Source organism: Copidosoma floridanum, unplaced genomic scaffold (genome assembly GCF_036245765.1).
Source record: "Copidosoma floridanum isolate Cflo_tuat_1 unplaced genomic scaffold, Cflo_Japanese_pri ptg000026l, whole genome shotgun sequence".
In the NCBI taxonomy this organism is placed as follows: domain Eukaryota; kingdom Metazoa; phylum Arthropoda; class Insecta; order Hymenoptera; family Encyrtidae; genus Copidosoma; species Copidosoma floridanum.
The window spans coordinates 2,443,815-2,587,993 of NW_028321903.1; the positions used below are offsets into that span (position 1 = coordinate 2,443,815).

General features: G+C 34.1%; 1 protein-coding gene across 1 annotated transcript; it reads left to right on the forward strand.

Annotated features, from left to right (window-relative positions):
• Positions 1-7,449: 7,449 nt before the first annotated feature.
• Positions 7,450-119,066, forward strand: cta (Guanine nucleotide-binding protein subunit alpha cta). Its single transcript, XM_014355120.2, has 5 exons — positions 7,450-8,454; positions 9,266-9,526; positions 9,703-9,753; positions 9,827-10,044; positions 118,684-119,066. The coding sequence occupies exons 1-5, from the start codon at positions 8,233-8,235 to the stop codon at positions 119,039-119,041; spliced, it is 1,110 nt and encodes a 369-aa protein (XP_014210606.1). The 5' UTR covers positions 7,450-8,232; the 3' UTR covers positions 119,042-119,066.
• The last annotated feature ends 25,113 nt before the right edge of the window (positions 119,067-144,179 follow it).

Here is a 144,179-nt window from a genome sequence, read left to right on the forward strand (position 1 = left end):
TAACAGGATCGAAAAAGCTAATTTCTTAATCATCTAAATAGATGGACAGACCCATGTCAGCAAATAATCGTAAGGAGAGTAAATTTCCAACCAAGTCCCGAGCACAAACTACTCCGTTCAACTCCACTTTGTTACTACTATTCCTAAGTAGCAGACTTTCCACTCCCTCCGTTCTCAAATCTGCGGATGAGTCTGAAATTTTACATTTAATTTTCCAATTTTTCTTTTGACAAGATTTTTAAATAATTTTTCCGACTTAGTAAAATGATCGGTTGCTCCTGAATCAGCGATCAATTTAATTTTATTAGTTCCTTCCAAATCTATATTATTTACTTAATCCGCAGAGTTTGAAAGCAGAGTGTTAAGGGGCTCGATCAACGTCAAAGACTCGCCTTTACTCGATCCCAACGCATTTTTTTTTTTGTTTTTTTTTTTATTTATTTATTGTAGCCTTAGTCAGACACTTTCTGCCTTTTGATGTCTTTTTCATCTCTGACATTTCTAGAGTCCCTTTTATGTCTTAAGTTCCGGAAACTTGGGTGGCCACTGCTATAATCACGTCTGCGGCCACCTTGATGCCCTCGACTTCCACGCCCCTGCCTTTTAAAATCCCATGAATCTGACTTAATTTGCTCACCACATCTTGGACTGTACTTTTTGTGGGCTGGTATGTCATTTACAAAAGTGCCACAAGTGTAGCTTTTTTGAAACCTAGTTCCAGCCTTCGGGCTTCTATCAGCCATATGGTTCAAGTCGTTGCAGTTTGAAGTAACGAAGGCGATCCTGGGGTCGTGACGCTGTCAACGCCACCCTCATGGGTCGGCCTCCAGCAGCTTCTGCCAGGCCTTCTGACTCAATCTGATTTCTTTCGGGTCTTAGCGTGGAGTGAGAGGGGACTGGAGTTGGCCAGTGCCTCGAGTTTTACGCCGCGAGTCTCTCATTCCACATGTTCAGCCTTTGGTCGAAATCTTATAGGACCGCATAAAATTCCTCCCTTGCCCGCTGTTCCGTTAGCAGCCGGAAATATTGTCAAATTAGGCGCGGAGAAGCGGCGATAGCAGCGCCGGAAGAAGAGCTGGCGGACGAATCAAAAAAGCTAATAGAGAGGGAAGAAGAAGAGTCGGCAGTGAGCAGAGTGTCGTCGACAAAAAAAGAGTTTTTCCGTTGTTCTTGTCTAATCTGTTTTTTTTTTTCTTGTGATCACGAATCTCCTCGTCTTCCCTTTGTACTGTGTAAGTAATTTAGCTTAAAAAAGATCCTCTTGTAATTAAATAAACCTATTCTTGTGTGTCGAAATAAAGTGATGTTGTTGCAAGCTATTCTTCCGAGTCCAGCCCGCTCCCCGATCCGGCAGGCTCTATGGAGCCGCTGCATTTTTGTACACCCGCTCTCCTTCCTGCTTTCCTTTTTCTGTCTTCTATTTCTTTCCTCTGCAGCCTTCCTATTCTCTTCCTTTTGCCCTTTTAGCATTTAGTCGAATTCAGCCATCAGACTTTTCAGTCTCCGTGTTGGACTGTTTTCTGTAAATTTTGATACTTCATTTTCGTCTGACGTCGACCGTCGTTTAATCACTGCCTTTGACCATTTATATTTATTCGGCACCGTTTCTATTTTCTTTATACTTATTCGCGGAGTTTCGCCTGTGCTTAGTTTGAAAACGGTTTCTGCTCGTTTTTCCAACATATTCTCAATGCCTGCCTTTCTGTCTAATTAAAATTTCTCATCACGTTTTCTGCCATTACCGATGGCATTTAGAGCATCAGCATCAGACGTTTTATAAACCGACTTAATCTCATCAACTGTCTTATTCACATCAACCGACTTTACAAATAACCCGGGTTCATTTCGAGCAGAATTTCCATTTTCGTAATCTTCCTTAAAAAGATCTAGTAGTGTTGGTTTTCCGCCCTTTAGGTCGAGAAAATTCCGCAAGTACAAAATGCCGTTTCCAATCAGGAATTCTCAAACACAACAAATATCAGGAGTCTTTAGAGAGTTAACTTAGACCAACCGAACACAAGTCGTTTCTAGTCACTCGACCCGGTGCACACAATAAACGTACTCGAACACAAAGCACTATTGTGTGCTAGGCAGTTACACAGTCCTGCGTGGCCGAACACAAGCCCTACATGACTGTGCAAGCCACAGCGAAAAGTTCCAAAAATATCTGCCTCACACCTTCGACATTTCGATGGTTGAGAGGAAGACAATTTCAGCGCGACGTCACCCCATTTGCAATAACACGGAGTGACGTCACGCCGGAATTGTCCTCCTCTCAACCATCGATTTATGGTATTACACCCGACATGAATACAGCCTTCGTCCGCCGATACAATGACTTCCAAGCCTCCCACGTTTTGCCCTAAACGCGCAAACGAATGCCGTGGCAAGCTCCAGATAGAACATCGAATGCCCGCTCATCTAAAATATTTTTGCTGCCTTTTATCTTGAAAATATTTAACGAACTATCTCTGACTTTTATTTAATATGAAATATCTGACTTTGTTGTATCGATCCCGGGGTGTTTATGTATTACCCTTACTGCCTTCGTTTAAGCCAAAACAAAACACCAACCAAGCACGCACACGGTTACTACGCCAAAAACCGAGAGAGAGAATTATTTATGGTTAGAAATCGCGCATTGCTGTACGATGCGCGCGAGAGGGGCCATGTGGTCTCATGTTAGTAAGACAGAGACCGAACGCTTTCTCTCTGCTCGTTACCTCCCCCTGTCTTTTTCCCGCACATTCCAAAACAACCGAGCACGCACCCGCGGCGCTTTTGTCATCACGTGCGAGTAGACAGTCTTATTTTTCCCGAGTTCTTCTAAGAACTCGCTGACCTTTTCTTGTTTTTGACTGCCTCTCGCCGTAGCACTGTCTCCGAGATTCGATACAAAACACTTAATGATATTGCTATCACTTACCGACATTTTGCACCTCAAACCGAGCTGTGCTTGTCGCCTCGGGAGATCCTGGTGGTAACACCATCGCAGCGGCCTCATCTTCAGTCCCGGTCACCTCGAGCTCCTCTTCGACTGAAGACACGATCTCCTCGCTCTTCTCCTCAGCCAGAGCTGGTTTCCTGTTCACCATTTTCTTCCCGGGGACACGAAAAAGTAAAACACATAAGAGAGAAAAAGCGCGGTGAAGCGTGCTGGGCCTATTCGCTACGTGCACAAGCTGAAAAAGCGATCGCAGCAATACCTGTGCTAATATGTGAAACTAAACGATATGTTTGTCTTCTGCTAGCAGACTGCTAAGCATTACTATCATTAGAAAGTTATGTGTTATTTATACATCGACAACCTTTCTAAGGGTTAAATTTTTAATAAAATTATGAGTAGTATGTACATATTTTACTCAGGCATGTTCATTAAAAAACGCAATGAAATACATTGGATACTGTGTATTTCTTAGAGTTTTTAGCTGGGGCCTGATCCTCTAAGCGTATCGTATGAACGTGTATTTTCAATAGAGTACATACTGTGTGAACACGCCGGTATAGGTCTAACGCTTATAATAATTTTTATTATATTTAAAGTCATTATTTTTGTGTAGCAGCTGTACAAAAATAATTGCACGGTATAATAAAAATTACTATGTCTAACATAGTAAAAATTGTGACAATTTTTGCTATACAATATTGTAATGGTAGTTTTCCTACGAGTTTGAAAAGTCTCTGTTTGCGAACCGAGAGGTTTGCGGCCCGAGCCGAAGGCGAGGGACGTAACGAGGTTCGTAAAGGAGACTTTTCGAACGAGTTCCGGAAAACTGCTTTTTCGCCCGAGGAAGTACCAGCCTCCCAAAACCACCCGAGGGCGGAAAATTTTATTACAATCGTTTTAAAATTTTCCACATTTAAAAGTAGAATTTGCTCTGTGACAGTAAAATTTCTCATTCCATTGCATTGCCATTCAGTATAATAAAAATAACTATGATTGAAAGTAAGTTTGTACAACATCTATAGGTATGCACGCCTATTGATTTTCAAATTTAAGGATAAATTAATGTAATCATGACAAGAAACATATTTTTTAATTTATAATGGTTAAAAATGGATACCTGCAGACAATTGATTTGAAATCGACTGATCATTCGTTGTTAACAGTGTTGTCTACAGAAAATCTACAAAAGACGAAGGTTTATAATTCCCAGTCACTGCAGATCTCTTTTAAAATAAAATATTTTTAAAACACTTCAGTAGGTATCTGTATTCCAAAAGAAAAAGAATAACTATACACAAATAAACTATAAATCTTAATGTTTTGTTAGTTACATATATATTTCGTGTACAACATGTATGTGTATATGTATATATTTTTTATTTTACTTTAATATAAAAATTATTTCTGCACAAAGTAAAAATTACTAAGTCACATAACAAATTTTAATATAATCCGGTTTTACTGTGTAGCATGGTTATTTTTTATAATATGGCGAGTATGTCTCAGCTGTCCTATATATACAATATAGTAATTTTTATTATTGTTGTAATTCTTTTTCTAACACAACTTTTCTTAGTGTGCAAATTGTAAAATACAATAAAATTATTTAAAATTTGTAGGTTGGGTTGTTAGCATATTACAGCGACTTTAGATATAGAACAGTGTATTTCTCACCTAGGGCAGAAAGTAGCACTTGCGCGCTTAAAAGGTACAATTGTTGTATGTTTGTGCCCGAGGTGAGAGCGACATTTTTGTATCAAGGGTGAAAAGCGCAACTTTGCGCCCATGGGCACACTTTCCTTCCGCCAATTACCCTAGGGCGGGAGCAAATTTTCAGTCCAGCAGGGCCAGAATGTTTCTTCCTGCCCGTAGGCGGAAAGTAACAAGTAGACGGAAAGTAGGTAAGTAGGCCCTAGGGTGCAAAGCACTTTGCGTGAGGGACGAAAATATACGTTTCAAAATTCTTTTTTGTTTATAATTTTACATCAGTATAACGATCATGCTTATGCACGTTGTGATCATATTGTCAAACTGTTTTAACGTAAACATACGCTTTATGACTGCAAAATACATGATACCACTAGGTGACGAAAGGTTTCAAACAAACATTACATATTGATACGACGTATTTTTGATACGTTCTCAAATACGCAACGAAACTATACGTATAAATTTTTAATTGGGTATGTACTTTATCAAAAAATAACAAGACTAAGTTATAAAGATTTCATAATTTCCTAATCATTGATTTCAAAGTAAAAAAAACTAGCGTAATATGCTGAAAGTCCAACCTACAAAATTTTAAAATAATTTTATCGTAGTTTACGAAAAAAACGTTAACAAAAACGTTTTTCTTCCTTTTTTTTGACCCGCGTAATTTTCCCCCTAAAATTCACAAGTTTGCAGTCAAAGTGAAAAATTTAATATTTGTGACCGTGGCTTACGGTGAAGATGTTACTTAAAAATCTAAAAATATAACATTATAGCGTTCTCATCAAGTACTATACCGATCCCCGATATTTAATGGAAAAATTTTTTCTGTTTTAGTTTACGTGAAATATTGCACAGATTTGTTTATAAATTTATGTGTGTATGTAATTACGTAGAAATAAAGTATTCCAAATAGTAGTAATCTCATTAAATTTTGTTGTAAAAAAATCTTTGTCTCAATCGACTGTTGCGCAACACATTTTTATTGGGAAAGATATTAATAGACGAATTGAGTTATACCGTGCGACACTTCAGTAGAATATTTATCATATTTATTTAATAATCTTTTATACTCAAGCAATTATTATTAATACTCAAGCAAGTATTCCTGATTCCACGGAAAATATGGTTAGCTAAATCTAAGAATGTAAATAGTGAATTGGTTTATTATGATAGTTGAATTTTTATACTCACATTTTTTATTTTCAACTAGAAAACATGGTTTTTACAATACTAAGGAACGCACGGTACTTTTCAGCATAATTATATTTTTTTTCACTTTTGACTAAACAAACTGTATGTATTCTAAACAAATACGTTTTCAATAAGAAGATATATTCTCTGAGAAGTGTCAGGAATAGATGTAAAATTTTTAACTAAAAATGTTTCACATTACATGTCAACACACTACGGTGTTCCATTTAGTGAGTCTCGGGCGGGCCGAGAAGGGCGGGACCGTTAGTTAATTATATTTATTTAATAATCGTTCATTGTTGATAATTAAGTATCAATGATTCCAAGGAAAATATGGTAAACTAAATTCCAGAATGTAAGTGGTGAATTATTTCATTATGATAGTTGAATTTTTATACTAAAATTTTTATTTTTAACTAGAAAAAATTGTTTTTGCACTATACTACAGTCTTTTTAGTTAGAGCAATGATGCGTAATTATAGCATCAGCAAAATAACCGGATGACACTTTGTAACATTGCAGTAGAAGCGACTTCCATTTAAACTAATGCTTCTCATTCATCAAGAACCGAGATATGGGGCGATCAAAAAAAATTTTTTTTCGCTTGTTAACCAAACCAAACTACGGTTCTGAAAAAGTTTGCACCTAACGTACATCACACAATTTTTGCTAGTTGAAACGTACGGGCTGATTTAAAACACGGAATTAAAAAAAAATTTTTTTTGAATTTGAAAAAAAATTTTTTTTTTAAAAATAATTCCGTGTTTTAAATCAGCCCATACATTTCGGCTGGTAAAAATTGTGTTATATACGTTAGGTGTAACATTTTCGTTAACTGTAGTTTAGTTCGGTTAACAAGCAAAAAAAATTTTTTTTTATCGCCCCAAATCACGGTTCTTGATCAATGGGGAGCATTAGTTTAAACAGACGAAAGGTTGGAAATCGCTTCTACTGTAATGTTACAAAGTGTCATCCGGTTATTTTGCTGATGCTATAATTACGCATCATTGCTTTAACTATTTGCGTTGTTGTTTATTTAGCGCTCCTACCTTATCTTTTCTAAGAAAATTCCGACTAAATAGAGCACCGACACAGAGCTTAGGAAGTTCTCTGATTGGTCAAAACATTCTGATTTGGAAATCGCACATGTGAGAATCTTCTTCCTTATATATAAGGAAGATACTATAGTGAGAACGCTGACAAAGTTAAGTAGTGAATGAGGCACCCAGACAAATTTTGCATTAAGTTTTAAAATGTCATTGAACAAACGGTTAGTTCACAGTCTGGGGCTCTATCACGACCTTCGATATCTCGCAAAAGTCAGTATTTTTTTGGATAATTTACATAAAATTATGGTTGTGCGCATGCGCAGTATGAGAATTATCGAAGAAAATACTGACTTTTGCGAGATATGATATCAAAAGTCGTGATGGACGATGGAGCTGATCAATCATTTAAAAAAATTTATCGTCATAAAATCGATCATACAACAATCGTTAAAAAGTCGACCTTTAAGATGAGATGCGGCGTTACCACGACCTACGTAACTTAACTGCTGGCAGCATTTGCGGAATACACCCTATATCCCTAAAGTTGTGGCGGTAATTGGTTGCGTTCGAACAAATCGTATTCGCATTCCAATCCTATCCGAATCGTATTCTCGACAGTCAACTGTAACGCCAGCACAGGATTGGGAATATTGGGATGCGAATACGATTAATTCGAGTTTCGACGATATCCATATGGTCTTTAGTATTACAACATTAATCGTGATTCTCGTGAACAAGGGAAAAGATCGCAAAAACACTTTGAGACTTTTCGAATCATGACGTTTCTCAACTTCCTTACGAAGTGTGGGTGTAATTTTTTTTCTTACAATCTTCGGGCTCAGATCTTAGTTTAGATGGGGCACATTGCAGATGCCCCAATGCGATGTATATAGTAAACCTTACAATAAAAAGTTACATCTATGATGTGCTAATTTCAATCTGCACTCTACTCTGCTGTAACATTGACATTGATATACGTGTCTTTTTTACGACTGTCGTCCGCTCCGTGATGTTAAGTGTGTACACCTTGCCGTCCTGATTCCTACCCCGTTATTATGATTATAGTAGTTGCAACTCTTACTTACCGTTGCAACCAGGTCCTGACTGCCAGGATCGTGATCTTGAAATATCCACTATAAGTAGACTTCACTGAGAAGCACATTCTAGTTAGTATGTTATTATTAGCAGTCCGCCGAGGACTGCTAGAGTAGTGCCTGGCAAGTGGCAAGTAGGAAACCTTTCTCCAGGGGGAAGCAGTTACTGGAAGCTAAAAAGTACCCCTCAGATATTTGACATATTCTAGCACTGTGCACTCCGCTAAGGGGGCTCAAGATGGCAGGCCCCCTGACGTGGTCGTGCACCTGTTGTCTCAGGTTAAAGTTTAGTCCTGAAGAAATTGAACAGAGATACAAGAGTCAGGAGATCGACCGGATACTTGAAAAGGATAGGCAATCGTTTCGTAGGCAGGTCAAACTTCTCTTGCTTGGTGCTGGTGAGAGCGGCAAGTCAACCTTTCTGAAGCAGATGAGGATTATACACGGTATTAAATTCGAGGTCAGTTACAGATTAATTATTACTTTTGCCATTTGCCTCTGCCTTTCGTTGTGACTACCATGCATGTATGTCCTTTACAATTTGGGCAATTTTATATGTTGTGTAAACACTCAAATCTTACATTAAATAAATACATCTAAACTTACTAACATTACTGTATAATTATAGCTGTGCACATGTAAGTACTTGATTCAGTTTTACTTATGAAGCTTATCTTCTCGTATTTTTTCTTTGTAGTTCTTTTTAATACTACCGTTACACTCTTGCTTATCTACATCCCTGGTATTTAAATGTTTTATTGTGAGTTACTTTCATACTGACATTGAGCTCACGGTTGTAAACATTGGAATGTACATTGTTAAACAAAAAGAAGTAATCCATAGGATTTCATTAATTTTATTGCATGAATCGCAAATGTTCCAATTTTCTATGGGAATACTGCTAATAGGAATATTATTTAATTTTGTTTGTTCCAACTGAGCCTGCAGTATTATGAAATACTATCAAATTACAAAAAGTTGTCATTATGTATAGCGAATGATAAATGCTTGTTTGGTGGCACTAGATTCTTTCATCACTGACTCTTTGTATAAATTACACAATGTATTCCTAACCACCTGTCCACAATTTACCTAAAGTATTGCATAACTCTACCTCAAAAAAATTAGTTTTACCTTAAAATTTTAGTTACTTTGAAATAAATAAAGAAGCACTTCTCATTCCTTCACAATTAATATACTTCACAGACTATTAGTAGACAATCTTTTTTCATACAATTCTTGCATACATTAATTGATATTTTGTATCTTAGCCTGAACTAATTAAGGAGTATCAGCATATCATTTATCAAAATGTTGTCAAAGGAATGAAGGTTTTAGTAGATGCTCGAGATAAGTTAAACATACCTTGGGAACATCCTAAGAATTATGACATAGGATATCAATTGTTGAAATTTGAGAATACTACGTGCCTAGATGCTAGGATCTTCTTTCATCAGGTACCAGGATTGCAAAGTCTATGGAATGATGCTTCTATCAGAAAAGCATTTGACAGACGAAGGGAATTCCAACTTGTACGTAGATCTCATGCATCCATTACACAGTGCATCAAAATTTTTTTTATTTTTTTCTAATTTTGTACTATTTCACTAGTCTTATAGATATTGTGTTAAAATTATTAAAGCTGACTATTGGTTGCTATACGAATCGACGTTTTTTTAAATGAACACTTATTCATACTTAATTTTAGAGTGACTCGGTGCAATACTTTTTGGATGATCTGGATAGAATTGCTAAAGTGGTATGAATGTACAAAAAGTTCTTATATTTGCATATTGAAATTGATTACTTGTAATAAACTGTTTTTGTTGTAGGATTATATCCCCACGCATCAAGACATCTTGCACTGCAGGAAAGCCACAAAGGGAATATCAGAATTTGTTATAAACATTAATAATATTCCATTCCTATTTGTTGATGTCGGTGGACAACGATCGCAAAGGCAAAAATGGTATCAGTGTTTTGATTGTGTTACATCCATTCTTTTCCTAGTGTCATCGTCGGAGTTTGATCAAGTCTTATTAGAGGATAGGTATGAAACATGTCAATTATTATTTTATTTTTTTTGCCGCCGTATCGCATGGTAAAAAGTATAACTTGAACTTTTTTTTTTTTTTTTTTTTTTTAAGGAAACAATTTGAACCTAAGGGTTTTTAAAAGTCATGAGATCGTAATTTATTAACGAAAAAGAAGTCGTGAATTAGGTTTCCATTTAAGAGGAGTATGCGTAAAACTTTTTCCAATATAAATATGTCAAATGAAAGTGAAAGGGTTTAAAACAACGACATTGTACTTCTACTTAGAGGCAAAACTACGAATGTTCGTTTTATTCTGTGAAAAATTTTAGTTAGTAATACAGGTGGAAGAGTGATCTCCATGTAATGCAGTATGTTATTACCGAAAAAATGTAATGTGGGTACTTTTTAAAATAGTCATCTCACTTATACAGTGAGTAAATTTTTCAGCAGATGGAGTTGTATCCATCACTTTCAAAGGCTATTGATTTCAGCGTACACAATTTAAATTGGGTCTGGAAATATTGGGCTGGCTTATTGGGCTTAGATCTCAATTCCTAAACAGTGCCCCAATCGACTATCTTGAAAACGACAGGTCTTAAATGTAGAAAATGTTAGTATTACGTTTATTTAGTTGTGTTGACATGAACTATATGTACACATACATGTGACACATATTACTTTCCTTTTCTGTTCAAAACCAATCGTTTATCGTTATTGAGTTGCTCAATGAGGGCGCTATTTCAGAGTCTAATAATCTTTTACTCTACCTTACATATTATATCTTAAGAGAGTTCTATCGGTTATATAATTAACAATAAGGATTTGATAAAAATGTAATCACAAATTCATAAAGTCATGGATGTGATGCTGTCAAAAATTGAAGGCACGAGGGTTCCTAAGAGCCGAGTAATTAATATTTATATTTAGTCAATTTTTATATGTTGACTCATGGATTGTCGTCCTGTTTAGGATTTTATTAAATTTACTTTGCTTATTAACAATAAACTTATGATCCCATAGTGGCAAGTACTTGCCACTTTATTCATTAATAATGAAAAAAGAATAACAAAAGTACCTTTAACCAGTTAACAGACTGCATTTTTTTGCCACTCGTAATTATAAAACCATAACTCAATAATCTTTCACAACGTTAATTGTGCGCTTACATACTAGTTTATTAAGGAGGTTTGGGACTTTTGGGAGTATCATTCAGAGAGGCGTGGAACGGGAAGTCCTCCCTCCCCGCGCATCTGGGCCCCCTTTACCGCGCACCTTCTCTTGCACTCTACAAACTTGAAACTGTACGACTGTAACTGCTTATAATTTTGAAAAATGCCTGGCAAGGTTTGATTTTTTTTTCGAGCATCTTCCTTTGATACCAAGTTATCTATGAAAACGTGTTTTTTTATTCTAACACATTTAGAATATCTTGATTTCAATTAAAAGGCAAATCTAACCTTGTTCTCTCATAAGATACCGTGTTAAACTGTCAATATTTCATAATTTTTTTCTCGAAAATTTCCCCAGTTGAAAAATCTGGAAAAAATTCATGTGCACTTCTAAAATGCTCAAGTATAACATAAATTTTTTTTGGCACGTTTCTCCATTTTGAACTTTTCTCCGAAACCTTCTTAATTAATGCAGCAATAGTTTGTAATAAAGCGGTTTCAACCGAGTAATCCGTTGCATTTACTGGCCATTTTATTGACTGATTCCAAAATAATAAAACCATACCCTTTTACAAGACGCCGTAATACGGTCCATATATTTATATCCTCAAGACCGGGTTAATTAGATGTTTTCGACTTGCATACCTTTTAAACTTAGTAATATTCTTGAAGTTTAAGCTAGCCGACGCACTCAGCCGGCGTATTATTTGGAACGCTCTTCAAAAAAACTTTTTCATACAATCAAAAGATAAACAAGTAATTTTTTCTGCATCTTTCATTCCGTAAAACGATAAATATTTTATTAAAGGTACATAAAAAAAATATAAATAATGATATTCAAAAAATAAATAATCAGAAACGCACACAAAATCAGTATTCTAATGATGAGTGTCTAAGGAAATCCTTCCAGATTACTAGATCACCTTGTAAATTGCCTCAGTTAATCTCTGTGAACTGTATAACATTGTCTTGTTAAAAGCGGCCTTCATCTAATTCCTCTGAATTGTTTCGGAATGGTCTGGTATAGGAGCGGCTTAAGGGTGGGGCAAACGAGGCACTTGTCCTGGGCGCCAGAAAGACAGGGGTGCCAAGTAAACGACAACGCAAAACACTGTGGACTTTTTTAACAATATTTGATTGGATTACTACTTTTTGGAATACCTTCTTTCTACGTACTTACATACACTTATACACACACATAGACACACTTACAAACATATTTGTGTATGGGACATTTCACGTGAACCGAAACAGAAAAAAAATTTTTCTTTTAAATTTTGGGTATTGGTAGTACTCCATAAGAACGCTATAATGTTGTATTTTCAGATTTTTAACCAACATCTTTACCATCATTCGCGGTCACAAATATTAAATTTTTCACTTTGTCCGCAACCTCGTGAATTTTAGAGGGAAAATTATGCGGGTCAAAAAAAAAAAAATACGTTTTCGTTAGCATTTTTTTTCGTAAAATACGATAAAATTATTTTGAAATTTTTTAGGTTCCGTTGTCAGCATATTACGGTGAATTTTCACATTGTAATCAAAGCTTAGGAAAGTATAAAAGCTTTATAACTTTTTCTTTTTTTTTTTTTTTTTTAAGCGTAAGCCATCAACTTTTCTTTAAGCCCTTTTTGTCCCAAAATGTGCTGCGGATCAGTGTGGCCACTAGAGAGCTCTAAAGATATACTTTTCTTCTACTTTTTTTATTCGTTAGAATCATAAGCATTTTGTATAAAAGCTATATTACAATACGTTTTTGAGGTCGCTGATGAACATCGTGATCTTGAAAATTTAATTTAAAAAAAAGCGAATTCCATTTGGCAGATAGTGGGATCGAATTAGCTGAAATGTCGGTAATTTTTCATGAAATTCAGACTAGCTCGAAAAAAATAAGTTTTAGAGAATAAAACAACACCAATCGATTGTAATAAAATAGAACAAAAAATATTTTCCGCTAAGGCTTCAAAATAAATGGCAAAAATAGTAAAACACGATTCTTAACGTCGGAAATGAACCACAAGCCTTAAAATGGAAAACAAAAAATATAGGAGTATGCGTGGAAAAAAGACGAACAAAATGAGCTCCGATTGATCCCAATTGGTCCAGTGGGTTCTCCGCCAAATGCAAAAAATCTCGTTTTGAAGCCAATATTACAAAATTCATAACTCTCTTTCGCATAAATATTAAGAGCTAAAATTTGGCAGAGTTGTAGCTTTAGTAGTCTCCAACAACCACGCCGAATTTCAGCAAGATCGGATCAATAGTTTTTGTGAACCGCAGCTAAATGCAAAAAAAGGTACTTTGGCACGCAAAAGGACCTACAAAAAGTTGTTTACAACGTTAGACGCAATTTTTTTGCGGGATTTTATTGTTTAATACTTAATCTACAATTTACCAAAGTATCAAATTTCTTTACAGTGTGAAAGTTGGTCATATCGTTTCCAAAATATCATTAATTTTAAGAGCACTTGCAGTTTAAGTGTACTCAGTCGATAACACCGGAGTCGAGCTTGAGAAAGTAGACGTGGTTTATTCATCGGCGGCTACGATGGCTCATCGCTTCTCACGTGCCGTACCGCCGTGCACAAAAAATACCCACTAGATTTTTTATTTTTTAAGCAACTTCCTCATAGAAAAAAAATTTTGATACTTTGTAAATTATAGAGTAAGTATTCAAGAATATGATCCGACAAAAAAATTGCATCTAACGTTGTAAACAACTTTTTTAAGGCCGTTTTGCCAAAGTACCTTTTTTTGCATTTAGCTGTGGTTTGCCAAAACTATTGATCCCATCTTAATTTATTTTCTGTTGTCTACAATGTATTAAGAGCAAAATTGTCACGTGACCAAAACCTATATTCTTTTTATTAATTTTGAGATCAGTAGAACTTCGTTAAGCACGGGTGGTTTTCAATATTAAATTATAAGTTATTATAGAAAACGAATAAAATGAAAAAATTTTTTCTTACAATTGAAATTAGCTATATGTCTATTGTTTTCCTTAATTTCAATAAGATATAGTGGATTATTTTACTTTCATCCTAGCCAAAATTAAATAAAATTTTACTTGTCGGATGCAAAGATTCCAATAAGAATTTAGTGTACACGTATGATGTCATATCAAATTCACGAATATTAGTTTTAAATAAAATGAATTTTTGGCCCGCGTAACTGGACAAAAGTACCTTCTTTCGGCATAGTACAGTGAAAATTTTTGGTTCATTTCCATCGCATCCACGCGTAATCCTTCCAGACTGACAGTTTTACTTTTTATTTGCACTACTAGACCAGTTGGCGGAGATTTTTGCCTGTATTTTCCGGGCGGTAGCAATGTTTCGATTGATTCTTATGTATTTTTTACCGTAGAATACGATTATCCTTACCCGTACTTTGTAAAAGTTGTGCTTCATTTTTTAATTTAACAATTTGTGGAAAAAAAATGATTTTTTTTTACGTTTTCCTTTATATCTCCTTTCCTGTGCATTTTTAGCATTATGCATGTACATAGTTTTTTGTTCCTTACTTAATTATCTACAAAATAAGATCTGGTGCGATATCCCAAGTACCATTGTTAACCTGCAAATTGCGTTGTAAGTTAAAAAAGTGCGTTTTTTTAAACATTCAATATCTCAACAATTAAAATACCTAGGAGCTTGCAATTCTCAGAAAATGTTGCTATTACTGATATAAATAACTGCACTAAATTCCAAAACGATCGCTTTTTAACTTTTAGAGTTATTAACGATCAAAATTGTTTTCGAAGCTTAATCGCATAATGCGCCAAAGTTGCTGTGATCGTCTAATTTTGATCCAACTGGTCTCAAAAATTCAAAAAACTATTCAAATTTAATATCCCGTTTGAATTTTAAAAAAAAGTTAATTAGAACCTATTTTACAGCGATTTGTTCAAGACTAGTAGTTTTAAACACACGTAAAAAACTATATAACTTTTGCAAAAATCAATATTGATGATTCTCGTTTGCACAACTTTGAAGCTGGTATTTTTTTATAAATTAAAAAAAAAAAGTTGTCCTAGAATGCACGGGAGCCGAGATAATTTTTTTTTTTTGAAAAATTCGTGTGGACGTATTATACGTCGTACAGCAATCAGGTTTGGAGGGACTTAAGCTCAATACTTGTACTTTCAATAAAAAAATATATTGTACCTGCAGTGCATCAAATAGTATAAAATAACAATTGTTGAAGTTGACCGTGCGAGAGCCGAGCGCGCCGGCCGACGTGTGCTGCAGAAGTGGGGGGAGCGACTGCGGCGGCGGCGGCTCTCCGAGCGCAGCTCGGCGACAAGAGAGCAAGTGGTTTCAAATCATTCATTCTCGTTAAAATATCATTTTCTCAGCTTCCTCTGCACGTACAAAAATCCTTTTGGAATCGATTTGGGGTAGCTTGACGATATATTATCGATGGTTATTACTATTTGTATGGACGATTAAGGTTTACGTCTTTATCAGTTGGTTAATGCAAAGCAAATATAATGCACTAAAAAAATTCCGTTAAATACGGTTTTTAAACATTATTATTCAAAGTAATGTAAAAGTTTCGAAGCACTGTTTCCTTCGTCTCTGTACTATAATTTAGGAAAATAATTCTTGAACCTTTTGAAATTAGGCGAGCTGCGTGCTCTCTCATCAGTGGTTCTCAACCAAATAGGTGCTTTTGCGTTTACTTGGTCCGTATAAGAATCACGTCACACAATTCATGTCCTCTCGTTTAGTGCTATACAACGTTTTGCTCCGAAATAAATAAGTGTGCGCACAGTGGAAAATAATATTGTGTATATAACAAACTCATAAACATTTTTAACTGTTGAACGAATTTTTTCTGCAAGTTCATTACGATGACACGTAAATATTGTGTAACATATAATATTATCATCATTACATTATTTTAAATATAATTGAAAAAAATTTCTCAATTAATGTTAAACATAAGCTTTAAATTTGAGATGGAAACCTTAATCGTCCATACAAATAGTAATAGCCATCGATAATATATCGTCAAGCTACCCCAAATCGATTCCAAAAGGATTTTTGTACGTGCAGAGGAAGCTGAGAAAATGATATTTTAACGAGAATGAATGATTTGAAACCACTTGCTCTCTTGTCGCCGAGCTGCGCTCGGAGAGCCGCCGCCGCCGCAGTCGCTCCCCCCACCTCTGCAGCACACGTCGGCCGGCGCGCTCGGCTCTCGCACGGTCAACTTCAACAATTGTTATTTTATACTATTTGATGCACTGCAGGTACAATATATTTTTTTATTGAAAGTACAAGTATTGAACTTAAGTCCCTCCAAACCTGACTGCTGTACGACGTATAATAAGTCCACACGAATTTTTCAAAAAAAAAAAAAAAATTATCTCGGCTCCCGTGCATGCTAGGACAACTTTTTTTTTTTAATTTATAAAAAAATACCAGCTTCAAAGTTGTGCAAACGAGAATCATCAATATTGATTTTTGCAAAAGTTATATAGTTTTTTACGTGTGTTTAAAACTACTAGTCTTGAACAAATCGCTGTAAAATAGGTTCTAATTAACTTTTTTCTAAATTTCAAACGGAATATTAAATTTGAATAGTTTTTTGAATTTTTGAGACCAGTTGGATCAAAATTAGACGATCACAGCAACTTTGGCGCATTATGCGATTAAGCTTCGAAAACAATTTTGATCGTTAATAACTCTAAAAGTTAAAAAACGATCGTTTTGGAATTTAGTGCAGTTATTTATATCAGTAATAGCAACATTTTCTGAGAATTGCAAGCTCCTAGGTGTTTTAATTGTTGAGATATTGAATGTTTAAAAAAACGCACTTTTTTAACTTATAACGCAATTTGCAGGTTAACAATGGCACTTGGGATATCGCACCAGATCTCATTTTGTAGATAATGAAGTAAGGAACAAAAAACTATATACATGCATAATGCTAAAAATGCACAGGAAAGGAGATATAAAGGAAAACGTAAAAAAAAATTATTTTTTTTTCACAAATTGTTAAATTAAAAAATGAAGCACAACTTTTACAAAGTACGGGTAAGGATAATCGTATTCTACGGTAAAAAATTCATAAGAATTAATCGAAACATTGCTACCGCCCGGAAAATGCACGTTTTCATATTATTTCGTCCCCGTCGTCTGGTCTATACCTCGAATTTGTATGCTTGGTAATACACGCCGCCGTAACGTTTTCTTATTTATCCTTTTCTATTCCCGCGGGTATATTTTTGTTTTTGAAACCTTTTAAGAACCCCAGTAGAGAGAGTGAGAGGCGAGAAAAGGGAGCAGTTGGCTGTATGGCTATGCATCGTCTTCGTTCACCTTCTATGTTTCTCTTTTTCTATATATGTTCCTGGAAGGTAGTTTACTCGAATATGACGCGATCCAATGCAATATACAGTTCAAAAACCGTGTGCTTACTTTCAGCTGCGAGTATGGCACTCTTTTTACAAATATCTATTTCCTTTACGCTATACAATATACAAATATCTATTTTTGATGTGAAACATCTATTGGCGCGCTTAGGGGTTCAACCGACGCAATGAAGAGACCCGTGCGATGGCACGATCATCGGTTCAATTCGGATTGACTCGGCTCGGCTCGGATCTCTATCTCTTTCTCCACGCGCTTACTGCCGCCCCCTCTCGTTTGTAACGTGTGTACTACCCGTATATATAGCTATGTAGAAGAGTAACTAATAAGTAAATACATATGTTTTGTACATGTAGCATATACATACGTATACACATTTATTATACTAGAAGCCCCCCGTCTTGGCTTCGCCCGAGACTTACTAAATAAAACACCGCAGTGTGTTGACATGTTATGTAAAACATTTTCAGTTAGAAATTTTACACATATTCCTGATACATCTCAGAAAAAAAATATTTTTATTAAAAACATATTTTTTCGGAATCCATATAGTTTATTTGGTCAAATAATGAGGTGTAAAAATTCAAAAAAAAATTATGCTGAAAAGTACCGTGCGTTCTTTATGCCATAAATTAATCGGTAGCCATAAGAAGCCGTTGATTTACAGTTTCTCCCGTGTAATTCACGAAAAGGGCTATTTTTTCAAAGCTGTTAAGATTTTAAACCCCCAAAAAATTTATTTAAAAAAAAATTTTTTTTTCTTATATCTCACAACTTAATAACTAAAGCAACAAAGTCCTGGACCTTAAACCCTACATTTTTATTGCCACAAAAACACAAAAACATTTTCTACTTATTTAAAAATATAAAGTAGGATCTTTAAAGATTTCAGAGATTGCTGTGAGGGTACAATGAAAAGCTTATTTCTCACGTAATGGACTCTTTATGTGTCGATTTTGATGCTGCTGTTTCAATCTCGATAAATTTTCTGCGTCAGTTCCTTGACGCCTAAGCAAAATTGTATTTATTAGATACATTTGAAGTTTTTCTTCCAATTCACCCTCTTGCGACTTTTGGCATGCTTAAAATTTTTGTGACCCCTAAAAGCTGTTTTCTGTCAATTTTGTTAAGTTCTAATATATTTGTTGGCAAGGTAGTTCGACGCCCGATGGCCCTAAAAATGACCGGTGAGCTTATTAAGTAAACTCTTTCAGTCTTCAGTTAACAGCAATTGTGACTGCCTGGATACCTCCAGGTGATCTTCTCTGGCCTGATGTTGAAAACCCAGACTACTTGGGAGAAAAATTACAAAGTCCGAAGCTTTGGGGCTAGTTGTAGTGCTCTTTCCCAACGTCTCCCGGTATAACGTCGAAGACGTTGGTGTTTACAGCACCTTTTTTATTTGCAGATTCAGTTGTTTTGGTGATCTTAGATGGGGAGATTGGTTAGTGATACTTGTCCAGTGGAGGCTGCCCCGTTAGTTCAAGTTTTTTTTCCTTCATAGCTGTTATAGGTTTTCCCAGCGCAGACCTTGGAGAGGATTAGTGATTCCTGGTTGAATGATTAGAGTTAAAGGGTCGTGGGTCATCGGGTTTTCCAGTCTTGCGAAGAACAACTCCGCAGGTGACGTCTGCTAGTGAATAGCTGACTTGGTTTAATAGTGCCCGTCTTTAGTTAATGTAGTCTTCTAGTCGACGAATCGCTTCTGAAAACGGTAGTAAAAATGTATTTGTTGGCAAGGTAGTTTACACTTAGGTGGCCCCTAAAAAGAACCGACAAAATTGATGGTTAAGTAGGGAACGTAAATACTTATAATGCCCCTTAGAAAGCGTCAGTGGTGAAACTTCCAGGCTATTCTTTATTATTATTCCTGATGATAAAGAGCTGGCTACGAGTAGCTTGATTTTTACCCTGGGAGTCTCGATGTACGGAGACTGTGATGGAGGGAGGTGCGCCGCTGACCAAAGAATATCTCGTCTTCGTTCCCCGGATAACCAACCGCTCATCGTTGGACGGGAACATATGGGTAAGCGCGTTGGGGACGCGACGACCAAGAAGGTAACCGTTGTGGCTGCCCGTGCCCCTCAGAGCTGTTTTCCATGGCGTACATTTGTAGCCAAAAATCCTCTAACTGCACCAGGTGGGATGGTGGGACTGCCACACAACTCTGAAGAGTTGGTGCAGATTGTGCTCTGGCTAGATATGTCTCCTGGTATTATGCCAGAGACGTCATCGGTTGGAATTAATTTTTTTTTTTGATTGCATTCGTCGAGATTCAGGGTGAATGGACACCTAGGTCCCTTCCCCCTTACAGAAGAGTGTCGACCGTAACCGGGATATCCAGCTGCAAGACTATCATCAGCATACCCTGTACAGCTCGTTAAACTGACAGACGTACGACTGCATGGATATTGAGACGCTCCGGCGTAATATAACCACACTTATTTAATTCTGTTGCAGGTAGCCTCGATTTTATGTCGATGCCACCTAGCGGATGTTACTGATCTAAGTGAAAAGTGGTGAATGTTTGCAAAACTTTGAGCTTATTTATTGCTATTGTTATTTAATTTTTTAAGATAAAAACTATACTAAAACCATCTAGGAAGTATCATGAATCAGTGTGCAAAATTTCAGCAAAGTCGGTTCAGTAGTTTTCACGGTTAGCGATTACAACGGTTTTAGCGACTTTGCTTTATATATTAGTGAGATATAATAAATGTGTAAAAAAAATTTTCAAGTTTTACGGACTCCAAGAATCGAACCCTTATCTTGTGGGTTGGTAGTCAGGGACCTTATGATTGTGCTACGCAGCATGCCGATCTAATCTGTGTTCTTATTACTTATAGATATCAACCGAGAAACTTCTGAGTTGGAAAATTGATCTGTAATAGAGCGTTTTTTATATCATATATATATGAGCCTGCAGATTTCAAAAGATACAGTAACGATTATTCTTGAGTGGTCTAATAATATCAAAATTATGTAAGATTGTGTTTTAAAGTTCGTTTTGCTTATATCTTTTAACAGTTTGATATACAGAAAAAATAAATCATACCAGCGTGTTGGGCAAAAATTTTTTTATTAATAAGCACTTATAATTTTTTTTCGACTAGCGCAAAATGTTGAAAAAAAAAAAAATGAAAAAGGCACTTTGGCAGTACTTGTAAAAGTACCTTTTAAAGTTAGATGAGTCGAATTAGTCAATATTGACTAATTATAAGTGAAAAGTCGTTTACTTATTGTGATAAGTAAACGACATTTTACCGATTCGTAGTAAAACTTGACTGATTAAACTTTAGAGAGAGACACTTATAAGTGAGATAGAGAGAGCCATTGATCGTCTGCTATCGCGCATGCTCTCTCTCTCTCTCTCTCTCTCTATTGTAATCTTATAGGTAGGCCTTTTTATGGCTTTTTTTAAATATTTTGCGCATGTAGAAAACGATGAAATAATATTAGAATTAGTATCATTTTTTCATCATTTAAAAAAAATTTCTCCTCTGTGAACAGGATTATTTTAAAATATTTGTTTTATTGAGAGCTTGATTTGGATACACAGTGAATCTGTTACGGTTACACAAGTCGTTACGATGGTAAGTTTCCTGCGCGTTAATATCGAGAAAAAAACCCACATACACTCTTGATGGACGCAGACAGACAGACCATCCAAATTTTGGTTTTGGGGAGGCTCGAGCGTCCCCGAAGAACGGCATGGCGGTAGATATTCTCAAGCGAGCACAGCTTGGCTCGAGTTAGGCTGGAAGGTCTGGCAGGCGCAGAGAGCCTGGTGGTGACGCGCAGTTCAATTTTGCACAAACCGCCCGCCTCGTTCCGTGAACGAAACTAGAGACCGCCCGCCGTGTCCGGCTCGGCCTCGACACTTGGAGAGGCTGGAATCGCTGTAGGCAGTGGACTCAATGGGGAGCAAAGCTAACTTCGTGATTGGGTGGACGTATGTTCCAATGACGGTGGCGGCTCGGATTAGCCCATCGAGCCCGGGATGGATGGATACAATTCAGCTGAGTGGTCATTTTTCACTAGACGGAAGAAGTGTGTCATCGAACAGTATCACGACATCGCCGGTTTGAAAATTTTGGCAACAGACTTTACACTTGGGCTGCTGCTGGAGCATGTGCAAATACTCGCGACTCAATCGGCGCCAGAATAGGTCTCGGATGCCGCAAACGAGTTTCCAGTGAGTGAGATGGTCGAGCTTGTCCAGTGGTGTTTCAGGTTTGATCACAGTGTCCAAGGGCCTACCGACGAGAAAATGACCTGGCGTGAGAACTTCGAGGTCATCCGGGCCACCAACCAGAGGCGTGAGGGGGTGATTGTTTAGGACTGCTTCGATACACGCCAGCACTGTCACAAACTCCTTGTAGGTTAGATTTTTCGGCCCCATTATGCGACGAAGGTGATTCTTGACAGATTTCATGCCGGCTTCCTGGTCAGTGGTACAAAAGCATGTGGCATTATCGCTCCACATCTCCGAGGGTCGGCCACATCTGCTACAGAACTTGAGTGGAGGGGAGCAGAGTAATGTGTTGTGTAGCTGGTTGGGCTTGCACGCGAAGTCATATAACGCACTTGTGCAAATAACTTTTGAGAAGTCGCCGCCCGCTGATAATCTATGCTCTGCGATTAATGTAGGTGCTGGTGAGGCGGGCTCCTCCATGTAAAGCTCGGGTATGAGCCCAAGTGACTATCAGTCGTGCGAAACAGCACTTGCTATCAAGCAGTGGTGGGTGCTGCTCCTCGTAGCTGAGCAGGTAGTTCTGAAGCTGGCCTCCGATTCAGAGAATATTGTCAGTCACAGAAAAGGATGGTTCGAGGAGCAGTAGGGAATGCTTCGCCAGAAGCCTGCCTACTCCTTTTAGGCACTCAATTTCAGCTTGAAACAATCGCCGCTGGCTAAGGCAGACGCATGCCAAAACGCGTGACAATGCTCTAGGCTCACGGCGTACTCGACAGCGGCTAACCGAAGCAGCTTTGCAGCCAGTAGTGTGGCTCTGAGTTCAAGCCGAGGAATAGTCATGCACGTTGGCGCATCTGCGATAGTATGCGTGTGCAGAAGCTGCCGCAAGAATCTCGACCACGAGAGTAAACAACAGCTGCCATGGCGCGTCGGCTGGCATCCGCAAACACATGTAGTTCCAGTTCTGCCGAAGAATCGCATCCAATTTAACGGGGAATGGTAACGCCGGTCACATTTCGCAACTGAGTTAGGGAGGTGCTTCATCGCCGAACCATCGATTCCGGCACAGTCTCATCCTAATCGAGTCGGGCGCGCCAGAGGTCTTGTATGATGAGCTTCGCCACCAATATGACGGGTGCCAACCATCCACTCGGATCGAAAAGACGAGCGAGTGCAGCGAGCATAGCGCGCTTGGTCTGTTGCGAAGGAAATGGTGGTGGCGTGAGCTAGAAGCAGTTGTTAATCGGATCCCAGCTGACGCCAAGTTTACTGACAAGACCATCGGCGCCCAAATTTCGCCAAGTTAGCCGCAGGCGGATATCTTCGGGCAGATTGTTCAGCAACTCTGCAGTGTTAGCGACCCATTTCCTCAGAGGAAATCCTCCTGAGCGGAGTAGGCCGATCACCTGATCTCGTCGCCTCCGAGCAGTCTCTACGTCGTTGGCGCCGGAAATAATGTCGTCGGCATACCTCTCGGACATGACAATAGAAACTGCTTCAGGCTAAGCGTGACCTTCGTCTTTGCACAGCTGCTGGATAGCACGTAGGGATAAATATGGGGCGCAGCTCTCGCCATATGTAACGGTAAGCAGTTGAAAATGTCCAGGTGGGCTGTTTTCGTCGGTGCTCCAGACTATCCTTTGAAGGTCGACGTCGCGTTCGTCGACCCAAATTTGGTGGAACATCATACGGATGTCAGTACAGAAAGCGACTCGGTACCTCCTCCTACGTAGTAAAACGCTGGGTAGTGCCTGGAGCTTGAGACCAGCATGCAGCGCATCGTTGAGACTGTAGCCCGTGGATGTGAGCCGTGATGCGTTAAATACAACGCGCAACCTCTTTCTTTGATCGCCGGCTGGCCAAATTTCATGATGTGGGATGTAGTGGGTGGGCCCTGTAGATTCTCGCAGTTCAGAGTCTGACAGAAGACGCATATGTCCGCAACTCACGTATTTATCCATGAAGCAAGAGTGTTCGGTGGCCATTTTGGGATCGCGTCGCAGGCGGCGCTGTAATGACCGCAGAGACGATAGCGCGCTTTGATAGCTGTCGCCGAGAAGCCAGAGTCCGTCACGCCTCAATGGAAGACGGACAACATACCGACCGTTCGCGGCTCGGTGGTGATCGGCGAACATCGCCTCGCACTCGTCTCTGGGCGATTTGCGGGTGGACTGCGGCACATCCTCCAATTCCCAGAAGCGCTGTATCAAGAAGACCAACCGATCCTTCCAGGGTAGTGCTGTATCCTCCTGTGCAGTCAAGCACAAAGACGCTGGACTGGGTGGAGTGGAGCAGAAGACGTGGCCCGTGAGGGCCCAGCTAGCGACGGTGCGTTGCCCAATGAGATCACCGTGACGAACTAGTTCCGGTAGCAGTAGACGTGGATAAATGTCCGCACCCAAGAGGATATCGACGTTGCCTGGATTGTCAAACGTAGGGTCTGCCAGATCGCACGGCGAAAGCCAGTCCTCCACAATAGCTGGAGTGACGGGGGCCGAGGGGGTGTGGAGACCCAGCCGTTTCAGGCAGTGCACGGTGAGCTCTATTGGGGTGATAAGTATTGCGGGTCTGAGTCACAACCTCGTAAACTGAAAATGTGCATCGCGCTCACCCCCGACGTTGGAGATGTTAGTGTTGGTTGGCTTGAGATGGGCGCCGAGCTTGCGGGTCAAGGTTGTAGAGGTGATTGTTATTTTGGAACAGGCACCGAGGAGACCTCTCGCAGTGATGCCATGGCCCCGAGGGCCCTCGAGGCGGACTCGGATGGTGGGCAGAACGGCTAGTCAAAGCTGCGCTGTGGTGTCCTCCGAGGCATTATTCGCGTAATCGGAGGTAGTGCCCGCAAGTGTCAGCTTCGGTGGCGGTCCAGCAAAAGTCTCGGCGCCCCGCTTGCGACTGTTCTCATGGATCAAACTATGATGCATTGCCTTGCAGTGTTTACACACGGATTGAGAAGGACAGGAATGTGCCACATGCCTAGTGTGAAGACAGTTGAAACACAACCTCGACCGAGTGACGAGCTGTCTTCGTGCGCGCACATCCATTTTTAAAAAACGACTGCAGTGGCCAATATAATGAGAAACTTAACAAGCTGCACATTCGGTGTCGACATCATTGGCTTGTGTAGCAAGGGATCCGTAATTGAGACTCGCTGATGTTGGAGCTGGTGGGTGGTTGCTTGTTAAGCGTTGTGTGCTGAGGGATTCTACGGAGGTGAGCAAACGATCACGGCGCTGCAGAAAGCTTGACAGAGTAGCGAACGTGGCTACAGTTTCGCTCTCTGATGCACCTCCAGCCTCAAGTCTTTCCAGTTCATCCTCCTTCTGGTTAAGGAGTCCATGCCAGTGGCAGCGAATGAAATCATCCATATATCCCATTCGTCTACAGGCTGCTCAAGCGCTCATAGTTGATCTTGGTGTTTGGCTAGAGTATCCAAAAGTTTCTGTAGACTCGCCGCGGACTCCTCACGAAGTGGCTTGATGTTCTGGATGGCCATCATATGGTCCTGAACCAACAGCCGAGTGTGCTCAAATCTGAATTCCAGCAGTGCCCAAGCAATAGAGTAATTATCGCTGGTGAGTTGCAGCGTGTCCACAACTGCCTTACTCTCGCCTTGTGTGTGCGATTTTAAGTAATACAGCTTCTGGACGTCAGTAAGACTCGAATCGCTGTGTACAAGAGCAAAGTAAAGATCTTAAAAGAACTCCCAGTCCTCTCGATTACCAGAGAAGACAGAAAGGCTGATATTCAGCAGGTGCGGGCCATGATGCATTCCAGAACGAGAGGAGTGGCCGGTATCGCTTGCGTCGGAAGGAGCCAGGCGGTTCCTGACGTCGTACAAACGTGACCTCGCAACTAGGTAATGGCCTTTACCAACCGCATAGAGCTTCTCTGGCGAATCATCTGACTCAGGCTCAGAGGTACCCTGTATCAGGAGTCGGTAGTTGTTTGAGAAGTCAACCTAATAATTATTGAGTAGCTTAAGTCGCGCTTCGATCAAGCCCTTGCTCCACTGCGTGATACCCAGAACAGTGCCTGCGAAACGGGCCAGGGTATCGCCGAGCGTGCGCTGAGTCTTCAGCAGGACTGACAGGCCTTCTTCCTGCCTGCAATTGAAACATTATGAGCTCGACGCCTGTCTTTTAAGCAGAGCTCTACTGGCTCTGCTGCAGCTCGCTGCAAGAAATGCTACGTGAACCCAGGTTGTGGAGACAATTGACATGGCAGTGAGAAGGAAATAAGAGTGAAGCTTCGCCCTTTACATCGACTCTCGTAGTACCGAAGCGGCCGTCGACTCGAGGGGCACCGTCCGGGGCTTGGGTCCTGCGGGGACAACGGCACTCGCTCACTAGTTAGGTCACTATTTAAACGAGGCGATGCTGGCGGTGGCTCAGCAGACTCGACAGTAACGCTGACTGGACGACAGTGCAGGCAACCCCGTGCCTTGCAGAATTAGTCATCAGTTGAGTTCTCTAGTTCGGCTAAGTATACCGCATGGCGAGGCGAGCAACCTAGTTGCTGCAACGCTAGCCTCATATGACTAAGGTATGAGCAAGCGCGTTTACTCTTCAGTGCCGATCTCAGGACGGCCCGCGACAACCCGGGGGGCGCCTACCACGTCGACTACGGGGACAGCCTAGCTGGTTGCCCTAACCTCGAGCTGAGCTGCTCAGATGCGATCGTGCGCGTGACCTGCGACGTGTGCAGCGTAACTGCCGCGGCGGAGCTTCACTCGGCCCAGTCAACGACTCACGTAACCTTGACGCACTACTGCTGCATCGCGTGCAGCAGAGATCAAGCAATTTCAATACGTGTTCGAACGCAAAACCCTTCCTTCTCCTTATACTTACATTATGAGTCGTAATGGGACCCCACCGACTGTCCTCTGCTCGGCAATGTCCTCGCAGCAGCTTTTCCCGTAAAGGCCGATCCGGCTCGAAGGACCAATTGTTTTATTGAGAGCTCGATTTGGATACGCAGTGAATCTGTTACGGTTACACAAGTGGTTACGATGGTAAGTTTCCTGCGCGTTGATAGTGAGAAAAAAACCCACATGCACTCTTGATGGACGCAGACAGACAGACCATACAAATTTTGGTTTTGGGGACGCTCGAGCGTCCCCGAAGAACGGCACGGCGGTAGATATTCTCAAGTGAGCACGGCTCGGCTCGACTTAGGCCGGAAGGTCTGACAGGTGCAGAGAGCCCGATGGTGGTGCGCAGATCAATTTCGCACAATATTAATATTTGACCATAATGCAAAGTTTTTCCGGGGTCTTCCAATTGTGTTTATTCAAACTTGATTTTAAACCGTCTTTAACAAAGAGCCAACGAAATTCGAGCATGTGCGCAACTACTCACAGTAAACAGGTATCCAAATAGAGAAAGAGAGACAGAGAAAGTAATGCACCTGATTGTTTCTTAAGCTAACGTATGTACCTATGTGTAGGTCGGTAGTATAGATATACTTTTAGCCGTGTATTATTGTTCTTTTTTGTTCTCGTTGTTTATATGTTAATGAGTTAAAAAAAAATTAAAACATAATTTGCTTTTGGAAATTCAAAGTGATCAGTGATCCGTTGGGGGCGAAATGTAAGAAAATAAATAAATACAAGTAAAGTGTATTTAAATTTTCTGCGTTGATTTATTGATGCGCAACGTTTCGCTGACAATATGCGTCAGCCTCATCAGGCTACAAAATTAAAATTAAAAACACACAATGAGTGATCTGGAAGGCTCAAACACAAAAATACAATAAATTTTTTGTAAATTGTTACCGCAGATACGCGAGAATTCGTAAGTTTTGTTGACTTACTCGTCACCTGTCGTGCTGTCGACTGACAATAAATTACAACCACAAGCCAGCGCTTATATAGGCGGAGCCGCAAAGGTAGACGGTAAAGGGCGATGAACTCGATCGGGACATTTAAACTTTCGTAGTAAAGGAAGGTATGCTCTATTAAAGGAAAGCACATCCTCCTTTCTATTGATGTTGTGTTTATCGAGTTTTATATAAAGCATTTCGGAAATAATTCTTTTTTTATAATTTGATTCTTTGTCAAGGATTTTAAAGTTATCCCAATCGAATTCATGGTCAAAATTGATTTGGTGTTCACAAACAACGGAATCGGAGTTTTTACTTTTCATATGTTCACTGATGCGGACCTCCGCCGCTCGCTTTGTTTCACCCACATATGACGCGGGACAATTTTTACAATAAAACTTATATACTACATTTGTCTGTTTATGTTTATTCGTTGTATCTTTTCCTAAGCGGACGATATGCTGCAGTTTATTGTTAATAAGAGGGTAAGTGTGAATATTGTAGGGTTTTAACATGGTTGAAATTTTTTCAAAATTATTGTCAATATATGGTATGCCAATTTTGCAGAGAGGGTAGGTGTTTGTAGTGCTTCTGTTATGATTACTATATTTGTGTCTTTTTAATCTGACCTTTATGTTTTTATTAATAAAGTTAAAGGGGTAATTGTTTTTTATCAACAGGTTTTTCACCCTAGCAATATTCACACCGTGAAAACGTGTACTGGCAAGTAAGATCGCCCTATCAACCAAATTAAAAACAATATTTCTCTTATAGCTAACTGGATGACCAGAAAAATAATTTAAGATTCGTCCGGAAGAAGTAGGTTTTTCAAACCAGTCAAAATTAAAATAATTAGAATTTCTTATTATCGTCAAGTCTAAAAAGTTGAGTTTCTTGTCAATCTCCATTTCATATGTAAATTGTAGTTTGGGATGATATGAATTAAAAATATTTAAGATTTGGTCAATATGGTCAACATTAATAAAAAGTAATACATCATCCACGTAACGAAAATAAAAAGATGGAATAATATTATAGTTATTTTTTAAGATGGAGAGACAATCATTTTCCAGGTCGTCCATTACAAGGTCAGCAAACAAAGGTGAAATAGGAGAACCCATTGGCGTGCCGAAAATTTGTTGATAAAAAATGTTATCAAAAGTAAAAAAAGTATTATTGAACAAAAATTCTGTACATTGTCGAATTTCATCAACCGGGATTCGACATTTATTCATTATGGTCACGATACGTCGATCGATGCTCCGTAGTACCAACTCTAGAGGAATATTAGTAAATAGGGAGCTGACATCTAAAGACATTAGTCTATAATTAGTAGTGGGTTTTATATTTTTTAGTTTGTTTTTCAATTCAAAGCTATTATTGATGTGTGATATTGGAACGTTGACTGACTTCTTGAGTTCATCGTAAATTACTTTTGCTAGAAAATATGTAGGGCTATTGATAAGAGAGACGATAGGACGTAAAGGGGCATCGACCTTGTGAATTTTCGGCAAGCCATAACATTTAGCTAGAGTTGTATCTGTGAGCGACAAAGCGTTGGGATGGTATGTTCTAGAAAGGAAGCCGTTAGAGTTGAGATTCTTTAAAATGTTAGAGGTTCTCTTTTGTAGAGAGTTTAATGGGTTTTTTGAAATAATTTTATACGTCGATTTATCAGACAGTAAATTATGCATTCTTTCCGTATAGTCACTTTTTTTGAGACAAACCGTAACGTTGCCTTTGTCAGCAGAGGTGAAAAATATATCGGGATTTTTGTTTAGAAAATTTTTTGTTGATTTTAAATTTTTTGCATATTGGCGGTCCTTTCTAGAAATAGCTGGCTTTTGTTTACAAGCATTAACTAAATATTGAGATAATTTGTCACGGATTTCGGTCTTTACTCGATCGTTCGTATCGAGGTGTGAGAGACCAACTTCTAGGTTTTTGATAATACATAAAAAATCGCGTTCACGAAAAGATGATGGGAGATTGAAATTCGGTCCAAGAGATGCAATTTCGGCGACATCTTTAGGAATGGCTATATTCGTTTAATTGTGTATTGAATTATTATTACTGGTTGTGGTGTTTGTTTCCGGTAAGATTTTTTTAAATTTTTTATGTAACGTATGATTAGATCTTCTGTAGATGGTGTTTTGTTTGATGTTGACAAATTTATAATGTCGTTCACGAATATTGTAGTCTAATTTTAAAGACGCGATGTGATCTTTTAAGCGGGAAATTGAGTTTTGCAAAAATCTAATATGTGTGTTAATGTCGCTTATTTCGAAGTTCAGAAGTTTTCGACAGAAATGTAAGGTACTTTTGTTGAAATCAGCATGTATCGGTTTGCAACGGAAATTGACACTTGAACACTTCTTGTAGAGGTCTTTTATGTGGTTAGGAAGTACCCTCGCGTACCTGCATTTGAGTAAAAATCTTCGTTGTGCCATACTGGTTGATAGTTGTATGTGCAGGTCCTTCCAGCGTTTTAAAGCATTGGAGGTATGAGCCCCAAATCTCCCCGTGATGTTTTGGTAGAAGTGTGGGATGGTGTCCGAGTCTTCCTCTGGAAGGACCTGCACATACAACTATCAACCAGTATGGCACAACGAAGATTTTTACTCAAATGCAGGTACGCGAGGGTACTTCCTAACCACATAAAAGACCTCTACAAGAAGTGTTCAAGTGTCAATTTCCGTTGCAAACCGATACATGCTGATTTCAACAAAAGTACCTTACATTTCTGTCGAAAACTTCTGAACTTCGAAATAAGCGACATTAACACACATATTAGATTTTTGCAAAACTCAATTTCCCGCTTAAAAGATCACATCGCGTCTTTAAAATTAGACTACAATATTCGTGAACGACATTATAAATTTGTCAACATCAAACAAAACACCATCTACAGAAGATCTAATCATACGTTACATAAAAAATTTAAAAAAATCTTACCGGAAACAAACACCACAACCAGTAATAATAATTCAATACACAATTAAACGAATATAGCCATTCCTAAAGATGTCGCCGAAATTGCATCTCTTGGACCGAATTTCAATCTCCCATCATCTTTTCGTGAACGCGATTTTTTATGTATTATCAAAAACCTAGAAGTTGGTCTCTCACACCTCGATACGAACGATCGAGTAAAGACCGAAATCCGTGACAAATTATCTCAATATTTAGTTAATGCTTGTAAACAAAAGCCAGCTATTTCTAGAAAGGACCGCCAATATGCAAAAAATTTAAAATCAACAAAAAATTTTCTAAACAAAAATCCCGATATATTTTTCACCTCTGCTGACAAAGGCAACGTTACGGTTTGTCTCAAAAAAAGTGACTATACGGAAAGAATGCATAATTTACTGTCTGATAAATCGACGTATAAAATTATTTCAAAAAACCCATTAAACTCTCTACAAAAGAGAACCTCTAACATTTTAAAGAATCTCAACTCTAACGGCTTCCTTTCTAGAACATACCATCCCAACGCTTTGTCGCTCACAGATACAACTCTAGCTAAATGTTATGGCTTGCCGAAAATTCACAAGGTCGATGCCCCTTTACGTCCTATCGTCTCTCTTATCAATAGCCCTACATATTTTCTAGCAAAAGTAATTTACGATGAACTCAAGAAGTCAGTCAACGTTCCAATATCACACATCAATAATAGCTTTGAATTGAAAAACAAACTAAAAAATATAAAACCCACTACTAATTATAGACTAATGTCTTTAGATGTCAGCTCCCTATTTACTAATATTCCTCTAGAGTTGGTACTACGGAGCATCGATCGACGTATCGTGACCATAATGAATAAATGTCGAATCCCGGTTGATGAAATTCGACAATGTACAGAATTTTTGTTCAATAATACTTTTTTTACTTTTGATAACATTTTTTATCAACAAATTTTCGGCACGCCAATGGGTTCTCCTATTTCACCTTTGTTTGCTGACCTTGTAATGGACGACCTGGAAAATGATTGTCTCTCCATCTTAAAAAATAACTATAATATTATTCCATCTTTTTATTTTCGTTACGTGGATGATGTATTACTTTTTATTAATGTTGACCATATTGACCAAATCTTAAATATTTTTAATTCATATCATCCCAAACTACAATTTACATATGAAATGGAGATTGACAAGAAACTCAACTTTTTAGACTTGACGATAATAAGAAATTCTAATTATTTTAATTTTGACTGGTTTGAAAAACCTACTTCTTCCGGACGAATCTTAAATTATTTTTCTGGTCATCCAGTTAGCTATAAGAGAAATATTGTTTTTAATTTGGTTGATAGGGCGATCTTACTTGCCAGTACACGTTTTCACGGTGTGAATATTGCTAGGGTGAAAAACCTGTTGATAAAAAACAATTACCCCTTTAACTTTATTAATAAAAACATAAAGGTCAGATTAAAAAGACACAAATATAGTAATCATAACAGAAGCACTACAAACACCTACCCTCTCTGCAAAATTGGCATACCATATATTGACAATAATTTTGAAAAAATTTCAACCATGTTAAAACCCTACAATATTCACACTTACCCTCTTATTAACAATAAACTGCAGCATATCGTCCGCTTAGGAAAAGATACAACGAATAAACATAAACAGACAAATGTAGTATATAAGTTTTATTGTAAAAATTGTCCCGCGTCATATGTGGGTGAAACAAAGCGAGCGGCGGAGGTCCGCATCAGTGAACATATGAAAAGTAAAAACTCCGATTCCGTTGTTTGTGAACACCAAATCAATTTTGACCATGAATTCGATTGGGATAACTTTAAAATCCTTGACAAAGAATCAAATTATAAAAAAAGAATTATTTCCGAAATGCTTTATATAAAACTCGATAAACACAACATCAATAGAAAGGAGGATGTGCTTTCCTTTAATAGAGCATACCTTCCTTTACTACGAAAGTTTAAATGTCCCGATCGAGTTCATCGCCCTTTACCGTCTACCTTTGCGGCTCCGCCTATATAAGCGCTGGCTTGTGGTTGTAATTTATTGTCAGTCGACAGCACGACAGGTGACGAGTAAGTCAACAAAACTTACGAATTCTCGCGTATCTGCGGTAACAATTTACAAAAAATTTATTGTATTTTTGTGTTTGAGCCTTCCAGATCACTCATTGTGTGTTTTTAATTTTAATTTTGTAGCCTGATGAGGCTGACGCATATTGTCAGCGAAACGTTGCGCATCAATAAATCAACGCAGAAAATTTAAATACACTTTACTTGTATTTATTTATTTTCTTACATTTCGCCCCCAACGGATCACTGATCACTTAGAATTTCCAAATTCACCGGAGGGCACTGATATATACTAGCAAATCATAATTTGCTTTTTCCTAATCTACAATATTCACCGATTAAAATGCATATTTATAAGTAAACTGTCTTTTTAACATAAAAATATGAAATGAAGATTATTTAGAGCCAAAAAAACAAATACCCTTTTTATTTTGAGCGTTTTTGAGAGGCTGGTTTGCTCTCGTTAGAAAAAATAGGATTCGCCACCTACGCGACCTTGTTTTGTGGCTGCCTTACGTCTCTCGGGCCCTGTTTCGCAGGTCCCTCGGGCTGCAAAATAGCCCTGAAGACAACGGCACTTATCTGACGAAAATTTTTATATTTATCATAGACATTCAAATACTACCGGGTTCAATAACATATTATTTAATGTTTCACATCTGTCGTGGATCTCGAGACCCACACCTGGTTTTTTTTTCTTTTATATTTCTCATTCTCCTTGGTAATTCAACAAGTACACTTTATCAACATTTTTAATAATTATTATACTCCAAAGGAGTTGAGTCCGGAAATATTATCAATCTTGTGCCAGAAGCTTAATTGGCTTATATAAGTCTGTCAGATTTTCTGTTCGTAAAATTTTTCCGCTTCCCTCCTTCCATTCTTGTGCGTCATGCATGGAAAAAGACTTATGATGGAGCCTTATTGATTTTGATAATCCGACGGCGCTTGTACCCATTTCACTGCAATTATTGTTTTCCACTTTCTTCTCTCCCTCTTCGCTAGCTTGTATTGCGGATTTTCGTCGATTCGTTTATTTTATTTTGCATGCCGTAGCCACCATGTTTGCCTGGATGGGTGAATACTTGAGTAATCACCTTTTCCATCTTTTTGCTTTTTTTTGTTTTATTTGTTTTTTTTTTTTTTTTTCTTGCTGAATTAGTCTAGTGGTTTGCCATTATTTTTTTTGACGCCACCCTAGCGTCTGGGTAATCCGTTACGTTGATTTTTTTTGTGGATTTCATTGCGTTGCTTGTTTTGTATTCTCCCAAATAAGCTGACTAGCGTTAGCTAAGGGAGTTCACTGCGCAGTCTGTGGGCCTCCATCGGGTTACGAGAACTGCTTTTGATTTCTCCAGATCCGTGCTATTAGGATCTTTGAAGAATTTCTGGGAGGAGTGGAGTGTTTTTAGTTTATTTTCAAGGAAGGAAGGGGTGGTCTTCAAATGCCGCAAATGTGATTGCTTTAGGGGATCACAGTGTCCAGCAATAAATTTGCGTTACCTAAAATCTGATCGATATCCTTTTTGGATTCTTCCCTGCCTTTTGATTTATTTTTATTTCTAGTCTATTCAACCCTGCATGGTCCATGCTTACAGCCTAATTTTTGTCGTTTCTATTCGTGTTGTTCAATTTTAAACGACTGTATTGCCTCACTTTTGTGTTGATAATGCTTCCTGCTTATTACCTTATTGTTATTCTTATTAGTATAATTACACAATTTTTATTAATATAATTATTCTTATTAAACATTTTTTTGTTACATTTTTCGATAGAGAATGCCACGCGCGTATCTTGTATGCTCAATGTTTCGTTCCTATATCTTCTGTCACGGCGCAGCCGCAAGGGGTTCGCGGGAGCGGGGAGGGAAGACGGGAGAAGGGGAGCGAAGCGATGAAGAAGAGAGAAAGGAGTGAGACTAGCTTGGGACCCGTTGCGAGGTGGAGCTGAATCCGGTGTATACGCGAAAACAAGGGAGGTTAGGTGTACGAGCCGGTGAGTCGAACGAAAGAGAGTGCGCTTCAAGATCGACGTCACGGGAGTACCAGGTCACTTCAGATGGGATGACCAAGTTGAGTTAAAGGAGCTTGGCTGGTAAGGACGCTCACCCGTTTCTTTCGCCGTACCGAAGAACCTATCGGCCTGCCACGCCAGAAACCGAAGCGAAAAGCAAATAAGTCCAGCCAAGTGTTTTCGCGCGCGTGGGTTACTATTAGCTCGCGAGATCTGCCCGCTGCGTAGGACGCGGAAGTTATACGTTGATTAGAATTATAAACATACGGACAGCGGTCTCCTCACCGAGGTTTATAATAACGTATTATGTAGTTAATTACAGACACATGCACACACACACACGACTTCTCATTGTTCACTTAATACTTTAGATTCAATATATTTTTTTTTTATCCAAGATGTTGAGAATCTTTCTTTATTAATGCATGTATATGTGTGTGTCGTCAACTTAAACAGTCCCGCGGCCCCGTCCTATACCTGTCATTTAACATCTAGCTACTCCACGTATCAGGGACATACGTGGCCTTGAGTTATAAGCCAGTGGAGCACCCGACGCTCGGGCTTGACCACAGGGAAATTAGGTAAGATCTACAGGTCGTTCGACCTGTATAAAGTACGAGGAGTGCTATCGAGGGTTTTCGGGCCTGATAAGCCCGGCTAAAATCACATAATGCAGGACATAAGGGCATGTCCTGTTCCCTGCGTCATTTCCCCCCCGGGCACCCCGTAACACTTCATATATTATTGCTACAATTCCTTACCTTTAGCAATGTGCATGTATGTGTTTTACTTTATTTACCTGCTTCCGTCAACGAACTTTTTTTTTCGCGGAGTATCCGGGGGCCGCAAAAATTTGAGAAAACTTTACTTTTGTACGTATTTTATCAATATTCTTTCTTTACAAGAGGGTGGATTAATTGTCAGAATATTTGTTGGTTGCTCAGTTATTAGTTATTTTTTATTTATTTATTTTTTTTTTGTAGAATTTGTTGTTCACTCGCAGCTCGTCCAAGGGCTGCGAATTAATAAAAACTAACGCTTTTTCCTATATATATTTATACACGTATGTTTCTGTTTATCCTGTCTTTCTATACAATATACTATATCGGTACACTAGCTTTATTATTTTTTTATTCTGTATTGCTTCTGTCATTATTTTTATTATTAATATTAGTATCATTATTATAAAACATTATTAATATTGTTATAACTAACATCGTTGTACTCTCTTCAGTCAATGGCTTACAGTTGGTTTAAGGGTCTGGTGAAAGTGGTGATTCAGGTGGGGGTCTAATGTGCTTTTCGTTGTGTGAATCACTTTCTGATTCCGTGTTAGTACTTAGTGCTAGGGGCATGTAATGGGCGTTCTCGTCGTTACCTTCTAGATGTGAGTGGCTGACTTCTTTGTCTGTTGCAACATAGTGCGTATAAATATAATGTCCCCAGTTTAATTTAAAGTGTACACACATGTTTTTTTTTTAATTCTTGCGAAAACATGTATGTACATTCCGCATTTCCATATTCTGTACTCAAATTTAGTATATTCTCCGTTTCTTCTGGCTCTCAATACTTTTGCAGGTATTTTGAAATTTTGTATATCATTCTCAGCTTGCTAGTCAAGAGGTTGAGATGAAATGAAAATTTTAGGCTACGAAAGAGTCCTGGCACTCTAGAAAATATTTTATGAGGTTAAATACATTCATTCGTTTCTCTTTGTGTACTATTGTTACGATACTCTTGCCACTTATCTGTCAGCGCATTTGTGTCTGATGGTAAGTTGGGCTCTTTTACTGTTTGATTCCCTGATTCCAACTGTACTCGCTTATCAACTTTACGCAACGTTGGGTCTGTTCTTTCCCTTTCCTCCTGTAACGCTTTTTCTTCAAGTATTTTTTCGTTGGGCTCCTGCACGTCAATCCTCATTCTCGGCCTTTTCTCTACATCTCGCCTCTTTACGTCGATCATAACTTGCGCCCGTAGTTCGTCTGATCTTCCCTCCAACAAATCGTATGTATCTGATTCCTTGTTCGCTCTGTTGTTAAAGCGAAGTTTGTTTCTGCGCTCCCTAAGGGCTTCGCTGACCTACGTTCTTCTTCTTTCGCATTTTGTGCCGTTGTACTATTTGACGTTTGTGGCGTATCACCTTTAGCTATTACTATTTTCTTCAGAAGGCTTATTATTGTTGGCGTTATCGAAAAATTCGGCTTTTGTCTGTTTAATGTATCCAGTTGTCTCTTGCGCAATTTTCGCTTTCTTTCCTCGGTTAGTACTGCTGCTGGTGTACTCGTTGTTTTTACTCCCCTTCGAAACCCTAGTTCTTTCATAATATAACCTAATTTTCCGTCCGTCGTCCCCTGGGAAATAGGATCATTCCCTGCCGCAGCGATCGGTCTCGACATTTTTTTAACTTTATCGTCTGATGTGTCCAAACCTGTGCATTATACTTCCACGTCGCACTTATTTTCATTCTGTCCCTCACATAATTGTTTTTTCTCTTGCACCCTTTTTATTACATTCATTAGTACCGCCAGTAAGCGGCTCATTCGCTGTATACTCGTACTGTGGTGGCTCTCCTTCACTCTCCTCTTTCTTTGATCTCTCTCGTGCTTAATCGGCTCTCTCTGATACTTCGACGCCTCTGCCTTCGAAAATGCCTTTTCTAGAGGTCTCAGTACCTTCTGCAACCTCGTCTGCTTTCGTTAACTCTCGGGTGCCTTTCCTCGCCTCTTCGGCCGCCAAGCTTGCTTGTATCAGCTGTCAGCCCCAATCATCAAGTCCCGTACTGTGATTTCCTGATTCACTATTCATTATTGCTGGTGTTCCGCAATTTGCAACAATAATATTCTTTGGCAGACTCTCGTTGCGTTCCGTGTCCGTTACCATTTTTCAATTGCTAACTATAATATTCCTTCTTGGGCGACCTTGTTCTCTCACTGTTTTTCTTTTTTTTTTTTTGCTTAATTTTATGTTTATTCCTACTTTTTCCTCAGATTCGGAGTCTCCTTCGCCATTAGCTTGACCATCGATTCTCACATCACGTTTATTTCCTTTCCATCCGTCAAAAAATTTTTTTTTTTGTACTTTCTTATCTGAATCCTCTAAATCAGAGTATTCTTTCCTTCTCCTGTTCGTCCGCCAGCTGATACAGTAGTTCTTGGCGCGGCCGCTCAGTGTTTATTTCTCCCTCTCCTGCTACTGGATTTCGAAAGAGTGCGTCAGGTGCTTTGTTTGAAATGCCTGGCCGATATACTACGTCAAACTTGTAGCCTTGTAGTTCCGCTTTCAGCCTATTAAATCTTATGTCGGGCTTCTTTGACATATGATAATGTTTTAGTGGCTCATAATCTGTGACCACTGTAAATTTACGCCCAAATAAGTACGGCCAAAACTGTTCTTTTGTGAACACGATGGCCAACAGTTTCTTATCATACGTTGGGTAGCGTAATTCGCTCCCTCAAAGGTATCGTGAAGTGCATTCACACAGTCTATCTTTCCCCAGTTCGCCTTGGCTTAATATTGCCCCCATTGCGTAGCCTGACGTGTCCGTTGTAACTATAAAGGGCTTCTCCAGATAAGGTGCAATTAGTACCGGCTCACTACATAATGCGTCAACTAGTGTTCTTAAAGCTTGCTCATGTTGCTCTTCTTATTTGAACTCTATTCTTTTTCTCAAGAGTTTGGAGAGCGGCTCAGCAATTTTTGCATAATTCTGGATAAATCGTCTGTAATATCCGATAAATCCAAGAAATTGTTTGATTTTTTTCGCATTCGTAGGTCTCGGGTATTTCTTTGCTGCTTCGTATTTTTTGGATCCATTTTTATTTGTTCGTTTCCTACTACGTGTACCAGTACCAACGCCTTACGTTTTAAAAATTGGCATTTTTTCGGTTCAATTGTTAAGTTTGCTTCCGAAAGCCGCTTTAAAAGTCTAATAAAACGTTTTCCATGATCTTCGAGGTTCGGAGCAAACACCATGATGTCATCCAAATACACTTCTATTTCACGCCCTTGTAAACCCACCAAAGTGAGTGATATCGCTCTTAAATATGTATTGGGCGAGTCCGTACATCCCATTGGCATTCTCTTATACTGATAATGACCGTCCGGCCTAGAAAATGCTGTTTTGTATGCGTCATCCTCATGAATTTCTATTTGAAAAAATCCCTGTTTCAAATCGACTACTGTTATGTATCGAGCCGACGCTAAATGCTCGAGTATATCGTTTTAGAATAGTAAGGAATGGCAGCTTCCTACGGTAATTTCTTTGAGCTGCCTAAAATTGGTTACCACGCGCCAGCGCTTCTGCCCGTCCGGCCCCGCATGCTTGGGTACAATCCACATGTTCGAGCTATACGGCGATTTCGAATGCTCGATGATTCCTTGCTCGAGCAATTTCTCTATCTCTTTTTTCATCTGCTCTCTTAGTGCCGATGGATACCTATAGCGCTTCGCTGTCACGGATTTATCCGTTGTAGTCATGATGCGGTGTTTCAATACATGGGCTGCCTTTAGCGGTTCTCTATCTAGGCTAAATACAAATTGATTATACTCTATAAGTTTCCTGACATATAATTTTTCCTCTTCGTTACAGCCAGACACGTTTACGAGTTCCATTTTTTTTTTTTTCACTCTCGCCATTTTATTTTCATTTAACTCGCCATCAAAACTATCATCAATTTTTTCTTTTCCTTTTTTTGTCTCAAACAGCCTATCATCGATTCATTTGAGCTCCTCACATCGTCCCCTTCGACACTGAACGGCTCAGCCTCTTGTATTACCTCGTACTCTAATAAATCAATTTCGGGTACCAATATTCTAACTGTTTTGTCTAGTGTGTTTATACACTCACCATAAACTTTTCCACCATTATTTGTGGCTATAAAATTTCTAAATAAAACTTCTTGTCTCATTCTTTGCAAAGGAACCCACCCTACTTTTATATTTTCGCTATTTATCCCGACGCGGGCATGTATAACTTGCCTTGACCTGACAAGAATCTTGAGCATCTCGGGCTCGATTAAATTATTTTCATTCCTCCTAATTCTAAAATATTTTCTGCCGCACTTATGCGACCTTGATTTAATTTAAAAATGTCCCATCCAATTATCCTTTTCCCATCTATCGGGAAATCGATAGAATGCATTTGGAAGAACGCTGTCTTCCTTTTTAATGGGAATTTAAGCTCCTGTATCAGCGTAAAATTTTGCTTCCCCACCTTTCAGTGAAGTGCTTCTCATAAATACCGTAGGGGATGTCCTACCTGCTTGAAATATATTTATTTTTGCTTCCCGCTGAGGCTTGCTTTCGTTATCGTTTTGTTCTTCTTCCATTCGAGGGCTGTTTTGAGGCAAATTATTTCTCCTTGTCATCATATCAACGCTCGCGCTCGCAGCTAGTGACTCTTCTACCTGTATGCCTACCGCTTCTCTGCTGCCGAGTGTCTTTATTATTTCCTTATCTACTGGGGGATTCCCGACGCTTGGGGAGCGCATCGAGCATCCTGGGAGTTTAAATCCTCCGCGCGTGACCCGTCTGTTCTCGTATTTTTCTCATGATTATATCGACTATGTTGGTTTCCTCGCTGATTGTAACTGGAAAGGTTGTAACTGTTGTCCCTTGATCCGTAATTATTATAATTACTTTTCCGTTGCTGATTATAATTATTATAATTGTTATTACCGGGGGCGTAATTATTAGAACTATTTTCTCGTTACTGGTTATGATTGTTATACTTCTTATTACCGGGTGCGTAGTGACTATTTTCCCGTCGCTGATTATAATTATCATGATTGTTATTATTGGGCGCGCAATTATTTCCCCTATTTTGATCATTGCAATTCCTATTCTCTTCGATTGGCCTACTATTGTTCCTGTTATTATTGTGTGGAAAATGACTAATGTTGCCATTAAAGTTTCTAATATTATTATAACTATTATAATTGGATGTGTAGTTATTACGTTTGTTATGGTAATTTCTAGGGTCAGAATTACTGTACTGCAAATTAGGTGCTTCATCATCGTACGCAGGTCTTCCTTCATTTTTGTCCTTCATCTCCGTTAGTCTCTTGCGCGGTTCTGTTTCAGGCCTATCGGGGTCTTTTATTCTTCCGTTTTTCGCGTCTCTCCATAGCTTTTCGTACCCGCTCGTAGAGTACTGACAATGCTCCTGACAATATGAGCACCACTTAACATCCCGGTTGCCATCCCATTCGTCCGTAGCACTTATTCCCTCTGGCGCATCGCCAATTACCATGCCTATCCTTGGGTTTCTCTTACCAAAACAACTCTCTCGTGTTGCATATGTGCTGAAATTATTGGATGCCATTTGACGTAGACTTAACTCGTCTACGTCTATAGCCGCTTCAATGGCCTCCTCCAGTGTTATAGGTTTTACCTCGCCACGTTCCAACTGTATGGCGCTTCCAACCCATAGATAAACTGTTTCGCTGACTCTCTATCTGCGGATTGCTTTAGGGTAGTTTTCTGAATTTGGAACAGCTGTGGGTTGACGTCATGAGTCGTCATTATTCTTTTATGCATCCGTTGCTCCCTGCTGCAGTACTGAATAACTGACTCGCCGTTCAGTTGAGTCAGTGACTGAAGTTGGGCTAGTTGTGTATCGATGCCTCCCATGGTCCCGAATCGACACTATAAGGCGAGTAAAAATGCGTATACGGTATTGAACAGCGATAACCGGGTGCAAAATTGATCTGGCACCCTGAATTTTTATTAATAAAGTAGTATATGATAACACAAAAGCCAACAGCCACGCATTCTGAGGCGCTTACTGTACATTTCATTAATTTATAGCACGATCAAGGATCACTGTATACCCTATCAAGGAGGGGGCTTTTTGGCTTTTTTTTTAATTAATAACATAAGAGCACATTACCAGAAAATCTGGGCTTCTTTCCAGTCACGTTATTCAGTAATGGAGCATTAATTTACAACACAGGTGCCAATCACCTGTGACGCTTACAGGCCACTTCCTGATTTAGCTTCTCGTGTTACTTGTTGATGGGTGGTATTAAGAACTTACCTCTGTCATTCCACGTGACTTCACGAGCCAAACATAGCTGCGTAAGTTCACAAAACGATAGTGGTAATCAAGGGCAATTAAGACTTTTTTGTGTTTTTGTGAAAAATGGAGCCTGCTACATTCTGTCCACGCTCCACAATGAATAAAAATATGAGCAGAATTAAGTGTTTAGTTCAAAATTGTAGAAGTAGATATTCAGATCTCAATGTTCGTTTCCATAATTTTCCTGCGCCTAACAAGAACTTTGTTAACGTCACTGATCATTTTAATAATATAAAGCAAGTTGATCAGCTAGAAGCATGGAAAAAAATTTTACAGATGGAAAAAGTTACAAATTGTATGAAAGTTTGCTCCCTTCATTAAAAACAATTGACTATGCCCATCCAGGTAAAATAAAAAATTTAAGGTTATTTATTGTTGATATTTGTAGTTATAACATTTTTTTTTTCAGTTGAGTTTGTTGAGGCTGCAAGAATTAAATTAAAAACTGATGCTGTCCCATTCTGTAACTTACCTAGTCAAAAATATAAAAACTGCGTTGCTAAAGCATAACGATCTAATAGATGTTTTAAACGAAATCTTGCTAAAAATAAAATGGACATCAAAATTGAAATTGTGTCCAAACACGCACAAAACTTGATCTACAGTTAAATTCCTCAGAAAAAAAAGTAGAAGCTTCACCTGAATATGTGCCTACAAGAGTCAACAGGTTTTATAAAATTTAAGTTAATTATTTTATTTATAAAATGACTGAGTGGATCATATTATTTGTACTTGTAGGTATAAACTGTGATTTAACAAATGAATTAAATGTCCATTATCAAATGGCATAAGAAAATGGAGTAGAGTCAACTAACAGTTGTTTTTGTAATTCAGAAAATTTAATCATACACCCATCGACCAAAAGTAATGTACAAAACAATCCATCTGTTACTGCATTTCTGACTATCGACAAACAAAGTCTGAGTAACACATCAGAAATCAGTTAAACTAATACAGTTTCAGAACAAGCAGAATCAAGTAGTTATGCAACAAAGCCAAATTTTTACAACTAATCAAAACAGACAAGGAACTTAGTACAGCTACAGGAATATAATCTTTTGCACTTTTTAACACTATTGTGGACTTAGTAAAAGTTGTAGTTGAAGATCGTTTTGAATATAATAACTTTAAAATAGATACAACTAATAGAATTTTACTAAGTTACATAAAGTTAAAGTAGAACTTGTCTTATAGTTTCTTAGCTATTATATTCAATTGCATAACAGAAAAACATTCTAAAACAATATTCTTTGAGACCATTGAAGTCCTAAGTATGGTTTTGAAAGCAGGTATTTCCTGTCCTCCAAAATCAAAAGTACGCAGAAATTTATCAATGTGCTTCAAAGGCTTCGAAGATGTAAGAGTAGTGCTAGACTGCACTGAGATTTTCATCGAAAGACCAAAGAGTTTGTGTTGTCAAATTCTTACCTACTCCTTTTATAAAAGTGGCCAAACAATCAAATTTTGAACTGGTATATCACCATCAGGTAACATCTCGTTTATTAGTAAACCCTATGGAAGACGAGCCAGTGACTCTGTTATTTTTTAGCAAAGTGACTTAATTGAAAATTTAGAAGCTAGTGATGCCGTTATGGTAAACTGAGGATTTTAGATTGATGAAATTTGCCAAAAAAATCAGTGGAACTGCATTAGACTACCATTTTTAAAAGAAAAAAAGTTTTCTCAAGTGGAGGCAGTGATGATTTATGAAATAGCTAAGGCTCGTGTTCACGTTCAAAAATCTAATGCAAGAATGAAAACTTTCAAAATTTTAATCTCTATAATGCCTGTTAAACTTGTACCGATAATCGAGCAAATAATGATAACTGTATGTGCAGCAATTAATTTGAGTTCTCCGATTTTAAGTGATGATAGGTTCATGAAGGGTTAGTAATTTATACATTTGTGAGTGACGTACGAGGATCTATGTAAATATGCAGTGATTTTTATTTATAATATCACAATGAATTTCAAAACATAAAATCACCGTCATTTTACATTTTATACATTAATAAAATTTTTTTTTTTTAATTTATGTATAAACGAACTTTCAATAATTCTTATTTTCAGATTAGTTTTCCATTAACTAATTCACTCAGTTTGTAAAAATCTTTCAAGGTTCAATATCGTTTGTGTCACTTTCATCAATACCGTTTTTACTTTTCAGACAAAGAAAGTGCAATATCTTGTCAAAAAAGACTTGTTTTAAAAAAGCTAGCATATCTTGAGCAAAGTGAATGTCAAAGTCAACTGATAAAGTGCATATACCTGTATCATGGTTGGAATATAAAACAAATTTTGTCATTGGTAAATTGGTTACAGACATCCTCAATTGAACTTGTCCATAGAATAGATATTTTAGATATTTTTTTTTAAATTAAAATTCCTTTCATTTTTTACGAAGCATTTTTCAATCTGTTCCTTAAGCATATCTTGTATTCCCTTAGTTTTTCTAATAAAAGGGCATTTTATTTTAAGAATACCTGCAGGAAGTCCTTCCTTGACGTCCTGTTTCAATGACACTGTACTCAGTATTTACTTCTCTAAACTTTGGACGGGCTTCTTCTTCATGCTTAGTTTCATACTCAATTGCCTCTGTTTTAAAACTTTTTTCGGTATAAATTCTTTAAATTTTTGCTTGCCAGTCTGGTTTTCGGTTTCTTGTGTAAGTAAATAATCCATAACGTACTGATCCTGTGATTCTACGCATTCTTTCTTTCATCCATATAGCATACCAATCTCGTGTATTGTGACAAAGTTACAACGCATCCCCCGATAAGTCCATAAAAGTTTGTTCGCAACAGTCGTGTGTAAAATTTACCTCAAGTTTTCTTATCGTTTTCATCATCTCACTACCTTGATTTAATAATATCTTTTTATATGTTTTGCGATCAGCATTTGTCACTTTGATGCAATGAGTACTAAGACTCTTCTCATTATGTCTTCCTTTACTAGATTTTATCAGGGCAGAGTTTTCAAGCTTACCAATGAGAGACATCATTGCAGTACATTAAGGCAGAGAAAGAGAAAGTTTGGTTAAATACTTGGGTTTAGAATAAGTTTTTCTTACCTCACTACTATCATTATTAGTTTTAATCGGTTCTTGGTAAAGAATACTACTAAGTTTAATTTTTTTTGCAGGAGTGGTGACAAAACAGCTGTGCTGCTCCAACGGCACAGCGTTAAAGTTTTGTAAGTTTTGAACTTGCCTGTTTTTCCATAAGTAAGTTATGTCTGTGCACGAAAAAATAGGGAGGTTCGGTTCACTAAAATTAAAAATAAAATCATAAACACTTTCTCTTTGGGAAGTCTGACATTAAAATTACTTTCAGTCTAACCTTAAACAATGTAATTAAGTTGCTACAATATGTTGACAGTGGCCTGACTGCCCAGCAGCACAAGAGTATATAAAAGACTTTATTTTCCCATTCTTCTCTATTTCTCCTCTGATTTCATGGGGGTTTCTATTTAGATTACTTCTCTGAATACAAAAAGCTTTTATTTTAGTGAGCTGGCTGGAAATTTAGGCAATTCTCGAATAGTGGGTTATATGCTGAGCTTGCAAAGTACACAAGCCTTCGACATAGTTTCTTTAATATGTATTACCCCCTATGTATATCAAAGTACTATTTGCTTTAATTAGCATGGTCAAACTTATTAGTACTCAATTTCAATGTTATTTTGTGAACTTACGCAGCCATGTTGGGCTCGTAACGTCACGTGGGATGATGGAGGTGAGTTCTCAATAGTTATTTCTTATTTTTTATTGATCGAAACAGGTATTAGCTGCCCCAAAATTTACTATGTTTAATTATGTGTTATCATGTTATTAGTAAATGCTTTTTTAACGAATGAAGTGCCCAATAAAAGCTTCGAGTTTCTTAGTGTAGGGGTATCTGTCCCAATCATGGACCCTTTGAGAAAAATTTCGAGCTCAACTTTATTTTGTGTCTAGTGGTCAATAGAACTACATCTTGTATAATAACGTATAAGTCGTTTGATTCATTTTTAACAACATCAAACTTTTTTTTTATCAAAAAGTTTTGTTATTTTTATTTTAATGATGAAACAAGAAAAAAAAGTTTTGTCCGTATTACGGACCCCCTCGATGGACTTTGAACCTATCGTGGACCCCCCTATTACGGACCCTGCCCATAATGTGGACCCCCCAATTATGGACCCTGTCCATAATGTAAAAAAATATTTGTATGTAATTAAATAAACATTTGAGATTTATTTATAAGTACTTCTCACACTTTTAACAAAATATATGTAGGCACTGTTTGAGATAAGTTTTTAAGAACAAATTTTTATATAAAACTAATTTTGTGATAATTACTATTACTTTTTTTTATCATAATGATCTTATATTTTTTGTGACTTTGTTATGGTTGTTTAGTCTTCTTGGTGCGTTTTTTAAGAGGCATTTTTTGTTGTTCTTTCTTTACTTTTAGAATGAAAACAACAGCTCGAAGTTATGAAGTTAAAGGTTATGTGTGCACTCAATACTGGCGGAATAAAGGGTCCATAATAGAGACAGAGCCGATAATCATGGATGTATTGTGGACCCTCTAATAATGTATATAAATATACTTTTTAGGAGTATAATTTGTTTTTATTATTTTTCTTAAACTCTTATTGATATATTAAACAATTTTTTGAGTTCAAATAATACTCCTAATTTTTTATACAGCATTTCAAAAATATGAGTATCTTATGGTTTTCAACGAGGCATGATAAAGAACATAGTCAGAAGCGTTGTGTAACTTTTTAATAAATTATTTTAATGATATAACATTATTGAAATGCTATTATTTGTCATTATAATGGTGAATTAGAGAGAAAATAACAACTTAAAAAATAATTCATTGTGCTATTAAAACACTCGTTTAACTTATCATTAATAATGTGATAATGGGTCCACGATAGGGACAGGGTCTATAATTGGGACAGATACCCTATGCAGCTTTAGTTATTCGTTGTTTTTTTCTCACAAAATTAAGTAGCCATAGAGTGCCTTACTTTAGCTAGTAGTAGGTGCTTTGGTTATGTGGTGTTTTTTTAAATTCAATTATTAAGTGGCATAAGCGCCCCAAGTAACCTGGTAATTAGTACTCGAGTTATTGATTAATGCATGTGTCAAGTTGTAGAATTCAGCGCAGTGCTCTTAAAAGTGCCTACCAAACTTGCAGAAAATCCAAATTGGCTGTATGGAGCAAGACTCCAAATCCCAAGTAACTCGACAAAATTTCATAGTAGGTGCCTTGGGTTGTGGGGTTATAGGCACTCTAGTTATTAATTGACAAGTTTTATTAATTATTTTAACGATCGGTGAGTTCCCCGGGTTGTGTGGTGATTGAAGCTTGCGTCAATATTTATTGTATTTTATTAATAAATACAGCTACTAGTGTGCGCCTCAGGTTTTTGGTGATTGGCGCTTGCGTGAATTTATTTATTTCATTCAATAACTACGTGATCATGAACCGCCCTGGGTTGTGGGGTAGTAGGCACTTGCATTAATAATTGATAAATTTTATTCATTGTTGTAATGACTAGTAAGTGCACCGAGTGTTGTGTGGTGATTAGCGCTTGCGTTATTAAGTATTGTATTGTATAGTATTAAATTTCACAGCTACCAGTAAGTGCCCAAGGTTGTGCGGTGACTGGCACTTGTATTATTGTTTATATTGTGTTAATTTATATTACAGCTACCAGTAAGCGCCCTGGGTTGTGTGGTAATTCGCGCTTGCGTTATTATTTATTGTATTTTATTAATTTTCTCAGCTAACTATAAGTGCCGCGAGTGGTACGGTAATAAGCACTTGCGTTATTTTCATTAATTATTACAATGACCAGTAAGCTCCCTTGATTGTGTAGTGATAAGCACTTGCGTTATCAGTTGATAATTTTTATTAATTATTAGAATGATCAGTAAGCCCCTCAGGTTGTGTGGTGATTCGCGCTTGTTTTAATATTTATTGTATTTTATCAATTTTTACAGCCATCAGTAAGCGCCTTGGGTTGTGTAGTGATTGGCGCTTGAGTTATTTTATTTATTTTATTATTATTTAATAAAGTGTTTTCCGTAAAGCTCTTCCTATCAGCTTAGAAGAATGGTCATTTTAAATTTCCTCCGCTACATTACTAACACGAAAGCTCTCATAAAGTGTACAACCTTTCAAAAGACTTTTTTTAAGAAAAATATCCATTGCAACTTCTGACTAAAATTCTGATTTTACAATAACTACCATTTTCGAATCGGTCTTCATTAAATATTGTACAAGAAAATTAAACAACAAAAACATCAATTTTGGCTGGTTCAGCCGTAATTCAGACGCTTTGACTCCACCGCTATTTAAGTAATAAATACAAGAGACGGCGCTACCGTCATGCGTCAAAGATAGTTGACTAATCTATAAATGAACGAATTGGCCAGTAATGCCCTCAGCTTACCTGCAAATCGGTACTATAGTTATTTATTATTTTTTATTCATGAAAAAAATTGGCCGTTAAACTTTCTCGGTCCCGTGGTTATATATTGTTATGAACGTTATACAAGTAGTTATCATTTTTTTCTAAAGAGTTCATGTAACTTTTTGCTTCATTAATATTGTATTTATTTATCAATTTAACGTATAATGAAATTCTATTGAGTAAAATTTTTTTGGAGTATAGGATTATGTGCTTTAAGAAGTGTAGCGTAAAAACTTTTTTGGTTAAATATCTTGAGATTCAGTTATTTAGTTTTAGTATGTTGGGATTTGCCACTGGATGCGTGTGAACTCTTTAGTGTATATGATGGTATAGGAGCAGGATGAAAGAACATGTAGACACACTTTTTTTAAGCTGCTAATATATTATGAACTTGAGTGCAAAAACCGATTTTTGCCAAAAGTAACTAATTAATATAATATTAGAGTACTTTTAAATTGAACCATACTTCTACGTCGCACGTGCTCTCTTTGAATGGGCACCGTGCAGAGACTTAAAGAAGTCGCCTTCGAGGTGAGCGTGAACAAGTGTACTAGCAGGCAGGCCTTTGCCTCTAGAGTTATAGATTTAGCTTTTCCATCCAGGAAACTCTAATTAAAAAAAAAAAAAAAAAAAAAAAAAAAATAGTACTTGCTAGAAAATTATATTAAAAAAAGATTGCAATACTCTTTAACAGCTGAAAAAGTGAGTTTAGGCCCCAAAAAATGGTAAAAATGGCAGAATCAAGTTTTTCGCATCTTGATAAAAAACTAAAAACTTTAAAATATAGTTTCAGATAAAAAAGATGCGCAATTTGAAAACCAAAAAATTTGACCCGCAGAATGAAAATTGGTTAAACCGTTTTTTTGCAATTTGCCGTTATGAATTTATTTAATCAATATTTTTTTAAAACGATTCACTACAGAGTACTATTTTTTTTTTTTTTTATCAGGATTTCCTTGTAAATCAGGGGTCAAAATGCTAATTCTATCACTCTACTCCTTAACTTTGATGGTTTCGTGAAACGAAAGACATCCGTGGTGCCGTGGTAATCAGGTGTAACAGTCAACTGCTTCCATTGATGTAAGCATGACAAAAGCTTATATCCTAATTGTCTAGTACAGCTCTCTAGGATCTAGCTTTTGCTTGTTCTGTAAGCGCAAATGCGGTAGACTGGGTGCATTGACACAACTTTGGTTACAGGGCATCAGTTCTGACGGCACTACTATGATGGTCACTACTTTGGTTTTCTGACGCAGTCTAGAGCAGTGGGCTAAACTGACGAAGAGGTGGAGCTCGTACTAAATTGTATCATGAAGATCCCCACGAAACACGATAGAAGAAAGCCAGATGTACTGTGTATATCCATATCTGCATTCTACCGCTTGCTTTCTCGCTTATTTTATGGGTTGTTGTTAACTCCCCATAAATATGAAAACGAAGATCCGGACAAAAAACATTAGAAACCAGGCGTACTATGTATATTTATATCTGCATTCTGTCGCTTGGTCACTCGCTCGCTGGTTTTGCAGATAATTCCCCTTCCCCCTTTTAGTATAAAATGTATTTAAAGAAGTTAAACTTCAAAAATTTTGATATTTTTGAAGAAATTCTAATCCACAACTTTTCTACTCAGTTTCTCTGGCTAAGAGGCTAGGACGTTAACCACTAAGCTATTGAAGCTTTTTTTTATGAGGTGTATATAATAATGATTCGTGAATGAGGTTCGTAACATACCTGTCGTAATGTAAAAAACTAATGAGTTACAGTCGAAAATTTTTTTTTAATGCAAATAATTTTTGCTCGTAATATTAAAATTTTTTATGTTTAAATCTATTAAGGATCTTAGCTACTTAGCACATGGTTAGGTAGTCTGTACGATTGAATGATTCTCAACTAAAATTTTCATCAGAAATCATGAGGTTTTCTCACAAGTTCATTAAGACCTTTGTAGGTAACCTCACGAAGAATAACTGAGGCTATATGACGGGGTGACAGGTAGGCTCCATGTAGATAACCTCATTTGCTATGGAATCTAGCCTTACCCTACACATATATAGGTTCTGTATGGTAACATATTATGATATTCTTCTATATTTGTAAATAATGTTAACATAACGATCTAAAAAATCACGTTTAACAACAAGTAGCAAACTAAGTAGATCAATAGAATTTCTTACATTAACTAGATAGCAAAAAAAACATACGACTTAAAACAAGCTAAGTTCGATGAAAAGGAATTTGCTTTCAACTCCGAATCGAACCAAATTTTCCAGAACAAATGTACTGTCAAAAACGACACAGAATACAAACCATAAAATGTACAAGAAAATTTTCGTTCTTTTTTCCAAAGTAATAAAATACGTTGAAAACAATGCTTTTGTCATTCTCTAAATGAAAAGCTTGAGATCCGTCTTGTACAGCATATGTGTAATTTTCTGAAAAATCAAACATTACAATAACTTCAGTCTTACGAAGATTTTTTATTTCGGATAAAAGTTGTGACTGTTATTTCGTAATATAGGAATGTGGCGAATTTGTAACATATAGCAAAGTTCCTCAATAAATTCACTAACATCACAACTATCCGTCTGCAATGTTGATCGATCAGTTGCTGTCCACGTACAATATTGCACCTCGTCAATCTCTGCCTCGCTTAAAGCTTTAGTTACTATGTCCAATAATTAATTTTTTGTTTGGACGTTATTTGCAGTTATCAAGATAACAATCAAACGTGGGAAATTTACAAACCATTAAATTCAAACAGTCCTTATAATTTATTAGTTGATTATCAAAATTTTGAGTTATATCTGCTATTTTTATTGCATCCAACACTAGCTAAAAATTTTGGTGTATTGTGCAAACACACATGGAGTGTGTTTCATTGGCCCCAGGTAGAGTACAGTGCTTTGGTCGAAGTTTTGCAAACATACTAAAACTAACTTTTACATCTGAATGATCTTTCTTAAATTGTAAAAATAATTATTTGAGGCTTAACATCAAAGGACGTTTTCTTACTTAAATATGTTTATTTTCAAGTTTTAAGAAAATGACATCTTCAATTCCAGGCATTATTCTGCTTATACAATCGTTATTATAGAACTTGTTGATCATCCCAGCATCAACATGCGATGTACGTTTTTGAACTGGAACTGGATTTTTAGCTAAAAGCTCACCACTATTTCTCAGTTCTTTAGCTTTTTTAGATAATATTTTGTTGTGTTAAACTCCTTTGCAATTTTTGTACAGTTCCATGACTGTGGACATACACTTAAAATTATTACCTCTATAAGATCGTTACCTTCCAGACTCAGAAATTTGTCTTTCAGTCCTTGTAATAAATCTTCTAATTCATTTAGACGTGATATCAAATTTTTATCTGGATTGTCAATTGCATTGGGTTGATTATAAAAGTGGAGAGAGTACGATTTCTGGGCCCCCGGATTTGAAGGTGTCTTAAGGGGTAATCGAGGTCACTGATTACAGGAAAAATAGTAAAAAAATCCTAACTTTACTTATCTCGAGATATCGAAAAAAATTACTAAAAATATTAATTTAATATTAGGATAATTTCTAGCTCATTAGATAGGAATAAATAAGAAAAAAACGATTAAAAAATTCATACTTATTTCTTTTTTGAGATATTGCATTTCAAAATTCAAAAATTGGGTTTTAAATATTTATTAATTATTATATAAAAATACTAAGTAAAGTACTATTTTTAATTGACTTCAAAATGATGAAACCGTGTTTTGCTCTATAGTAATGAATAATAAATAAAATATAGTAATAAATGAAATTCCACATACATGTGGTTGGTTACTCTAGTGAGCTTCAAGTGAGTGAGTAGCAAAACGTGGAACAGTACTGGCTGTCACGGCCCATAGGATTAACACAAAATTTTACTCGTTGTTTGTTGCAAAGTATGTGTTTGGATATGTACGCCTTGTAGATTTTGTAACAAATGGCGTCGGTTTTGCTGCTCAATCCCTTGAAGCTTACTAAGCTACTCTACTGTCGGTACTTCGTAGGATTTGGTTATTTTTACAATGTGAGCGAGCGAGCAAAGCTCGTGAAAGAGTTATTACTGACTATGTTTATAAACTTTTTTTTTTATTAATTCCACCCACATGTGGTTGGCTAGTCTACTGTCGGTACTTTGTAGGATTTAGTTACTTTTTACAACGCCAGTGAGCGAGCGAAGCTCGCAAGAAAGCTATAACTGATTATATTTATAAACTTTTTTTTTATTAATTTCAAACATATCTATAGGGCTCGGTTATTTTTTACAATTTTTCGCTCTTAAGTAACTTACTCTTTTAAATTTGGCGTCATACGTTGTGATGGTAGCGCTGTCTTTTTTGAAGCTAACTTCTCGGAGGTTAAGCTAAACTACACTTTATTATTTATCACCATAGAGAAAAATGCGATTTCATCATTTTTAAGTCAATAAAAAATATTACTTTATTTAGTATTTTTATATCAAAATTAAAGATATGTAAAACTCAGCTTTTGAATTTCAAAACGCAATATCTCAGAAAAAAAGTAAGTATGGATTTTTTAATTATTTTTTCTTCATTTATTACTATCTAATGAGCTAGAAATCATCCTCATATTGTGTTAATACTTGTAGTAATTTTTTCGACTTTCGAGTTCAACATCACGAAATAAGTAAGGTTAAGATTTTTTTTTACTATTTTTCCCGTAATCAACGACTTTGATTACCTCTCAAGATACCTTTAAATCGGAGGGTCCAGAAATCGTACTCGTGCCATAAAAGTTAGAAAGTTCTGAAACATTGTTTCTACCTGCATCAGCAGTAGTTTCGCAAATATTGTTTTGAGATATGTCACTAGCTCGTTTGAGTGAACGCCCTAATCGGTAATCATTGCATACAAAAGAATCACATGATAGATGTGGCTTCTTCTTAATGAAAGCTGCTGAAATTTTTTTTAAGTTAGAGCCCTTGTGGTTTTCCACACCTTCATCCGCGTATGGATCTATACATTTATCGCGATGCAATCTATTGGTCATGTTAAATATCTGAAATTTATGCTTTTTAAAAAAAAAGTTACATAGTTGGTCAGCACTAAAATGTATAACATACTTACAATAAAAATCAGTTGAAAAAACAAATGATGTTTAAATAATACACAGTCTGAGCGATTTTACTAAAAGTTGTAAGTATTTTATCTAACTAACATTAGAAATTCATTTTGCACGTCACAATAATTCTTATTAGATTTAAACCCCATACACTATCGATATTTACATAATAAATTAGTATCTTATTTTCTTCAAAATCTTGTTTGATATTAATTCAATAACATAATTGAAATGAACAGTTTCATTGTTAATGCTAACAAAAAAAAGACATCAGCAGTTTTAAAACTTATACATTCTATAAATAGTTATAAAAACATATAGCTTATCAAACTCGTTTGTTTATCCGACAATATAGTTGTGATAAAAATTAATCAAATACTAAGATTGTACCAATGAGAGAATACATCGTTATATCTGATTCTATTAGCGTGGTGCCAGTTTAGGCACATACTTGATTGCAACAAAAATTTTTTTCCTTCATTAATATTTCTGCATGATTATAAAATAATTCAAGATGAAAATAAGCATTATATAAATATTCGACATCCTAGATAATTATTCTGTAAAAAATATTTTTAAGCCCAAAAAAAATTTGTGCCAGTGAGAGAATATATTGTTATATTTGATTCTACTAGCGTGGTATCAGTTTAGACACATACTTGATTGCAACAAAATTCTTTTTTTCTTTTTTAAGCTTTTTATACGATTATATAATAAGTTGGCATAAAAACGGGCAGAAATAAATATTCGACATCGTCGATAAATATTCTATCGAAAATATTTTTGAGTAAAAAAAAAGTCGTTATTGCATTGTTGCCGCATGTCATTAGGGCCAGTACCAGGCCCGAGGGCTTGGCTGAGAGACTCCTTGTGCTTGCTCTTGCTGGATGCACACACAGGGTGAAACCTAGTCCCCCTATAAGGGCGCCTTTAACCTTGAATTTAAATAACAAAACGCCCGAGGTCAGGAAAAGTATGTAAAGGTTAATAGGACTCAAAAGAATGTCCTTCATACACATTTTCAAACCTTTTTGTTTTATCGTTTGCAGATACAAAAGGACACAATATACTTGAACTTTCAACCTTTCTAAAAGTATTGTATCACAATAGTATATTTTTTACTTGGGGCGTAAAGTACAACTTGCGTACCAAAAGAGCGCAGCTGTTATATCTTTGTGCCTAAGTTGAGAATGACATTTTTTTGCACCGAGGGCGCAAAGGCACCTTTGTGCCTGCCAATTACAGTGTGTCCTAGGGTGAAAATGCGAGGGGAAATAAACTTTAGGCCACGCATGGCCGGAATGTTCATTCCCGCCTGTGGGAGCGAAATAATTACAGGGTGCAAAGTGCCCTCTTGGTGTGAAGTACTGTGCCCGAGGAAAGGAAAACATTTTTTCGTCTGAAAAAATTATCCTTCAAGAAACTTTGTGACAGTAAATAAAAATAACTAGTCAAAAAAACCGTTTCACATTAAAAAACGACAATTATAAAATATTTTGATATTGAACGCAATTTGCAAAAGTATTTGGCCTCCTTTAGCAATCAAGCAGGCCAAATAGTGCATTGAGATCTTTTTAGGTTCGTTAAGCGTAAGAAGTTTGATTTATTATAAAATGCCTTAATTTATCATAAATAAGATCTTTAATACCATTAGACTACTTATAAATTATGCAACAAGGAGTAAGAATACCTCATTTATTAAAAAAAAATTACTTCATACAATTAACATAACCGCAATCGATCGAGAAAATTTTAATTTTAATGGGGACATTCTCATTAAGTGTGTAATGTTGATTATTAAGAAATATACCAAATCATAAACATTTTTTTGCTCTTTCCAATAGCAAATTAGATCATGAAAAATCAATAACGTATCTGAAAAAAAGATTTGATGAAGCTGTGCCTGAACCTGATATTTGAAAAAATCATGCTTTCCATATTTTGAATGATAAAAAAATACTTATAAAGCGGTTTTCAAATGATAGTCATGGTATTGAGTTTGCATTGTAAACGAAAAAAATTATTTTAACATGTTCACTGATGGGTTTTCAGTGGCGTGGTATACCGGCGAAAGAATAGTGAAAAGGTTTTATTTAGCAAATGTATTTTATTTATAATACAAGGATCAGCGTACAAGCAGCGACAATGCTTCTGCGTTCAGACAACGAACAGAACTGCGGCGAGCAGTGACGACTAGGAGCTATGTCGCCCTTTTACATATATATCTTCCTATATTATATAGTCGTAAGAGTTAGAGCGAGGTTGTGCTCCCCCCGCTCCCCCCAAATAAGGTAGTTATTCTTTCATTTTCTTGCATTTTTCGAGTAATCCTACTTTTTTGCTAGCTCCCCCCCCCCCCCCGCTCCCCCCTTCCCCATATAAAATGTAAATATATTCGTAAAGCCTTATATATTAACTGTTACAAGTGGTCTAATTTTCATATATAATTTTATTAGACCATAACAAAAAATTTTGTTACAATTATTTTACTTACGATATTTATTTTGATTAGATACTCTAAAATATCTTTTTAGGTGCTCTGTTCTTACATAACCTTTTCCACAATTTTGACAAATATTTTTTTGAACATTTTTTTCATGACTTTTCATGTCTCTGTAAGTGATAATTTCTTCTGAAACTTTTTTCGCATTTAATACACTTAAAATTTTTTTCAATGTTTTGGCATTCCTTTGTGTGACGCAAATAGTTTTTCTTGTCTAATATTATAATGCTTCACAGATCACATGGAAAAAATTTTTTTTGTGAATTTTTTCGTACGATGATAGAAACTCTTGATTTGAAAATTTTGAGTTACATTTGTCACACTGATAAAATTTTGCATCCATGATGATGTATCTGAAAACATATTAAAAAAAACGGATTGTTCATGATTACATAAATCTGGGTACTAGACGGTACTGAAACTTGCTTTGTTGATGAAAGATAAAATTTGCAAGAAAGTATAAAACTAGTAATGAACTATAGAATAGTTTTTTTGTTACTCTAAAATTTCTTTCCAAACAATATTTTTGATTCCAAATTTATTTTCTGATTCAATTTAGATACAATTTTTTTTTTGTTTCTACATCTAGACAATGCAGCATATAATCGCCCATAAGAGAATAATGGTTTTCTAAGGTATACTCCTAATGCATCAAAACTTTGACCTTGAGATTTATTGATAGTCATAGAAAAAGCTAAGGTAAATGGAAATTGTTTTCTGGACAATATAAATGGTAGCGAAGAAGAAAAGTTTGTTTGTAGTGTTATTCTTGGAATAAAGACTTTATTTCCTTTTTTTTTGACCTGTGATTATTTCAGCTTCGATGTTGTAGGGGTAAGTGTACCTATCACCGTGGCACGTACTGAAAATTCCAACTTAAATGCACCATAAAAAATGGTATACTAAAATTTTTTGGAATATTTTTTTTTTTAAATCTTACATAATCTCTTACGGAATATTTAAAAAAATTTTATAAAGCTAAAACTGCAGTAGAATATTTTTAAAACGAATAAAAACGGTATGCTGGTATTACCGTGCTTGCGTACCTATTACCGTGTACGTATTACCGCGGATGTCCCAATCACCGTGTCCGTATTACCGTGGGTGAAGAAAGTTGTATTTGCGGAATATAAAAAAAAAAATGCAAATTTCACCTACATTTTCTACATGACTTATTTATTGTTTTAAAAAAATATTACTTTTTTTTGTACTTGCTTATTCATTTAGTAGGAATCTTATACATTTTTGAGCACTCAGCAATAGATTTTCCATAATAGATACTTTTCAAAGCTAATTTTAATGTCTCTGGAAAGTAACACTTTTTGTTTTTCTTTATTTCGATCGATTTCTTGCCTTTCTTGACTTTCTTGCCTTTTTTGCCTTTTTTAGTTTTCTTCATCTTGGTTACGTTAGATCGACGTGCTCACCTACTAATTGTTTACTTGTTAACTGTCGTGCGTTCTGTAAGTATATGATTATGTTTACGTACGCTCACCGCGGAAATACGTACACAATCAGTTAATGAGCGCGTTGTACCGAATACCGTGGAAAATAATTATTTACTCAAAATATACACAAATATTTCTGTTTGAATTGCATCTACATTAACGTCATTTTAGATTATTAAAATTGAAAAATTATTTTACATGAAACATTTCTTATTTTGAGCAAGTAATCATCAGTTTTTCAAAATCCACGGTAATAGGGCAGGGCACGAAGATAGGTACACTTACCCCTATTTAAATAATTTTGTAATTCGTTACCTTGTACCATTGCAAAGTCCTTCAGGTATGTTTAAGTTTCGTATCAACATAACAATAGCGTTAATTTTCAAATTTAATTTATGTGGAGAAAGACCTTCTTTAACACTATTTAAATATTCTGTAGGAAATATTAAAGTATGACTCCAACGGCAATGCTGTCCAGTGGTCTTTATTTATTTATTAAAGCAACGTTTCGGCCACTTTGGAATGAGGCCCTTTTTAAGCACTATAAATTTCATACAAATCATGACAAAATTAATAAAAAAATAAACAATTATACAATCGCTCGTAGTTTAAAACACCAAAACTTACAATTATATCACAGTATACAGGCTTTACGTTATCGCTTACATTTGTCGAGATCTTAGTGAATTGACTGTAGCCTGTAAGCGACTCGAACATACTAACGAAAATTAATTTCTATACCGAGGACAGGTATCTATGAGGCAGGACCAATACCAATACGTAAATGTGCAAGAGTTAAAATGGTTAATGTATGTATTAGAGAAGGCGTGACCTATATGAAATGATATTTTTGAATAAAATTTATTTAGTTATTATGCTGTTGTCTGCAACTAGTGTAAATTACTTTTGATAAATTCTTTAAAAATTGGTAATAAATTTTATGTATCAAATTGTCTATTCAAGTTATAGATATTTCTACTTATGTGTATCATTTCTGATACTTCACGCCTACTCCTTACATTTGCAACATCTAAAATCTGTACATTACTATATTCAAAATCTATATTGTGTCCTGAATCTTTCACATGGTAATACAATGCAGATCTGTCATCTTTTTTCTTAACATCTCTCATGTGTTCACCAACTCGTGTTTGCAGAGTTCTACTTGATTGACCTATGTAATACCGATGACAATCTAGACAATTAATTTTATACACTATATTTGGTTTGTAACGTGGTTCTATTTTGTCTTTACCTAATTGATTATTTATGTTAATCTTATTAATGTTTTCAAAAATGACGTGAATATTGTACTTTTTTGAAATCTTCTTCATCTCATATTCATAGTCTTTTGAAAACGGTAAGACAATGTAGTCATTATATGGGGTTATACTATGATTTTTATAACTATCTTTTTTATTTAATATGTTTAGTCTTTTTTTAATGTATGTATCAATAAATTTTAATGGATAGTTATTGGCTTTTAAGAATTTTTTAATTATCTTAAAATTTTCTTTATGGAACTTATTATTAGACAGTTTTATATTTTTATCTACTAAATTATAAACTATTCCAATTTTTTGTTGTAAGGGGTTGTGTGATTCAAAATTTTGCCTTCTCCTATATCCAGTAGCAATGAAGAAAATTTTTTATCAATTGAACGTTTATTATTTTTTAAATAAAAAATATTAAATAAAGGCCAAAAATTGAAAAGTTTTATGGTTTCTTGAACAATAGTAATTTTGCTTCTGTTTTTTACTACTGGGAGAATTTGACGAAAGTCTCCACCTAAAATTATTATTTTATTTCCAAAAGGTTTATTACTACTAGATAAATCTTTTAAAGTCCTATCAACGATTTCTAACGCTTTTTTCGGTACCATAAAAGCTTCATCCCAAATAATTACTTCTACATTACGTAATTTTTGTTTATCTGGCTCAAACTGGAAGAATGCACTTTCTATAGTGCTTAAGTCTAAAGGAAGTCTGAAAGTTCTGTAAGTGGTAATTCCCTTTAGGAGCAGAATAGAAGCAATACCTGTCCAAGCCATTGCAAGAATTTTTTTTTCAATTGATATGAAATAATAAATTAATGTTTTGCATAGAAAAGTTTTTCCAGATCCACCAGGACCATCGATGAAAAAAATTTTTTTTTTTAATTTCATAATTTCTTAAAAAATTCGACGTTGATCATGACTGAGTTGTGAAAACATCTCTTGGAATTCATGTTCACAAAATATTCTTTCATTATTGTCCGTATCGATATTTTTTATTATCGTTTCTGTTGGTTCTGGTAAACTAAAATTCTGACAAGACATATTTTCAGAATTAAAAATTTCGTTTGAATGTAAAAGAGCTTCATTTTGATCATCTTTACAATCTTCAGTAAAAAATGTTTTGTATTTGTTCCAAATAATATTACCAAAAAAATTTTCAGACATAATAAACCATGCGAAAAATTTCCGTATTCGAAAAGGCAGTATAACGTTACATGCTTCTTCAAAAATTATATCGTTTTGAAAATTGTGTGCAACTAATCCCATAGAAATAGCTGTTATTAGTCAAGGAAAATAAAAAGTGATTGTTAAAAATTCATGTAATTAATTATGATCAATATACATTTTTTACATATATAAATTTTAAGTAACAATTAATATAATTCGTTTTTTTTCCATTCTTCGTAAATCCAATTTGCAATTACAGGGGTTGGTGCGCAGAGCGTGCAGGAGGCATATATATTAATAAGAGCTTAGAAATATCTATTGACACATATAGGAAAAACAGCTCTTTTAAAAAAAGAAGCCACTAGAAGAAATAATAAAACTCACCAACAAAAAGTCAAGGGGCACATCTCTCTGTCTACGTAAACTTAACCTCTTTTATTTGAAATTAGCAGCTTGTTCTTCACATTTCCTTAAAAGCAGACCAGTAATCATTCCCCAGCGTAGAAAATTTATTCCCGAGTATTTTCGAAAAATACCATAGTCTTACGAATTCTGTAAAATATACTTAAACATATTATTTTCATACTAACAATTAATTTTATCATTTTTTAAGGCTTTAAAAAATATTAATACAAACCTTATTTTGAAAAAATTACACTTATAACACAATAAAACGGGGAGTTGGCGCGTGGAGCGCGCAGAGAGATGGAGCCCCACATATATATATATTTAGTCAGACTTCTCTTATTGAACGTAGATGGCGCAACAGAGATTGTGCACCTTTAAATTCCGTCATTTACATATTAATTCAAAATTTCGTAATACTTATTGATAGACATAATGCTACAGCAATAAAACTATATTACCATAAGTATACTTGTTTTTCTTACTACTCGATAATTATAACTCAGAATTCAACGTCGTTATATGGAATAACGTATTTATTTATCCCCCTAAAAATTATTGAATTTGTAAAAATTCAATTTTTCTATTTATAAAATCCAACGAAGGGGCACTTTAGGGCACTTTGCGTCTCTTTTACATGGCGATTCGTGGTTCTGGCTTACTTAAACATTATACATGAATATTTGGCCTTTCCGTAGTAAGGATAAATTGTTTTGCTCTTACAAAGCAAGCTTCAGCCTGTCTTTGCTTTAGGTATTGAAGTTACATCCCGTTTAAAAGAAAAAAAAAGGCTCTACCTTTGTGTAGTAAAGAATACAATTTTAGGCCCTTTCAAGGCTTATAACTGTAGATCTTTTAAGATATTTGCTTACTTGAGCTCTATTTGTAGGCTTGTTACGTCAAACACTTATCTTTTTAGTTGGCATACTTTGCACGGCTCCCAGGTCTTTGCTGAATTGAGTTAAATCTTCTGAAATCATTATGTTCATCCCTGTTTGACATAAAAAAATTAAAATTCACTAAGTAGATAGGTAGGTACAGAAATACAAGCTTAACATTGGCATACTATTCTATAACAGTATTTATAACAAGAAACTACAACGTCTTTGTGTATTTTATGGTTTGTATTCTGTGTAAGTCATAAGAATGGTTATGTTAGATTTAGTAATTCGAATTATTTACGAGTACTTTCTCGTTAGTTGTAGTACACTTACAAGTACTACTCTATACCTTATTGTCATATCTGTCAAAAAATGACTATTAATCACTTGAACGTCAAATTTCTAACTTTTCTTAAGTAAGAATGAAACCCTGACATTGCAAAGTAATTAGACAATAGACATGAGTCCAACAATTAAAGTAACATGCTAAGTTTTTAGTTAAAATTGATATTTTTGTTTAAAACAAGAGTTTAACTGGTAATATATATTGTTTTAAGGTATTAAGTATGTTGTAGAATTGGAAAGTATCTTTAATTATGAATAAAAACTCATTTATCGCTATGGGATGCGAATACATCATTTTTGTTCTCATCAATTATCAAAAATTGAACTAAAAGCTTTAAAAACACGATTTTTAGCTATTTTTTTAGGTTAGATAAAAATTATTACCTTTCACGGTATTTTGGAAGTAGAATTAGAGTTGAGGACCCAAAATACATATTTTCCCAGAACTTCCAGATAACTTTTAGATCTGCATCTTTTGCAAATGTCGTATACGGCTTCAGTGCATTAAAAATATGGAGATCAATGCTGAATCGAATGTCTAGGAAATTGTTCAGACCCTAAACTATCTCGTTGCATACGGTCTCCACATTTCTTCTTTCGCTAACATGCAAGTTATGCTTTTTGCAGCAGGAAGACCGTAATTTTGCTTTTCTGAAAAAAATTTCTTCTATCTGCAGTGTGTTGTCGTCACCTCTTTTAAGCAATTTTTCTACAGTAGTGCTCCACCCACTACATAGCAGATTTTCCAGAAATGCAGTTATTTTTAACTGGACTGAGGAAGTATATTTTTCCGCATCCAATGTTTTTACATTATTAGATTGCAATATTTTCTGGTACGTACTAAATGACTTAAGAACATTTGCCATGAATGACAAAAGCTCCAAATTTTCAAGAGTAGTAAAGTATATACCGTCGGTCCGTTCAGCGCAAGAAATAATCTTTTTGGAAGAATTGTCGAAAAAAGCCTCTTCAAACTTAATGACAAGAAAGAGCCTTTTCTGATTTTTGAGCTAGTGAGAACCTTTTTAAACTAAATGGCAAGAAAGAGCCTTTCAAAATTTTTGGGCAAACGAGAGTCACGGTATACATATGGCTTTTAACGTATTATGTATATTGTTGACCAGATGTGATTCTTGAGTAATAAACTTATTATTAACTACTAGAACGCCACGGACCAATACATCTAAGACCTAACACGCGTCTTAAATATCAGGTAAATGTCATTAAAGAGGTAATTATTTCAAAAAAAAATTTTTTATTAATATACTTTTTAACAATAATTCGTATTACAGATAAAAATATACAGCCAACCAGCTATAGCCTTCATTACATGTTTGTCGTTACAAAATACTATGTATTATGATAAATGAAATTATTTGTTCGTTAAATGTTTAAAATATTAGTTGTGTTTAAACAGTCGTGCTTCGTAATACTAAGTTTTTAATCCTCATTCACTGTTTAGGATGAATATGGAGCAAGTGAAAGGAGTTCACAGAAATTTAAAATATTATAAAAAAGTAGTTAACTGGGATTAATCTTTTCTTTATAAGATTATTAAGATTTTTTTCATCATTGTCTATAGGTAATTTTTTTCTGTTACATGGGGCTAAAATACCACTTTTTGAATCTACGTTCGCTTTAATCTTGTTTTTCTTTATATCTGTAAATATGGTGAATAGTTTTGTTAGTCCTGCGTGAAAATATATTGATTTCTAGCAGCTGATTCTATGGTAGGGTGCATGAAGTGGCCCTATGTTTGGATATGACCCTTGACTAAGTAACTGAAATGCAATATATCATTAAATTAAAGTCATTATTTTTAAGTCAAAGTTAATAAAAGAACAAAACAAAATCTTTTTTGATTTAGCAGATTATATGTAATTTAAATGTTGGTTATGAATAACAATAAAAAGGCTTCTATTAAAAAAAACTATGAAATATATCCTATCTTAAGCGATTAGTTAACGTGTGATGGTGGTCTGTATATTTCTTAAGCGATGAATTTAGTTAACGTTGTACAGATTAGATTGCCCACTTAAATTTTCTGTTCCAAACCACTTTTATGTTAAACAAATATTATATCTCACCAAGGTTGAATTGTCACTTGTAAGTGGTCAATCGGACGGCTGCTTTGGAGTACAATTTCAGGGTTTGGTAATAGACAAAGCCAACTCAGAAAAATAGTAAAAAGCAGCCACCTTAAATTTGGCTTGAAAAAGCAGCCAACTTAGATTTGTGTTAAAGAAGCAGCCTACTTGGGAGTAATTTTTTTTCATTAAGTTTTGTTGTGGCAGCACTGCCATTCACAATACAGGTATACCTATCCAAACAAACAGAAATTATTCAATTGTTTTATATTTAAAAAAAAAAAAAAAAAATTTTGTTGTAATAGAGCAAACTATTTTTATTTAATTATGGGCTCTATTAGTTTGCTGCATTCAGATTTAATTCTTTGATCAAATTCTGGACGTTATTAATTTCAAACGTTATTTAAAAATTTTCAACTAATTATTTTTTTTCCGATAGTAAAAAAAGTAATAAATAGAAAAATAAAAAAACAAATGAATTAGAGGAAATACAAAAAAAAATGAAAAAAAAAGTAATAAAATGAAATATAAAAAAATAATGAAATTAAGTATGAAAAAAATTAAAACAAGAAATGAAAAAAAAAAATAAAACAAGAATTAAAAAAAAATAACAAATTAAAAGTAACAAACCAGAGGGTATAAATGGGTCATGGGACCCACGGTAAGAACGAAGTCCTTTAAACTTGACATGAGTATAAAGACAAGTAATTTTTTAAGTAACTAGGGGCTCGTTAAACCCATAGGAAGAACGAAGCTCTAAAAAAATAAGTACTGCATTCATGTAGTTCACTGAAACAAAACTTGAAAAACGAATAAAAAAAATAAGAAAATTTAGTTCAGTACTCACGATAGCTAAATTTTGTGAGTACGTCATGCATAAATACAGTACTCATGAAGTTCAACTATCTTTTTTTTTTTATTCGTTTTTCAAGTTTTTGTTATAGTGAACTATATGAATGCAGTACTTATTTTTATAAAGCTTCGTTCTTCCTATGGGTCTGGTGACCCCCTTGTTACCTGAGAAATTGTATGTCTTTATACCCATGTCATGTTTAAAGAACTTTGTTCTTACCGTGGGTCCCACGACCCATCTATACCCCCTGGTTTGTTTCTTTTAATTTGTTTTTTTTTTTTTTCAGTTCTTGTTTTATTTTTTTTTCATATTTCATTTCATTACTTTTTTTTTTATTTTTTTGTATTTCCTTTATTTCATTTCTTTTTTTATTTTTCTATTTCATCTTTTTTCTTTCACTCCCTTTTTTATTTTATTTTTTTTCATTATATTGTATTTATTTATGTCTTTTTTGATTTCATTTCATTTTATTTTCATATTTTATTTCATTAATTTTTTTTTCTTTCATTTTTTTTCTCAGTTATTTTTTTGCAATTGTATAGCCAATTAATATAATTTTTGTTTTATTTTTATATAATTACTTAATGACATTTTGCCATTATTTGTTTATCAAATTCACAATAAGCGCCCTTAAAAACCATTAAAATGAAATGTAACTTGAAATATACATACATAATGATCTTACATAATTTATTTACTATTGATTTAATGATTTACTATATTTATATAATTATGTGACATTGTAACATAATTTGTTTGTCGAATTCGAAATAAGCGCCCTTAAAAACCATTGATACGTTGTTTAACTCTATTGTATATGTTTATTTTAAAAATTTATTTATTTATTTATTAAATAATTTATTTATAAAAGTAATTATTAGCATTATTTTAATGCTAAAAAAATGTCAGGTCTCAAAAAAATTGGTTGGTATTTCATGCATCAAATGCATAAAATGCTAATATTTGATGCGTAATAACGCGCCTTATTCAATTTAATCAACATAATCATATTTATGCTTATTAAATTTTTTTTTTTTTTTTTAATTTATTATAAATTTTTTTACAGAAGCAAGAGACTTCTAGTAAGCGACTTCCGTTTTATGGAAATCTGTCGTTTTTAAAATTCCAGCCTCCCAAGCACGTGACATAAAGAACTTCGTTCTAAAAATTACTCGCAAGTTAACTGCTTCTTCAACCCAAATTTGAGCTGCCTATTTTTGATTTGATTTGATCTTATCCGTGGACAAATAAACAAAAGTACAAAAAAAAAAAAATTAGTGTAATACAAGTTACCAAAAGCTCCGCAGAACATAGTACAACACACTTAGTAGAATAGAATTAGCTTTTTGAAAAATTAAATTGCTATTAGTGCGAAAAAAATCATGGCGGTAGTTACTCGATTTCTGAACAAATCTAAATAGTTTTTTTTTCGCGTACTTCCGGAATCTCGATCGGAACGACGTTTTGGTAGGTTATAGAATAACTCTCGACGAGTACAATGCCGTTTGAAAAATGGTAATATGTTGAAAGTCCAGCCACGTCCAACTTTTTTGCGGAGGGACCATTTTTTGCTTCTTGCAGCGGTTTGCAAAAAGTTTACAACCGATCTTCTTGAAATTTAGTGTAAATGTTAAAGGGTACAAGATCTAGCTTGTATTCAATTTTCAAGTCTTCATATTCAAATGAACGTGAGTTATAGATTTTTTTAAAAATGGTCCAAAAGAGCACTTTTTGGCCAAATTGCAATTGCAAAAAAACGGCTGGGCCAATTTTGTTCCCCTGGAGCTCATTTTCTTCGCCTTGGAATTGCTCATCTTTTTCAACAGTACAACTTTTTTGTCCGACTCACCAGTTTTTTTCTAGACGCAAAAAACCATTTTTCACCACATTTACTATTTTTTTGGGCCGTTAGTTAAGAAAATTTGGAGTCTAAAACTATTTAGATTAGTTCAGAAACCGAACAACTACCACAATGTTTTTTTTTCACGCTAATAGCAATTTTCCAAAATTAACCACGCTTCTCTGCTAATTGTATCCTACTAACTTAGATGTTTTTCAAAATTGTGTTAAAAAAAAAAATCACATGATATGCGGGTGTTGTCTAGATTCGCAGATTCTGTTGCAGAAATTACCGTATGAAGTAGATTTTTTTATTATCATTTGGGCTAAGTTTTCCCATTGTCTAGTGGTTCCACCTTACTCAAAAGTACTTAGTAAAAAACAGCACTTTACAACTTTAAGTAGATGCAGTCTCGTGAACGTGGTCTTAACGTATTAAAAAATGTGCCAATTGAAGTGACTGTCGAAATAACTTTATCAGCTTCTGGCACTGTTTCTTGCACACTTTTCCAAGCAAAGTTCGATGGGTGTGCTACACACCAAAACTTGACAAGTGGGGGGCGAAAATGTTCAAATTGTTTTTCTAGATAACTTTTGTGCAAAGTCCACAATTCTGAATATTCTCAAGTTTTTACTGACGTTTCGTCAGTTAGAATAGAAGAGACAGATTTGAATAATAAAGCACTTCTTTTCTTTCTTAGAACGTTCTGGCAAGCATCCTGAAAGTCGTCGAATTTTGTAAGGGCCCCACGATCTTAGGATCCTTGTGTGCCTAAGAAATATTTTTTTTTCCCTTCCGAGCTTGTAACAACTTCAGACATAGCATATAATTTATTGATTTTAGTTCGATCTATAGATTCGTCGCACTGCAAAGAAATTGCAAGTACGTCTTTGAATGTTTCCTCATACGACATTTTTTGTGAGTATCGAAAATGCATTGCAGCACACCTCTATATCTAGAAGGTGTAGTATATTAAAAATTCAGTTTAGAGCAACTTTTTTGAGGCTCACAATCGTTGAAAGAAAATTGAGATGCCAAGTGGCTTGCTACTACATGCCTTGGGAACGATTTTGCAGAAAGAGTTAATTTTTTAGCGTCATTGTAAACATGAAACATAAGGCTTCAGATTTTGTTAGCTAGAACTTTATTTGCCTTAGAAATACCTAATATTAGGCAACAGCCTAACCCACCGGAGTCCGGAGTACTAGTTTTAACCTTATTACGAAGCAAAGAATGAATACGATCTACTTTGATGGCCTCCTTGTACTGGGGAGAATAAAAGGGTGTTAATACGACGCATTGACGGTACGTTGTGCCACTGTCTGATGCTATCGCAGGAATTCGATTACGATATAATAGTTTAATTCGATAACGATAATGATATAATAGTTTCTTGATGACTAAAACATTGTATGCAACAGACCAAGTGCTTAGAGTTTTGATGCATGTGAAACAGATATTTCAGTTCTTTATCTCAAGTGGCTTCTTTTTTCGAGGACTGAAGTTGACGACACTGAACACACTTCTTTCAACCGAATCGTTAAGGGTCAATGTACCTATTAATAAAACATTAGGTTTCTCAAAAAATTATTCTAAATCTGTATAGTTTTCATCTTGTTTAATTTACAAAAACTAACTCGATTGTTCATCACGAATGCATCAATATGATATTTTCTAAACAGCGAGTTCATAATGAAGGTATATCGTATAAAGCTCTCACATTAGATGGCGCGACTGTGCCTTGGTAAAAACGGCATCGTTCACATATAACAGCATACTTATACGTAGTAAGGTTCAAAAGTTTCCGGCCTTCCCACAATACATTAATTGGAGACACAAAACTAACCTATCATTAAATTACTAGACTTTTACTTACCTACCCACAATAAAAGATATTAAGTCATTTCATTTCATTAGAAAGATATAGTATTTTAAAGTCAGATAGTCGATTAAAAATTCGAAATGGATCAAATTGAGTATCAAGCTGTGATACAATTCTTAACAAAAGAAGGCAACACGCCCGCCAAAATCAAACATCGTTTAGATGCTGTATACGGACAATCTTCTCCTTCGTATTCCACCGTCAATGAATGGGCAAAACAATTTCGTTTGGGAGGACTATCAATTGAAGATAAACCTTGTCCAGGATGCCCATCCAAGGCTATTTCTCATAAAAACATTGAATTTGAGAAGCAGAAAGGACTGAAAGACAGACGGTTTAAGACTAAAGAACTAGTAGCTATGACTTGACTTTCAAAAACAACTGTGCTTATAATCTTACATGAATATTTGGGTATGAATAAGGTCAGTGCAAGGTGGGTCCCAAAACTTCTTTCCACTGTTCAAAAACAAGAACGTGTAAAGTGCTGTGCTTAGTTTTTATCCCTTTGTGAAGGCCGACACAAAGAAATTTTAAATTCTATTGTTACAGAAGATGAAACCATGGTTCTTTATCATGATCCTCTGTCAAAAAGGAAATCGAAACCAAAAAAAGCAAAGGTGACTCAATCGGAAAAAAAGATTATGGCTCCAATGTTTTGGAATTCCGAAGAAATTTTAATGGTGGATTTTAAAGAACTTAACACAGCTGTAACGCGTGAATACTATGCTTCCTTGTTGCATCAGTTGCAAGATGCTATTAAAAAAGAACGTCGAGGAAAACTGTCACGAAGAGTGTTGTTGCTTCATGACAACGTGCTGGTTCACACATCAGGTGCTTCAAAGGCTGCCATTAAAGAATGCGGTTTCACTGAGTTCAATCATCCACCGTGTATCCCTAGCTTGATCCCAAGTGATGATTATTTATTTTTAAAATTAGAATCGGACTTACGAGGAAAACAATTTAACACTGACGAAGAAGTGAAGTCAGCGGTTTTGTCACATTTTCAAGGGAAAAATTCAGACTATTTTTTCAAGGGTATAGAAATGTTGATCAAGCGCTGTGAAAAATGTATTAAAATAAAGGGTGATTATGTTGAAAAATAATATAAGTGGTTTGAGATTTTTCCTTCATATTATAGTTCAGGCTGGAAACTTTTGGACCTTACCACGTATATACCATTCCAACTTGGGTGCCTATACATATTCTATATACAGGTGACTCGCATATATAAGTAAACTGCTACACGTAAACGACTCCATTCTCTCTATGGCACGGTCGTGCTATTTGACGAATGAGCTTTATATGGTATGCCCTTACAGGGTCTAAATCAAACATAGTCTCTTTTTTAGTGGCACAGCAAATTATTTGATCCAGCGCTTTAATTATATTCATAATATGTACCTTTAACCTACGTTCTCTTAGATTTTCAGATGTAGACGCTGAGCTTAAATATTTTGACTTCGATGATAAAGCAACGGCACAAGGTGTGGAGCTTTCACTTGTAAATGTGGTTGTAGAGACATCAAAAGCCGAGTGTGTACTTGAAACATCTTGGAAGCAGTTGTAGAGACAGCATAAATCGTTACAGAGACGGTTAGCGTCGTTGCCGTTGAGATGGAAGATGAACTAGTGCAAAGTGTAAAAGTTCTAGTCTTCTCTACACTAGTTTTCTTGATAAGCTAACAGTCTATCTTTCTTTTGTCCATTTTTAAATTCAAGCTGTACAAAAAGAAAGATCCTCTTAGTTTCCGTAGGTAATCTTACAAATAACAATCGATCGTACTGTCTTAAGTAGTCTTGGTCAACTTATAAAAAATTTAATGACTCTAAACGTTATAGCAGGTAATATTTGTAGATAACAGCACTTTTTATACAAGCACTTTTTAAAACAATCCATGCCCTATCTGATTAAAAATATACTTAAGAATTGAATTGAAATTTACTTTATTTTCTATTTTTTAAAAAAATTTCTTGAGAAGTAAGTAAAAATAAAAAAAAACCAGGTGTAGGTCTCGGGACCTACGATAGATGTGAAATATTAAAGATATGTTATTGAGCTCGGTAATATTTAATTGTCTATCATGAAAATAGTAGTTTTCGTCAGGTAAGTGCCATCGTCTCCAGGGCTACTTTGCGGCTCGAAGAACTTGCGAAACAGGGCCCGAGGGATGTAAGGCAGCCATTAAGCAATGACGCTTGTGTGGCGAATATTATAGATTAGGAAAAAGCAAATTATGTTTATTTATTTTTTGTTCATTAACATATAAACAACAAGAACGAGAAATAACAATAATAGATGGCGAAGAGTATCTATACAACCTACCTACACAAAGGTACATAGATTAGTTTAACGAACGTTCGTGTGTGTTACTTTCTATGTCTCTCTGTCTCTTTTCGGATTTGGATGCCTACTTACTGTGCGTAGTTGCGCACGTGCGCGAATTTTGTTGGGTTGGCTCTTTACCAAAGATGGGTAAAGATGTAGTTTGAATAAACACAATTGGAAGAACCCAGGAAAATTTTGCATTATTATCAAATATTGATATTTTAAAATAATCCTGTTTACAGCAAAGAAATCTTTTTTAAATAATGAAAAAGTGATACTCATTCAAATATTTATCTTACTAATATATAAAGCAAAGTTGCTAAAACCGTTGTAATCGCTCACCGCGGAAACTACTGAACCAATTGTGCTGAAATTTTGCATACCGATTCTTGACACTTCCTAGATGGTTTTAGTATAGTTCTTATCTTTAAAAATTTGATAACAATAGCAATAAATAAGTTTAAAGTTTTGCAAAAATACGCCAGCTTTTCACGTCAGTTCAGTAGGATCCGCGTGGTGGCGTCGACATAAAATCGAAGCTACCTGCAACGGAATTAAATAAGTGTGTTTATAATACGCCGGAGTGTCTCAACAATTTCTGCCATCGTTGAGTGGCAAGTCACCAAGCTGCATCCAGAGTGTAGATGATAGTCGTGCAGCTGGATATCCCGCTTACTGACGATGCTCTTCTCCAATGGGCAAGTGACCTAAGTCTACTTTCACTCTGAACCTCTAGGATAGACGAGTACCACCAATAAAAAATTTATTCTAACTGATAACATCTCCGGTGGAATACCAGGAGACGTGTTTGGCCAGAGCACAACTTGCTCCAACACTTCAGAGTTGTGTGGCCGTACCACAATCTGGCTTGATGCCGTCAGAGAATATTTTACTACAAATGTAAGCCAGGGAAGACAGTCCTGAAGAGTACGGGCATACACAACAGCCAACTCCTTACCGTTAAAAGATATAAGCAAAATGAACTTTAAAACACGATTTTACGTGATTTTGACAGTTACAGACCACTCAAAAATAATCATAACTATTTCTTTTGAAATTGGTGGGCTTAATTATTTATAATAAAAAAAATGCCTAATTATAGATCAATTTTCTAATTAAAAAGTTTCTTGGTTCGTGACCATAAATAATAAGAACAAAGATTGGATTGGCGTGCTACATAGTACAATCGATAAGGTCTTCAACTACCAATCCTAAAGATGTAGTCCGATTCTCGGAGTCAGTGTGATTTTAAAATTTTATTCACACATATATATATATATATATATGCGTACGTGTATGTATATGCTATATATACAATACCTATATGATGTTATAGATATACTACTATTGTATTAGGTACAGAGTTTTGGAACCAATGATAAAACATCTTCAGCCGCTTGACACACGCACTTTGTTTTCTCTGAATGCATGTGTATGTGTCCGACTACGCATGTATCCGTGTATGTATGGGCAATATAGGGATTGTACTTCTATAATCTATAGCTACACCTGCTGGATGCGTGAACAGTAAGAGAAGGAATGGGGAATCTCCCGGCCGTGTTCTTCGATTCCTTTAGCTCTCTCATTTGCACTCTTCTCATGTACAGTATACTATGCATGCAATGTACATCTATATATTTTTTGTTACGCTTTTTCGTTACGTTCACCACGCATCACTAACGTTAACTCACCATGCTCATGCGCGGCTATAGATGTTTCACATAAAAAAATGTTCTCCGGGTGTGGATTAAACACACAATATCTTAAAAAATAGAAAATAAAGCAAGTTTTAATTTTAATTGTTGAGTATTTTGGCTTTCAAGAAAGGTATAGATTGTTTTAAAGGGTGCTTATATAAAAATTGCTACCATCTACATATGTGCCAATTGATACGATGATAATTGTATCAATATTACCTGTTATAACTCTTAGGATCATTAAGTTTCTACCTTACCCACAAGTATTAGAGTTATTATCCAAAATATCAAGCTAGAGGGGAAAACAGCTCATAAAATTAAGAATGGGAACTTATCTAAACCTACGATGCAAGTGAGTTCGCATCTCTTTGGTGGCTCAAATCGTAGAGCAACTGTCTAGCAAACAGAAGGTTGTGTGTTCGATCTGCATCCGGGGAGAATATTTTTCTCATTCCTACTTATTTCTTAAAGAGTTTTCTTGGGAAACACAAAGTAAAGCGAATTTTAATTTTAATTCTTGAGTATATTTGTTATCGAAAAGGGCATGGATCGTTTTAAAGAGTACTTAAATAAAAAGTGCCGCCATTTACATATACGCCATCGATGCGATGAAGAATGTATCAATATAACCTGTTATTACTCTTAAAGTCATTAAATCTCTTTCTTACCTACAAGTATTAAAGTCATTTTCCAATACATCAACCTGTAAAAACTTGTACACTCTGCACGGCGGAAAGGTCACCCTTACATTAGCAAAGGATAAAGCTTGCACAAATGATCCTCGTCTTCGACACGCTCTCGATCCTTTTGAAACTTTATATACCACCTGTAAACATTTTTTTTCTACATAGCATCATTATTAAATGCTTTTTGTACCGTCCTTAACGAATCAATAGAAGAAAATTCATTCCTCAACAAAACTTAATGCAAATTCTTTGCTCAAAAATGCAAGCATTGTAAAAATCGAAAAATTCACTTCTAGTAGCCTACAAAACAAAGCGTACAGATATTGAAAACAGTTCTACGAACCTAAAAATAACTCACTGCTCCAAATATATTTGCCCGCGCATTTCAAATTCACATGTCACTTTACTTTTTTGACACAGTGGTATAAGTATACATATTCACACACATATTTACACGAAGTAGATAATTTCATAGCCGAATGTAGTTTGAATTTAACCAATAAGAGCAAGGCTCTCCCTAAAGCTCTAGCCAAAACTTGCTTCTACTACGGAATTTTTTTTCTTCCGTATATAAGCAGTCTAACACGTACATTCGGATATTCAGGCAAATATGTTGTAATCAGGTTTTGAATCTCTAAATATTAGACAAAGTAAGCAGACAACTACTATAAATTCATTTAATTGGTTATTAAAACTTTTAAAACCTATGAAAATGAAAAAGAATTAATTCACAGCTCACACTCATCAAATCGTTACATCAAAATCCAAATTAATTGTTTTTTTTATAATTAAGTTGCATTATGATTCTTTTTTGAAGAACTGTGCATTCTAGCTTTTCAACCGCGCAAACCGTGATCAATTTTGCCTTAGAATGCGCCCTAAACAACTACGCTTTTTTAAGTTATCTAAAATTGTAACTGCAGCTACATCATAAAATAAAAGTACGTATTACACGAATACTGTCGCAAAAGCTGTCCCTAATACGAAACTAGTTTGAAAATTATATTTTTTATCATGTACAGTTATTATATGAAGTTGAATAAAAATATCTAAAAAATAATTGAAACATTAACATTTAAAAATTAATGTCAATCAGAACCATTACCTACATATTAACATTTAAAATAATAATAATAATATTCTGTCCCTTATGAAAATCACTCGAAATTGACAAAAATCACGAATAAAGATGGTAGGTACAAAGCAGTTTTTATTTTGGTTATCATATTTAAAAAAACTCTATAGGTTTAATATTATGGTCATAGGCTCTATACGCTTATGTACGTATTAATGGAATGTGTTGTTTACAGTTGATTTAATAATGTCGTTTTTACTATCAGTCTGCTTTTTTACTGTTAACAAGTGTCGTACGGTTTACGTAAAAGTTATTGTTTAACTGTAAGACAAAAATATAAAGTTTTCGTTTTTCGTTTTGTTGGAAGCGTACATGAAGTTTTCTTGATTTTTCATGGTAAGTATTCCTGTGATAAAATTCTAAACTAAATTGTACGCATTTAGTGTTATGATGTACTTTGACAACAAAAATGTTAAAAAAATACACTTAACATTTGAATACTCACAGTTTAACAAAGAAATCAGTCACAACTGACATAGCTCAAGTCAAAAAAAAAAAAAAAAAACAAAGGAAAAAAAGTCTTCAGGGCAGAAAATTCCATAAAACGCAAAAATAAATTAAAGTCAAAGGGAAGTGTCAAGCAAAGGATAAAAATAAAACGAAAGCAGCGGAGACCGTGGAAAAGGCATTGGAAGAATTAAAAATTGGGAAAAGCTTCACAGATGTCTCTTAAACTTTTAAGGTACCAGTGACAACTATCTTCATAAAAAATGAACATCTAGAGACCTTGCATACAAAAAGTGAGAACGTGAGAATTGATTTGTTCAGGTATTGTAAGTGCGCATGCGCTGTATATACATAAACATGCAAGCATAAAGATTTAAGTCCAACACAAGTATATGTATAAAATAGCAGACAGCCAGATAGAATAAGCTGAAAATTTTTGAAAAGTACAAAAAATTCCCGTTGGACGGAAAAAAATTTTTTGTATAGATCAAAGTGTCAAAAATAAACACCAATAATTTCTATAAGTGAATATTTGGAGCTGAGGTGCTAAAAAATGGTAAAAATGGTAAAAACCAGTTTTCCGCTTCTAGAGGAAGAACTACAGCTCGAACAAAAAAGTTGAACAAAACAAATGTGCGCAACAAAAAAAATAAAGAGAATGAGAACTGGTGGAGAAAAATCGGTCCAGAGGATCGTCCGCAATTCGCAAAAAACCGTTTTTTCTCTTTCAAACATTGTAAATTCTATAACTCGCACTCCGGAAAAGCTGGAAAGCTAAAATTTAAGTATGATGTCAGTTATATGATCCTCTAACTACAGTTAAATTTTCAGATTAAAATAATGCAAACTTTTTGCAAACTGTTGCCTTTAGCAAAAAGTGACCTTTTTTTTTAAATCGACTGGGAAGGTATTTAAATTTTTGAAAACCGTTATAATTTCGGTTCTTATGCGTTAAGGGAGAGTTGAACAAATTTCCAAATTCGTTGATCATTTTATAACAAATAAATGGTCTAAGCAATCCATGAAGTTCAGGTACTTCCTACGCGGCGGTGGCGTGAGTGAAGAGGGCACCCGCCATAGCCCAGTCAACTAAGCTCTAAAATCGGAAAAATTATGTTGATGTCATACTAGGTGTTTTTAAGGTTACTGAGTATGGAAAACATAGTTAAAGAATTATTTGTACGTGCGTTGTCATGAACAGTTTAGTCTCTCACAAAGCTTGAACGCATTGGTTTGTATTTTTTTTTTCGCATTTTTACCGTTTGCGAGATAGAAGTAACAAAAAAGTTTTTTCAATACCATTTGGACAATAAAAACTTTGTTTTTTAATTTTTTAACTATTTTTCCCGTACTCGGTGACCTTAAAAACACCTAGTATAACATCAACATAATTTTTTCGATTTCGGAGCTTGGTTGACTGAGCTACGGCGGCTGCCCTCTTAACTTGCCCCGCCGCACAGTGGTAAAGAAGCACTTTTTTCTTCAAAAATCTGCCGACACCACAATTTTCGACGTAATTCTCCCATTTTTTTTTATAAACTCTTTAGATGTCAAGCGTTAGTGTGTCACTGACACTTTTTATCAAGAGTCCAAACACTAACCTCAAAAAATCGGGGAGTACAGAAAAAGCAGATTAAAAAGAAAACAATTTCTGTGAAAATTAGTTTTCAGAGATTTTTAAGGTCTCTCATCATGAATTTATTGTTCGTTTATACAATTTCAAAATGGCGTACACTAAATAGTGGCTAAAAACTCAAAATTCTGATTTATTTTACGTTTTTTCGTATAAATTACTACAATCTTTTTCCTCTCTGATTACAAACTGAAATATTTCTTTTATTATATAACAAGCTTTAGTGTGTCACTGCCATTTTTCTTCAAAAGTCAAAACGATAACATCAAACAATCGGGAAATACTGAAAAAACAAATTAAAAAAAAAAAAATTTCAGCGAATATTAATTTTCAGGGGTTTTTAAGGTCTCTGATCATGAATTTATTGTTTGTTTATACATTTTCATAATGCTGGATACAAAATGGCGGCCAAAAACTAAAAATTCTGATTTATTGTGCGTTTTTTCGTAAAAATTACTACAAACGATCTTTTTCGTCTCTGATTACGAACTTATTACTTTTATTATAAAATTTAAAAATAATCAATAAATAATGGCGATTGAATTCTAAATTTTTTATTTAATAATCACAGTATGAAAAATTCTTACTTCGAGTTTTATAATACAAATTTTATGTTGTTTCCTAAAAATTAAAATGTCAGATGCAATACAAAGTGATACACACGCAGATTCCCATTGGCTTAAATTTTAAAGGTATCTTGTGTATTTCAGAACTTAAAATAGTAGATACAAATACTCACACACCCACATGTGTCTATGTATGAATTTATACAAGGGACGTTCTTTGTCAAACGGAACAAAGATCTATCCAAATTTCTATAGGTCGTAATCAATGTTTTATGGACACAAACTGTAGCTTAGTTAGTAGGCTTTCTTTTGCCGTCTGGCTTTTTTCCACAATTCAAAATGGCGGACCAATCTGGTGGCTGCAGTTAGCCAAAATCCCTCTGAGATAGCAGTTTTACCTCATTTAAAAAATTTTTGGACCTTAAAAAATTCAAAGTAAAGCCTAATAATATGTATTTTTATCGCTGATCACAAATCTATGCTTATTTTTGATCTAGGACATAACTAATCCTCTCTAACATCAAAAAACTTTTAAAAAATGTAATGAAAAATTCGAAAAACTTAATTTTTTTTAAATTATTTAAAAAATGTAGTTCACCTCTATTGTCTAATTTTTTCGGATTATTGTATTGTTTTTTTTTAGCAAAAATAACAAAATAACAGTATAACACTAAACTGCTCAGTTTCAGAAATGTCTGAAATAGAATTTCTGTGATGCCTACAAAATTGAGGACTAACACATGTAAAAAAAAGTAAAACATCTTTTTCTATAATTTCGTAACATTTTTATAAACATTTAGGTTCATTATGAAAATGCGCATGAAAATTATCTACTACGTATCTGTGGTAAAAAAATCATGCACAGCAGGAAAACTTAGGTCGTATAAGGTATTTCAAGTAAAGTGAAACACAGAAAAATTATATTACTGTTTACTGTCTTCATAAGTGGTTTATATATGAAATATTTTATTTTTGAAGTGTGAAAACCTTAATCACATTCAGTTCATCTTTAAAATAGATAGGTACAAATAAATTAGACAGTTGAAAACAAAGTGAGTTCTATTATGTTCAAAGAAAAAAAAATTTTTTATTTTGAAGAGGAATATTTTCGTCTATTTTCTGTAGTTCGTTTAATAATGACGGAAAGAAAACAAAGAACGATACATTGATAAAGTTATTTTTTTAAAGCTTAGAATAATTTTTCTCAAAATTTTTGTACACACAACATGATGAGGCATCTTTATTGAGATGTAGTATTTTTCGGATTAAAGAAATTTTGTTCTAATTTGTATAGAGCAGGCAAAATAAAGCAAAATTTTTGGGCCCATGTTGTCTCCGTCATTTTCAAATTAAATATACAAACAAGCAATTCTTGATCAAAGATCTGAAAAGCCCCTGGAAACTCATTTTCACAATAATATTTTTCGTTTGATCTGTTTGGTCTGTGCTTCCCGATTTTTTGAGGTTATGGTTTGACTATTGAGGAAAAATGGAAGTGACACACTAAAGCTTGTTACATAAAAAAAGAAATAAGTTCTTAGTCAGCGACAAAAAAGATTGTTTGTAGTAATTTATACAAAAAAATGCAAAATAAATCAGAATTTCTAGTTTTTGGTCGCCATTTTGTATCCGCCATTTTAAAATTGTATAAACAAATAAATTTATGATCAGAGACCTTAAAACCCCTGAAAACTAATATTCGCAGAAAATTTTTTTTTTAATCGGCTTTTTTTGTATTTCCCGATTTTTGAGGTTAGGGTTTGGACTTGTGAGAAAAAGTGGCAGTGACACACTGAAGCTTGACATCTAAGGAGTTTATAAAAAAAAATGGAAGAATTACGTCGAAAATTGTGGTGTCGGCAGATTTTCAAACAAAAAAAGTGCTTTTGTTCCCACTGTGCGCCTCCGCGCGTGCAGAAAGTACCTGAACTATATAGGTTGCTTAAGCCATTTATTTTTTATAAATTGATCTACAAATTTGGAAATTTACAGATCAATTGTTTAACTCCCCCTCAACGCATACAAACCAAAATCATAAAGGTTTTCAAAAATTAAAATACCCTTCCAGTCGATTCACAAAAAGGTCACTTTTTGCAATAGGTGACAGTTTTCAAAAAGCTTACAACATTTTAATTTAAAAATTTTAATGTAGATAGAGGACCATATAACTGACATCGTAATCAAATTTAGCTCTCCAGCACTTCCGGAACGCGAGTTATTGAATTTACAATGTTTGCAAAAAAAAGTGGTTTTTTGCGAATTGCGGATGATCCTCTGGAACAATTTAACTCCACCGGGGCTCAATGTCTTTGTTTTTTTATTGCGCACATTTGTTTTGTTTACCTTTTTTTCCGAGCTGTAGTTCGTCTTCTAGAAGTGGGAAACTGGTTTTTATCACTGTTACCACTTATTTGGCATCCGAGCTCCCAATATTCACTTATTACAATTATTGGTATTTATTTCTGATACTTTGATCCACACAACAAAATTTTTTCTTGGCCAGAAAGCTAATTGTATCTAGCTACAGAAGAGAGCAAGAGAGTACGGTGTTGTCAGTTTTATCGGGGCTAGGCCGTCATCTTTACACATGGTACCTCGGGAAAACAAATAATTTTTTAAATATTTATTTCCCGGTGACTTTTCCACTTATTATTGATATTTCGTTAACACACTTACACAATAAGTACCCCACAGTAGGCCCCACAGGGGCCCCTCAGTAGATACAACACCAAACGCCCAAGCCTCCTTAAAACTTGTTGCGTAGAATTCTGTACGTGACGAACAGATCAACTTGACGTTATTATTTTGTTCTATTGAGGTTTAAGATTAAAGCCTGTTATTAAATTTATTGATACTGATCAGATAGAGTTGCATCTAGCTGCTCAAGAACAGATTGTATCCCACTGTAATGAGGATGGACATAAACAATCTATGTCTTACCACGCAGTATCAGATGTTATCATGAAAGTAGCTCCATGCATTCTTGAATAGTGGACGAGGTCAGTAACCTCCCAATTGGATGAGAAAGAAACTTTCAATATCAGAGACATGCCTATTGACATTATGGCAGATAATGTGTTTTATAGCGAGCAAGCTAGTCAAACTTATAACGAATGAGTAGGACTGCCGTTACCCTCGATAGACAGACACATGTAAAGAGATCGCTACCGACAGTGCTACAGTGTAAGACGACTTTTTGACACTGATAGGGGTGACTCGCCCTGGCCAGGCGTCGAACCGGGTGCACATTTTTCGAGAGTGCGAGTATCATATCAAAGAGCGTGCACGTACAAAAAGAGGAGCGGATTCACGTCCGTCTACTGCCAATTACTAAATGTTGAAATTTTCATCAGTAAAAACATGCAATAATCACAACTGAAAACAGTTTTGTAAAAACTTCATAAGTTATCGAGATAATCCAGAATAGTAAAGATTTTTTTTTTAATGAAGGAAAGTAATTGATCGAAGTTAACCTACTTTTGTTCTACAATTAATATTTTATAATTGAAATTAAAATTTTACTATAATCAATAAAACAAGTATCGCTGCTGTATGTGAAAATTTGTAATACAATTTTAATGGATAACTCGAGAGTGTATCTTCAAATTCGAAGATTATGATTATTGTATAGTCAAATAAAAATGTTAGTGATCGAAACAGCTTAATCATTATTTAAAAAAAACACACACACTTGATAAATTAATGAAAATTTACGTATAAACTAAAAACTTTAATTTTTTTGAAATCGATTCTACAAGTTACAAGTGATTGTTACCACAAGGAATAAATTAAGAATGTAAATACAAGCCAAAAAATGTAATATATCTGTATGCAGCCATATATTCACATATCATGGATGTATTTTCTACTTTGTTGGTAATAATCATATTCAATATTATTGTATTAAAGGTAAGTTTTTTTGTGTTATCGGATTTTTTCTCTCTTACACTGAATGTTTATAATTTTTTTGGAGTTTTAAAATGTATAAATTATATTTATGTCCTAAAAAATTATTGTAGAAGAATTAGTATTAAAAAATATATATATTTCGACATATTGAAAAAAGAGTGTTTACAATATAATGTACAAATTTTAATAAAACATGAATAAAATAAATTCAACCAAAATAATAAAGTGCATTAAAAGAAAAGTCTGCCGTTAGTTGGAATCGATCCCAAGATTGCAAAACGATTTGAAAAGTGGCATAAGCTTTGACCATCTTAGCTATCGTAACTATCATCACATGGATTTTGAAGTCACATATATTTATTAATAGCCCGTGGAGCTTGTCCTACAGTTCATGGCAACTATGATAAGGAAAAATATTAAACTGGTGATTATAGCGAAACTGAATCCTTAAGAAAAACTAAATATTTTCTTAAAATATTACTGAATTTTAAAATGAGTATTAAAGGTACAGGAAAAATAAAAAAGAAATGTCTTGAAATCAAAAGTCTGTGCATACAGTTCCACGATTTAATTAACTAAGACTAATAGATAACATTAAATCATGAGCGAAGGCAAGAGTCAGTTCAATTGCATATACTTAGTTACAGTTAAGGACGTTCATCACACATAGCATCTTCTGTACGATCTTCCTGAAATTTCAACAGGATACTCGTAATGATGTGAGAAAGGTACATGTAAGATTTGAGGTCGTTTCACAACACTTTTTTTTAAATATGGAATGTTGAAAAAACTTCAATTTAACATATAACCTTATAGAGGAGTCACATAAAAATGGAATTTATAAGAAAACTAGCAGCCCCCCGTCTCGGCTTCGCCCGAGACTTACTAAAGAAAACACCGTAGTGTGTTGACATGTAATGTGAAACATTTTTAGTTAGAAAATTTTATACATATTCCCGATACATCTCAGAACAAAAATCTTCTTACTAAAAATATATTTTTTCGGAATCCATATAGTTTATTTGGTCAAATAATAAGGTGTAAAAATTCAAAAAAATAATTATGCTGAAAAGTACTGTGCGTTCTTTATGCCATAAAATAATCGATGGTTATAAGAAGTTGTTGATTTACAGTTTCTTCTGTGTAATTCACGGCAAGGGCTATTTTTTAAAGCTGTTAAGATTTTAAACCCCCAAAAAATTTATATTAAAAAAAAAATTTTTTTTCTCATATCTCACAATTTTATTACCAGAGCAACAAAGTCCTGGACCTTTAACCCAACATTTTTATTGCCACAAAAACAGAAATACATTTTCCACTTATTTAAAAATCTGAAGTAGGATCTTTAAAGATTTCAGAGATTGCTGTAAGGGTACAATGGAAAGCTGATCTCTCACGTAATGGACTCTTAAGTTGTCGATTTTGACGCTGCTGTTTCAATCTCGATAAATTTTCTGCGTCAGTTTCTTGACGCCTCAAATTGTATTCATTAGATACATTTGAAGTTTTCTTTCCAATATACCCTTTTGCGACTATTGGTATGCTTACGACTTTTACGACCCCTAAAGGCTATTTTTAGTCAACTTTGTTAATTTTAATACATTTGTCGGCAAGGTAGTTCGACGTCCGATGGCCCTAAAAAAGACCGGTGAGCTTCTTAAGTTAACTCTTTCTTGACTGCAGTTAATAGCAATTGTGACCTGGATACCTCAAGGTGATCTTCTCTGGCTTACTGTTGAAGACCCAGACTGATTGGGAGAAAAATTACAAAGTCCGAAGCTTTGGGGCTAGTTGTAGTGCTCTTTCCCAACGTCTCCCGGTATAACGTCGAAGACGTTGGTGTCTAAAGCACCTTTTTTATTTGCAGATTCAGTTGTTTTGATGATCTTAGATGGGGAGATTGGTTAGTAATACTTGTCCAGTGGAGGCTGTCCCGTTGGTTCAAGTTTTTTTTCCTTTATAGCCGTTATAGGTTTGCCCAGCGCAGACCTTGGAGAGGATCAGTGATTCCCGGTTAAATGCTTAGAGTCGAGAGGGTAATATAGAGTCGTCGGTCACCGGGTTTTCCAGCCTTGCGAAGAACAACTCCGCAGGTGACGTCTGCTTGTGAATAGCTGACTTGCTTTAATAGTGCCCGTCTTTAGTTAATATAGTCTTTTAGTCGACGAATCGCTTCCGGAAATGGTAATAAAAATGTATTTGTTGGCAAGGTAGTTTACACTTAGGTGGATCCTAAAAAGAACCGATGAAATTGATGGTTCAGTAGGGAACGTAAATACTTATAATGGCCCTAAAGAGCGCCAGTGGTGAAACTTCCAGGCTATTCTTTATTATTATTCCTGATGATGAAGAGCTGGCTATGGGTTGCTTGATTCTTACCCTGGGAGTCTCGATGTACGGAGACTGTGATGGAGGGAGGTACGCCGCTGACCAAAGAATATCTCGTCTCGGGTCGTTCCCCGGATAACCAACTGCTCATCTTTAGACGGGAACATGTGGGTAAGCGCGTTGGGGACGTGACGACCAAGAAGGTAGCCGTTGTGGCTTCCCGTGCCCCTCAGAGCTGTTTTCCCTTGCTTACATTTGTAGCCACAAATTCTCTAACTACACCAGGTGGGATGGTGGGACTCCCTCACAACTCTGATGAGTTGGATCCAGATTGTGCTCTGGCTACATATGTCTCCTGGTATTGTGGAAGAGACGGCATCGGTTGGAATTTTTTTTTTTTTTTTGATCGCACTCGGCGAAATTCAGGGTGAAGAGACACCTAGGGCCCTTCCCCTTTAGAGAAGAGTGTCGTCCGTAACCGGGATACCCAGCTGCAGGACTATCACCAGCATTCTCTACATATTTTGTTGAGCTGCCGAAGCTCGACTATACCACTATGGAGTTGTGGAGACGCTCCAGCGCTTTATAACCACACTTATTCAATTATGTTGCAGGTAGCTTCGATTGTATGTCGACGCCACCTAGCGGATTTTACTGAACTAAAGTGAAAAGCTGGCGTATTTTTGCAAAACTTTGAGCTCATTTATTGCTATTGTTATTAAATTTTTTAAGATAAAAACTATACTAAAACCATCTAGGAAGTATCATGAATCAGTGTTAAAAATTTCAGCAAAATCGGTTCAGTAGTTTTCACGGTTAGTGATTACAACGGTTTTAGCGACTTTGCTTTATATATTAGTAAGATAGTATGCAGAATTTTCCCAATTTTTTTTGTCTGACGCAATACCATAATACTGGTCTTACTCTCAATTTTCAGAGAGATCGACAAGTTACTTTTGCAGTTAAATAAAAAAAACCGTGTCAGACGCCTATATATAGGTTTACAAATGAATTCAAAACAGTTGCCGGCGCTGCCACATGCTCGCTCTCCCCTCACTGCACTCTCTACATTTCCCCTCTAACTGTGATGAACGTCCTTAAAGTATATATAGAGAAAGGCTTGTGTCATCGCTTGCTTTGGCTGTGCGCTCAATTATATAGCTATAGTCAACATTTTCATTTCTCTCCTCGTAGGTGCACATTCGGTGTACAACTTTCACGTGCTTCCAAAAGATGCACCTTTATGCTCATTTCCACGTGAATCCGCTGCTCTTCTCGTAGGCGCACGCTCTTTAATACGATACTTGCACTCTTTAAAAATGTGCATCTGGTTCGACGGCTGGCCACAGTAAGTCACCGTAATCAGTGGCAAAAATTCAAATCTTACCATAGCATTGGAGTTAGCAATCCCTTTACTTATCTCTGCGACAAGTTAATATTTGTATAAAAATTTTCTTTACTAATTTTTCAATTATTGTTTTTAATTTAAGTATTTCTAAAAATTATTTTATTTTAGAGTCCATTCAGCCCATTGAAAATATAGTTTTGAAGAAGCTTTTACACTCCCAGAAAAATGTTTACCTAAAAACAAAAAATCGAAAATTGCAATGAAAAGTAAGGTGGAAAGTCCGGCTACAAGAACGTCAGATCAGTGGATTTCATTACATGCAGAAAAGAAAAAAAAACAACTTAAAAAAGAAGAACAATCAGTAGAAATAAACCAGTAGGTAGTAGGTGCTTGGGTTTGGTTTTAATTAATATTTTAATATTTAATAAATGAACGATTACAAACCATATATTACCGCACAATACAACCTAAACAATTCGTAGGCTGCCCAGTATAAAACTGTGGACTTTTATCGAATTTTCCAATGATTTAAAAAGAACCTCCTACAGTCTTCGCTGATAAAATCTCCAATGTCACGCTCACGCTCACATACTTATTCCTACTCCATTTTAAATACTTGAAATTAATTGGATCCAAAAGGTTAAGATAAAGCATCTTGTAGTACTGCTTTCTTTAAAAGGGTATTGTTACATGCCATTGAAGATCCCTTCAGGACGTTAATCACGCATAGATTTTTTTGAAGAAAATGATTCTAACATTCAACATATATTTGAAATAAAATAAAAATATTTTAGCTCGTATAACTGTACCCTTCTTTTATATGTTTCTTTTTAAAAAATTTTAATTTTACATATAACATTATGAAAGAATCACGTAAAATTTGATGTATATGATGTGTAGAAATCTCCCAATACATTTGGTATGAAAGATTACTTTTAGATAAACTTATTAAAAACGCAAAGACATGAATTTAAGTTTTCGTAGAAAACAAAACAATATTTAAACATTTTTTTTAAATCCTGAAAAAAGATTTTAAAAATTTTCTAAACATTTTTTTTTTTAGAGGTAACAAGTACATGATGAATAAATATTTACTAATACATAAGAAAGCTAATCTATTAAAATATACACAGCAAAAAGCTTGTAGAAAAAAATTGTGTAAATAATCGTTTTTTGATTAAATTGTAGCTGAAGAACATCCTCTTAAAACTGGTATAGTTTGATGAAAAAATTTATCATGGCGGTTCTAGTGATTTAAAATTTAATGTAGTGGACAACTTTTAAAAATTGAGTAATTTGGAACAAATTAACCTTTAGAGGGCCGGAAAACCAATATATTTGTAGATAAAAACAATTCCTTAATGCGTTGTTTTTGATAAAATTATTTATGTTTTTGATATTTCTACATGTTTTAATATAATTTAATGCAAATTTACCACTTTCTACGCTTTTTAACTCACACCTTACCCCATAAATTTCTAATTTGAACTTTTCAAAAATATCACTTTAGCTTATTTGCGTAAAGATCTAATTGAAAATAAATTTCTGTTATGAAAAGTTTTTAATGTCACCATTAATGTAGTATAAATTAGTTGACCCTCCCTCGACACCTTCAACCCCTCCAACCCCCACTTCTCATTTTTAGCGTAGACTTTTTATAAGAAACATCATTTTGCTTGCATACAGATGTAAAAAAATATACTTTAGAAAAATTTAGAATACGTCAACAACATACGTCTTCACTAATACATTGAAAATCATTTGATTTTCTAACAAAAAGGGTCGTTTCTACTACATTTTAGGGGTTGTTTTAGGGTTTATTATACTTTTGCCACTAAATTTGAAAACAGCGTAGAAAAGTATATCGAAAACATAAATCTTCACTATTATTTTAAAAATCATTTGATTTTCTAAAAAAAAGGTAGTTCTTATCCCAGTTTAGGGGTTGTTTTAGGCTTTATTATGTTTTTGCCACTAAATTTGAAGTCAGCGTCGAAAAACATTTCGATTATATAAATCTTCACTATTACATTAAAAATTATTTGATTTTCTATCAAAAAGGGTAGTTTTTACCTTATTTTAGGGGTTGCCCTTAGATTTCTTGTAATTTCGACATCAGATTTAGAATCAGCATCAAAATATACATAGAAAACGTACATCTACACTTGAACAAAAAATTTTAATTCGAAATTTTAAATACAGACAAGCAATTCCCTTGTAGGCTGGAAAGACAATATATTGGTAGAACCCGTGATGGACACTTAGTCTATGACCAATCATCGATACAGGGTACCTTTTATACTACTTTCCTAATGGTGAAATGCCCCGTGAAATCCTGGCACTCTAAAGGTTAAGTGCATAAAATCTTTTTAGACCGCTAATCATGAAACCGCTGTTTGATGCAAAATTTAAGATAGAAAATCCAAGACAGCGAACAAAATTATATCTTAGAAATTACTATACGTAACACTACCCAGGAACAACGATGTAAACGTGGAAGGATTATGCTCTCTTTAAAGTGTTTGTTTTTAGTAAATATCCTTGTCTCTCACTATAGAAATGTTTATAAAAATTAAAAAATGAAATAACTTAGTTATAGTAATTGTAAATGTTTAAAAGGGGCATTTTTGTATCAGCATATTATATAGAAGTATGTATTATAGTACAGCAAAAATTTTATCTCTTTAATAGACAACCCGGAAAAATCTGTAAAGGCAGAAAATTAAGGATATCCTGGAAAAAGTCAAAGAAAGACTTGTGTATTGTTTTTTATTAAAGAGTAAATTAACATAGAATATCATGTTAAGGTGAAAGACATCATTTTTATATCTAATAATAGAAAGAGGATAAAACAATGAAAGAACTGGTTCACTTCCGTTTTTATTTATTTTCTTTTGTTGGTTCATAGAGGAAAGAATTAAGTCTATTAAATTAATACAGTGAAAATTGACAAAAATCATAGATAGCGCCCACAAAAGCATAAGAAATCGACGGAGAGATAGAATCTCTCAAATGTATAAATTAAATACTCAAATCAAAATATTTGTTGGATCGATCGTAAGATGCAAATTAAAAAAAAAAATTGTTGCCCCACAAGTCTTTGGGCCAGGGTGAATGCAAAACAGTGTTAGGGCTAGAAGTAGAAATTAGCTGATTTGATGTCAGGCGTCGGGCAGGGATCACCAGCCTTACCAGCGAGGAGTGGCCCCTGAAACATGGGGCTTCTCCGGGGATGCTAATTAACCTGGATCGGATGCTTTGGCAGAGAGCGCTAGCTTAACCGGCGAGGAGTGGACGTCCTGAAATATGAAGTCCTCTCCGGGTAAAGGCTACACAGTGGCGAGTGTGACCCGATGCACCATTAGTGCAGAGAGTGCCAGCTTAACTGACATGGTGTTTCATCGGAGATACTCGCACTGTGCCCATTGATTAGGTATAACATCAGTAAAAGGGTTGGAAATGGGTGCAGCAATACACCCCTATACATAGGTGGTACGTGGGTGGTCCCGGCGACTCGCCTAAGAGCTGTCGCGGTAACCCGGTAAAATAAAAAAAATTAAAAAACAAATAAAAATCTCACTATAGATGCATGGATCTAAGTATTGTTAAATAAAATGATAAAATACCCTCAACAATGTGGTTGTGGAAATTCTTAATGAACGTGCACCTTTCAAACACATGGAATCCATGTTAAATCCACGTGAAATTCCAGTGTGATATTTATGTAACATTTTGTCTTATTTGTATACTTTAAAATTATGTAGAATTTTTATGCAAATGGAAAAATATTTACGTTGAGTTTTCACGTTACTTTTGTACATGAAATTTCCACATAGAAACTCGGCATTTACATGGTACGTAAAATTTCTATGTAAAATCGTTATGAGGATTAATATTTATGTGAGACTTCTCTCATGAGAATCACGTAAAATTTTAAATGAAAAATTTGCGCAGAAAATCTACGTAAATGGAACAGGTGGAATTATTTACTTTAACTTTTAACGTTAAAATTTTAAATAAACTTCTACGCTAACAATCTACGCCACAGTATGTGGATTCATGTAGAATCTACGTTGATTCCACGCTGAATTCCGAATGGGAATCAGACGTGAAAATTTGCAGCGTATGCGGTAAACAGTGATAAATGGACTTTTTAAGCTATCATAAACTTGTATTTAGTCTCCAAAACCACGAGAATAATAAGTTTTTATAATCACTATTGCCTAAACGTATAACGAAACTTACGGAGCAACAACTTTATTAAGGGCACAAAAGAGTAATTGTATGATTTAATTTTCTGCTTGTTCACTTACATTAGATCTATTTTAAACATAAAATTATAAATACCATAAAAAATATCACACTGTAAACAATACCTAGAGACCATTTTTAAAGATTCTTAGAAATTGTTGAAATAATTCTTATATTCAAATGTCCCAGTTTGACCATCTAAAAACCCCACTACTTGCTATTTGTAGATTAAGTTATGGAAGTACCTAATAAAATATTGGTAAATATAAAAACAAATGATAATTCTAATTTACCAAAAATAGCTTTTTATTTCATTTAAGAATTGCGATACCAAATTAAGTTATTCATATTGCTCAATTTATGATTTTTTCGAGTAAAATAACCTAAAACCTATTTTAAAAAAAACATCCTTTATACACAGATCTTTAATCTAGAAAGTCGAGTGAAATTCCAAATAATGTTGAAATTTTTTGATTTTTAATTTAATAATGATCGCACTATCAGCATTAAATCTAATTTCATACTATTAGAGGTTAGATCATGGGCCCCATAATAGAATAATGGTTACCATGATTTAATGAAATGAATGAAACCATTAAGGCTAGTGCTGTTCCATTTTAAATTTATGGAATCGTATGAAGTCGTTATGATTACGAAATCTTCAATTTGTTTGAATAACATAACCTACAGAATATAAAATAAATTTTTCAGTTCACAAATATTAAGCCAAATACTTTTGCATAATTCTAACTCTTGATGATAATTTTATTTTATTTTTGTATTAGTAATTGGTCTAACTATTTGCACAAACTTTAATTCTTACCATTTGAGGTTATGTTATAAGTCTTCAAAAGAAGAAACAGTACAAATAGGTTAAATTTGTTTCTGGAAATTTAAAAAGATTGTGTCTTTGTCGTTTTTGATCTACAAAACCGTATCACATAGACAATTGTACGAAAATTCCTGATTTTTTTTTTATACACAACCTCAAAATGTTGAAATGACCTTTTCACTATATGAATACCGAAATATATATATTTTCATGACTTTCAGTATGATTGAATGATTTAAATAATTGTTTGAAGTCTAAAACCGTTGAATAATGAGGGCAAACTGCAGCTTTTTAATATTCTTGGTTAAGTCATGAATTAAAAAAGCCTAAATAAGTTGTTGGAAATCTTTTTAAGAATACGTAGAAAAGAAAAAATCGAAAATTGTAAATAAATGTAAACGAAGTTGGTTCAAGGTAGCTTTGGTGTACTATAAGCAAGCAGCAATACTTTATTATTTTTTCTAGTAATTCAGCTAATTATTAAAATAAATTTTATTAGCTAGCTAAGAAGTTTAAATGATCCAACTGTTAATGTTGAAAACTTAAATTACTTTAAAATCATCGACAATCATTTTTTTAATAGGAAGTATATAGATTATATTTTAGTTGCTTTTAGGAGCAGATATCCTTTTTTAGTGGTAATTACACTCTCCACAACGGCTCTCGTCTTGGGAGGTTTAAAACTACCCTTCAATCACTTAAGTACCCTAGCAAAGGTTTTCCCTCCACCTACCTTCAGTAGGACTTTTAATATCATGTTGGGAATTTTTTTATGGACTCTCCTACTACTAGGAAACACCTCTTCTTGCTTGTCAACACCTTTTTTCCCGAGATTACCGTTATTGAGCTCTTCTCCGAACTATTTGAGGGACTTCTGTGCCTTTCAGTTCGTTCCACTTCCTTAAGAGCATAGTTTACAGTTTTCCTTTGAACTTGCTGACGGAATTTGCGCTACAGTGACTTGGAAATTTTCTCCTAGTATCTAATGTGCCTTTCCTCGTATTTCAGAACCTTTTCCCTTATTTGTTCAGCTGCCACCAGATATTTTCGGGCAGCTTTAAAGTCATTCTCCACAACCCTGGCCATGTTACCAAACCTTTGGTGAATGGCCTAGAGCGTCTTCTCTATATGTTGTTTCGCTAACTCAACTAATTACACCTCTTTGGTTAGCATTAACTGAAGCTCAGCTCCTTGTTCAGTCATTGAGTCATTTCATTTCCATCCTTAATCTAAAAAAGGCCATGAAACATCTAGAAGTCCCTGTTGAACATAAGACCCATCTTCGCCCCCCCCCCCTAGAATTCATGGGGCCTGCAATAGTCACCTGGGCTCTCACCCTAATAAATGGTAGTTTTTACACCCTTAATAAATAAATTACTAGTAATTTGACAGCCTTCGCTTCGTTGAAACATACAAATTCATGTTAAATCTGTAACTTATCTGTGGCCTTTGCCTTAGAAACAACACTAAAGAAAAGTTGTGACACACTTACTCTATCTTGAAAGATTTGTTGTCACGTGACTCAAGCCGTTTTATCTGTTCTGTGATTGGACGAGACTTATCAAAAGCGGGTGAATTTGAAAATGAATTTAAAAAAATTAAGTTTAAAATGCCAATATTTAAAATATTTAAAATCTTAAATTGTAAGATCCTATCTTAACACATTGATTATCACGTGACTGAAGCCTTTTTATTTATTCTGTGATAAGACAAGACTCACGAAGAGTGGGTGAATTTGGAAATGAATATTAAAAATTAAAGTTTCAAAAGTCAATATTTAAAATAATTGAAATTTTATAATGTAGGCTACATTTTTAAATGTCAATAAATCAAATGGTTTATTGAAAAAAATTATTATTTTAAATACTAGTTTTATTAAAGCAAAGTAATTATGAAAATAAAAAGTTCATCTGCGTTGTTATAAATTTCTAAAGTTGGATACTATTTAATTTATATGTACCTTAAATTAAATTGTCATTTTAAGAGTTAATATACTATTTTAGAAAGATAAGATTATAAAGTATTTGTTGTAGTATGTTCGAATGGCAAGTTACCTGTGTGTCATTCTCGAACGTCAATGTAACGGACTGTATGATTTTGTTAAGCGCTGGATTGAAAGGAAGAGGAAAGGAAAAATAATATCGTCACCTTTTTCTTGATTTATCCAATCACAAGATGTTTCTCTTTTATTTTCACCGTACAAACATATCAGTACGTAATACAAAATTTAACTTCAATTAACTCCTTTTGTGTAATTTTACGTTTGCACAACTTATAGATTATTCACTTAAACTTAAACCGTTGAAATTCACATCTTTCAGCCGCGTTTTACACAGAGAAACACGAACGCCTGATTCGTTTGATGTGCAGACGGCAACTGACTTGGCTAGCGTTTCTTTTACGCTCGTACTCGTCTCGCACCTTTCGGCAGTGGCGCCAACTTGATGGATTGACTCCCCCCTTGCCGTCTCTTGCCAAGCCCCCATCAAGACCAATTCTCCCTTTGGCTTGCAACTTGTAAAACAAAAGTGAGCCAAATTAACTGTTGGTCGTTTTTCAACAACAAAATAAGACGATGAACAGGACGGTTAAGGGTCGAGAAACTGGTTTTTATTGAGGTGACACGAACCAATGCGTCTTTACCGGCTAAAACTTCAAAAATTCAACCAAGAAGCCGTCTACCGGCAGGAGTATTCTCGGACTTAAGTAGAACCAATTTGCCAGGGCAAATTGAACAAGAGGGTTTTTGCCATTTTACTTGAGTCTCTAAAGATGTAAGATATTCAGTTGACCAAGCCTTCAAAAACTGCTGAGAAAGTTTTGCAATAAATTTCCAGCGTTAAAAAGGGTTTACTCTTTCCTTTTGCAAGTTTGCCTCTGGTACGACAGAAGGCTTCTTCAAGGTTTAAAGGAAGGTGGCGTGAGGACCTTTGGACTGTCGATATCGTTAGTTGAGAAAACTAGCGAGTGAGAGTTTATAAGAGCTTTAATCCTACAGAGCAAGATGGAATAGCCAACGAAAGTAAAGATCTGGTCTCTAATAACTCTTTTTAGGTAATACTTGGCCGTATTTACCGCGGCCTCTCAAAGATTGCCAAAGTGAGGAGCAGCAGCAGGGTTGTATTTCTATTCAGTGTTCATGTCGCTCAAAAATTCTTAAGGATAAGATTGACTGAAGTCCTGCAACATCTGCGCTAGTTGTCTTTCAGCTTTCACAAAATTAGTGCCTTGGTCGCTGTAAAATACAGCTCAATGACCTCGGTGAGCTGTAAATCTAATAAAAGCCGCTATAAATGAGTCCGCAGTGTAATCTTCTACGATTTCAAGGTGGATAGCTCGAGTACATAGACACACAGAAACGGCTATCCAACCTTTAGTGGTAATAAGGCCTCGAGACTTATACAAACGGACCTTAACAGATCCAGCATAGTCAATCCTTGTCCTTGTAAAGGCGGGCGTAGGTAAAACTCGAGTAGAGAGGGAACATATCATTTGCGATTGAGTACGACCTTAGTATCTTCTACACACGACACAACTCGAAAGGATCCGACTTATAGTTTGAAGACCACCAAAAACCCAAAATTCCTTTCGCATATTTACCAGGGTAATTCGAGGCCCTCCATGTAAACATCGTCGGTGGAAGAAACGAATCACCCGAGTAGTAAAAAGCTCGTCTGGCAACAGAACCAACGGATGTTTGGAGTCAAAGCTAAGTTCGGATCGTTGCAAACGTCCACCGATGCGGATCAAAGTATTATCGAGGAAGAGAGCTTACTTTTTAAGCTTACTTCCTAAAGGCAAGGACTTTTAATGATTAATGGGGAGAGATTTTAAGATCTTGAGTTCAGCATTAAAAAAGTATTTTTGATGTAGAGAGACCCAGTGAAGTTCTGCTTAGTAGATTTCCTTGGAATTAAGAAATGAGCTATGAGCTCGTTCATAAGTCGCAAACTCAAGAAACGGGAACCTTTAAAACTCATTTTTCTCCTTTCCCACTAACTTTCTTTTAAGGACAGCGTTACAAATTGGAGACAATAAACCGTTACTATAGCTAGTTTCTTATAATCAAAACAACGTGATAAAAGATCCCAACTGGGATACTTGGCGACAGAAGTTTGAGAAACAGCAGCTACCTTTACCGAATCTTCAAATTTTGGCTTAATTGCATTAAGTTGATAAAGTAGTTCTGGCCCTTTATACCATTGATCCAATAACTGGATGTGTTCCGGGTAAATACTTCGCGATTCTATGTCAGCAGGGTTGAGTTTACTCTTTACGTAATACCACTTGGCTGTGGAAACAATAGTTTAAATGTCAGCACAACGGTTCGCTACAAACACTCGTCAATTTAAAGGAAGTTTATTAAGCCAGTACAAAACATCTTTGGAGTCAGTCCGTAAGTGAATAGCTTTGAAGATATGTCCCATTTTCTTGAGGTAATGACTGGTAAGCTTTGCCAAAAGATGAGCCTCGCAAACATTCAGTCTAGGTATAGTTACTGTTTTTATTGGCGTGACCTTAGTTTTGGCTGTTAGCAAAGAAACGTAAATCTGATCGCCCCTCACAACTTTGAGATACAAAACAGTGGCATAAGCCAACTTTGAAGCGTCAGCGTAACCACAAAGCTCGGGGCGTTCTTGTTAAGAAGAATAGTGGTTCCACTGAAATATTTCTAGTAGATTTACTCTTGCAAGCCCCAGGAACTAACGTTGCCATTGATCGATATAAGTGCTAAGAAGAGGATTGTCCCAATCTAGTTTCAATATCCACAACGATTGCATAAAAATTTTTCCAGTGACAATCAAGGAACTAAGCCAACCGAGCGGGTCAAGCAATTTTTAATATAGGACAATATCGCTCTTTTCCTCCAAATGTCCGGGAATTTTTCAATCGTTACTTAGTAACAAAAAATTATTGGTTTCTGGCTGCCAGAGGAGATCTAGTACCGTCACAATATCGGCGTCGTCGACGTAAATCAACAAGATGTTCTTGGTGAAAGAGATAAGTATGGCCCCAAAAATCGAATCAACCTGCGACAATTGGAGGACCATTTACGTAACGGAAATCCCCCTTCTCGAGCCAATGATTGAAGCTCATCCATTATTAGTATAGCTTCGTTTTCATTATGAGCTCCTGATAACACGTCGTCCATATAAATCTCTCGATTTAATACGTCAGATCCTCTCGGGAAACAATCTCGGCCTTCTGATGCAAGCTGCTTGATGACTCGACATGCTAAAAAAAGGAAACAAGCGAGAATGTAAGTTACAGTAAGTAGCTTGTAAATTTTAATTGTTGCTTCTCCCTGAAAGGACCAATAGATCGCTTGAAAGGGTTGATTGGACTCGTGTACTAAGATTTGACGGAACGTCTTTTCTACATCAGCGATGAAAGCGATACGATAATTGCGCCATCTTAAGAGCAAGTCAAAGAGACAAGGTAGAAGATTCCGACTAGAGTGTAAAACGTCGTTAAAAGAAATAGAACCTTTTGTTTTAGCAGAACCATTAAAAACTACTCTAAGTTTGGTTGTTGAACTCGATTCTCGAACCACCCCGTGGTGAGGAAGTAGCCAATGATGCTCGTTTACACCTGGCACAAACTCAGGCATCTGATTCAATTCAAGATACTCGCGCATAAGGAACTAATAAGCATCCTTAAGTTTTTCGTTCTGTTTGAATTTCCTTTTCATACTGAAGAGCATAGCTTTATAGCAAAACGACCTGACTCATTCCTCTTAACGGTAATAATAAAATGCTCCTCACAATCTTTCTCTTCGGGACTAAGCTCTCCAGCGCAGTCAGGAGGCTCTTCTAAGTGCCAGAACTCCTGCAGAATTGTAGAGACATCTTCCAGTGCAACACAGTTGATAGAAATAGTTTAAGAAGCAACCGTGGAAGAGAAAAGACTCATCGAACCGGATAATAACCAGCCCAACCATGTGGCTGTAGCAATTGGTTCATCGAGCTGGCCTTTTTTAACGTCTCCTTTTACTATTTCTGAGTGGACCGTGGCACCAAGAATAAGATTGATTTGGTCGTCGAGTATAAACTGAGGGTTAGCCAACTGTAAACCCTCAACTGCTAATAGCAATATAAACTGTGCATTATTAGGCGGTCGGTAAGCAGAAACGCGCAGAAGTACTAAAGCTTTGATGTTTCAAACTTCTTTCGACTTAAAGCGAGGACTTAACTTGATCAAAACTAAAGCTTTAGGTTTTCCTATTACTACTTCACCTGGACCAACAAGTTGAATATTAGCCTGTCGCTGCTTTAAAAGAAGTAAGTCACAAAGAGATTGGGAAATCATTGAACATTGACATCCTTGATTTACTAAAGCACGTACTAGGAATTTTTCCCCGTTGACACGCTTGACGTGAAGTCAAGCAGTACATAGAAGGAGACCCGATCCCCTTTTGGGAACAACCTTGTTGATCTGGTTGACCGAAGCTGAGTCCTCTTCCTCAGATTCAATAACACTAGTTTCATCGCTTGGGTATAGACAAATTGGTTCCCAAATTTATTTAAAAAGTCAAATTGGTTTCCGCTGTTCATTGAGTCATTAGGGCTTATGGTCAAATTGATTCCTAGATCATTGAAGTGCATGGTCACATTGGTGCCTATACACCTAACATATATGTTGCAGTAGAATATCGAGTAGTACAGCACTTTGTTAAAGCTTGAATTTGCTTTGTTGAAAATTGGAACATAACGTAAAGGAGAAATGTACGCCCATATTATTTAGAAAAACAACAAGTCATTGAACTTACGAGCGGCCGATCACACTTGACTCTCGGTCAACAAAGTATCAATAAGTATTTATACGAATAATTTCATCGTAAGTCAGCTGTCTATGTATTCAGTTATAACATATTGTATGTATCAGTCGTGTTTTTATCATTGTATTTTTTATACTCGTTCTAGTGTGTGACAATGAAGTGTTTGTCGAGTAAAAGGGGTAAAACTGTAAGTGATAAAATTTAACTGCTGCTAAAATATCATTTCGTCGGTGGATAAGTAAGCAAAAAAATACCTTAAAAGGTTCCCAAGCCTGCGAGTCACCAGAGAAAACGGGTATGTCGACTCAAGGGAGCTGTGAAAAAGTATTAACTGAAGCACCTTGATTGTAGTACGATTAAGAACGTACTTGTCCAGCGTAACGTGAGCAACGAATTGTTAAAAAAAATCTAAAAAGTTGCCTTGTGAGTTGAAATAATCGTCACTTATTTTCTCGAAGACCTCGTTAGTAGCGTATTCATGTTTCGGATCATAATTTGTTGCTAAAATTGTGTGCTAATGGTTACTTTTCAGCCTTCCATATCTCTCTTCTAAGCGCTCTAAGCTAGCCTTGGCTTGGCTTTTAGTCATGCAGTCTCGCTCCTTTTTTTGGAAGTAAGCAAAGACATTCTTTATTGGACCATGAAGGGATTGTTAAGCATGGATATAAACTTCCATGGTGTTACTAAACTTAATATCAGGGACGGAAATTGAAGATTGGGGTACAAGGTGGTCAGTGACTAACAACCAAGAGTCTTAATTCTAGTAAAATATTCTTATTTTCTAATTTTTACCTTCCCCTTTGAATACCAGCTAAGGTTCATTTTAATAACTTGGCAAGGCAAAGGTTAGGTTCGTTTTAACTAATCTACTATTAATATATTAAGTCAAATAACCAAGGAACCAATCTACAATCTAATTTTTTTTAAAACAATTTTTCAATTACGCAAGATGAACAAGTATTATAATTTTGTGATCAAAATTTAACGTAATAATTCCTAATGACAATTTATTTTTTCTTGATTCTTTCTCTCTTTATTAAAATATATCAACTATCTTACTTAAGAAAATTCATTAACTTCTGAACATAATCAATCATTTTATCAAAAGATTTGTAAACTCCAGTTTTCTAAAATCACAACAGTTTTTGATTTGATCAATTAACTGATAAAATTATTAGAGTGTTCAATTGACAGTTGTTTCGCAATTTGAAATTCGATAACTTAAGGGTGTCATAAAAAAAAAGTAAATTCTGAAGTAAGAAAAATTTCGCATGAATTGTAAATTGAAACTTAAAAATATCCAATATCCTAACAACTTTCGTATAAGATAAAATCTAATACTCTAAGATGTTAAAATTAAAGTAATTGTTCAAAATGTCTGTAAACAATTAAAATATCCAAAATCTTGTAATAGACTTTCGCAACACTGTTGTTACTCATGAATGTTAACTTGTTGTAATATTCTTGCTGTTTGTGGGCCTCCTTGACAGTCGAAAAGTAAAGAGAGTTTAAATCTTATAGCTTATAAAATCAACAATGAAGAAAATGGTCGGGCTTCTTGTTAATGTTAATCTGCATTGTTGGAGTAGATCAGCTGGCTCTCTAATTTTTATACACACAACTTCTGCTCTCTTTTTGTAGCACGCGAAAAAGAGGAAAATAGAACATTGAAACAAGCACCTTCTGCTCTCTTCTCGCAGCACACAAGAGAGATTTAGAACGTGCACGCGCTCTCGAAGAATTATAAAATGGCTGACCAGCTGCTACTTTTTAAGCCACATGGAACTTTCCTTGTCCTTGGTGCGTACGTGCACCGGCGTAGCTTCAAGATGGCCGGCTAAGAACACCAGCTCGTTCACGTGGCACACCTTCTTTTTCTGCTCTCTTCTCGCAGCACAAGAGAGAGAGAGAGAGAGAGATATACAGAGTTTGGAACGCGTACAAGCTTTCTTACTTTTTTCAGCACACGAGAGAGAAAAAGAAACTAACACTGTCCTTTTCACACACACTTTCTGCTCTCTTCTCGCAGCACACGAAAGAGAGAGAGAGAGAGAGAGAAATTTGTAACGTGCACGCGCTCTCGCAGAACTATACAATAGCGGTCCAGCTGCTACTTAATGAGCCACGTAGCACCTTCCTTCTACTTAGTGCGTACGTACACCCGCTTAGCTTTAAAATGGTCGGCTCCAGCCCGTTCGCGTTGCACACTTTCTACTCTTTGTGTCGATCTGGCTCGAAAGACTTTGTTCGGATGGCAAGTTACCTGCTTGTCATCCTCGAACGTCCATGTAATGGACTGATTTAGTTAAATGAATGATTTATTCGAGCGCTGGATTGAAAGGAAGAGGAAAGGAAAAATAATGTCGTCACCTTTTTCTTGATTTATCCAATCACAAGATGTTTCTTCTTTATTTTCACCATAGGAACAAGTTCGTGCGTAATACAGAATTTAACTTCAATTAACTTCTTCTGAGTAATTTTACGTTGGTACAACTTATAGATTATTCACTTAAACTTAAACCGTTGAAATTAACACCTTTACTTTCTGCTCTCTTCTCGTGGCACACAAGAGAGAGAGAGAGTTGGCGGCGAAGAGTACGAGAGGAGAAAAAATAATTTTAATCTTAAAAGAAACTGAGCAGTACACTCGGTCCCTTAGTTGAGGAGCTCAGGCTGCGTCTTACGCAGAGCAACACGAACGCCTTATTCGTTTGATGTGCAGACGGCAACTGACTTAGCTAGCGTTTCTTTTTCGCTCGTACTCGTCTCGCACCTTTCGGCAGTGGCGCCAACTTAATGGATTGACTCCCCCCTTACCTTCTCTTTTCAAGCCCCTATCTAAACAGTATTCAGAATCAAAAAATTGTTGATACAATTATTAGTTTAAAGAAAAGATACAAGTAATAGACAGCAAGAAAAATAATTTTTCTTACTACTGCCGTAATAGAAAGTTAAGCGAAGTTATTTAAAGTACATGGTGTTTAGTATTTTATTTTTATTTTGTGCTGCGCAATTATCGGAGTAAAATGCGGAGTCTTGAACTCCAAGACTACTCTGTTAACTAATAAATCTCCGCAACTGACTTGCGGTTTCATATGCTCATAGCTGTTAGGTTTTCCCAGCGCAGACCTTAGAGAGGATCGGTGATTCCTGGTTGAATGCTTAAAGTTGAGAGGGTAATATAGGGTCGTCGGTCACCGGGGTTCCCAGTCTTGCTACGAACAACTCTGCTCGTGACGTCTGCCAGTGAATGACTGACTTGGTTGAATAGTAGGCAGCTTTACATAGTCTTCTAGTCATTCACATAATCGTTTCTAAAAATGGTAGCAAAAATGTATTGATTGGCAAGCTTGTTTAAACTTAAGTGGCTCTTAAAAGAATCGATGATATTGATGGTTAAGTAGGGAATGTAAATACTTATAGTGGCCCTGAACAGGGCCAGTGGTAAAACTTCCAGCTATTCCTTATTATTATTCTTGATAATGAAAAGCCAGCTGCAAGTAGCTTGGCGCTTATCCTTTAAGTCTCTGTGTACGGAGAGCGTACAGGAAGGAAAGTACGCCGCTGACCAAAGAATATCTCGTCTTGAGGTCGTTCCCCGGATAACCAACTATTTATCAGTAGTCAGGAAAGTGGACCCGGAGAATACCTTCTCTGTAGATATGCCGTTGGGACAACTATTAAGGAGGCCGGGCTTCCCGTACTCTTCAGGGCTGTCTTCCTTGGCTCGCATTTGAAGTAGAAAATTCTTTGACGGTATCAGGCTGGATGGTTGAACGGCCACAAAGCTCTGAAGTGCTGAAGCAGTTTGTGCTCTAGCTAGAAACGTTTCCGGGTATTCCACTGGAAACGTTTACGTTCCGAATGCCTGTTTTTCCGTGGCACTTGTTTGTTTTGGGGATCCGGGGTAAGAACTGATTCATTTCGCTTGCCCATGAAAAAAGAGTGTCATCGGTAGTCGGGATGCCCAGCTGCATGACGGACTCCTCTGTTCTTAGTGTAGTGCTGATGATTGTCCACTCAATGAAGTTTCTTATAACCACTCTTTACTGTCTTTGGTTGCGGGTGGCTTCAATTTTTTCCTCGACGCCACCTAGCGAATCCTACTGAACTAAAGCGCAAAGTTAGCTTATTTTAAAAAAACTTTAAGCTTATTTATGGCTATTGTTATTAAATTTAAAAAAAAAAACTATGCGAAAACCATCTCGGAATCATGAAAAATCAGTATGAAAAATTTCAGCAAAATCGGTTTAGTAGTTTTTGTGGTTAGCGATTACAATGGTTTTAGTGACTTTGCTTTATAAATTAGTAAGATATATATATCTTCCTATATTATACAGTTGTTTTGCGTGTGGCAGTCACAATCCTCCCACGACCCCCACAGGCCTTTTCCCCCACAAGAAAAAGGTTGTTACTCACAGCCCCACACAAAATAAGGTAAAATTCGATCGTTTTTTACATGATTTCGACATATCAAAACAAAATGCTAGCCCCACATTTAGCCTCCTACAGATTTTTTCAGGCCTCCTAAACTATTTTAACGTACCAACCATAAGAATAAAATGTATGCACCTAGTAGTTCTTAATGTATTCACTCTGTCTACAGTCTAAATACCTTTAAACTAATTTTTAAATAAACGTATTACATTACTCATAACCTTTTTCATTTATCGTGAGAACCTTTGGAAGCGTTTAATTTTCACTCTAGTTGGTCGGTTAGGTCGTTTTCTTTTTGGAGTGAAACTTTTCTAGGCTAACCTTATATGGGGAGTGAAATGCGTGAGTGAGCAAACGCAAGGCTTATACACCTACAGCTATGCGTTCGATATGTAAATGCAGAGAAAGCCATCGTTAATAAATAGGCTTGTGGTACTAGAGAGAACGACAACGTCCAGTGGACAAAAAGAACATTGTTATTCTCTCTCTCTCATCTTTTCATGGCACTGCCTGCTTCAAAACGGGGGTTGGCGCGTGGAGCGTACAAAGGAGCAAAGCTCCACTATTGTTTATAATTAGGTGATTTCTTGTAAAGATAATTTTTCAATAGTAATTCTTCTTAAAGCTTACTATGCGTTTTTGCGTGATTTTTAAGGTTTTAAATACATTTTAATTGTATCAAACACGAATTAAGTTAAATTTCATTTTAATGTTTACGAGAGAGGTTATATTTTTACTAAAGATTTTTAGTTACACAAATGCTTCAGCGCATTAACTACGAGATAATATAAAACAATTAGTGTCCTACTTATACGCTTTGATGTCCTTACGTCGTAATAAGGTTGCATGAAATGAGATAACGAGGCGCTGTTAGACCTCGTATCATGAAAATCAAACACTTTGAAAGTAGTGCTCAAATGGGCTGGCATCACTGTTGCAGAATAATCTACTCTATTTTTGGATTTTGATACGAGGCAAAATTAAGTGTTTTATTAATGATATCACAATATTATCAACATCGTAAATGAAATGGTAAGTACGAATAGCTTGATGTTACCTGAAATAATAGAATCTTAAATTATATTCAAGGATAAAGATCCAGCATTTATACCATTTACTTTAGGGACTATTGAGACAGTCGCTTAGTCTACTTGTAGACTGCTATTATAGTTCAATTTTTCGGAGCTTTCGTAATCTGTCTATGAAACAATTTTTTATCGAATAACAATGTATATTATACGCATGTATTTAAATTATATTTACAATTGAATATAAGAAAAAATGTTTATGAAATTTCTATAAGCCTACTTAATTCAGAAGCAGTTAACGTTAAATAGAATGGGAAGGATGTACAAGCTCTTGCATCATCAAGTTTAGAAACTACCGAAAAAGGGCTGAAGTATGCTAGCATTGCTGTAGAAGAGATATAGATCAGCTGATACTAGTGATCAGTGTATTTATCATGAAAAATATTCCGTTTAAAATAATTATATGGCATATCAGTCACCATTTCTATATTAATGATGTCCAAAAGTAAAGAATATTAGGTATTATTGCCAAGTATTTATACCCTTGTATCTTAAACGTGCAAACAAATATTTTTGTTACAGTATCACGTACTGTCGATAGTTTGGTTTGTTATACATTTTCTTCTGATGACATATTATCTTGAAAAACATTTTCAGGCTAATCCTCTGCCAAATATGAATAATCTTTAAAATAAGAAAATTTTCATTGGTAAAAAACAGCTCAATATCTAATTCTTATTTCAATTATATAATCAGCATTTTTTTAACATAATTGTTAGTCAAAACATTTTGGTAGATAGTATTGTATAAAATAATATTTTTAGTGATATTTTTAATACTGAAAATACTTTTTTACACGCAATATAAACAAATTTTTATCAATTTCTCAAATGTATAGTTGTGATTCTCTGAATTAAGAAGTACTTGAGTAAGCAGGCGTTGCTGTAGCAAAGCGAAATAGTTCTTCGCTACTATTATTATACCCTGAAGTATGGAAAAAAATAAGCACATCACAACACGATATAATTATTTGTATTGTACAATCTGGAAAATAAAGGTAGCAAGTCAACTTATGTAAGCTAGTTGCATATACTGTTTGCCAATAATCGGTTGTAGTATCAGAAACCATCGTAATACACTGAGAAAAATTGAATACAAATTACTGTTCTAGAATGATCATCTGGTGATGTTTGGTCGTCTGGAGGCTTTTTACTGTTTTAACAGTAATTTTTAAAATTTAAGACAGTAATTTTTATAGCTCGTAAAGTCATTTTTGTACAATAAAAATTATTGTCCAGGATAGAAAAATAAGGTAAGCAAAAATAAATAATACCCAGACAAAAAAACCCTAACATGTATATAATTCATGACATGTACCAGTAATGTAATATTCTGTTATTTGATAACTTTTAAGTAGGTAATTAAGAATTTTATTCAACACAAATAAGTGTTTCAAAAGATTAAGTATTTTTTACTATTTATTCAAATTCAAAATGTACTTAACGAACAATATTGTCCATACTTAATCACTTCTACTTTGAATTTTTATAAAAATTTCATCTAATTTCTGTTAAATATAACTAACTGATATTTCCTATATTCCAATCATTTTATCGTTCAATTTGTAAGAAAACTCAGTTCTTATTTTACATTAAGACATTGCAGCATTTAGTTGTCCATGAAAAAATACAGATTTTTTCAAGGTTTTATTGTAAAAACACCATCACAGATTTTTTCTCCAGTTATTTCTGCTTCAAAATTATACTCTAATAATTCAATTATTTTTAACCTTATACCGTTACATAAACTGACAGTTTTGCTTAAACTTCTGATTAATGCAACTATTGCTCCAATTATTATTAAATAAAGTTCATGGGGTAGTAGACTTTCAAGAAAACTACCTAATATCTTAGCTGGAAATTTAACATAAATATTACGATCGGGTTTATCAATACCTTTGTACGTTGCGTAATTTATGCTAAAATCCGTTTTTGTGTTTTCATATAATTGATTTAGAATTTTAGTATTCAAAATATAAGTATTTCTATCACGAGACTTTAATATTAAGACTTTGATATTACACTCTTTATCGAACAATCATTATACTCAATAAACATTTTTTGACAACTATTCTTTGTTTTGCATTTTCGAAGGACTTTAAACGTCTTGATTTTCTTTCTCTAGTTTTTAATAGTTGGATTAAAATATATTCATCACTACATCAAATAATAAAACTTAGTTTTAATATACGACAATAATGTCAAAAAAACAATGTTTTAAAAATTTACATAATAATCATACTTCTATTATTATTTTCATCACTGGCAGAATTAGACAAAAACCTTCTGCAAAAACTATTAATTTACTACAGTCAAAAGGCTCGTTTTCCTGCATTTGTTTGAATAAATTCAAAAATAATCTAAGCAGCGATTACCACAAGACGTCATCAACTTCTTTTGCTGTCTTTTATTTGAATAAAATAATTTTTTATCATAGGAAGTTAATTCACAGCAATTTAGTCAGTATTTCATGATACCTTTAAATAAACAAATTAAATGAATAATACACCAGCTGAATCCTTATGTCCCAACCGGCTTATATTGCTGCCTTTAATTTAAATAAATTAAATAAGTCACACAGTCAGCTTGAACCTCAATACTTACTGGGCTTACAATGCTAGCTTTTTATTTGAACAAATTAATTTTATATCATAGGTAAATAATAACATGGAATTAAATACGGTTTCATAATTACGTATTATTTGAACAAATTGAAAAAGTTATTCAAGCAGCTCAATTTTCAAGACTTAACCGGCGTGTATTGCTTCCTATTATTTAAACTACTTTATTTAATAATCATAGCAGCAAATCCCAAGCAAGCATGTATGCGTTTTAAGCTGCCGTTATTCAACAAATAGTAAATAAATGATCCAGCAGCTAAAATTACATGGCTGAAAAGGCTTATTTTTCTGCATTTATTTATGTAAACATAAAAATAATTTAGTGCAGCTAAAACTTTGAATTTCCTACAATGGTTCTATTGCCTATTAATTGATTAAATTAATACTTAATCTTAGAAATCTTATTAAAAAAAATTTAATTGGCCTGTTTCAATGCATTCATTTTACTAAATTTATAAAATCAGTCAAGCAGCTCAATCTCCAAGACTAATTCCACTTAAGAAAACCTCTATTACATCAAGAACGAGCATTGACAACAATATTTTTTTTTTTTTTTTTTGAATTACTTTATTAATTAATAAATATTAAGTGAACGCAAATCAGCTTACAACCAAAAGCGCTAATGGATTAATAAAATAACTAATTACGCAATAGCGTGGGCTTCTATTTTTTATTCTTTATTTTTTACTTAAATATTAATGAATAGTCAGTAAGCTTTTATCAGTTTAGTATTAAGGGTGCTCATTCATCGTTCTAACTACCGATCACAAAAGAGCGTTGACAACGATTTTTTTTATTTTTTTTATTTGCTTGGTTAATCAAGAAGAGTTGATGAGTACATATCAGCTCACAATCAAAAACACTCACTGGTTGTTTAAATAAATCATCACAAAAAATTGTTGATGACTATATTTTAATTTGTTACAGTATACAAAATTGATAAATAGTTGGTGTGATGATACGCGCTCACCGACTATCTATTAATTAAGAAAGTTAAATAAAATAATATAAAATATCGTGGTCAATACTTTTTCAAAATTATTCAGTTAAATTAATCCTAAACCATGAATGAGCGCACTTTCTTTTGAGCGATAAGCACTCATCCACTATTAATGACTATCAAATTGATTAAAACAAAATGAAATGTAGGTGTCAATACTATTTTGTAATTATTAATTACAACAATACATTAGTGCACTTGGTTATAAGCTGATATGCGCTCGCAGACTATTCATCCATAAATTTAAGAAAGTAGACAATCTACACTTACATACTCAACGCTCTTTCGTAATTATTTATTCAACCATTTAACGAGCGCACTTAGTTTCTAGCTTATGTGCACTTACCCATAATTTATCAATTAAATTAGTAAATTATAACAATCTACAGTATCTTCGACGGCGCTCTTTTATGATTATTTTTTACGTACTCCATGAGTACACTTGGTTTGGTGTTATTTGCATTTAACTTTTTTGTATTGTTGAAGTTAATTAAGAGAATATCAATTAAATTAATTAATGCTTTGTGTTCATTACTTATTTGAACAATAATAGACTGCACTAGGTATTAAGCTGATATTTCTTGCAGACTATAAATTTATTAATCAAGTAAATAAAAACAAAATCAAATTTCGTAGTCAACTCTTTTGTGATGATAAAATTAAAAAAAAATTCTATAGTGTTTAAGTGGCAGGTATAGTGGACCACCAGAGGAGCAGAAAGGGACCTACGTAGAACAATGGTAATATTTTCGTTTTTATTGAACTGAGTGATAAAATAAATTAGATAAAATTAGGAGTAACAGGAATAAAAAAAGCAACTTCTGCAAGTATACATTTAATAGATACTTTCTATTTTTATCAATATTTATAACTTCACAATATTTATTGCTTTATTTTAATCTTTAATTGCAATAGATTTCACTCTAAATTCTTAATGGTCAGTTCGATTTCCTTACGTTTCTTCTCCGAAGTTCTTCAAGCAGTCCTATTATATTTTCTCAATTTTATATACTTTTTAGAGACTTTCTAATTTCTTTGTTTCTCTGGATAGTAATTTTGTTTTTGACCAAGAAAATTTTTTTTAGAATCTGTAAGGGTTGCACTGCTTTCTTTTCCACAAACTGTTTTATTTTTTTCTTTTTCTTTTTTCTTTAGTAAAACTTGATGTTCTTTCAATACTTTTTCATTTTCTTTGGTTTGTAAAACTTTAAATGTATCTTAAACCACTAAAACTGCAACTTTATGACTTTCTCTTTTTTCCCTGTGAAATAATGGCACTTGCAAAACTGATTGCAAACATGGATATATTTCTAAACCGTTAAACGTTATGACTGAAACAGATAAATGATAAAAGTTAATAAGTGGATTGTGTACAACACACATTGTCCGTATTAAATAATTTATTAAACTCGTACTCTCGCTTGCACTAATATTTGTATTAGTTGATAAATCGATGGAATGTGTAACTGTTCATGAAATTGAGTAGGCTGGAGAGTTCATCGTACTAAATGTTACAGGACACACCGACGCGGGCGAGCTAGCTAAAACTGTGACAGAATCTAAAGATACAATCGTTGCTTTTGGAAACGTAGCAGTTAAGGCCAAGCTGGAGTTTTACGACTGGTGGGGCGGATTTAACGTCGCAGGACTCATCTACGAATGAGAGCTGATCGTAACAGAGACAGCAGAGGTTCGGTTGTTGCTGGAGACGTTGCAGTCAAGCCCGAGTTAAAATTGTACGACTGGCTGGGTGAATTTAACGTCGGAGGACTTATCGATAAAGAAGAGCTGGCCGTAACCAAGACAGAGCTTTAAGATGCGGTTGTTGTTGGAGACGTGGCAGTCGAACCCGAGTTAAAATTGTACGACGGGCTGGTCAGATTCAACATCGTAGGACTCATTGATAGGGGTAAAGGAGTCTAAACTGAGACAGAGCTTTGATATGAGGTTGTTGTTGGAGACGTAGCAGTCGAGCTTGAGTTAAAATTGTACGATGAGCTTTGTCAGATTTAACGTCGCAGAACTCATCGATGGGGATGTTAGGTTACAGTAATCTACAATAAACAACAAAAAATTATTATGCAAGTTTTTTGACAAAAAAGCACTGTTTTTTTTATAATTTAAATATGATGCAATTCATTTCATACCTGCATGATATTTGGAAGAAAAAGTACTATTTTCATTGGTGCTGCTTGATAAAACTTCTGATTGTGTATGTAGTACGGTAACTTTTGTTATTTTTCCATTAATTTCTACAAAAGTATATTCTTACATTAAACCACTTTGACTGACATCATCGAAAAAACAATCCATTACTTCAGCAGACTCAACAATATCTTTTTGAATATTGTTACTCATACTATTGTTCCCAATACTTATCTCCAGGTTTACAGCATTATTATTTGGTTCAATAAGTATAGGCTTAGTGTATACAAAATTAGTATCTGGCCTTGCTGAAATATTTTCTTTCAATTTGTTTACCGTCAAAATTTTAAAAAAGAACATTATATACAATTATTTACATGTATATAAATATTTTATGTACATAAAAAATAATTAACTACAATTCCTTTTCAATTTGTTCCAAAACTGGAACAATCCTTACTGTGATACATCACCTACCCACTCGCTACTTGTTACATTTTGTTTAAAAAGCGCCAAAATATCATCTGATAAGTTTTTTTCCAAAGTTTCAAGTAACTTTTTGTTTTTAGAAAGAGGAGAAATGGGTAATGTAGATGATTGAATAGGCTGGTTGTTTGCGGTATTTTTTTTTGTTTTCCTTTTTTTTCAGGCAGTTGAAATTAATTGCACTAGGATTAAAGGGCTTCAAGCCACAGGCTTCAAAACCATATTGAATTTTCACCGTAAAATCATTAGAATCTAGAGCTAGTTTTAGAACTGGAGCGAACATTTCTTTTTTTTAATTTACAACTCCTTGCTCTATTCTCCACATTTTGCTAGATTTTTTAAATGTATCCTTTAATGGATAGAAAAGGGCAATGTCTAAGGGTTAAATAAAGTGGGTAGCGTTGAGGTACAGTTTAATTAGTTTTATCTGATTTTATTTGCAAAATGTGACTAAAAGCAAAGAAAAATGAGAAGAATTCCCATCTGCGAATAATATTATAGAGAACTGGTGGTTATTGTTTTTTAAAAATTTGAAAAATACTTAAGTGATAAACTTGTAGAAGCTTTAAGTGGTCATCTATCCACGTTCGCTATTACCAAATGACCAGGCCCTTAGGTATTTTTTCCAATATGGCTTTTTAGACACTTTTTTGTTATCAAATAAAATCATTGGTGAGAGTATTTTGCCCAACGCACTGGCAGTAAACTACACTGTAAAGCAAGCTTTTTTGTTGCTACTGACAATTTTATACACCGATCTACTCCCCTTCTCCGCAATGACCTCGTTGTCGGGTAGAGTGAGTAAAAAAGACAACTCATCTAAATTAAACACTCTGTCAGGATCCAAATAAGGCAATTTTTTTTTCAGATAATTTTGAACATCTTGAAACCACATCTTTAAGTTAGTTTCAGTTGCAGAAGCCCTTGTCGACGTTAGGCTTTGAGCTATACACAGACGTAACTAAGGGTGTCATGCCATAAAAGCATTGTATCAGTGCTTTCCTGGACAGTTGTCCTTAAATGGGTTTTTCCTTTTCTCCGAAACCAAAAACTTTTGCACAAGGTCCAGCAGACACGATTTTGTAAGAGGAAATCCCCTTTTAGCACAGTAAATAATCCATTTTACAAAATCGTCTTCTTTTTGTGTACTTAACACAGCCGGTGGGCCTTTCTTTACATTCAAAGAGGTCTCGTAGTTTAATTTTCTGAGTAACATTGTTTTCGGGATATCAAATTCCTTAGACACTTGCTTTAAACTTTTTACATCCCCCAAAGCATTCAGAGCTTGTTCAAGTTTTTCTACTGTATACTTGCGCTCAATTTTAATGATTTTTGTTTTGCATTTATTGGCTTCAGCTTCGACTTCGGCTTTGCTTGGCTCTTCTATCGATTTGACTGTGATGACTTGTCACTTGTTTTCTTCATTTTTGCCATTTTTCAACGCTATTAAAAGTAAATAAGTAAAAAGTCCAAATACCACAAAATAAATGTATGAACAATCACACTTTAAGGTTAGAATACTTACATCCAACTTTTCAAGTTTATGAGAACAGTAAAAAAACATGTATCTCATGTACAGCCAACTTACGTATAAATTTTTAAGCATAGTTAATAATTATGTTCTTGCTAACGGTAATTAAAGAAAAATAAGTAATAAAGAGTTCATAAGCTCTACTACACGGTTCGAGATTAGGTCCACTTCTGCTCCCCAAGCAATCTGAGACACCTAAAGCGGACCGCACGCCATTTTTGCCGTTCCACTTTTGGGTACAAAGTTGAAAGTGGGAGGTAAAGCGGACCACGTAATTAATAAAATAAATAATTGACATTTTACTGAATACCATTACGGAATATATTCTTTAAAGGCTCATTAATCGTACAAAAAAAATTGTAGCTGGCAGTATTCAGTTAACTTAATATAAGGTATCAAAAAAATACGACTTCGACTCCATGTTATAGATTTAAGATTATCCGTTGTTGCTACTTACAGGTGTCTTCTAATTTAATTTTTAATAAAATAATTGTAAGTATTAACGATTAGGGAAATATACCATTATATAGCCAAGACCTCACGAAGTACTATTGAATTTTTATTTTTCATTATAAAGTGACAATGAATAGTCATAATTACAGTTTTTTGTTGTTGGTCCACTACTGGTCCCAAATCTTGCGGGGGTCTACTACTGGGTCTTTTACCTTGTATATTTTCTGAGCTAGTTTAATTTTAGTTTTTGTGGTGAAATACAAGGAAGTGACTTTATCAGTTTAAAAAATTGAAGCTTTACGAATAGAAAATTTTTAAAGTATATTTTTAAGTGAGGAACAAGAAAATAAACTAAGCCGTTATAAAAAGTCCTACTGTTGACGTTATAAAGCTCACAACGTACTACTCCGATTCTCCCTAGTAGTACAGAACTAACAAGTTAAGGAAGTTTACCTTCAAAAAGAAAAATGAATCATTCTATTTTCAATGATGCTCAAAATATTATTTACAAAACTAGAAGTATGATGAATTGCTCTTAACATTCACGTTTACATTCCATAAAGTTCTGTCAAAACTTATTGTGTACGTACGCATAACCTTTAATCTTATATCGTAGAAAATAAATATGTGACAAGTGATCCTTAAAGCGATATTGTATCGGAGCAAAAAATAAAATAGGCATGAAGAACTACCTTCAGTAACCGCGATAAACGCCACGAGATGAATCGATATAACAAGGTTATAGTTTATAATGTATAAATCGTCACCATGCTGTGTTATTTTTTATCGTATCTTGCTACTTGTTTTTTTATAGCACGCAAACATTAAGATACGTACAATACGAAATTAGTAATACATACCTGAATACCTTAAACCAGCCGGCTAATAAAACTTTGAACTATAATTTATGGTGACAGACACTAGTCTAAGAGTAAATATAATTATCAGCAAAAAAATTAAACTAGTACGAAAAAGTGATATTTAAGATGAACCTAAGTCAAGAAGCACTTCTAAATAGTAACATTTGTATATTTTTTGTCTTTGTTTTTCTTTCATTTTGTATTCAGCACTTATTTTATCCTTCCATTTAAAAGTGCTTCTGTTATCTGTTATAAGATATACGTTCCTAGTTTTTTTTATCGCTTTCACCTTTATAGTTTTTCCCCGCAAAACTAACTTTTTTATCTCTACCTGTGCATCTTTGCAGAAAGACGATTCAACTCAGTTTTTATGTAACTTTAATTTATTTGTCATACTTTTCTGCTTGTTTTCCAATTCGATTAACAGATCCAGAACCGAGTGTCTGTTGTCATGTGTAAAAGTATATATGTCACTTTCACACAATCTCCGCTCTCTGCACCGTTTTGTTTGCTTCATCCTGACTCTCCACTATAATTAAGTAGCTTGTATCCTCTTCATTTACTGTTGTGAATGAATGAAACTAAGCTAAGAGAATAATGTTTCAAACAGTGAGTAATAAGTATAAATGTATTTAATTAGTAATACGTACAAGTGCACGTTGTGACGTAATGTACTCTTTTGTTGTGTCTCCGTAATTAATTTTCGTAAACGACAAGAAAGTGTTACTAACCAAAGTGCGGAAAAGCTATTGTTCAAAACAACAACGGTAATCTTTTTCAATACTGTTACGTCTTTTTTTACCTTAAAAAATCTGAATATTAACTACGACATCCATTGCCTTTCATGAGTGCTTGATCGTAATAACTGAAACCAAGTGGAGAAAATAACATTTCAAACAGTGAGTAAGAAGTATAAGTATGTTGTCAAAGACGTGGCTTGGTTCAGTCAAGCCAGCGCCCGTGTGTTGGTACACTAGCGTACAACTGACGACACAATAGTGCATCTAAAAGTGCAATTAATACAGCCGCTTTTGGTGGCGGTCGTGGCTAAGCGCTCAGTGTAAAGGTTCGTGAATCCTTAGTTGATTGGGTTTGAGCCCCAGCTCCACCTTTTCAGTGGAGCTACTCACTATAATATTTCAGACACTTTATTCCATTTATTTCCTGAATCGGAATAGCGTGCTTCCCATCTACACGAGAATTCCTGAAGCTTGTTCCGTAACGAGCGTCAATTGGTGACAGAGAGGCTGGATGTAGCTTGGCTTATCGCCTAAGGCGGTCGAGAAGGTAATTCGTTCAAAAAATTAACTCCGACATGCGCTGGACGCATCCATCTCCAACTCGGAAGAAATCTGTATTACCTCCGGTAGTCGGTAAAAACTATGTCTCCTGGTGAGTCAATATACTAATGAAGCTACCTGTCATAAAAACGATATTGAGATAAGAAGACAGTAGGAAAGAGATGCCACAATGGATACAACATGTCGAGGGACACCTAAACATATGCGAGAAAAGACTAATAAACAGTTGTTGAATTTAGGGAAAAAAATACCCAGTAGGTGACGTTGTAAGAGGTGTTATCGGGGATGATGATGCATTAAGCGGGGAGGTGTCACGGCCGTGGCTTGGTTCAGTTAAGTCAGCGCCTGTGTGTTGGCACACTGGCGTACAACTGACTACACAATGATGCATCTAAAAGTGCAATTAATACAGCAGCTCTCGGTAGCGGTTGTGGTGGAGCGGTCAGCGTAAAGTTTCGTGAATCCTTAGTTGATGGGGTCCGAGCTACTCACTACAATATTTCGGACACTTTAATCCATTTGTTTAACAAATCAGAATTATCTGCTCCCCATCTACATGAGAATCCCCGATGCTTGTTCCGTAACAATATGTATTGAGTGATGTCATCTAGTCACTAAAGATGACCATGAATTGTCTTGACGTATCGATGTTTAATCAAGTTCCAATGAAAATACTTGTTGCCTGATTTGTTTATTTAAAATTTAGAGCTAAATAAAAAATTAAACAGTTGAATAAAAATTGAATAAATTTATTGTGCAGTCACGATTGTAAGCTCGATTTCTTAGAAAACCGATAATATTTATTTTAGAGAGGGAAATAACTTCGCGTCCGTCGGTGGAAATATTTATACTCGGTTTTTTTGCATGAACTTATGCAAAATGATCCCCTAAAATAGAATTTGCATGTTGCCAGGCTTAAAAGTTGGTCCAAAATTGTTTGAACAATTTTTTTAAACAAATTTTGCAAATCGTCTATTTTTACTCAAAAAAAATTTTTTCACCATCTGTGGACCACAAACAAAAAAAGTCTCTTGCAACTTTTCTCTGAAGTTAATACTCTCCGGGATATTAATTATTAAAGTTCAAAAAAAATGCGAAAATGGCTATTTTCAGCCATGGAAAATGGTACACGATATAAAAAAAAATGTCTTAAACAATTTTGGACTAACTTTCAAGCCTGGCAACATGCGAATTCGATTTCAGGGGATCATTTTGCACAAGTTAATGCCAAAAACCGAGTATAAATATTTTCACCGATGGATGCTAAGTTATTTCTCCCTTTATTGGGATAACTGGCTTAAAGTAATGTTATCCTAATTTTTGCATTGAATACCACTGTGCATCGTCATAGCTTTGACTTCAACAAGTATGAGTGGGTATTTTGCCGTGCTCTTTGACATGGTTAAAGTATACATGAAAGCTGACGTCTTCTCTCATTCAGCTGCTCATGTACTTGACTGGTGCCTCAATTCTTGGTGCATGAATTAAAATATAAAAAATAGGAGAAAAAAAATTAAATCAAACGTAGCTTTATGAAAAAAGTGTTTATTACTTCCTATTTGATCACTGTATCATAATAAATTATTCATTTATTTTTCTTTCTTACAAGGTTGTAACTTACCTATGGTTAAACTTTCTTTGTGCTGCTGTTCTGGAAGTCATGCAAAACTTAAAATTTAATGTTAAACAACATATATAAGAACTTAATGTAACTATTTCAAATTAAAACTACTCAAAATATTTGTTGAAATAATTATTTCAGCCAAGAAATCCAGGAAAAAACGTTGCCGAGGGTGGTTAATGTGAAATCTAACGCATTTCTTTACCTCCGAACGTGGTGCGTATTCTATTTTTCATCAATTCTGCACCGAAAGAAGGGATTTTCCTACTTGTGGGAAGGGAAAAGTTCCTACTTTCGGTGTAGTATGATGAAAAATAATTACTTTAGTACGGATATTTTACTTTACAGAATTGTAAAAAAAATTAAATGAATAAACAAAATTTATTCATATCTCACATTTTCGTGAAGTTGCTATACACCACGAGCTCAACCCTTTTTTTCAATCTCTAAAAAATCTTTGATAAGTGCTTAATAGTATTATACTACGATACGAGTGTCAAACAAAAAATGTGCTGCACTAAAAAAAAAAAAAAAAAAAAAAAAAAACTTGACCGTTCTCATATTTTGATTTTAAAACTTTGCAAGGCTAAAGATTTATCAAGAATACTCTTCATTGCCACTGTATAGGAACTTCAAAAATTCTTTGAAAAAATTAATTCAACACATCAAATTTATCGAACCCTTTAATTTTTTTAAAAGGTCTTTTTATAGCAATATTATTAATTCCTAGGAAAATACCATTTCTTTTTAATAATTTGAAATAAGTTCATTCAATAAAATACTGTTTATATTAAGAAGTTCTGAATGTAAATAAAATCTGTACAAGGTAGCTGCAGTGTACTAAAACAATCAATAGTTCAATTACCACTGAATTTTAAAAAAAGCTGTTTATATAGAGTTATTCACAGCACTTGAATAAATGCTTAATTAGTCTAAATAAATTAGTACAAATAGTTTATCATTGCCCAACGAAATACATTTTGACAAACAGTACATTTTAAGGATTTTTAATGTAAAGTGCTTATTTTTATTTTTGTCAATATTATTTATTACGTATAAACATCCTTAAAGCGATGTTCAAATGACTTGTATTTTTAGTAAACAGTTCCGTGATTTATTGCTTTTGAAAAAAATGATTATGAATGTTTTATTGTAACCCCCAAAAGTAGCGTACACCAGAATCATTAAGTACCATATTGTTGATAGAATAACAGGTTACTTCCCGAGAAAGTTTAAATAGGTAGCCATGTTCTTGATATGATGTAACTCTCTCTGTGTGTGTGTGTGTGTGTGTGTATGTGTGTGCATACATAGAAATGGAGCCAAAAACTTTGGTACGCTTTCTCAGGCTCAGTGTCGTAACTGTATGAACTGTGCTCCGAAAATAGTTAAGTTTTCTCTCTTATCGATAAGATTATATTAAAAAACTAGCTGTGATGTATAATTTAATACTTAAAAAGCTTTTAATACCTAAATCACTTACTTTTATAATTGCAACTTTTACTTTTGACTCACTGACTAAAAAAATGAAAAACAAGGTTATTGTGTTTCTATCGTCAGTCATCTCATTATTCATTTTTCTTCTTGAGCTCTGAATTATGTCGCCAAATGTAGGCTGGATTGATTTTATTGGAAGTAGTAAAATTAAGTACTACTTTTTTTTCTTGCACAGCTATTCATTATTAAATTAAGGCAACTAGCTTGATAATTAAAATTATCTAATTGGTAACATAAAAAGCTGTAACTTTTTTAGGTTTACCTATTATTTATGAAGCATAGTTAATATTTATGAAAGAATCAAACATTAAACACAGTTAATTTGAGTTTACCACTTATGAAGGCTAAGATATGGAATACAAGTAATTTCTAATTTCATTAAACAATAATTTAATTTATTGCACAGTGGTATGGGCTCAGTGGTAAGCGTGCTTGTTACTGATACAACTTTGTTCTAGGGATTGTGGGTTCGATTCTCGGTGAATGCAGATTTTTTCAAAAACTGTTTTCATCGGGAAAAGTTCCTATGTAACCCCGGCTTTTTCGGGGCGGGTTTTTTCGTGGAATTTTTCTTCAGTCTAATTCCAGGGTTTTTTCCTTGCCCCACAGGTTTTCAGGTCTGGGTGAATGCAAAACAGTGTTAGGGCTATGGGTAGGGGTTAGCAGATCGGATGCGCCAGGCAGGGATCGCTGACCTTACCGGCGAGAAGTGTTCCCTGAAACATGGGGGGCTTCTCCGGGGATGCTGTTTAGCCTGGATCCGATGCTTCAGCAGAGAGCGCTGACTTAACTGGTGAGGAGTGGATGTCCTGAAATTATGAAGTCCTTTCCGGGGAAAGACTACACAGTGGCGAGTGTGACCCGATGCACCATTAGTGCAGAAAATGTAGTTTAACTGGCATGGTGTTTCACCGGAGATACTCGCACTGTGCCCATGGATTAAGTATAACATTAGTAAAAGAATTGGAAAATAGGTGTGACAATACACCTCCATACATAGGTGGTGAGTAGGTGTCGTGGTAACCGGATAGAAAAAAAAAAAAAAAAAAAAAAAAAAAGTAAAAATAAAAAAAATAAAAATTCAATTTATTGCTAATAGTAAATTAAATTGTTATAACCTTAACTTTAATTCCACCTCAAAGCTTTCGAGTATATAAAGATGCATGGAGTACAGAATTAAAGCTGTATTAAAAATCTTTAATTTTCATAGATATTTGAGTTTGTCGCTAAGTAGGCGTCTCTACTTTAACACCGTATAATTTTTCTTTTTTTTTTTTTTTTTCAATAATGAATACCTACTAACGTAGTGCATTTATTTTTAGGTTTTATTGTAAACGAGTACATACAGCCTTGTTTCAGTAAGGAAAATTGTTACATTATGGGTTACACATTACATTATTGCTTACATTTTTCATTATTCGCAACACATTTTTACATTATTAGTTACATATTTCTACATTATTTAATACAGTATTTCAATTCGTTGGTGTGGTAATGATGTCACATAGACTACCTCGAGAGCAAAGGATCTAAGTGGTAGGCAATTTTTCTGCCAAAGGTCGTCCATTCAAGTCTCAAGGAACATTGCATGGTGAAAAAGCACATGTGGAAATTCGCAGAGGAATTAGCTCGAAAAAATCTCACTTGGCCGGGAATCAAACCGTGGTCTTCCGCGTTCTGACACGCAACTTAGCCGACTGAGCCACCGTGCGCCCCTGCTACGTATAATTGTCTAGTTACCTTTAAAATTATAATATCCCGTAGCTCTAAAGAGCCTTAAGATGCTTATATGGCCTCAAATAGATAAGCTCTCAAACTCTTAATCCACCTTGATAAAGAATAGTAATCTTGTGTTTCGCTCTACAAAAAATAGTTTTAGAATATCTAAAAATATTTTCAATCATTACTGTATCATAGAAGTGCTTTGCATTTTCACTACAGCTAAAAGTGTCATTACGCATCAATTTCTTATTTTTGGTGTACAACGAATTTGGACGAATTTGGAGCCCAATATTAGAGTGGTTCGAATGGTACACGATGAATTCTAACATTGATGTGTACATGGGCATATACATATAAATTGACTATTCTCGAAGTTTCAATTAATCTCAGCTCAAATTTGCTTTATTGTCTTGTTTTCATACCATGATCTAACAGTTTGAAATCTAGAAAAATTTATTGGAGTAATAAATTTTACTAGCCCCAAAACTGTACAACTCAAAAAAAATTCTAACTAGTTTTTAGCATGTAATATTACTATCAAATATTTTACCTGTGTACAACAAAAAAAAAATTTCTTATGCTTTTGTAGTCAAATGGTAATATTTCATAGGTTAAAAAAAAAAGTTTTTGGGTTTATCGTAAAAAGTTTTAGACTTACATATTCGGTTCCAATAAGAAATTGTAAATCTCAAAAAAAAAGTTTTTTTATCATTTTTGTTATTTTTTTCGGAATCATTCCCTTTAAAATTTAAAAAAGTAGTAGAAAAGTTTAAAAAATGAGTGTTTTGACTGTATGTTTTATAGTTTTTATTGAAAGTGTTGTGAGGTCAGAAAAATTTGTAGATTTTATTTAAATGTGTGGTTGACTGAAGTTGTACATTGTGTTCTGCGTTTTTGTAATATACATTTATACTTAAAATGTGATTATTATTGTCTGAAAAATACTATTAAACAAAAATAGTTAAGAAGCTAATGTAGAAAAAAAAAGAATATAGTGATACTTTATACTTAGGTAAAAAATGTAGCAGTTATGCCATCGATGTAAAAATTGAGCTGCATGTTACGTATAAATTTTTTGTTTAAATTTTTGGGCAACAACTTAAACATGAAATTCAAAAATCTTAGAAAATGCATTCTCTGTATAAAAATTTATCTTTTTTTTATTTTATTGTTAAATGTACATGTAAGCTGTTAATCACAAAAAAAATTAGATTTTATAAATATGTTTATAAAAATATCGCAGAATTAAACTAATATAAAATATTCAATTTCTATTCTAGGACTCTTTTCGGCTTTCGGTATATCATAGCTCTTTTTTCTTTCGTGCGGGTCTCTTGCAAAGTTCCCCTGAGACAGCTCGGTTATCCATCTTACTGGGTACTATAACAGCGCGCATCGATTGTCTCAAGCATACCCCCAGCTATTAACAAGTTCAATGGAAGAATCTTTTCCAAATAATTATCCAACTCGCTGCATGGACCTTTTTATAACCGACAGTGATTTTACCCGATGATCTGACCAGGTGTTAGCTTTCCTTCGAAAAAGAAGCCCCTGGAGATCTAGACGTCTCCAGAAAAATTACTCATTCCATCAAAAAAGACCGAAAAAAAAATTTCGATAATTTTCGACGAGATTTGAACCTACGATCCTTCAAGTACCTCTGGCTAGGAGGCTAACACGCTTACCACTAAGCTATCGAAGCTCTAAATATCTTACACTGTGTATTTCTAATGTTATCACTTGTAATGCTAGGATAACGAATGTAACTGTCGGACCTGTTAAGCATAAGCGTATTTTCTTACCCAAGTTAAGTGACCTTTTGTTTTTTGTTTAAATTCATTGACTTCTGTCCTAATGATAAATTATGCTTCTAATCAGCCACTAAAAAAAATAATATAATGATTGATTCGTTTTTTGATCATAAATTAGGTATATTTTATTGGTACCAACTAAAAGTTTTTTTCTTAATTTTCAGGAGAACAAACAGATTAGAAGAGTCCAGAAATATATTTGATACAATTATCAACAATATGATATTCTATGGAGTGTCAGTGATATTATTTCTAAATAAAACCGATCTGCTAGAGAAGAAAGTCCGATCTGAAGACACGAATATCTGCTGGTACTTTCCACAGTTTACGGGTGATTCACATTCCATGAAAGATGTTCAAAATTTTATATTGGATCTCCTTGTATCCGTAAAAAGGGATCCAAAAAAATCATTATTTCACCACTTTACTACTGCCGTTGACACAGAAAATATTAAAATTGTGTTTAATGCTGTCAAAGACACAATATTACATCGTAATTTAGAGTCGCTGATGCTACAGTAATAATAATGGAGATGTGATATTAAAGACTTAACTGATTTGACAGTGCGAACAAGGTATGCAGTGTTATTACAATATTTTTTTTTTTTTTTTTTTTAAAGTTTAAATTGGTTAATGAAGCCTTTTAAAGCAATACGAGTTAGTTGAAAACTAATTTTAAAAGACTTTATATTTTTATATAATTAGGTATGTGAAGAGAGCTTTATTTAAGAATTATAACCGCAGTTTTTATTCATATAATTGCGTATAAAGTTGCAAGTCGGGAATGTTCTGATAATTTTTCACTTTTTTAATATTAATTTTTTACCACTTTTTCGATCAATATGTTTAAAAAAGTAATTACATTAACTGGATGAGATTTTGTGTGGATAGTAAAATCTGCAACTTACATGACGTCAATAAATAATAAATAGTAAAGTTGTGTATTTATGCATAGAACACAAACACTTACGTGTGTATTCACAGTACCATTCATACATACATAAATATGTACTTGCAAGCATTTGTATTTGCATGATAAATTCGTTCATCACACTGCTGAAATCTGGGGTTTAATTATTATTACCTGATGTGGATAATTAATCAGTTTCTCTTTGTAACCTCATGTAAAATCTCACGCACATCACGGAAGGCAGTAAAAAAGCCTAAATGCCATATTTGTCGACAAATGTTTGATCAAGTATACTCTTTACTTTACCTCCCAAGGTGTGTAATATACTTTATCTGCTGACCATATACATTACAAAATTTGAGTAGTTACAACCATGAAAAGCAGCACAACGAGGTTAGAGCAACATCGCATAACAACATTTTTTCAACGCATGGAACTCTTGCTCCAAGTGCTCTCAAAGTATACAGCTCTAATTAAAATGTGTAATTCTATTAACTGTTGTGGACATAGCCAGGGTTCAATCGAAGTAAATGATGTTCGGTAATTTATGGAAAAGTCATAGAAACGTGCGACCAACCTTACATTCTTCCTATTTGTTTCAACGCCAGATACATCTCAAAAATTTAGTATTCTGTAATTTATCAATCGTATGGGTTATCTCGAAAACGTTCATGACATTGCTTAAGCAAACAATCTTCATCAAAAAGTTTAAATAATATCCTCAAGCTGGCTAGGTACTCTAAAAGGTACAAGCAGTGGCCTATTTCGGCTTCCAATGAAACTGGATTAATGTAGGTAAAGTGATAGTAAAAATGTGGTAGGAATAATACGAATACCCTAATAATTTTTCTAATTTTCATTTAAGTCACGTATTTTCTGAAAATTGTTAACCATTTAAACCTACCAAAAACCTGTTTTTTAGGATAAAACATTATTGGAAATGTTATCTACGATAGTTAGAGTAAATAAAATATTTATGCTATGACAACATAGTTATAGATTACGTTGTAAATTTTTATAAGCCATAATTGTCCCTGTTTGATTGTGTGTTAGTACAGCTCTCCAGCGATCGCTCAGGGATACTTATAGGTGTGTATTAAAGTGTACCCAACCGCGAATCGTGGTATATTATCTATTCAACTTCAGCTCAATATAAAAAAAAGTTGTGATTTCTATATCTTAGTATTTTTAATAGCTAATACTGTGAAATAATCTTTAATAAAGAATTTCAATATATTTTCTTCTTCTGCCATGATTTTAAACGTTTTTTACCTACGTTAATTCAGTCCCATAGATGGTTAGAAGAAGCACGCCTCGTCTCCTTACAAAGACGAATAGTTTACCATTTATCTTTCACAGATAGAGGTTTCTACTGGTTTGAACAGTGTTACTTAAATATCTTTGTACTTGCCAGAGTAAAAATTGCAATGAAATGGACTATATAGAATTTGAAATATCTCTACCAATTATTGGATATGTTGTCGGCTGTGATTATTGAAAAAGAGTCGCGGTAGAAGCACTAGTTGCATACGGGAAATTTTTTTTTTTTTTTTGTTCAAGATTAGGAATACTCTGACTTTTCAATGTATTATTGTTATAGTCCCAGCTCCGATTGGCATGAGCAAACAAATCATGTACGTACATAAATGCTCAAATACATGTATGCCCATTACCTAGGTATTGATTAAACAGCAAATACAAACGTAATTGTGAAAGATAAATTTTTTACTAATTGTACAGATATTTTATAATTTTTAATAATTTGTATGTTGTACTTGCAAAAAAAGTATTTTTCTTTCCATGGACATGAAGTGCAGCTACCGCTTTGCGCCTTCGGGCCACACTTTGCGCCCTTGTAATCAACTTGGATGGCTTAAAGTGATTGACTGGGCGCAAAGTGTTCCTATGGGTGCAACATTGCACTTTGTACCTACCGTAAGAAAAACAATATACGCAACTCGAGCACAAATATACAACAACCGCACCCTTCAGACGCTCATGTTTGTACTTTGGCATCAAGTAACGTAATATATGATTCTTACCATAAGCCAGATCTCTTTGCACCCTCGGGTCTTACTTTGCGGAAAAGTACTTTTCCACCCTAGGAAGTAAAGTGATTAGTAGGCGCAAAGTGTGCCCATGGTACAAAGTATGACTTTGTGCCGACGGAACAAAAAACGTCTTTTGGACCTTGGGCACCACCATACAAAAACCCCGCTCTTTTGACGAGATTTTCTTACTTTGCACCCATGGTACGAAAACTGCTTATTTTATTTGATGGACAAAAGAGTGGGCTAACTGAGTATGCAAAGAAAGTATTAATATAAATTTCTGTTGTAAAGTTAGGTAATGGAAACAACCAAATATTAGATCCATGCCATAAAAACCAAACGAAAATAACCATTTTGTGTTCAGATCATTATAAAAGATTGTTCAATTCTTAACAAAAATGCAATCAATAAAGAAGCGAATTCTACTTGATACACTAAGTTATTTTCAATACACATAAACTTATTCTTCCTTTTTGCTAAACACTTAAATGTATAACCCACGAAATAGTAAGTTTTTCTTAATCTGTACTTTTATAAGGTATAATTATGATAAGAAATATATCGCGGTATTTTACCGTCTTGAATGAAAAAAAATTTCCATATCTAATTCTTATTTTTTATGATGGCTAAACTTTAATGTTAAAATTGTAATAAGTAGTAGCACTGATGCTTTCAAAAATAATATTTTGATGTGCCATAAATCTTTATTCAATTGTTATACTACTATTGTTGACTATTCGCTGCAGACCTAAGAAATACAATTGATTGATTCTTTGATTAAATGACGTATCCAGTATTATTTTTATGTGTCTTATTAGGTACTAAATCATGGATTTATATATAAATTTTTTAAGTACAAAGGAGATGAAGTGCAACTTAATTTTTGATAGTCACTTTCAATACTGCACTTTAAGTTTGAAACTTTAGTAAAAAAATGTAGCGAGATGTGCTTATTTAAAAGACGTTAGCGACTAGAATTTAGTATTTTTATAAAAGTCAATGTCATTTTTTTATACCTACAAATATTTCTTGATGGGGTCTTACAACTAACAAGTAAGTCTTAGCAGATATGTAAAAGTACTTTCATTTATTAGACTTTCATGAAATGAGTACCAAAATCAATTAGTTTTTGGTAATACATGTTAAGAAATCTTTCTTATTATAATTAATAGAGAAGTTAAAAAAAGTCATTTCAATTTATATTAGTACTATTTTGAAACAAAGATGCTCGCATCTATTTGAAGTATACAAAAAATTCATAAAATTTTATTTAATTTTGATGTCGTAATACGTATTTAAGAAACATTACTTACTAAATAACTTTTTCCAAGAAAACGAAGGCTCCTTATATGACAACTTCTTAAATAGTTTCAAGGTCAAAACACTTTATAAAAAAGTATATGTTATAGAAATATAGTTCGCTTCACTAAGATTTCTTAGTGGATTCGAACAACTTCTATGCTTGTCAATCATAAATTATAATCATGTTGTTTTATACTTGTCTTCTTTCTGATTAAATAGTAAAAAAAATTTTTAAATTTTGAGTTATTCTCCTGACTCTAATGTATCGCTCTCAGGGAGTTACCGTAATGTAGTAAACCTAAAAAATAAATTTTTTATCTATTTACTTTTAACTTGATTATTTTCGAACGAAATGTGAAAAAAATTCTTACATCTGCAATTTGCATACACATAAAAATTTTAAAAATAATAGTTATAAATGGGAAAGTCAATAGTTTAATTTCATTTTGGTTTTGACCTTTTTAAATACATGGATACTCAAAGAATATTTTTCAATAACTCTGATTGTGAGTTAATGAGGCTTTATAACAACGAGTATCACTAAAAATTTAAAATAATACTTTTCAATTACGACTGACTTAACTTATTTGGAATCTAATTTCTCGGAAATTACAAATTTAGGTCTACTTTTGTGGTAATATTTTTAAGGTAAATATACTTGTGATTCTTTTCTGCATGTATACGGTGAAACTTGTTAATCTTGCGAGTGCGTCTAGCACTACATAGTGGTGCATCATTAAAGTAGTCAGGTAAGAGAAATAAAATTATATTGCAGATCAGTAAAAAATTCGCACCAGACCAAGTAAAAAGCTCTTTCCCAAAAACAGTGGTAGCTTTGTTTTTCTTTATATTAAATAAAAATGTGAAATTTATATCAAGTGATTATTGATAAATTGAATTAAGAAAAATGGAAAAAAAAATTATTTTGATATTAACTTACGTTTTTGTAAGAAGTTCAAAACGATCACTAATAGTCGTTGACAGCCTTGAAAAGTTCTATTTACTAATGTTAACAAAAATATATTTCTTCTAACACAAGTTGAGTCACTGTTTTTCTTTAATTTTGTTGTTTTACAACCAATGAAAACAATTCAATTCTTTTATTTAGAAAAGATTTTTCCATTGCATTCAAACGATAAGAAAATTTTAAACACCAATACATTATATTAATTGAGTTGTGGAAACTTTTCTGTCTAAGGATTCTTACAAAAGGGGCGATGAGTTTTTCTGTAAAACTTTTTTAACTGTTTTTTGCAGTCATAATAAATTGAAAAAAAATATTGTGAATAAAAGCTCATTTAATCATTAAACCTTAAACATCAGAAAAAGCGAACATTAAAATACAGTTGTAGAGATATAAACGCAATTATAAAATAACTAGCTCGTGGCTCCCTTTGCTAAGTGAACGCAAGATTATTGAGTATCAGTTCAAGTTAAATACTGAATGTTTGGGAGAGGCTTCTCTCACTTTCTGACTCCCACCATAGCATATAAACTTCTCTTGACTTAAGAATGCGAAAAACATTTGTCTCTCTTCATTTTATTTTTAACTCTTTTGCAACCCCACTTTATGTTTTCTGTGTGGTTGCTTTAATACATTAAAATTTTGATGGAAAAAGTTATGATGACAGAAAAAGATATAAAGAAAACGTTACTTTAGTCTTTATTTCTTGACAGAATAGCTACACTTTGGCGCTAAGTACAGACTCACGTAATACACGTATACTGAGAAAGAAAATCATACCGTTTTAGTTACGAAACTGTACTACAATAGCAGTGTTGTTACATGTTGTTTCTATTCTACTGAAACGGCATGAGTATACATGCAGTTTTAACAGGTACGCCATCGAAGGCAATAAAAAAAAAAAAATTATATTTTTTAATGTCGTATAACGCTTATAAGATATATAGAATAATAGTTTATAGGTTCCTAAAAATGATTGATATTTTATTGTATGTGTACAATTCAACTCATCCTTATTAATTTGTTGCAAATACAGGCTGATAATCTAATATTGCATCATCTATAATATATTTAAAACAGTTTTTTAACTAAAAGTCTTTTTGCACAAAACTGTTATAATGTCATCAATTTCGGTAAGTATAACTTTTCCATTCCTCCGGTAGAATCACGACTTTGTTTCCTGTAAATAATAGCATAAAGTTCCCATACTTCTTTGGATCAAAATTCTTATTCTCTGATTGTAGGAAAGTATTTTGCTATTCTTTTTATGTTTGGATACTCTGATTTATCTGATTTTTGTGGCCAATTTCCACGCAGAGCATACCAAAATACTTTTCTAATAAATAGCGTATGCAATTTTTACTAGGAAGGTTATCTTGCAGTTGTGCTCCTTGTCTTCAGGAAAAATGTCATATTGTAGTTGGAAAAGCAAAAATTAATACTGTTCCTTAAACGGAAAGTAAATATGAAACTCGCACATGAGTGAAATAACACTCTAGGCTTTGCCTTAAACATACATGTAGAGGTTATATTACTCCCACTTCTAATAATATTTGCAAAGAGCATGCTACATAAAATATATTACAGAATACGAAAAATTCCTCCGTTACTATTTAAAGTAAAGTCTGACATAACATTTCTCGGTACTGCATAGTAGTTTTGTAAGCTATTCTGCCAGGCTGTATAGTATACTACTACTATCCACGAAAAAAAATTCCGTAGATGTGATTTTAGAACATCCTACCTTGAATGAATTATCATGTTATGCCAGTATTTTGGCTCGAAATTTCAGTCATATTTTGTATTAGATGTATGCAAGTTGATTAGCTGAATCTAAATTTTGAATTAAAATTTATCACTCGTCGTGAAGTCGACGATTTCATTGGATACTCGAAGCTGTGTATCGTATAATAATAAAAAAAATTATACATCTTGAATCAATTATATATGTATAATGGTATGCACAATAGTATAACCTTTCATAAATTGACTTATTACTTAAAGTTGCAATTATATAATTCAAAAAGTAATAATTAAAACAAATTTAGTTTTAACTGATTTTCATAAATATTGATTCCGAAGGAATACGTTACAGCTGTTTCGGAACACTACACCTTATTCAGAAGAATAGCGCACAGTTTTATATTACTGTGCAATTTGGTTTGGTTTGGTTATTTACATTTTCTTTTGTTACGAAAAATAGATCTGTATTTGAGTGTATTCTTTTTTTTCTTACACAAATTTATAATTTTGGTTCATATAATTTCCACCACAGGATGTAAATCATCAAAAAAATTTGTGTTTGAAACTAAAGTACGCTTTGTCCCATGTTGATTAAGTTACGATACAAAATTTGACTCTATTACATTTATTCTATTTTTTTTAAACTAAACTTTAGGTAAAAAAATTTTATTTTACTGCAAACAGCTTGTTAACCTAGTGATTTAAGTTTTCTACCACCTCTGTATGGAAGTAGTAACTGATCCTATATTAATCACTACTTGTTATGAACATTTATAACCTTTTACTTGAAAACCAGGTGAGAAAGAAATCATTTACTGCCAATCGACCTATAGAACAATGATAATCATACACTTTTTTAAAGATCTCTTTCCAAGTCACCTTTAAATTTGTTCATGTTTAATTTCAAAAAATGTAATTATGTACTCAATTTCTAATTATCAAGTTGGAACAAAAACCTTGAAAAAATGATTGATGAAACATCGAATTATAAGTGTAACGTTTAATAATATAGTCAATATTGTAAAATTTGATTTACAACCTTATAACGTCTTCATTGTTTTCTATACCCTAAGAGCTAACTTATTAACATATGGTCTCACTGTACAGTAGTATGAACTATCTTTTTAGTCTTTTTATCAAGTTTTTTAAATCTCGTAGTATATTTTATGAGACTTTTTTGGTTTTAGATGCTATCGCTACCTCATACAAATTTCAGTTCGAATATCTTCAATTCCTGATTACTGCCCTACCCTAACATATTTTTCTCTAAATTTAGTCAACTTACAATAATAAAGGTGGCTAAATAAATGTTTTACTGTTGTTATTTTAATGTAGTAAAATAAAGTAAGTCAACTAAAAACAGTTTAAGCGCTAATTTTTCTCGGAGCATGATAGCGTTTTTTTTTATTTAAATTTTTCATAATAATGTGTGCGAGATATCTATTTCTCACACTCTATAACGATGAATCTTGTACGCAACGCATGTAATAGACGCAGATTTGTGACCGATGCCTGAAATTCGTGTCATAAAATTACACTCGCTTCCAACAATTATGGTCACTTTCTTACGTCTATCACTACTTGTGCAAAAAATCGTCTTTTACGTCCTTGTTCTAAAAATAATGATTATCTTGTTAAAAAAGATATACAATTTATTTTGAAGATTGTAATTAAATCGCAGTTTTTAATGTAAGAAATGATAAATAACCAACTTTTGAAGCCAAAACGCTATTTTTACAACAATGCTGATGGTTGAATAAATTTAATATTTCAATAGGGTAATAAAAATGTGACAATCAAGGTTGCAAAAAATTCTTAACCTTGACATGCTATTGCAAACAATTGATTTTTGTTACCTACGTAAAATTATCGTTTCCAAGTCATTATTAGTTATTGTGAACCTCTTCTGACTTTCTGTTATAAACTTACTTATGTATTCCTCTAAGTTATAAAATTTCTAGCCATCCTAAAATTATTTATTGTTATCATTATTAGCTTGTAATGAAAAACATCATTTATTTATTGTAAGACTTAATTACTTGAAAAATCTATTTTTAAGTTTCATTACCAATAATTTCAACGTTACTTATTAACCTTTCAGTTAAACAGTAAGTAAGTCAGAACCGGTGAAATTTCGGGTCACATATTTTACCGCTTGTAATTTACATCTTTTAAATGAAAAAGTATTAGCACTGTCCTGTCCTTGCCCTAATTTATTATAAATGTAACTATCATAATAGTAATTAGAAGGACTCCAATGATGTAAAAAACCATCAACATTTACATCTTGCTCCATGTTAAATTAATGAAATAAGTACCAACAAACTTAATAAGAAGGGATCGAAATTCTTTATTTTTTAATATCTGACGTTTTATCAAACCACATCGACCTCTTCAAAGACCTACAAATAGTATTAACAAGAATTATTACTGATAACATCAAGCTGTACTAACCAACAAGCATAGTCACAATGACGCATGCACACATATACATACTGTACAGCGGGTCGAGGGACAGTGCGGCGGATAGCCGCCATTTTTAGCACATGTCAGTGGCGGTCAATTTGAAATGGTAAATAACATTTCACATCACACCACTCCACAATGCCATTCTACAATCGCGCTTTCGCTGCACTGCGCAAGTGCGTAGGGGCAGCGCAATTATAAGAGAGGCCCTGCAATGACTTAGGCACAGAACTGTATATCTATATACACTGGAAAATAGTGGGAGGTGCTGAAAATGGCGGAGCCAATCAGCACGGCGTGACCCTACGTGCCACACTGCCCCACCCTACTACCCACTGTAACATACTGTTAAAAGAAGTGCCTCCCCGACCACTTCATGACGATAACATAGTTGTATATAGACTTACAAATAAAATTTATCATATAATAACAGAGTAAATGAATGTTTTATAAACATATATTGGTTTATGTCTTTCCATATGTTATATTTTGGGTTCTAAAAATTTAATCACAGTCTCCTTCATACATCTCATTCCTATTCCGGTTTCCCGATCCAATTTGTCCGTCCTAACTACTATAGTTTTTCCAGTCTATGGCTGAAAATCAAGATAAGTATATGTATGAGAGCTCTACTGCTGAATTTTTAGTGACCCTCAGTTTTTAGGCATGACTGATACTCAGAAGTGCCCTATATTTTTGCTAGAGCAAAAAGTGTAAGTACCTTTAAAACTAATTGTTTTTGTGTAAAAAAAGTTTTGATACAAAAAAAATTGCGATCGTAAATCTCAGCGTCAGGGGTGTACGTATGGGCGTAATCAAGTTTTTTTATTAACTCATGCAGTTTTTTCGGATTGGACTGAAATTTGACAAATTGCTTCGTCTCTTATGTCTTACATGATGGTTTAAAATACATAAGGTTTCCTCTTTTAGAAAAAAAATTGCAGTCGTTTTAAAATGGTACTTTCAGTGAAAAAAAAAATAGTTTTTTGACTATACCTTTATAACATGATACTTTTGCGGTTTGCTGTGAAAGACAAAGTTGTACATATTCTTGAAATACAACTTTTTCGTATTTAAAATTTTCGTCTAGGATGTAACCCAAACGTTCTATGAGCCAAAAAGTGCTCAAAAATCTCAAAAACGTAATTTTTTCCTATCTAACTTATTTGTTTTGTACTTTTAATTATCATATTAAACGTAAAAGTTGTAGATCTTATTGAAATACAATTTTTTTGTGCAAAACATTTTTACCTAGGATGTAACAGACACGTTCTATGAGCCGAAAAGTGCTAGTAAAATGAATAAAAAGTCGTTTTCCCCTATCCAACTTTTTTGTTTTGCACTCAAGATAATAAATCATACGTAATAGTTAAAGGTCTCGTCCAAATAAAACTTTTTTGTTTTTAACATATTTAATTATAATATTAAATTTAAGCTTTATTTAACATATTTAGCTATAATATTAAATCGCGAAAATGCTGAAAAATTGTAAATTTATTGTTTTCCCCTATCTAACTTACTTGTTTTTTTTATTTAAATTTCGGGTTACAACGTTAACGTAAAACTCATAGATCTTGAGAAAATATAATTTTTTTTTAACTAAAATTTATGTCTGTAAAATAAAATTAACGCCATAAATCGCAAAAAACGATATAATACTAGCTTGTTCAGAATAAATACGATTGACACTCAATGCAAAGTTAAGTGTGATAATCATTGTGTTCGAAGGCTTTCTTTTTTTTATCCCGTGGGAATGTGTACACTTGTTAACTAACTCTACACCAACAGTACCAACTTTTTACACAGTGTGGTAATAACAGTAACATATTCCCTCGTATCAGTCGTGCCTTATATGCAAAAACTGCGTTATATGCATAAATTTAGCCGCTTGTTCTTACTTATAATTTTGTCTGTGTGTATGAACCTGGTTATTTGCGGTCATGATTGGTGGATTTTTTGGTACGACCGTAAATATCAAAAATGAAAGTTCTGATCATGTTTGATTTAATTTATTAGTTTATTTTATTATATGATAAATTTTGTTTGTAAGTCTATGTACAACTATGTTATCGTCATGAAGTGGTCAGGGAGGCGCTTCTTGTAACATTATGTATAAGCATGCATGCGTATTTATGACTATGTTTCTTGGTTGGCACAGCTTTGTATTATGAGTAATGTTTCTTGTTAATAACGTACTATTGCAGGTCTTTGAAGAGGTTGACTTGTTTCGATGAAACGTCAGATATTAAAGAATAAAAATGATGATCCCTTTTCACCAAGCTTGTTTATTTATTTCATTACAATAACAGTATTTACATCTGCTTTTTTTTTACTTAGACTGAATCTATTAGCAACTAAGTTTACACTGCAATTAACTTGAATAATCGTGTAAAATCTTACAATCGCGATGTTACTTATTATTTACTTTAAAAAAAGTCTGTTTTATACTTACAAAATTATAATTTAACTTACTTTTTGCAAATGTTATGAAACTTATTAAACTGTATGTTTATATTGTATACGTTATAAGTTTTAACAAATTAAATGATCCGTCGAGCTTTTGACGAGTTGTATAACATTACAACAGCATAGAGTACATCTCTATCTTCCGGAACACAGAACCTAATTAAACTTAGTGGTATGTTGTTAAAAAATTTGTATCTATTTAAGTTATTGCTTCGATGAAAATAAAAGAACAAAATGATAAGAAAAAAAATGTACGTGACTTGGACATAAACGTGCAACAATCACGCCCTTCTGTGCTCAACTTTACGTCCTACTGATGTAATGTACTGTTTTTCATAAATTTTTTGAAATTCCATAAATTACTTTGAAAGATCCATCTTACTGTAAGAAGCCACTTAAGTGGAAATTAATAATTATAAATGGTGGTTCTCGCGAAATTTCACCGATAATAAAAAATAATTTTAGATCACAGTCATACAAGAAACTATATAATATTTATTTCTTTAGGAAATATTTGCTATTTTTTATAATGACAAAAATTTACGCTGAATAGATTTTTATCAAGTTACTTAAAATTGGTAAAGGCACTAAATTTTCAAAACCAGTCACTTGACTTACTAATAAAATTTGTTCTACAATTTCCAATTGTATGAAAGAAAATATCAGTACTAGTTTTCATACCATTGGGGAAGAGTAAAAAATCTTGCCCGAAGGTCAGGGTTTTTGTATATTTATGCCCAAGGTGGCGAACGTCGTTTTTTGCAGAGGGTTCAAAATCTTGGACACACTTTGCTCTCACTAATCACTTTTGGGCCTCCCAGGTCTAAAGTACTTTTCCGCCCTAAGGAGCAAAGTAATTAAAGGGTAGATGCACCCATAGTGAAAAAGTGTATTTGAGTTACGATTATGGGACATATATAACTGTGAACGAAATTGATAATAATGGTTTATTACGTCATTATGGCACAAAGTGTAAACATAAGCGCCCAAAGAGCGTCGTGGTTGTGTGTTTGGGCCTGCGTCGCTTATGTTGTTTTTCTTACCGAGGGTGCAAAGTGCAATATCGTGCCTGTGGGTACACTTTGCTTCGAGTGTATCGCTTGATGCCCTAGGGCAGAAAAGGACTTGAGGTTCGAAGGTCGCAAAAACCTTCTCTCATCATACTGCGTCGAAAGTAGGAACTTTTCCCTTCCCACAAGTAGGAAAATCCCTTCTCTCGGCGCAGGATTGATGAAAAACAGAATACGCACCATGGTTGGAGGTTCAAAAATGCATTACATTTAGCGTTTATTCACGGGAAATCTAAGACATTCCTAACCTTGCTCACTAGGTGTGTAATAAACTATTTCACCATACCGCGCAGGAAGAAGGAATTTTCGTTCCGCTTTGCGGAACCAAAATTTCTTCTCCCGGCGCAGGATTGGTGAAACATCGTATACAACCCACGGGAGAAAACAAAGAATCTCTCAGATCGCAAATTTCCTGCGATCTGAGACATTCTTTATTTTCTCTCCCTAGGTACGTAATATACTATTACCCGTGGGCCCAAAGTGATCACGAAGATGCAAAGATTGGCTCGAGCGTGTGAAAAAGTAGTTGCAGTTTGTGCCCATTATGAGAAAAGTATATTTGAAATTTCCTCCATAAGTTTTGAATAATGTAAATGAAGGGCATTACTATACGAAGTGTATTTAGAAATCTATTACATTATGTCTATTAAAAATTTGTGTATATGTCATAGGTTATGCAATGGAACTATATTAAAAATTACTTATATTAATTATTATTTTTTCTACATATTTTGTTGTGACGCCATTTTGTAGGCTGTTAATCTCAGCCTTATCAATCAAAACAAATTTATCACACACTTCTAGAGATTCGTAATATACAAGCATATCACTCAAAAAAAATACAAAATTATTAATTTTCACCTCATACATCGTTAACAAGTTTTTTAAGACATACAATCTACGGTTATTATGAAAGTTTTTGTAAATATAAACTCACACGTCTAAAGGAAAGTAATACAATTAGAGCAATAGCTAACGGATTGGAGTTTGTACAGGTAAATAAAGTTAAAAAATCAAAACAAAATAGGTTCACTGAACTTGGCTGAAGACTCTAAACTTTTTTCAATAATAGTAGTTTCATTTTATTCAGTGAAAGGATATCTACCTTTTTGAAATTTTCTTTTAAAAAATCTGAAATTTTTTAACCCCAGTAGACTACAATAACTTTTTTAGTATACCTTAACAAAATACTTATCTAAAATGCAAAGTCTTATGTCTAATAAATGAACGTCCAAAATAATTTTGGAAACTCATCACACTCTTTACAAAACCATACTTCTCCTGTATTAAATAATCTAAATACTAATGGCTCTCTTTCCAAAACATTCCACTTTAGTACTCCATTATTCACCAATACGTCTTTGGCTAAATGTTACGGTTTATAAAGAATTTATAAAGTAAATATATCTTCACATCTGATTTCTTACTTTAAATAATATTTTAAGTTACCGTAAGAGCTCAAAAAGTTCAGAGAACTCTAAAAATTTATCCTAATTAAAGTTATGAAGAAAATTATTAAAAAGATAAATTTTTTCTTAAATATTTAGGGATCTAAAGGGATAAAATGAAAGAGCTTTAGATGGATAATGAAGGCGTGGTAAAACTAACCTAGATTTTGAGTGGAAATTCTGGTAAAATGAAACTGATTTTTCCTTACATTGTGGAAGAGCAGTGGGGGCCTAGGAAAAGCTATGGGATGTTGTGCAATAAAGTGTATGAACCCAACAATTACTACAATATAGGGTTGTTTGTGTGTGTACACATTTGGATCATCTTATTTACTCGAAGAGCATGCAAAAAAGTTTTTAATGACAAGTTTACGTTTTGTATTCCTCTGAAAAAAATTGCTAAAAATTATTAACAATTTATACTTACTTAACAATTAAACAATTGGTATTTACAAGAGACACTCAATTATGACGACCTGATTTAAAGAAAAGTAAGAGATTTTATAAATTATCAAAAAATCATAAATATATCGACGCCCCGGGCGAAGACTATTCCCTAATTGGCCCTGGACGAAAACTATGCACTTTCGACGTCCCGGGCTTAGACTATGCCCTATTTTCTAGTCCGGACGAAAACTATGCCCTTTTTTGGTCCCCGACGAAGACTATGCCCGTTTTTTTCGAGCCCGGGCGAAGACTATGCACTTTTCTCAAACCCGGACGAAAACTATGCCCTTTTTTTGGTCCCGGACGAAAACTATGCCCTTTTTTTGGTCCCAGACAAAGACTATACCCTTTTTTTCGAGTTTGGACGGAAACTTAATTAAAAAACACCCCAATGTTAATTACTAACCCCTCTTGTGTTTTACTTTTCCTAAAACAAAAAAAAAACCCTCCAGATTTGCTGATTTATGCTTTTGGTGGGTGGGTAACAGCTACTAGTACGCTGGAAGAAGCTCACGAATACGAAGCTTTTGAAAACGATTAAACATTTTAAGATTTCGCGATACTTGTGTCAAAACGTTTGTTATAAGTTTTATTTTCACATCGAGATTCACATGCACGTGAATCTACAGACGTCTTTGTAAAAAAATAACTCGTAATCATTATTCTTAGCAGGTCTAACGGCTTCAGTATTTGGAGTATTGGTAAGTGTTTAAAAAAAGGAGTTTTTGAGCTTTTTTTAAACGATTCCGTGAATTGTACATAAGAATAACTGTAATTAATTTAAACTTGCTAATTTATTCTTGTGTTAAAAAATACTTTGTAATCTAAATATTCATGTCTTGCACACATTAATTAATAAAAAAAAGTTTACTTTTTTCTTAATTTTCTTACGAAAATTGTATTTTATTATATCACGAATTGTACAAATTTTATTATATTAGTTACTTATTATAATCAACAAAAATGTAGAAAAGAAATTAAATTTGAAAATAAAACATAAAAGAGTCTTTCATATTCATTAATTGTAAATTACCATGCTTATAAAACGATTCCTGAGTTTGTATTATTATTTACAATCATTTATGTAAATGTAAACAACAACCACTATATAAGTATATTTGACTATTTATCTAATTACAAAAACAAATGTACGGTGAGCTTAAATGAATTGTACTTCATCCCGGCTCCAGAAAAAGTCAATATCCTCGTCCAGACTCGGAAAAAATGTAATAGTCTTCACACGGACTAGAAAAAACGGGTATAGTTTTCATCCGGACTCGTATAAAGGGCATAGTTTTCATCCGAGCGCGAGAAAAGGGCATAGTCTTCGTCCGAAATCCGGAAAAGGGCATAGTCTTCGTCCGGGACTCCAAAAGGGCATAGTTTTCGTCCGAGCGCGAGAAAAGGGCATAGTCTTCGTCCGAACTCCGGAAAAGGGCATAGTCTTCGTCCGGGATCCTAAAAATGCATAGTTTTCGTCTGGAACAGACAAAAGGGCATAGTTTTCGTCCAGACTCCAGAAAAGGGCGTAGTCTTCGTCCAGGCCTCGAAGCAGGGCATAGTCTTCGCCCGGGGCGTCGATATACTTTATGTAAAACCTACTAATTTATAAAAAGATATTTTCAGGAACATCTCGTTTTCTATTAAAAATTGTCTAATTAATGAAAATGCAATATCTTCGTCATGAAATACAAAATTATTTAATAATAATTTGGACTTACAATTTTAAATTGTCATGCTTCAATCACGTATTACTTTTCAGATTTAAATTTTTTATTGAAATTGTATAAGAACTTACAATTATGTATACAAAATAGAAATCAATTTTTTTAAAGTTAGCCAAAGTTCCAAAACCACTACAAAAGTTTTATAGGATACGCAAGTTATCTCCAGTTACTTTGACCAAAAACTTTGCATACCTTATATTTTAGAGCAGAAAACATATTTTTGTAGTAAACTGAACTTAACAAACTTGAAATGGTGATCACAATACGCACATGTTAGCCTGTGATAGATCCAAGATCTGTGTGTTAACCAGACTTTTCTCAAATACTTTAATTTTAGATTTATCAACTGCTTGTGTTTTTTAAGCTTAAGGACCTTGAACTCGTTAGTTTCGTACGTGAGTGGTTGGGCTCTTATGGTTCATACAGCAATGTAGTCATTGTATATTTTTCAGTAACAAAAGTCATAAAAAAGTATTTAAACACAAAATTTTCTTTACACCATACACACGTTATGATTGCTCTTTAGCAAAATTGTTGGAGACGATTGTGGCTTTTTGGGAGTGGGAAGGATCACATATGCTGTGAAAAGGTGAAGTAAAGGATGGAAAGGAATAATTTCCTGACCAAAAGTTGCAGTATTTTTGTTGTCTAGTAACGATACTTGAGCAAAGTCATTCACACAAGTTTAATTAACATTAATATTTGAAGCAAAAAAAATATATATATATTGCAGAATTTGTATAAAACAATTTTGATATACGTAAAATAAAGTTTGAAATCTTTGTATTGGTTTGGTTTGGTCCGATTAATAACTTTATTCTTGATTAAATTAAACGATTTTAATAACAAATAACTTATTAAAAAATTTTTGTATGTTTAAAACGACTCAAACATCGATTACAACATGATGTTAAAATATAAGGTGTGGCGTTGCGCATCCATTTTGATTGACCAATCAGGAACGCTTCCATTGCGCCGCCATGTCTGTCTGCGAATTTCAAAAACTTTTAAAATATGAAGCATATTAATATCAAGAAACTCGTGAAACAATATATATTTTTTATTTAAATATTTTCATTCTAGTTGTTTCAGTGACCAAACGTACAACTCGTGAATATTCACACAGAAAAACTGACTAAATGTAGGTAATCATTCATCAATTAACGTATACATGTTTATTGTTTATTTATACGAATGTCTATATCTATCTATATATATATATGTCTCACTTCGGATGCGGGGGATAAGTTTTAGTTTCAACTTTGGCCACTTCGTTTCATTGTACAGGCTCTTCGGCGCTGCAGTAGTTACATCTTTCTTAAATATGGCGTCGTGATGGAAGGCGCAGAATAGCACGAAAATGATACCTCGGAACGCCACACCTTATATTCTTACATCACGGATTACAAGATTTTAAGAAGCTAGTTTTTAGTTATGTAACCAAGCAAACGAACTGTGTAATAATTAAGAATCAGCAATTGCATTTAAGGGAGTATCCCCCTCATGTATAATAACGCCAAGATTTTCGTGATATTTCAAACGTAGGTAAATAATGGTAAGACAAAGCTCCAGTTAAATTTTCAAGACTGTTCACAGCTTTGGAAGCGAGTGATTGATAAAAATGTATCTTTCAATTTTACATGGCATCTATTGGGTGTACGCATTTTTAGCGTCTTCGTCTGTTAACATCTGAATAAATAACGTCAATATGAAGGTCATATTGTTTTATAAGAACATCACATTAGTGTTTTCTAAATAACCAGTCAATGAATGTAAAATCACTAATAAATGAAAAAACAAGCAAAAAGCTAGGTTGAAACATATATACATACATATATATATATATATATATATATATATATATATATATATATATATATATATATATATATATATATATATAACGCATTAAAACCTTTGCCGGTACTACAGTTGTCTACAGCGAATCTGGTCAATAAAGGGGATACTTCCTAAATCAGTAAAGTTTTCGTTTCGTAATCATATTATAACAGTTACATTCAAACTACTATAATTTTAATTTCATCTCTAATATTATTTAAATCAAAAATTACAATTTTTAATAATCATGAAAAAAACTCTTTTCTTATATTTACATTCTAATCAAAAAAGTAAAAAGGTATATACAAAAAAAAACGTATAGTACAAACAATATTCCTTGTCAAATTTTACTATGTAAGATCTATGTTTACTGACCCACGTAAGCGGAAGGATTATTAGATCATTGTTTGCATTAAAAACTAATAATAACCTTACTCACATACAAAGCAAAGTGTCAGAAACCGTTGTAATCGCTAACTACGAAAACTACTCAATCTTGCTGAAATTTTGCATATTGATTCTTGACACTTCCCAAATGGTTTATGTATAGTTTTTGTTTTAAAAAAATTAATAATAATAGCAATAAATAAGCTCGAAAATTTGCAAAAATATGCTAGCTTTTCACTTGAGTTTAGTAGGACCCGCTAGGTGGCGTAGAAATAAAATCGAAGCTACCTGCAATAAAATTAATGAAGCCTGGTTATAATATCCTCGAGAAAATTACCGAATACCACACCGTTCACCGGCAGTGCATGAAGCATAGAGCTGCGAGTCGTGCAGCTAGGTATCCTGGCTACCCACAACACTTTTCTCAAATGGACAAGCGACTTGAATCGAACTACATCCTAAACCACCAAGATTGACGAGTGCCACCAACTAGAAGATGTTCTGAACGCTTACATCTCTGGCAAAATACCAGGAGACATCTAGCCAGAGCCCAATCTACTCTAGCAATTTAGGGTTTTATGGTAAATCTTCCAACTAACCTAGTTCTACTAGAGCAGATTTTGCTACAATAGCAAGCTAGGAAAAACAACCCTGAGGAGTTTAGGCAAATAAACTGCATAAATTTCGAACAAAAATATTTTAATAAGAAGTTTTTTGTTCTTAGAAGTGTCAAGAATAGATGCAAAATTTTTAATTAAAAACGTTTTACATTCCGTGTCAACACACCGCTATATTCCATTCAATGCCTGCTAGTAAACTATAATCAGTGGATATAAAGTAGATAAAGATATTGCAAAATCAGTAACATAAGAGACAACTGCTAAAAAAAATTTCGAACTCTTATCTTTACATACCTCTTGTTTTTTTTTTTTTTCTTAACTAGGGGACTGCGCCGCCTGCGCGCCAACCCCTAAAATTTAATCAAATATTTATTTTATAAATTTTTAAAGAAAAATACAATAATTGTATCTTTGTCGTAACATGTAATATTGTAATATTTATCAACTCACAAATTAAAATAACTTTTCACTGATTTTTCTCAATCTTATTTCCAAATCTATCCACGCTTGATCAGTCTCAGCCAATCACGTGACGAATAAACAGGCTTCATCACGTGACCCATCGTTTTTTTAAGATAGGATTAGTATATTGTGTAAATATCACTACTACATTAGGAATAAATATTCGAACAAGTAAAGAATATTTTATAGCTCCGCATGTGTTTTAATTTGCTAACAAAGTCACCATACACTTTAACGCTAAAAGCATGAGAAACAAGCAAGCACTGTTAAGCTGTAGGCTCGTCTTTACATATAGCACGATGTTTTGTGTCAAATCATTACTTTATTACACTACATCCACAAGCTATGCTACGAAAAAAGACGATTTTCAACTTGGAATAGCTCTTTATAAGATCATGTACTTGAATGTTGTCATAAAAATTTTTATTTTTCAAAATTTATCATACAATTTTGTATAAAAGTGATAAAATTAACTACACTGTTAACTTAATGTATTCCTTCTTTATGTGTAAAGTATTCATACTATGTGACTTCGAGTAGAAGAAATCAGCCAGCTGTAAATTTGTCATTTAAATTTTTGTAGCAGTATATTATGAGAGATTCATTGTGTAATGGCAATTGAAACACAAATGTGGTTTACATAATCTGTAGAGCATAAATGAGGTCTTGGTTCATACAATTTTATTTGAAACAAAGTCTTGTAGAAGTCTCCTACCACCTTTCACACTTGGACAAAATACCATTAATGTTACTTAAAACTTTCATTTACAAAATAATGTAAAAATTCGAAAAACAGATTAATTTTACCTCATTCTGCTGGAAAGGCTCTTTTGAAAGTTGTAGAGGTGTGGGTAGGTTAAAGTAGGTTAGAATAACAGTGATGACAGATACTACACACAAAACCCACTTATAACACTGGTGTGTGCTCGCGCACACTAACACACATATATGTACATGCAAATCTAATATGTATACATGCAAACAAATTGTTATTTTTTTCCCCAGAATTTTTTTATGACATTTTCATTACAAAAATAATTATTGAAGATGCAAAAAATTAAATTGTATCCCATGGATCCCAAGACGCTTTCTATTGGTCAAGTTCTTCATGACGTCACAAATACATAAACAGCCTTTACTTAAGCTGGAGAGGACACAAGAAGTACGGTTTTCTTATTAATTTCAGTCTATTACCAGGATTTACTTCAATTTAAAAATGATTATGAGTCTCAAATATGTAATGTATCTAGATCACTGTTTTTGGTAAGTTAGCACGAAGTGCAAAAATAAAAATCGTACAATGGCTCAACATAATTCCGATATCTATATGTACACATTTATACACACAACAGCTCTTACCACAAACTTTATATTCTGGAGAAATTTAAGATTTCAGGATACATACGCAACCTTTTCTCTTGCCAAATACATAACTTACAGCATATTATCTCCATAACGTTCTCTCGAAGATCTATAATTAAAGAAATAACTGATGATCTACAAAAGGGAACACAATCAAATTCAATACATATACAACTCTTTTCAGTTCTCGTGGTCACGGTGCATTAAAATGATTATCATTTGTAATTGAGTAAAAAATCATCCCTTCATTAACAACTAGATTTTTATTAGCCATCGTGTAATGTATATAGATGTAGAAATAAGGTCACGCAGTTGTATGATCTTTCTTTTCGCACTCAGTGATGACTTGTCTATAAAAGTGATCACTTTTCAATTGAAAAAAACCTCGAAAATAGAATTAAATAAATGAGAAAAAATGTCTTTTTAAGCTTAAGAGAATGCTGTTTATGTATTTATGACGTCACGAAGATCTAGACAAATAAAAAGCGTTTTGGGATACATGGGATTTAATTCAAGTTTTTACATGTTCAATAATTATTTTTGTAATAAAAATGGCTTGAAAAAACTCTGGGAAAAATAGTTATAATAAAAATTACGGGTATAGAATCAGAAAATAATTAACTTAAAATTCATTAAAAATGCTAAATAGTGTAATCAAAGAGGTTTTAAATATTTAATCAAAGGTTTTTTCATTGTCTTTTTTTTTTAATTAAAGAGGTTTCAGCAGGGACCAAACTGGTTAAATTGCACCCTGTACAAAAAAAAAAATACGTAGCACATCGACTTACAGTTAAAAATCATTAATAAAATTTATTGCATTTATAAAAATTTAAATACATTGATGGTTACGTGAATTTTTGTATTGTCTCATATTCTAACCATGCAAGCTTTTGAAAATCTATGAATACATTATGAATTCCCAACTGCCTTTGTACTATCTAAAGTTAACACGGGGTTCTGCCTTTTACTGCAGTTATTGTAATTTTATGTCTAGTTACACATTTTTTGACTCTGGCATTGGAAAGATAAAGTGTCAGTTTATATGAAGTATGTACTCTGACACTTTAGTTGAAGATTGCAATTTACTAGTGTAAGCACGCATGTTGAAAGAGCTAATAGTATAAAACATCCACGGTTTGTGTGAACACTCACAGCTCCTTCAGAAAAAAAATATTCTTATACGTAAGTAATATAGACTTTTGAATATCCGTCTTCACGAGCAGCTAAATTTTTTTTGAAACATAGTTTAAAAAATTCGTTAAGTAGAAAATAAGTTTTTTTGAAATTGCATAGAAAGTATAAATCGTACGAATGTAAAACATAGCTCTTAAAAAGATCTACAAAACAAACAAAATTCTTTGCAATCGGTCGTTTTGTTTTGTATCCGGAAGGTTCAAAAACCACTAAAAATATCATATTGTCTCATTGTTAATAACAAATAACTTCTTTACTTAAATATTTTTAAAGTTAATGAAAGCTGTGTATTTTGGTAGCATTAACCAATGCTCAAAATTTCAAATTGATTTAATAAATGGTTATTAAAAAAAGTAATTTGTTTATAACAAAGGTGCTTTCGTAAAATCGATGTCATTTTTTTTAAACAAGTTATGCTAGTGATTTTGATTGAAACTTCCTTCTTAAGAATTTCTTAATCAACTACAATTCTTATTATGTTGATTTTCGCAAATTGATTAATTTTTAATTTTACTTTAGCAGAAAATTACTTTTTAAATCTTGAAAAAAATGTTAAGCTAACTTCGTAATAATAGCGTTTCAATTGAGTGAGCCATAAAAAATTTCATTACTACTTTGTAAAAAACAAACTTCCTACAAACTATTAATGTGATGGTTCTTTAAATATATGTATTTCTTCTCTTATTTTAGCAGAAAAATGATTTCTGAAGAAAGTAAAAATTACTATGTCGAATAGCAAATTTTAATATAATCTGGTTTTACTAGGTAGCGCAGTAATTTTTATAATATGGCGAGTATGTTTCAGGTTTCTTGTAATATACGAGTATAGTAATATTTTATGGTTGTCACTCTTTTTCTAACACTACTTTTCTTAGTATGTAGTTAGTATATTGCTGATAGTAATTTACCACCACCGTTTATAATGTCCCAGTTGTCCTTCAAACTTGCTTTTTTGTCGTTACTACCTAAGATTATCAGTTTAGAGCCTGATAGCCTACCTCAGATTTTTCTACATAAATTCTTGAAGTAATCCTATTGTAATTCTCTTAAATCGCTCCTTAAAAGAATTGGAACATCTTTTATCTTTCCAATCCATAAAAAGGGCATTAGACACAGCCTAAAAAATTATAGACCTATTTTCATACTCAGTATATTGCTTAAAATTCTGAATTTTGTCGCCGAAAATATCACAGACCATTACCTTCTACAGATCATATGCCAACAGCAGGGTTTTATTTGGAGTTGCTCTAGTATAAATAATTAGGCATTATTTTTTAGTTTTGTCTTATCACCCATCGAACCAGGTACCCAGGTAGATACTATTTATATTGATTTTTCGCATGCCTTTGTCTCAGTTTATCATGATAATTTGCTTAAAAAATTGTCTGCTTTTGGTGTAAAAGGTAACGATTAAGTAAAATTTCTTCCTATCTTTGTAAACGTATACATGCATTCCGAGTAGCAGGTGCTTTTTCACCCTTTACACCGGTAATTTTCGGAATACTTTAAGGCTGCCACTTTCGTCCTTGCTTGTTATCATGTTCCTTCTGATATAATCCAATTTTGGTCTTTCGTTCAGTTTTTAATTCATGAAAATTACATCAAGTAACACTATCTTCACAAGCATATTTCATACGGACATGTAACATGACTTTGATTCCTCGTACAAACAGTGTCAAATAAACAAATAAAGTATTATTCTAAGAAATTTTTTTCTCATTTTTTCGTGGGTGTCACAACCATTCTCGTACACTTATTCCATAGGTAACATAACTTAATCAATGGTTAATAAAGTCTCCGATCTTTATTATTCACTTATCATATGATTTTTCTCATAAGTGAGGAAAATGGAGTCTTGGGATTTATCTATAGCTCAACGAGAAAATTTCATAATTCTGTCCCTATTCATCACCTCTTTATCTTATTGTCTCTCCCTGTTTTTACACACAGCTTTGTGATATGATATCTTTACACTGAATCAAATTTAATAGCTCTTGAACGTGTTCTGCATAAACTTCTACATAATTTGTATTGAAGGTCAGGAACCCCAATAAATAACATTGACCATGACTACAGCATTCTTTATCGCGTTCAATATTAATAAACCATCAAAAATCTTCTCATACCATGACTACTTGTTTGCCAATATAATTTGTCATAGTATCCTCCTTAGTACTAAATTTACATGATTCTTTAGCTCCTGAACCGTACTGCATCCACTCATTTTATTACAACTCAAGAACGTCCATAATCGTTAGCATCTTTGATTAACTACCATGTACTTTTCGCAATATTAACCGAATCGGTTCTTTTAAACCCTGTATTGAACGTTTGGTTTACTTGGTGTCACATAGGTAAAAACACAGCACAATCTCCCTTTTCTTTTCTTTTCTTTAAAAGTTACCAGCTAACTCTGTCTTCTTGTTCTGCTAAATATCAAAATAGCTGTATTTCTTTGTTTCTTATACTTACTCCAATCTTTTTATTTCCTCACATTATACTTAAAACTGTTACAATATTTTGTTAACTTGCTTTGTATTACTTAATTAATAGTTTGATGGAAGCATAAACCATGTGCATCCAAAAAATCTTGTAACCCGATAATTTAACTTGGTGTTTTAAATTGTTTAACGGAGTTTTTAGATCGTTTAAGTGGAATAAATAAATAAATAAATATTTTTAAAATGTTTTGAATCAAGTTATTCTTCAAAACTTAGTTTGCTTAATGGTTTTTGCCGCAACGATTTTGAAGAAGAAAATATTGTTTAAGACACAATCATTTAAACTAATAAAAAAATGCAAGTTACGATTTAGATTACCTACTTTCTAATAATTTAAATTATTTAAAAAAAAACAGATCTCTTTATTTATTTGTAAAGTGTCTTTCACAAAAGTTATTACCCATCGGATTTTATTGTAAGTATATATAGTGTTTTTAACTAGCTTCGTTACTAAAATAATGGAAAATTAAAAAAAAATAATGATAACTCAATGTTAATATCAACGCTATTTCAAAAAATCAACATAATAAGGAAATTTTTAATAGTTAATTCATTTTTGTAGTTTAAGAAAATATTGACTAAATCCAAAATTATTAATAATCGAGCTTGACAAAAATGGTTGATTTCGCAAGTTAAATAGATTATAACTCTTTTAAGTAGTATTTTACGAAAATCAAATGGGACACAACAATAAAATTGTT

Coding starts and splice junctions, on each gene's coding strand:
- cta (XM_014355120.2), top strand. CDS start 8,233: ATGGCAGGCCCCCTGACGTGGTCGTGCACCTGTTGTCTCAGGTTAAAG. Junction 8,455..9,265: donor TACACGGTATTAAATTCGAG/GTCAGTTACAGA, acceptor TTTGTATCTTAG/CCTGAACTAATTAAGGAGTA. Junction 9,527..9,702: donor GACGAAGGGAATTCCAACTT/GTACGTAGATCT, acceptor ACTTAATTTTAG/AGTGACTCGGTGCAATACTT.